The sequence below is a fragment of the Sarcophilus harrisii genome, chromosome 2 (genome assembly GCF_902635505.1).
Source record: "Sarcophilus harrisii chromosome 2, mSarHar1.11, whole genome shotgun sequence".
Taxonomy (NCBI): Eukaryota; Metazoa; Chordata; class Mammalia; order Dasyuromorphia; family Dasyuridae; genus Sarcophilus; species Sarcophilus harrisii.
The window spans coordinates 455,698,875-455,831,735 of NC_045427.1; the positions used below are offsets into that span (position 1 = coordinate 455,698,875).

The window sequence follows — 132,861 nt, forward strand, 5'->3', positions numbered from 1 at the left end:
AAATGTCATTCATTACAAATAGAATCACTTAGAGTTCTTCATTATTTAAAGGGTAAACTTTTCCTCTTTGAATTTTCATAACAGTAACGATCACCTTTAGCAAGCATAATTTTTTTCTTGGTTTTTTGCTTTGATTAATATTTATAGTCAAAGAATTGTCAAACAATTATCTCTGTGGTTAAACATCTGTTAAGAAATCTCTAGATCTTAACAGATAGATGAAAGATACTTTTCTTCTTAAGATTGCATTTGCTGAAATCCTTTTTTAGAATTAAAAAAGCCCAATATCTTTTTATCTTGTATTTTCAATACCAGTGGAAATGGGGTCTGTCATAGTTACACAAGCCTACCTGTTGCCTTTTCATCTCTTTAATAGTGCATCTTTCTCATAAAGATTTTATAGAAATAAGAAAGGTGGCAGATGGTTTGGGTAGTTTATGAGATTTCCCTGGGTAATTTTTTTATATTGTTATTACCTGTGATTTCCTAGCCATTCCTGAAATAATTTCCTCTTTGAGATACCTTGAAATTGATCCTGGAGTGCCTTTAAAATTGTATGGCCTTTGGCCTATTTGTTGTGCATATTTTTGGTTTAGCTAACTTTTTTTGAATTTTTTTCATTGAATAGTCATTCATCACATATCTATCATGTATCTGATTATATGAGGGGTTAGGTATAAAAATTCAAAACCAAAACAGTCCATGTTTCCAAAAACCTTATTTTCCATAGGAATAAATATCAATTACATAAAATAGTTAATAAAATATATATATCATATCATTTTATGTCAGGCACTCTGGTAAACACTTTAAAAATAGTATAACATTTTATCTTTACAACAACCCTGTGAGGTAAGTGGTATTTTTATAGATGAGGAAACTAGGCAAACAGTGGTTTACTGACTTGCCCGGGGTCATACAGCTAGTAAGGGTATGAGGTGGGATTTGAATTCAGGTCTTCCTGATTATAAAGTAAACACAAAATAAGTTCAGTGTAGGAGATGCTAGCACTAGGGCAAGGAGTTTGAGAAAGGCCCTTTTGGAGACAGTGGCAATGAAAATGATCTTTGAAGGGAGCTGAGAATTCTAAGATGTGGAGGTGAAGAGGAAGACTAGCACAGGTATGAGGACCAAGAGAAGCAAAGAGACATGAGATGAATTGTTGTATACCTAGAACAATGAGTTTTGAATTGGGGGTGAGAAGGAAGAGTATATTGTATCTCTTTATTAATGTGGACAAGAGCAAAGGATAAGAAAATATGTATTTCTAATATAAATTTATTACAAAGTAATAGAATACTTCCAGAAAGAAAATATTCTTAAATTAGAAAATTACTGAATATATCTAAAGATAAGCCTATACTGACAATGACATTATTGTTGTTTAAAATATTTAACAGTGTAGATTGATTTGTCTTTCATACATATGCCAATAGGTACAAAGAGTTTTATCTCCATATCTTGGCAAATTTGCTTGTTCGTTTTCTCATACAATGAACCAAGTGTAGAGAGATGACCCAAGACATTTTCTAAAATCAGTAAAGCTTTAAATATGTGATATTATTGTCCTTGCAATATTTTTCAATTGCTAAATAAAACAACTTGAGAACTAGTCTTTGACAACATTAGACATCTATAATTTCTTATTTGCCCAATAAAGAACTAGGAACAATTGATGGCTGCAGATTCTCAGTACAAAAATTTTGAGACAAATAAACAGGCATTAGTTTTTATTTTAATACCATTCTATGTTGGCTCCCAATAAAAGGGTTAGCTGACTCTTAGATACTTTAAATTTAAGTTGAATTTTTTCTTATTAGAAATGTAAATTCTAAAAGTATCTTTTCCAGAATAAATTTATTCCATCCACATTAACAATTTGTTAATCAGTGAATCTACCTTCTTTATTTTCTTCATATGTCAGAATATTTAGCTGCCATGTCTTCACAGGCACTGGTTAATTCTATGATAATTTTAATATGATGCAATTGAACTCAAATTTTAAAGTGATTAAACCAACCAACACTTGCAGTAAAAGTTTCACTAGCCACTTCATTTTTATTTTTCTTTCATTGTCTTAAATAAACTTTAAGTTATTGTTTGAATGACCCCTTTTGTAAAGAGCAATGTGTTTTTCCCAAGATTTCTTTTTACCTTTTTAGGTTTTTAGCTTTCTTTTGAGAAGAGCAATGTGTTTTTAACTGAACTCTTCAATCCATCCATTTCTGTAATTGTGGTACTTCTCTTCCTTGTAGTTATTTGCAAACCACAAAAAGCTATTTCAGTTTTGCCTTTTTCTTTTAGCCCTTGTGTTTTAGAATATTCTTTACCATAGAGTCAGGCATCTCAATATCTTGTCCTTTTTTAAAGTTATAACCCCATTTATGAATTAAATTATATCAAATTTGTGTTTTAATGAAAGAACAAGCCTTTTCATTTTCATTTTGCAAATGTTTCCATGCAAAATAGTCTCCCTTTTGTCAATTTCGTTAGGGGCTTTTTAAAAAAAAAATTTAACTCAACAGAACATTATATTTACACTTAATAATAAACAAATGAGCCCAGACAAGTAGGTAGTGTTGTGTTAAAAACATCAGCTAACTTAAATGAATCCTGTTAATTGAATTTTGGTTTATATCAAATGTGATTGATGGGGTGAACCCTGAAACCATTCAAACTCTCCTTTGAAAGAGGTCCGAGGGGAGAATGAAAGGAGATTGTGGGTGTACCTTAAAATATATATCCCTTCTGAGCCTCAGATCCTGGGGAAAGCCTGAAAACTCCCTGTTAATTGGTTTCATTCCACTGGAGATCTTGGTCATTGATCAATCACCTACCATTGAATTGCCACAAACAACTCTCATTGGCTCAAAACTCCTAGGTAAGTAATCCTATCTCAATTTTAAACTGGAATTAAAAATTGTCTTCAGAGTTGGCCCCCTGACCCTGGGCCAAAGATCAAAGGAAGCCTCAAGGTATCTAGGGTTACATGCCCAGATATCTTTGAGATGTCCTAAAACAGGGACCTTATCCACTGTTGAGATATATTCTTCTCACTGTTAATCTTTGCTATCTTCCTCACAGGACTTTATCACAAAGAAGTTCATCTTCCTAACAAAAATTTGCTTCTCAGTGCGAATAAATCCTTTTTGCCATTTGGTTTACAAAGAAACTTCTCACTTTATTGAAAAGTAGGAGGGGAAAAGCAAAAAGGGAAAGGGCAGGATGAATAGAAGGGAATGCAGAAACAGTAGGGAAGAGGTATGAGAAAGGGGAAGGAGCTGTAAGGGGAAGGGATTCTAAAGGGGAAGGCTGATTGAGGCAAGTGGTGCTCATAAGTTAAGTAATGGGGGGAGGGGTAAGGAGAAAAGGAAAGAGAAAAGTATAATCTGGGGAAGGGATTCTAAAGGGGAAGGCTGATTGAGGCAAGTGGTGCCCATAAGTTAAGTAATGGGGAGAGGGGTAAGGAGAAAAGGAAAGAGAAAAGTATAATCTGGGGATAATAAGATGGCAGGAAATACAGAATTAGTAGTTTTAACTATAAATGTGAATGGGGTGAACTCTCCCATAAAGTGGAGATGGATAGCAGACTGGATTAAAAGCCAGAATCCTACTATATGTTGTTTACAGGAAATACATTGAAAGCAGGATGATACATACAAAGTAAAGGTAAAAGGCTGGAAGAATATCTATTATGCTTCAGGTGAAGTAAAAATAGCAGGGTTAGTCATCCTCATCTCAGATCAAGCAAAAATTAATCTAATTAAAAGAGAAAAAGAAGGAAATATATCTTATAAACAGGTACCTTAGATAATGAAGCAATATCAATCTAAACATATGCAGCAAGCAGGCAAGCATCTAAATCCCAAAGGAGTAGGGTTAAGGGAGCTGCAAGAAGAAATAGACAGCAAAAATATATAATAGTAGGAGATCTCAATCTTGCATCCCTCGTGAACTAGATAAATCACACTACAAAAATAAATAAGAAAAGAAGTTAAAGAGGTAAATAGAACACAAATCTTTGAGAAAACTGAAATGGAGACAGAAAAGAGTACACTTCTCTTGGCAGTTCGTGGAATCTATACAAACCGACTACATATTGCATATAAAAAGACCTCAAAATCAATTGCAGAAAGGCAGAAATAGTAAAAATCTTTTCAGATCATGATGCAATAAAAACTACATTCAATGAAAAGCCAGAGGAAAATAGACCAAACAGTAATTAGAAACTAAATAATCTTATCCTAAATAATGAATGGGTGAAACAGCAAACCATAGACACAATTAAGAATTTCATCCAAGTGAATGACAATAATGAGACAATATACCAAAATTTGTGGGACGCAGCCAAAGGGGTAAGAAGGGAAAATTTTATACCTCTAGAGGCTTCCTTACATAAAATAGAGAAAGAGACAATGAATTGGGCTTGCAACTAAAAAAGCTAGGAAAAGAGCAAATTAAAAACCTCCAATCAAATAATAATACGAAACTTTGTAAAATTTTTTTAATAGCCTTTATTTACAGGTTCTATACATGGGTAACTTTACATTAACTATTGCCAAACCTGTTGTTCCACTTTTCACCTCTACTCCCCATCCCCTCCCCAGATGGGATGACTACTAGATGTTAAATATATTAAAAATATAAATTAGATACACAATGAAAGTATGCATGACCAAACTGTTATTTTGTTGTACAAAAGAATCAGACTCTGAAATATTGTACAATTAGCCTAGAAGGAAATCAAAATGCAGGTGGGCAAAAAATATAGATTGGGAATTCAATGTAATGGCTTCTTTAGTCATCTCCCCAGAGTTCTTCTTGCTGGCATAGCTGGTTCTACTTCATTACTCCACTGGAAATGATTTGGTTGATCTCATTGCTGAGGATGGCCACCCATCAGAACTGGTCATCATATAGTATTGTTAAGTTGAAGTATGTAATGATCTCCTGGTCCTGCTCATTTCACTCAGCATTAGTTCGTAAAAGTCTCTCCGGTTTTCTGAAATCATCCTGTTGGTCAGCTCTTTACAGAACAATAATACCCATAATATTCATATAACACAATTTATTCAGCCGCTCTCCAACCATGGCATCCATTCAGTTTCAGTTTCGAGCCATCACTCACAAAAGGCCGCCACAAACATTCTCCAGTAATAAACAGGTCCCTTTTCCCTTCTTTATAATCTCTTTGGGATATAAGCCCAGTAGTAACACTGCTGGATTAAAGGGTATGCACAGTTTGATAACTTTCTGAGCATTAAACTTGAAATTCTAAAAATAAAAGGAGAGATGAATAAAATCGAAAGTTAAAACAGTCTTAACAGCAACAATACCAAGAAGCCAAGGTGCCTGTTTTAGAAAAAGGAAAGAGGAAAATCATATTGTTAGTCTTAAAAATGAAAAGGTAGAACTTTCCAGTAATGAAGAGGAAATTAGAGCAATAATTAAGAGTTACTTTGCCCAACTTTATGACAATAAATTTGATAACCTAAGTGAAATGGATGAATACCTACAAAAATATAGGTTGCCCAGATTAACAGAGGAGGAAGTAAATTGCTTAAACAGTCCTATTTCAGAAAAGAAATAGAACAAGCTATTAATCAAATCCCTAAGAAAAAATTCCCAGGACTAGATAGATTTACATGTGAATTCTACCAAACATTTAAAGAACTATTAGCCCCAATTCTATATAAACTATTTGAAAAAATAGGAAATGAAGGAGTCCTTCCAAATTCCTTTTACAACACAGACATGGTACTGATACATTAACCAGGTAGGACAAAAAAAGAGAAAAAAAAATTATAGACCAATCTCCCTAATGAATATTGATGCAAAAATCTTAAATAAAATATTATCAAAGAGATTACAGATAATCATTCCCAGGATAATGCACCATGACCAAGTGAGATTTATACCAGGAATGCAGGGCTGGTTCAATATTAGGAAAACTATTAGCATAATTATATCAATAATTAAATTAACAGAAATCATATGATCATTTCAAAAGATGCAGAAAAAGCACTGGATAAAGCATTAGAGAGTAAAGGAATAAATGGACTTTTCCTCAAAATAGTCAGGAGCATCTATTTAAAACCTAAAGGTAGCATCATATGTAATAGGAATAAACTGGAACCATTCCCAATAAGATCAGAAGTGAAACAAGGTTGCCCATTATCACCATTACTGTTCAATATTGTATTAGAAATGCTAGCTTTGGCAATGAGAGATGAAAAGAGATTAAAGGAATTAGAGTAGGTAATTAGGAAACCGAATTATCACCTTGCAGATTATATGATGGTATACTTAGAGAACCCCAGAGAATCTACTAAAAAGCTATTAGAAATAATCCACAACTTTAGCAAAGTTGCAGGATACAAAATAAATCCACGTAAATCATCAGCATTTTTATACATCACTAACAAAATCCAACAGCAAGAGAAAAAAAAAGAGAAATTCCATTTAAAATAACTGCCATCAGTATAAAATATTTGGGAATCTATCTGCCAAGGGAAAGTCAGGAACTATATGAGTCAAACGACAAGACACTTTCCACACAAATAAAGTCAGATCTAAACAACTGGAAAAATATTAAGTGCTCTTGGATAGGTCAAGTGAATATAATAAAGATGACAATACTATCTAATCTATTTATTTAGTGCTATACCAATCAAACTCCCAAGAAACTATTTTGTTGACCTAGAAAAGATAATGACAAAATTCATCTGGAAGAATAAAAGGTCAAGAATTTCAAGGGAACTAATGGAAAAAAAATCAAATGAAGGTGACCTAACTGTACCAGGTCTAAAACTATATTATAAAGAAGTAGTCATCAAAACCATTTGACACTGGCAAAGAAATGGACTAGTTGATCAATGGAATAGGTGAGGTTCATAGGACAAAATAGTCAATAACTATAGCAATCTAGTGTTTGAGAAATCCAAATACCTAGCTTGTGGGATAAGAACTCCCTATTTGACAAAAACTTCTGGGAAAATTGCAAACTAGAATGGCAGAAACTAGGCATTGACCTGTACTTAACATTGTATACCAATATAAGGTCAAAATGGATCTACGACAGACACATAAAGAATGAAATTATAAATAAAATTAGAACATAGGATAGTTTACCTCCTGTGACTTTGTGGAGGAAGAAGAAATTAGACCAAAGAAGAACTAGAGATCATTATTGACCACAAAATAGAAAATTTTGATTTAGGTTAAGTTAAAAGTTTTTGTACAAACAAAACTAATGCAGACAAGATTAGAAGGGAAGCAATAAACTGGAAAAATATTTTTACATTCAAAGGCTCTGATAAAGGTTTTATTTTCAAAATATATAGAAAATTGCCTCGAATTTATAAGAAATCAAGCCATTCTCCAATTGATAAATGGTCAAAGGATATGAACAGACAATTTTCAAATGAAGAAATTGAAAGTATTTCTAGTCATATGAAAAGGTGTAGAGGGCTGGAACTCTGGAGCAAGGATACTTACAACAAAGTGTTAACTCAGTGGAATTGATGAGATAATGGTACTCTAGTTCATATATATCTAGTATGATATAATGATATAATCACTCTAGTTTGATATAGTGATATAATCACTCTAATTGGCATATATTCAGTATGCTGAAATAATGTAATAGAGTATTTAAGAACTGGGGACTGGGTCAGTCAGTCAGAGTGAACTACTGTGAAGAAGACAATAAAGACTTTAGACCCTATTCCTGAGCATCCTTGTGGTGACTATCCTACTGAGACCAAGGCCCATCCAAAGGACCTCCAGAAAGCTATCCCAGACATTACTTTTTGGCACCCAACATGGGGCAGTGAAAGAAACACACTACATTTTGAGACTCTGGATGTAAAGACCTACATTCACCAGTTCAATGGACACAATCATAAATTCAGTGGAGAAGTCCCTGTGACCGGGAAATAGGGTGAGTAAACTAATCACTTTCATTTTTCAGCTGAAATGGGGCAAACACTAAGAAAAGTAGCCTTCCCCACCCCAAGGGAATTGTGCAGCAAGCATAATTAGGTTAATAAAGAAGCAAGATTTGTTGGTAAATTGGGAGAAGATTATTGGACTCTTAGAAATATTAGAGTACACGCCTCCTTGGTTTTCTAAGGAAGAAATATTAGAGCCAGAAAAGTAGAAACTAGTGGGAGAGCAACTAATTGAATATTACAATGATAATGATCCTGATTCAATTCCTAAGGAAACATTCTATATATACAACATAATACAATTGGCTTTAAGGAATCCCACAAGTTTTAAAATAAGGCAAAATTAAAAAGAGCAGGAGGGGGATAGTACTGACAAAGCAGCTGAAGAGCATGAAGAATTGGACAAGAGAGAAGTACAATGCTGATGAAATTAAAGAGTGTGATGCTTCTCAGCAGGAGCCTTTAGGGTATTCCCCATCTTATGACCCCTCAATTTAACCTTCATGTATGGAGGGAGAAGAACGAGTAGGAAGGGCAGTAACACCATCAGGACCACCCATGCAGCAGCTTTGTCCATTCCCTATAACACAATTACAAAAGTCATTAATTACTAGATGATGACCAGTTCTGATGGACCTGGCCATCCTCAGCAATGAGATCAACCAAATCATTTCCAATGGAGCAGTAATGAACTGAACCAGCTACACCCAGCGAAAGAACTCTGGTTGATGACTAAAAACCATTACATTGAATTCCCAATCCCTATATTTTTGCCCACCTGCATTTTTGATTTCCTTGACAAGCTAATTGTACAATATTTCAGAGTCTGATTCTATTTGTACAGCAAAATAACGTTTTGGTCATGTATACTTATTGTGTATCTAATTTATATTTTAATATATTTAGCATCTAGTGGTCATCCTGCCATCTGGGGGAGGGGGTGGGGGGTAAGAGGGGAAAAATTGGAACAAGAGGTTTGGCAACTGTCAATGCTGTAAAATTACCCATACATATAACCTGTAAATAAAAGGCTTTTAAATAAAATTAAATTAAATTAAAATAAAAAAACTTAGGCAGGACTTAAAAAAAGAAAGAAAGAAAGAAAGAGAAAGAAAGAGAGAAAGAAAGAAAAAGAAAGAAAGAAAGAAAGAAAGAAAGAAAGAAAGAAAGAAAGAAAGAAAGAAAAGAAAACAAAAGGAAAGAAAAGAAAACTGGAAAATGGAGGATGTTAATTGATTTAAGAAAAATAAATGAACAGATGTAAACTATGGGAACTCTTCATCCTGGACTTCCATCTCCTACTTAATTGCCTCTTTGGGTTATAGACATTAAGGATTGTTTCTATTCTATCCTTCTGGATAAGAAGAATATGAAAAGATTTGCCTTTTCAATGCCCAGCACTAACTTAGCTGACCTTTATAAAAGATATGGACAGTTTTGCCACAGGGAATGAAAAATAGCCCTACTATGTGTCAAATGTATGTTTCTGCTGCTCTTACTCCAGTAAGAAAAGCATTTCCAAAAGTTATGTTGTTATATTACATGGATAACATCTTGGGGTGTGCACCGGAGGAGCAAATGTTAGAAGCATGTATACAAAAGACCACAGAAATGCTAAGGAACTACAAATTGCATATAGCTCCAGAAAAAATTCAAAGACATGCTACTTTTAAATATTTAGGATATGAAGTATACCCTGAGATGCTTACATTACAAAAACTGTCTTTAAGAACAGAGAAGTTAAATACTTTGAATGATTTCCAAAAATTAATAGGAGATATCCAATGGATGCGTCCAGTGCTAGGCTTAGCTACCAATCAATTGCAACCCTTATATGACATTTTAAGGGGAGACACTGCTTTAAATTCACCACATCAGCTTACAAAAGAAGCTCAAGAGGCTTTGAGAGAAGTGAAACTGGCTTTTATCAATGTGGTTGAAGGAGTCACTCAAAAACCCTTGGAAATATCAATGTTTGCTACAAAAGAGGGACCAAGAGCAGTCCTTCATCAAGGAGACAGTGTGATAGAGTGGGTGAACCTCCCAGCACAATCAGAACAAAGCCTTACTCCTCACCCAGTGCTTGTGACTAGAATTTTATTATTAGCCATTGCTGAGCAATACACTATCTGAAAAGACCCGGATACATTACACATTTTATGTCAATGCACACCAATGGCTGCTGTGAAACCATCCCAGAGTAGCAAATTTTATTGGCCACAGCTCCAAATACACACAGGTCTCTATTAAAGATAATCCATCTATTACATAACAGGCAATGGATTTTGGAAGAAAAGATTTCTAAGATTCCTCTTAAAGGACCAACTATCTTTATAGATGCATCCAAATATAATATTTGTGCTGTATACTCATGACTTAATTATAAGAGGTAGTCAGAACTCCCTTCTCACTCCACCTCAGGAGAATGCCTGAATTTCATCCAATGATTCTAATTCTTACTTATTATCCAGGAGATATAAATATAATATCTTTTTCGACCTATTCAGTAGGTGTGGTATAAAGAATTGCCACAGTCCAAATAAAATTTGGAGCTTCCAATATATAACAGCTCTTTAAGGAACTTCAAGAGCAAGTGAGAAAGCATCCAGGTAAGATTTATCTCTTGCATGTCCACTCCCATATGTACATGTAAGTATATCCCTTCTCAACTATAACCTGCTGGGGTGGGGGTGGGGATGGAAGGGGGGAAACTGACAAAGTTAAAAAGGTGTTCAACAGAAAACAAAAGCACAATTTACAAGAAAGTAAAGATGGACATTCATGAATATAATTTCTTCCACTAATATGCATACATATATATATATATATATATATATATATATATATATATATATAAACATTTTAGGTCACAATTTGTTCTTATATATTTTGAATCCTCCCTGATGTTCTGCTGGGCATATGACAGAATTTTTTTTTGTTTCATTTTGTTTTCTATTCCTTTTCTCTTTTTCCTTTTTTTTTACTGTTTTTTTTTAATAACATAAATCTCAAAAAAAAAAAGGCAAAGTGCAACAATTTTCCAGGCAAACACAACCTGGAAGGTCAGCAAGAATGGTCTGCTGCTCCAGGATGAGAGTTCAGCCTAGCCCCAACCCCAGGCCTAGCACCAGCAAATCAAGAATCAGAGTCAGTACTAGTGGTTTCCAGACTTCTCAGACTTCCAATACACCTTGGAAGATCAACAGGAAAAGTTTGTCAGTAGGGATATAGGGCCTTGGGAAACCAGCAAGCGAGGAGGTGGTGACAGGGCATTGCAGGTGGCAGGTTCCAGAGGCCTCAGCCCACAAGAGCCTCTTTGCTGGCACTGAAGAAGGACTCTGTTGTTCAAGCAAATTATAGCCACAGTGGAATGGGGACCCTCCTCATAGTTCCAGCTCAGAAAAGCATCCTTTTAGTCAGTCAAACACGTTTCCTGGTTGGATCATAATAATCCTTTGGAAAAACTGAAAACTTTCGTGTCCCTAGAAGGATTTCCAAAAAGAGCTGCACAAAACCCCTAAAGGGTTGCTCGGTGCATTCTCCCCTTTGGAAACAGAGCCCTACTCTAAACATCGAATAATAGGCTGGCGAAATGAGCAGGCAATACAAAAAGATTCTGATCCTAGAAAGTTACTATGGTGACAAGAAAGATCAAAATACAGAAGAAGATGATAGCAAAGTCACAGCTCCTACATCCAAAGGTTCCAAGAAAAATAAGAATTCATCTCAGGGCGTCCAAGAGTTCCAAAGGCATTTTGAAAATCAAGTTAGAAAGGTAGAGGACAAAATGGGAAGAGAAATGAGAGTTGTACAAACGGAAATACCAAAAGGCTAACGAGAAGAATGTCTTAAAAAGCCAAACTGGCCAAAACAAAAGCTCACTGAGGAAAATAATTCCTTCAAAATCAGAATTGAGTAAATGGAAATTAATGACTTTACGAGCAATCAAGAAACAATAAAACAAAACCAAAAGAACGAAAAAATTCCCCTGTAGGTCATGAAATTATGATTTCTTCTCAGTAAATATTTGATTGGAATCCCTTTTGGTATTCCTGCACATCCAGGATTACATAAAAATTCCTGGGTAAAGAGGCAAAACATGCAAAGCTTAAGAAGCCCTGCTCCAGGAAAGGGACCCAGAATGTTTGTGGCAGCCCTCTTTGTAATGGCCACAAACTGGAAACACAGTGAATGCCCGTCAATGAGAGAATGGCTGAGGAAATTGTGGTATGTGAATATTATGGAATATTATGGTTCGGTAAGAAATGACCATCAGAATGATTTCGGAAAGGCCTGGAGAGACTTAGATGAAGTGATACAGAGAGAAAGGAGCAGAACCTGCTAGGAGATCATTATATACTTCAACAACAATACTAGATGAGGATCAATGGTGCTGGGCGTGGCCATCTTCAGGAATGAGATGAACCAGATGGGCTCCAACCCAGCAGTCATGACTTGAAGCAGCTACACCCAGCCAAACAACTCTGGGAGATGGCTATGAACCCTTACAGAGAATTCCCAATCCCTATATTTTTGTCCACCTACATTTCTGATTTCCTTCACAGCTTAATTGTACGCTACCTCAAACTCCGATTCTTTTTGTACAGCAAAATGACTGTGTGGCCATGTATACATATATTGCATTTAACTTATGCTTTAATATATTTAACATGTATTGGTCAACCTGCCATGTGGGGGAGGGGGTGGGGGGAAGGAGGGGAAAAGTTGGAACAAAAGGTCTTGCACTTGTCAATGCTGAAAAATTACCCATGCATGTGCATCTTGTAAATAAAATGCTATAATAAAAGGTACATTTTACCAAAAAAAGCCCTGCTCTAGGTGGGGTGGGGTGGGGTGGGATGGAATTAAGAAGTCTATAGAGGACTATAATATAAACTAAAAGTAGATAAAGGCATGATAGATGCAAAGTGGCATGTATCTTTGTGCTTGTCTCCCTAACTTTGATTCTTCCCCTACACCCTCTCCCTAGGTTTCTCTCCCTATGCATTTCCCTCTCATTCCTTCCCCCCCCCCTACATCTTGCTTTTCTTATTATCCCTACATTTCCTTTCCTCCTCAAGTATCTATAATGTTCACTTTTAAAATGTATCTCTGAAGAAATAAAACTAAATTAACTTGCTTTTGACTTCTGTGTCAAAATGTGGCGTTGGGGAGAGTTGGGAAGATAGAGTGAAGCGGCTTGTGGTCCCTTTAAGAAACTGTATTTCCTATTGATTTGTTATTCCTTTCAGACTGATCTGGGGTTCCTTTAAGATTCCACCGCCCCTCCTAGCTGAAGCTTATCAGTCCAGGATGCCGGGACCTCTGATTCGGCTGGTGATCCACAAAGCAACCCTTTGGACTCCAACAGGGGAGATCTGCTTCAGGTCGCAGCCCCCATTGGATCTGATACCAACTTGGGCTCTCCCAGCCCCCACCGGTTCTGATCTGCTCCAGTTGTCCCAGCCCCATTCTGATGATCTGCTCGGCTTTCCCAACCCCCACCAAGGCAAGCAATTTCATGAGCTTCCATCAACTAAGGTCTTTGCATTTGGACCTGGGTGGCTTAGTCAGCTACCTGCACTTTGTGCCCACTGAGAACTGCATTCTCAGTGCAATACTCCATTTTCCATAGATCAGCCCACTGGAATAATATTCTTTTGCCAGTGCCATCCTCTCTTTCCCCTCGCCTATTTCCCTATGCCTCTCTGTCAGGATTTCTAACCTTTCTTCCAACCCCCATAATAAACCTCTTTTCATCCATCTAGGTTTTCGGGTCCGGAAATTCCCTGACAGAGAACCTCTGCACTGCCAGAAGGGAGTCCCCAAAACTCCGTATACCCTTGTGCTGAATCCCAAGGCGTTGCAGGAGAGCCAAACCTCTCCATTTGCTTCCTTGAACCCCTAACCTGCCACTAGACCTTATCATTTCACTCCTTGACCACCAGAATCCCTCCTTTCCTTTTGATTCCCTACAGCTAAACCTCCTCAAGAGGACATGAGGCTTAAGAAGCTTGCCATTCCTACTCCAAATAGACTTTTCAAATGAATCATTAAGAAGGACTACAACCTCTAAATTCTGTAGAACTCAACACTAGTCATCAAAAGAAAAGAGTAAATCTGTAAAAGGAACAGAAAAATATCTATTAAATGATCTGAAAAAGGAAATGGCCACACCCTCCAAAAAAAAAAAAAAAAAACTTTTAGGAGTTGGACTAAATTGAGCAATGTAGTGTCCAGGAATAAAGAAATAATAGTCCTGCTTTACTCTGGCCTGGTCTAGAGTATTTATGTTCAGCTGAGGGAGCCACCATAACAACTGCTTATTGACTAATTAATTGATGTATTATTTCTTACTTATGAATTGTTAGAAGTGTAGCTTTAGCTGATATATCCCAAATCTTCACGTCAAGATTAGATGATCCTGAAGCTATTCGCAGGCTGTCAGGATTAAAACAGCAAGTAGTTATTGGTTTTTCATGGTGATCTAAGACAAGAAAAAAAAAATGACTTTTTTGAAACACACTTCAAATTTATCTTGATTTAATATTTTTTGACACACACTGCACACAATAGTTTCACTAATTTGGGCATTTAAATAATGCTTTAACATTTACAAAGTATTGATATATGTATCATTTGATCCTCAGAATCTTTATACTATGTGCTATTTATTATTAGTTCTATTTTACAGTAGGTTATATGTAGCTTACAGAAAGTAGCTTTTTAGGGTTAGACAACTATTAAGTGTTTGGAACAAGATTCAACTCAAATATTCAACGGCAATTCAATGTTGTGCCACTGAACTGCCTCATTGTTTGAAAGTATCATGTTTTTGGTCCAGTTCTATGACATGCCATGCCAACTTTATTAATCTATCCATGTATACATACCTACATGAATTGAGAGAACAAGTTGTTTTGAAAAAGGTTCTTCAGAATTAGGAAAATACTCAAACTGGAAGTATACTAAATAAGCAAATACAAGCTTGAACCTCCTTAAACGTTCATGTTGCAGAGAAAACCTTTTTAAAACAATTAGCCTTCTTAGCCTCTGCTGTTAGGCATCAGGTAAAAAAAAAATGCTCAAATGCAAACCTTAGTTATGCAATACGCCTCTTTAAAATTGTACCACAGAAAGGGAAATATTATGTATTGATATAATTGTGTTTAAAAACTGCTTTCTTATGCTTACACGTGTTTAGAAGATAAAGCTTGATACTTTCTCAAGAATGACTATGATAGACATAGGTGAGTGGTTACCATTCCTAGCTCCCAGATCTCGTGATCATTCCTCAGAAGCCAATCCCCACCAACTGTAAAGAAAGTAAGGTCCAGGGACACAAAAGTAGTATCAGAAGTGGAAATTTGAATGCAGGTCTTCTAATTTTGTGAATCATAGCCCACAAACTTTTAATTTCAAAGAAAAGATGTGGTGATAAGTTTTACTTGAATCTTGGAGAACAATATTAGAGCTTACAACAATTGAGATTAGAGAGAGAAAATATTGATTTTGTCTCAATATTTGTATAAGTAAACTTCTTAACAGCAAATACTTTCCTTTTTGCCTTCAGAATATCATACATTTTTTTAATAACGATATGTTGCTCTCAGGATGCCAGATGTCTGCTAATTCATGGCATGCCACAATCTCCAAAAAATTAAAGATGTGTACCACCCAAAGAATCATAAAGTAACATATGGTGGGTACAGTATGTTACCAGTGAAGAATTCCTCTCACCTGATTATCACAATGATCCCCTAATGATGCTCCTCAGTCTCAATTCTCTCACTACTCCAGATGATCCTACACATTGCTGCCAAAGTAATAATCTTAAAATACAAATCTCAGCACTCTTACTCCAAGCAACTCTACTGGGTTATCAATTGCCTCTAGGATAAAATATAAACTTCTCTGTTGCTTTGAAAGGCCTTCACACCCAATTCCTTCCAATCTATCTATCCTCCTCACTACCAGTACTTCCTCCCATCTTATATAGTTAGCCAAACTGGCCTTTATTTATTTATTTCTCATATATATCACAGTGCCTTGATCCCAACACATGCCTGGGATATTCATCTTACTTCTACCATAGAATCTCCCTTCCTTCAACATGCAACCCAAACTACCTTTCCTGATTTCTGGGAAGATCTGAGTCCAGTCTTTCCTGATCTTTCCCCTTCCCCAAGAATTTGTTAAAGGTTGTTCCCTCCAGAACTAGTTTTTGTTCTTCCTATCTTCCCTCATTCACAATGTAAGTTCTTTAACAATAGGGATTGCTTCATTTTATGGTTATCTCCTGGCTCTAGTATTTGTTGCTGTTCAAGTCATGTCCTATTCTTCATGACTCTGTGGACCATACTATCCACATGATTTTCTTAGCAAAGATATTGAAGTGTTTTATTATGTCCCTCCAGGGGATAAAGAAAACAAGATTCAGTGCTCCTGGGCTTGTGTTCTTTCATACATTTAGTAAGTGTCTGAGGTCAAATTTAAACCGGGAGTTTTTCTGACTCAGGTCCAGCTCTCTATCCACTGAACTATCCATCTGTCTCTTAGCATAATGTCTACTAAGCAGAGTAGTAATTTAATAAATCCTTACTGCTTGAATATTATCTAAAATTGTCTCATTGTAATCTCAGTGTTTATAAGTCTCCTTTTTAGGACTCACCAGGAACAGAGTAATCAATTTCTGCCAGTCAGTGGTGCTTTCGCCCCCTCTAATTCTGTATTACTTAATATGCACAGACATACCTTATTTTTTCTGTTACCTTCTCTCTTGTATGTAAAAGTTCATAAACTGACTGAAGTAAATCAATTGAAAGTCCCTTCCCACAAATTGATTTTTTTTCCCATTTAAACAATATTTATCAAGATTCATTACATATTAATCCTTTGATATTCTTGAGGGTGGAGTGGAATAATCTATAAGCTCTTTGTGCTAACTACATTTCCTTCAAGGATTTCTTATATTCCTTTCAAGTTTTACTCCAATTCAATTGCTGCTTAAGTAATCACTCAGTATGTTTAAGATACTACATTAGTGATAGGGATACAAAGACAAAAAATAAAAATATTCCAGGTTTTATCACCTATTTTTCTTTCTTTATTGGCTATATGTGATATATGTTTACAATCTGTTAAATTTACCCACCAATCTCTTCCTGTGCTAATTTTTAGTTCAAACTTTTGAGTCATCATGGATCTCATTTAAATCTGCAATATTAGGGATGTAATGAAATCTATTAACCAAGCACCACCAATCAATAAGTATTTACTAATCACCTACTTTGTAAATAATACCATGCTAATAAAGTGATGAAGAACAAACAATGAAAAATGCCTACTTTCAAGGAGCTACATTCAGCATACAATCTAATGATTCATTATCTATGGGAAATTATCTCCATTTTGTATTCTCTGTATACTCCACAAAATTGGTAAATGAATGTTTCTACTGGGCTTCTACCCAAAGAGATACTCAAGAAGGGGAAAGGACCTGTATATGCCAAAATGCTTGTGGCAGCCAAGTTGATTATCTCTTTATTAATGTAAAATAAGAGCAAAGGATAAGAAAAAATGTATTTCTAATATAAATTTATTACAAAGTAATAGAATACTTCCAGAAAGAAAATATTTTTAAATTAGAAAATTACTGAATATATCTAAAGATAAGCCTATACTGACAATGACATTATTGTTGTTTAAAATATTTAACAGTGTAGATTGATTTGTCTTTCATACATATGCCAATAGGTACAAAGAGTTTTATCTCCATATCTTGGCAAATTTGCTTGTTCATTTGCTCATACAGTGAACCAAGTGTAGAGAGATGGCCCAAGGCATTTTCTAAAATCAGTAAAGCTTTAAATATGTGATATTATTGTCCTTGCAATATTTTTCAATTGCTAAATAAAACAACTTGAGAACTAGTCTTTGACAACATTAGACATCTATAATTTCTTATTTGCCCAATAAAGAACTAGGAACAATTGATGGTTGCAGATTCTCAGTACAAAAATTTTGAGACAAATAAACAGGCATTAGTTTTTATTTTAATACCATTCTATGTTGGCTCCCAATAAAAGGGTTAGCTGACTCTTAGATACTTTAAATTTAAGTTGAATTTTTTCTTATTAGAAATGTAAATTCTAAAAGTATCTTTTCCAGAATAAATTTATTCCATCCACATTAACAATTTGTTGATCAGTGAATCTACCTTCTTTATTTTCTTCATATGTCAGAATATTTAGCTGCCATGTCTTCACAGGCACTGGTTAATTCTATGATAATTTTAATATGATGCAATTGAACTCAAATTTTAAAGTGATTAAAGCAACCAACACGTGCAGTAAAAGTTTCAGTAGCCACTTCATTTTTATTTTTCTTTCATTGTCTTAAATAAACTTTAAGTTATTGTTTGAATGACCCCTTTTCTAAAGAGCAATGTGTTTTTCCCAATTTTTCTTTTTACCTTTTTAGGTTTTTAGCTTTCTTTTGAGAAGAGCAATGTGTTTTTAACTGAACTCTTCAATCCGTCCATTTCTGTAATTGTGGTACTTCTCTTCCTTGTAGTTATTTGCAAAACACAAAAAGCTATTTCAGTTTTGCCTTTTTCTTTTAGCCCTTGTGTTTTAGAATATTCTTTACCATAGAGTCAGGCATCTCAATATCTTGTCCTGTTTTAAAGTTATAACCCCATTTATGAATTAAATTATATCAAATTTGTGTTTTAATGAAAGAACAAGCCTTTTCATTTTCATTTTGCAAATGTTTCCATGCAAAATATTCTCCCTTTTGTCAATTTCGTTAGGGGCTTTTAAAAAAAAAAATTTAACTCAACAGAACATTATATTTACACTTAATAATAAACAAATGAGCCCAGACAAGTAGGTAGTGTTTTGTTAAAACCATCAGCTAATTTAAATGAATCCTGTTAATTGAATTTTGGTTTATATCAAATGTGATTGATGGGGTGAAACCATTCAAACCTCTGAAACCATTCAAACTCTCCTTTGAAAGAGTCCTGAGGGAGAATGAAAGGAGATTGTGGGTGTACCTTAAAATATATATCCCTTCTGAGCCCCAGATCCTGGGGAAAGCCTGAAAACTCCCTGTTAATTGGTTTCATTCCACTGGAGATCTTGGTCATTGATCAATCACCTACCATTGAATTGCCACAAACAACTCTCATTGGCTCAAAACTCCTAGGTAAGTAATCTCATTCAATTTTAAATTGAATTAAAAATTAGTCTCTCAGGAGTTGGCCCCCATCTCTGGGCCAAAGATCAAAGGAAGCCTCAAGGTATCTAGGGTTACATGCCCAGATATCTTTGAGATGTCCTAAAACAGGGACCTTATCCACTGTTGAGATATATTCTTCTCACTGTTAATCTTTGCTATCTTCCTCACAGGACTTTATCACAAAGAAGTTCATCTTCCTAACAAAAATTTGCTTCTCAGTGCGAATAAATCCTTTTTGCCATTTGGTTTACAAAGAAACTTCTCACTTTATTGAAAAGTAGGAGGGGAAAAGCAAAAAGGGAAAGGGCAGGATGAATAGAAGGGAATGCAGAAACAGTAGGGAAGAGGTATGAGAAAGGGGAAGGAGCTGTAAGGGGAAGGGATTCTAAAGGGGAAGGCTGATTGAGGCAAGTGGTGCTCATAAGTTAAGTAATGGGGGGAGGGGTAAGGAGAAAAGGAAAGAGAAAAGTATAATCTGGGGAAGGGATTCTAAAGGGGAAGGCTGATTGAGGCAAGTGGTGCCCATAAGTTAAGTAATGGGGAGAGGGGTAAGGAGAAAAGGAAAGAGAAAAGTATAATCTGGGGATAATAAGATGGCAGGAAATACAGAATTAGTAGTTTTAACTATAAATGTGAATGGGGTGAACTCTCCCATAAAGTGGAGATGGATAGCAGACTGGATTAAAAGCCAGAATCCTACTATATGTTGTTTACAGGAAATACATTGAAAGCAGGATGATACATACAAAGTAAAGGTAAAAGGCTGGAAGAATATCTATTATGCTTCAGGTGAAGTAAAAATAGCAGGGTTAGTCATCCTCATCTCAGATCAAGCAAAAATTAATCTAATTAAAAGAGAAAAAGAAGGAAATATATCTTATAAACAGGTACCTTAGATAATGAAGCAATATCAATACTAAACATATATGCAGCAAGTGGTATAGCATCTAAATTCCTAAAGGAGAAGTTAAGGGAGTTGCAAGAAGAAATAGACAGCAAAAATATATAATAGTAGGAGATCTCAATCTTGCACTCTCAGAACTAGATAAATCACACTACAAAATAAATAAGAAAGAAGTTAAAGAGGTAAATAGAACACAAATCTTTGAGAAAACTGAAATGGAGACAGAAAAGAGTACACTTTCTTCTTGGCAGTTCGTGGAATCTATACAAAAACTGACCATATATTAGGATATAAAGACCTCAAAATCAATTGCAGAAAGGCAGAAATAGTAAAAATCTTTTCAGATCATGATGCAATAAAAACTACATTCAATGAAAAGCCAGAGGAAAATAGACCAAACAGTAATTAGAAACTAAATAATCTTATCCTAAATAATGAATGGGTGAAACAGCAAACCATAGACACAATTAAGAATTTCATCCAAGTGAATGACAATAATGAGACAATATACCAAAATTTGTGGGACGCAGCCAAAGGGGTAAGAAGGGAAAATTTTATACCTCTAGAGGCTTCCTTACATAAAATAGAGAAAGAGACAATGAATTGGGCTTGCAACTAAAAAAGCTAGGAAAAGAGCAAATTAAAAACCTCCAATCAAATAATAATACGAAACTTTGTAAAATTTTTTTAATAGCCTTTATTTACAGGTTCTATACATGGGTAACTTTACATTAACTATTGCCAAACCTGTTGTTCCACTTTTCACCTCTACTCCCCATCCCCTCCCCAGATGGGATGACCACTAGATGTTAAATATATTAAAATATAAATTAGATACACAATGAGTATGCATGACCAAACCGTTATTTTGTTGTACAAAAGAATCAGACTCTGAAATATTGTACAATTAGCCTAGAAGGAAATCAAAATGCAGGTGGGCAAAAAATATAGATTGGGAATTCAATGTAATGGCTTCTTTAGTCATCTCCCCAGAGTTCTTCTTGCTGGCATAGCTGGTTCTACTTCATTACTCCACTGGAAATGATTTGGTTGATCTCATTGCTGAGGATGGCCACCCATCAGAACTGGTCATCATATAGTATTGTTAAGTTGAAGTATGTAATGATCTCCTGGTCCTGCTCATTTCACTCAGCATTAGTTCGTAAAAGTCTCTCCGGTTTTCTGAAATCATCCTGTTGGTCAGCTCTTTACAGAACAATAATACCCATAATATTCATATAACACAATTTATTCAGCCGCTCTCCAACCATGGCATCCATTCAGTTTCAGTTTCGAGCCATCACTCACAAAAGGCCGCCACAAACATTCTCCAGTAATAAACAGGTCCCTTTTCCCTTCTTTATAATCTCTTTGGGATATAAGCCCAGTAGTAACACTGCTGGATCAAAGGGTATGCACAGTTTGATAACTTTCTGAGCATTAAACTTGAAATTCTAAAAATAAAAGGAGAGATGAATAAAATCGAAAGTTAAAACAGTCTTAACAGCAACAATACCAAGAAGCCAAGGTGCCTGTTTTAGAAAAGGAAAGAGGAAAATCATGCCGAATGTTAGTCTTAAAAATGAAAAGGTAGAACTTTCCAGTAATGAAGAGGAAATTAGAGCAATAATTAAGAGTTACTTTGCCCAACTTTATGACAATAAATTTGGTAACCTAAGTGAAATGGATGAATACCTACAAAAATATAGGTTGCCCAGATTAACAGAGGAGGAAGTAAATTGCTTAAACAGTCCTATTTCAGAAAGAAATGAACAAGCTATTAATCAAATCCCTAAGAAAAAAATTCCCAGGACTAGATGGATTACATGTAATTCTACCAAAACATTTAAAGAACTATTAGCCCCCAATTCTATATAACCATATTTGAAAAAAATAGGAATGAAGGAGTCCTTCAAATTCTTTTACAACACAGACATGGTACTGATACATTAACCAGGTAGGGACAAAAAAAGAGAAAAGTTACAGACCACCCTCCCCATCACGAATAATGAATATTGATGCAAAAATCTTAAATAAAATATTATCAAAGAGATTACAGATAATCATTCCCAGGATAATGCACCATGACCAAGTGAGATTTATACCAGGAATGCAGGGCTGGTTCAATATTAGGAAAACTATTAGCATAATTATATCAATAATTAAATTAACAAAAATCATATGATCATTTCAAAAGATGCAGAAAAAGCATTTGATAAAGCATTAGAGAGTAAAGGAATAAATGAACTTTTCCTCAAAATAGTCAGGAGCATCTATTTAAAACCTAAAGGTAGCATCATATGTAATAGGAATAAACTGGAACCATTCCCAATAAGATCAGAAGTGAAACAAGGTTGCCCATTATCACCGTTACTGTTCAATATTGTATTAGAAATGCTAGCTTTGGCAATGAGAGATGAAAAGAGATTAAAGGAATTAGAGTAGGTAATTAGGAAACCAAATTATCACTCTTTGCAGATTATATGATGGTATACTTAGAGAACCCCAGAGAATCTACTAAAAAGCTATTAGAAATAATCCACAACTTTAGCAAAGTTGCAGGATACAAAATAAATCCACGTAAATCATCAGCATTTTTATACATCACTAACAAAATCCAACAGCAAGAGAAAAAAAAAGAGAAATTCCATTTAAAATAACTGTCATCAGTATAAAATATTTGGGAATCTATCTGCCAAGGGAAAGTCAGGAACTATATGAGTCAAACGACAAGACACTTTCCACACAAATAAATAAAGTCGTGACTCAAAACAACTCAAAAATATTAAGTGCTCTTTGGATAGGTCAAGGAATATAATGTATGACGACAATACTATCTAATCTATTTATTTAGTGCTATACCAATCAAACTCCCAAGAAACTATTTTGTTGACCTAGAAAAGATAATGACAAAATTCATCTGGAAGAATAAAAGGTCAAGAATTTCAAGGGAACTAATGAAAAAAAATCAAATGAAGGTGACCTAACTGTACCAGGTCTAAAACTATATTATAAAGAAGTAGTCATCAAAACCATTTGACACTGGCAAAGAAATGGACTAGTTGATCAATGGAATAGGTGAGGTTCATAGGACAAAATAGTCAATAACTATAGCAATCTAGTGTTTGAGAAATCCAAATACCTAGCTTGTGGGATAAGAACTCCCTATTTGACAAAAACTTCTGGGAAAATTGCAAACTAGCATGGCAGAAACTAGGCATTGACCTGTACTTAACATTGTATACCAATATAAGGTCAAAATGGACTTATAATCTAGACATAAAGAATGAAATTATAAATAAATTAGAAGAACATAGGATAGTTTACCTCTCAGACTTGTGGAGGAAGAAGAAATTTGTGACCAAAGAAGAACTAGAGATCATTATTGACCACAAAATAGAAAATTTTGATTTATGTTAAGTTAAAAGTTTTTGTACAAACAAAACTAATGCAGACAAGATTAGAAGGGAAGCAATAAACTGGAAAAATATTTTTACATTCAAAGGCTCTGATAAAGGTTTTATTTTCAAAATATATAGAAAATTGCCTCGAATTTATAAGAAATCAAGCCATTCTCCAATTGATAAATGGTCAAAGGATATGAACAGACAATTTTCAAATGAAGAAATTGAAAGTATTTCTAGTCATATGAAAAGGTGTAGAGGGCTGGAACTCTGGAGCAAGGATACTTACAACAAAGTGTTAACTCAGTGGAATTGATGAGATAATGGTACTCTAGTTCATATATATCTAGTATGATATAATGATATAATCACTCTAGTTTGATATAGTGATATAATCACTCTAATTGGCATATATTCAGTATGCTGAAATAATGTAATAGAGTATTTAAGAACTGGGAACTGGGTCAGTCAGTCAGAGTGAACTACTGTGAAGGAGAAAATAAAGACTTTAGACCCTATGCCTGAGCATCTTTGTGGTGACTATCCTACTGAGACCAAGGCCCATCCAAAGGACCTCCAGAAAGCTATCCCAGACATTACTTTTTGGCACCCAACATGGGGCAGTGAAAGAAACACACTACATTTTGAGACTCTGGATGTAAAGACCTACATTCACCAGTTCAATGGACACAATCATAAGTTCAGTGGAGAAGTTCCTGTGACCCGGAAATAGGGTGAGTAAACTAATCACTTTCATTTTTCAGCTGAAATGGGGCAAACACTAAGAAAAGTAGCCTTCCCCACCCCAAGGGAATTGTGCAGCAAGCATAATTAGGTTAATAAAGAAGCAAGATTTGTTGGTAAATTGGGAGAAGATTATTGGACTCTTAGAAATATTAGAGTACACGCCTCCTTGGTTTTCTAAGGAAGAAAAATTAGAGCCAGAAAAGTAGAAACTAGTGGGAGAGCACCTAATAGAATATTACAATGATAATGATCCTGATTCAATTCCTAAGGAAACATTCTATATATACAACATAATACAATTGGCTTTAAGGAATCCCACAAGTTTTAAAATAAGGCAAAATTAAAAAGAGCAGGAGGGGGATAGTACTGACAAAGCAGCTGAAGAGCATGAAGAATTGGACAAGAGAGAAGTACAATGCTGATGAAATTAAAGAGTGTGGTGCTTCTCAGCAGGAGCCTTTAGGGTATTCCCCATCTCATGACCCCTCAATTTCGCCTTCATGTATGGAGGGAGAAGAACGAGTAGGAAGGGCAGTAACACCATCAGCACCACCCATGCAGCAGCTTTGTCCATTCCCTATAACACAATTACAAAAGTCATTAATTACTAGATGATGACCAGTTCTGATGGACCTGGCCATCCTCAGCAATGAGATCAACCAAATCATTTCCAATGGAGCAGTAATGAACTGAACCAGCTGTTCCAGCGAAAGAACTCTGGTTGATGACTCAAAAACCACACATTGAATTCCCCTTAATCCCTATATTTTGCCCACCTGCATTTTGATTTCCTGGACGTTAATTGTACAATATTTCAGAGTCTGATTCTCATTTTGTACAGCAAAAATAACGTTTGGTCATTTATACTTATTGTGTATCTAATTTATATTTTAATATATTTAGCATCTAGTATCATCCTGCCATCTGGGAGGTGGGGGTAAGAGGGGAAAAATTGAACAAGAGGTTTGGCAACTGTCAATGCTGTAAAATTACCCATACATATAACCTGTAAATAAAAAGGCTTTAAACAAATTAAATTAAATTAAAATAAAAACTTCTTTAGGCAGGACTAAAAAAAAAGAAAGAAAAGAAAGAAAGAGAAAGAAAGAGAGAAAGAAAGAAAAAAGAAAGAAAGAAAGAAAGAAAGAAAGAAAGAAAGAAAGAAAGAAAGAAAGAAAAGAATAGAAAAGAAAAGGAAAGAAAAGGAAAGAAAAGAAATGGAGGATGTTAATTGATTTAAGAAAAATAAATGAACAGATGTAAACTATGGGAACTCTTCATCCTGGACTTCCATCTCCTACTTAATTGCCTCTTTGGGTTATACACATTAAGGATTGTTTCTATTCTATCCTTCTGGATAAGAAGAATATGAAAAGATTTGCCTTTTCAATGCCCAGCACTAACTTAGCTGACCTTTATAAAAGATATGGACAGTTTTGCCACAGGGAATGAAAAATAGCCCTACTATGTGTCAAATGTATGTTTCTGCTGCTCTTACTCCAGTAAGAAAAGCATTTCCAAAAGTTATGTTGTTATATTACATGGATAACATCTTGGGGTGTGCACCGGAGGAGCAAATGTTAGAAGCATGTATACAAAAGACCACAGAAATGCTAAGAACCGCTAAATTGCATATATAGCTCCAGAAAAAATTCAAACATGCTACTTTTAAATATTTAGGATATGAAGTATACCCTGAGATGCTTACATTACAAAACTCACCTTTAAGAACAGAGAAGCAAATACTTTTGGAATGATTTCCAAAATTAATAGAGATATCCAAATACCGGATGCGTCCAGTGCTAGGCTTAGCTACCAATCAATTGCAACCCTTATATGACATTTTAAGGGGAGACACTGCTTTAAATTCACCACATCAGCTTACAAAAGAAGCTCAAGAGGCTTTGAGAGAAGTGAAACTGGCTTTTATCAATGTGGTTGAAAGAGTCACTCAAAAACCCTTGGAAATATCAATGTTTGCTACAAAAGAGGGACCAAGAGCAGTCCTTCATCAAGGAGACAGTGTGATAGAGTGGGTGAACCTCCCAGCACAATCAGAACAAAGCCTTACTCCTCACCCAGTGCTTGTGACTAGAATTTTATTATTAGCCATTGCTGAGCAATACACTATCTGAAAAGACCCGGATACATTACACATTTTATGTCAATGCACACCAATGGCTGCTGTGAAACCATCCCAGAGTAGCAAATTTTATTGGCCACAGCTCCAAATACACACAGGTCTCTATTAAAGATAATCCATCTATTACATAACAGGCAATGGATTTTGGAAGAAAAGATTTCTAAGATTCCTCTTAAAGGACCAACTATCTTTATAGATGCATCCAAATATAATATTTGTGCTGTATACTCTCATGACTTAATTATAAGAGAGTAGTCAGAACTCCCTTCTCACTCCACTCAGGAGAATGAATTGTATCCAATGATTCTAATTCTTACTTATTATCCAGGAGATATAAATATAATATCTTTTTCGACCTATTCAGTAGGTGTGGTATAAAGAATTGCCACAGTCCAAATAAAATTTGGAGCTTCCAATATATAACAGCTCTTTAAGGAACTTCAAGAGCAAGTGAGAAAGCATCCAGGTAAGATTTATCTCTTGCATGTCCACTCCCATATGTACATGTAAGTATATCCCTTCTCAACTATAACCTGCTGGGGTGGGGGTGGGGATGGAAGGGGGGAAACTGACAAAGTTAAAAAGGTGTTCAACAGAAAACAAAAGCACAATTTACAAGAAAGTAAAGATGGACATTCATGAATATAATTTCTTCCACTAATATGCATACATATATATATATATATATATATTAATATACATATATATATATATATATATATATATATATATATATATATATAAAAATTTTTTGAGTTCACAATTTCTTATATATTTTGAATCCTCCCTGATGTTCTGCTGGGCATATGACAGAATTTTTTTTTGTTTCATTTTGTTTTCTATTCCTTTTCTCTTTTTCCTTTTTTTTTACTGTTTTTTTTTAATAACATAAATCTCAAAAAAAAAAAGACAAAGTGCAACAATTTTCCAGGCAAACACAACCTGGGTTCAATTACACTGCAAGGCTGTTCCAGGATGAGTTCAGCTTCATTCCAACCCCCCCAGGCCTAGCACCAGCAAATCAAGAATCAGAGTCAGTACTAGTGGTTTCCAGACTTCTCAGACTTCCAATACACCTTGGAAGATCAACAGGAAAAGTTTGTCAGTAGGGATATAGGGCCTTGGGAAACCAGCAAGCCAGGAGCGGGTGACAGGGCATCACAGGTGGCGCCTTCCAGAGGCCTCAGCCCACAGGCGTCTCTTTACTGGCACTGAAGAAGGACTCTGTTGTTCAAGCAAATTATACCCACAGTGGAATGGCGACCCTCCTCATAGTTCCAGCCCAGAAAAGCATCCTTTTAGTCACTCAAACATACTTCCTTGTTCCAACATAATAACCTTTGGAAAAACTGAAAACTTACTTGTCCCTAGAAGGATTTCCAAAAAGAGCTGCACAAAACCCCTAAAGGTTTGCTCGGTGCATTCTCCCCTTTGGAAACAGAACCCTATTCTAAACATCGAATAATAGGCTGGCGAAATGAGCAGGCAATACAAAAAGATTTTGATCCTAGAAAGTTACTATGGTGACTAGAAAGATCAAAATACAGAAGAAGATGATAGCAAAGTCACAGCTCCTATATCCAAAGGTTCCAAGAAAAATAAGAATTCATCTCAGGGCGTCCAAGAGTTCCAAAGGCATTTTGAAAATCAAGTTAGAAAGGTAGAGGAAAAAATGGGAAGAGAAATGAGAGTTGTACAAACAGAAATACCAAAAGGCTAACGAGAAGAATGTCTTAAAAAGCCAAACTGGCCAAAACAAAATCTCACTGAGGAAAATAATTCCTTCAAAATGAGAATTGAGGAAATGGAAATTAATGACTTTACGAGCAATCAAGAAACAATAAAACAAAACCAAAAGAACGAAAAAATTCCCCTGGAGGTCATGAAATTATGATTTCTTCTCAGTAAATATTTGATTGGAATCCCTTTTGGTATTCCTGCAGATCCAGGATTACATAAAAATTGCTGGGGTGAAAAGAGGTAACCTGTGGAAAAAGCTTAAGAAGCCCTGCTCCAGGAAAGGGACCCAGAATGTTTGTGGCAGCCCTCTTTGTAATGGCCACAAACTGGAAACACAGTGAATGCCCGTCAATGAGAGAATGGCTGAGGAAATTGTGGTATGTGAATATTATGGAATATTATGGTTCGGTAAGAAATGACCAGCAGAATGATTTCAGAAAGGCCTGGAGAGACTTACATGAACTGATACAGAGTGAAAGGAGCAGAACCTGCTAGGAGATCATTATATACTTTAACAACAATACTAGATGAGGATCAATGGTGCTGGGCGTGGCCATCTTCAGGAATGAGATGAACCAGATGGGCTCCAACTCAGCAGTCATGACTTGAAGCAGCTACACCCAGCCAAACAACTCTGGGAGATGACTATGAACCCTTACAGAGAATTCCCAATCCCTATATTTTTGTCCACCTACATTTCTGATTTCCTTCACAGCTTAATTGTACGCTACCTCAAACTCCGATTCTTTTTGTACAGCAAAATGACTGTGTGGCCATGTATACATATATTGCATTTAACTTATGCTTTAATATATTTAACATGTATTGGTCAACCTGCCATGTGGGGGAGGGGGTGGGAGAAGGAAGGGAAAAGTTGGAACAAAAGGTCTTGCACTTGTCAATGCTGAAAAATTACCCATGCATGTGCATCTTGTAAATAAAATGCTATAATAAAAGGTACATTTTACCAAAAAAAAAAAAAAAAAAGCCCTGCTCTAGGTGGGGTGGGGTGGGGTGGGATGGAATTAAGAAGTCTATAGAGGACTATAATATAAACTAAAAGTAGATAAAGGCAAGATAGATGCAAAGTGGCCTGTATCTTTGTGCTTGTCTCCCTAACTTTGATTCTTCCCCTACACCCTCTCCCTAGGTTTCTCTCCCTATGCATTTCCCTCTCATTCCTTTCCCCCCCCCCTACATCTTGCTTTTCTTATTATCCCTACATTTCCTTTCCTCCTCAAGTATCTATAATGTTCACTTTAAAAATGTATCTCTGAAGAAATAAAACTAAATTAACTTGCTTTTGACTTCTGTGTCAAAATGTGGCGTTGGGGAGAGTTGGGAAGATAGAGTGAAGCGGTTTGTGGTCCCTTAAAGAAACTGTATTTCCTATTGATTTGTTATTCCTTTCAGACTGATCTGGGGTTCCTTTAAGATTCCACCGCCCCTCCTAGCTGAAGCTTATCAGTCCAGGATGCCGGGACCTCTGATTCACAGATCCTGGTCAAAAGCAACCCTTTGGATTCCAATAGGAGATCTGGGTTTGTCGCAGCCCCCATTGGATCTGATACCAACTTGGGCTCTCCCAGCCCCCACCGGTTCTGATCTGCTCCAGTTGTCCCAGCCCCCATTCTGATGATCTGCTCGGCTTTCCCAACCCCCACCAAGAGGAGCAATGTCATGAACTTCCATCAACTAAGGTCTTTGCATTTGGACCTGGGTGGCTTAGTCAGCTACCTGCACTTTGTGCCTACTGAGAACTGCATTCTCAGTGCAATACTCCATTTTCCATAGATCAGCCCACTGGAATAATATTCTTTTGCCAGTGCCATCCTCTCTTTCCCCTCGCCTATTTCCCTATGCCTCTCTGTCAGGATTTCTAACCTTTCTTCCAACCCCCATAATAAACCTCTTTTCATCCATCTAGGTTTTCGGGTCCGGAAATTCCCTGACAGAGAACCTCTGCACTGCCAGAAGGGAGTCCCCAAAACTCCGTATACCCTTGCGCTGAATCCCAAGGGGTTGCAGGAGAGCCAAACCTCTCCATTTGCTTCCTTGAACCCCTAACCTGCCACTAGACCTTATCATTTCACTCCTTGACCACCAGAATCCCTCCTTTCCTTTTGATTCCCTACAGCTAAACCTCCTCAAGAGGACATGAGGCTTAAGAAGCTTGCCATTCCTACTCCAAATAGACTTTTCAAATGAATCATTAAGAAGGACTACAACCTCTAAATTCTGTAGAACTCAACACTAGTCATCAAAAGAAAAGAGTAAATTTGTAAAAGTAACTGTAAAGAAATCTAGAAAATGAACTGAAAAAGGAAGTGGCCACACCCTCCAAAAAAAAAAAAAACTTTTAGGAGTTGGACTAAATTGAGCAAATGTAGTGTCCAGGAATAAAGAAATAATAGTCCTGCTTTACTCTGGCCTGGTCTAGAGTATTTATGTTCAGCTGAGGGAGCCACCATAACAACCAAGCTATTGACTAAATTAATTGATGTGGTATTATTTACTTCTATGAATTGTGTTAGAAGTGTGCTTTTAGCTGATATATCCTGAAATCTTCACGTTCAAGATTAGATGATCCTGAAGCTATTCGCAGGCTGTCAGGATTAAAACAGCAAGTAGTTATTGGTTTTTCATGGTGATCTAAGACAAGAAAAAAAAAATGACTTTTTTGAAACACACTTCAAATTTATCTTGATTTAATATTTTTTGACACACACTGCACACAATAGTTTCACTAATTTGGGCATTTAAATAATGCTTTAACATTTACAAAGTATTGATATATGTATCATTTGATCCTCAGAATCTTTATACTATGTGCTATTTATTATTAGTTCTATTTTACAGTAGGTTATATGTAGCTTACAGAAAGTAGCTTTTTAGGGTTAGACAACTATTAAGTGTTTGGAACAAGATTCCAACTCAAATATTCAACGCTAAATTCAATGTTGTGCCACTGAACTGCCTCATTGTTTGAAAATATGTTTTTGGTCCAGTTCTATGACATGCCATGCCAACTTTATTAATCTATCCATGTATACATACCTACATGAATTGAGAGAACAAGTTGTTTTGAAAAAGGTTCTTCAGAACAGGAAAAATACTTCCAAACTGGAAGTATACTAAATAAGCAAATACAAGCTTGAACTCCTTAAACGTTCATGTTGCAGAGAAAACCTTTTTTTTTAAAACAATTAGCCTTCTTAGCCTCTGCTGTTAGGCATCAGGTAAAAAAAAAAAAAATGCTCAAATGCAAACCTTAGTTATGCAATACCTTTTTAAAATTGTACCAGAAAGGGAAATATTATGTATTGATATAATTGTGTTTAAAAACTGCTTTCTTATGCTTACACGTGTTTAGAAGATAAAGCTTGATACTTTCAAGAATGACTATGATAGACATAGGTGAGTGGTTACCATTCCTAGCTCCTGTGATCTCGTGATCATTCCTCAGAAGCCAATCCCCTCAATTAACTGTAAAGAAAGTAAGGTCCAGGGACACAAAAGTAGTGTCAGAAGTGGAAATTGAATGCAGGTCTTCTAATTTTAGAATCATAGCCCACAAACCTTTTAATTTCAAGAAAAGATGCAGGATAAGTTTTACTTGAATCTTGGAGAACAATAGAGCTTTTGTTAAACAATTGAGATTAGAGAGAAAATATTGATTTTTGCCTAATATTTGTGGCAAGTAAACTTCTTAACAGCAAATACTTTCCTTTTTGCCTTCAGAATATCATACATTTTTTTAATAACGATATTGCTCTGGTGATGCCAGATGTCTGCTAATTCATGGCATGCCACAATCTCCAAAAAATTAAAGATGTGTACCACCCAAAGAATCATAAAGTAACATATGGTGGGTACAGTATGTTACCAGTGAAGAATTCTCTCACCTGGATTATCACAATGATCCCCTAATGATGCTCAGTCTCAATTCTCTCACTACTCCAGATGATCCTACACATTGCTGCCAAAGTAATAATCCTTAAATACAAATCTCAGCACTCTTACTCAAGCAACTCTACTGGGTTATCAATTGCCTCTAGGATAAAATATAAACTTCTCTGTTAAGCTTTGAAAGGCCTTCACAATCTAATTCCAATCTATCTATCCTCCTCACTAAACAGTACTTCCCCTCCTGCATTCATAGTTAGCCAAACTGGCCTTTTATTTATTTATTTCTCATATATCACAGTGCCTTGATCCCAACACATGCCTGGGATATATTCATCTTACTTCTCTACCTCATAGAATATCTCCTTCCCTTCAACATGCAACCCAAAAACTACCTTCCTGATTTAGGAAGACTGAGTCCAGTCTTTCCTGATTCTTCCCCTTCCCCGCAATTGCTAGTTGTTCCCCTCCAGAACTAGTTTTTTGTTCTTCCTATCTTCCCTCATTACAATGTAAGTTCTTTAACAATAGGGATTGCTTCATTTTATGGTTATCTCCTGGCTCTAGTATTTGTTGCTGTTCAAGTCATGTCCTATTCTTCATGACTCTGTGGACCATACTATCCACATGATTTTCTTAGCAAAGATATTGAAGTGTTTTATTATGTCCTCCAGGGGATTAAAGCAAAACAAGATTCAGTGCCTTGGCCAGGCTCATACATTTAGTAAGTGTCTGAGGCTGTACTTAAACTGGAGTTTTTCTGACTCCAGGTCCAGCTCTCTATCCACTGAACTATCCATCTGTCTCTTAGCATAATGTCTACTAAGTGCGCAGAGTAGTGCACTTAATAAATCCTTACTGCTTGAATATTATCTAAAATTGTCTCATTGTAATCTCAGTGTTTATAAGTCTCCTTTTTAGGACCACCAGGAATATAATCAATTTTCTGCCAGTCAGTGGAAAGCTGCCCCTCTAATTCTATTACTAATATGCACAGACATACCTTATTTTTTCTGTTACCTTCTCTCTTATGTAAGTTCATAAACTGGACTGGGAAGTAAATCAATTGAAAGTCCCTTCCCACAAATTGATTTTTTCCCATTTAAACAATATTTATCAAGATCTATTACATATTAACTTTGATATTCTGAGGGTGGGAGTGGGAATAGAATCTATAAGCTCTTTGTGCTAACTACATTTCCTTCAAGGATTTCTTATATTCCCTTTCAAGTTTTACTCCAATTCAATTAAGCGTTTAGTAATCACTCAGTATGTTTAAGATACTACATTAGTGATAGGGATACAAAGACAAAAATAAAATATTCCAGGTTTTATCACTCTATTTTTCTTTTTTCTTTATTGGCCATATGTGATATATGTTTACAATCTGTTAAATTTACCCACCAATCTCTTCCTGTGCCAATTTTTAGTTCAAACTTTTGAGTCATCATGGATCTCATTTAAATCTGCAATATTAGGGATGTAATGAAATCTATTAACCAATTCACCAATCAATAAGTATTTACTAATCACCTATTTTGTAAATAATACCATGCTATCAGTGATGAAGAACAAACAATGAAAAAAATGCCTACTTTCAAGGAGCTTACATTCAGCATACAATCTAATGATTCATTATCTATGGGAAATTCATTCTCCATTTGCATTCTTCTGTATACCCTCCACAAAATTGGCAAATGAATGTTTCTACTGGGCTTCTACCCAAAGAGATACTAAAGAAGGGAAAGGGACCTGTATATGCCAAAATGTTTGTGGCAGCCCTGTTTGTAGTGGCTAGAAGCTGGAAAATGAATGCATGCCCATCAATTGGAGAATGGTTGGGGAAATTGTGGTATATGAATGTTATGGAATATTATTGTTCTGTAAGAAATGACCAGCAGGATGAATACAGAGAGGCTAGGAAGGACTTACGTGAACTGATGCTGAGTGAAATGGGCAGAACTAGGAGATCATTATATACTTCAACAACGATACTGTATGAGGATGTATTCTGATGGAAGTGAATTTCTTCAACAAAGAGAAGATGTAACTCAGTTTAAATTGATCAAGGATAGACAGAAGCAGCTACACCCAAAGAAAGAACACTGGGAAATGAATGTAAACTGTTTGCATTTTTGTCTATCTTCCCAGGTTATTTTTACCTTCTGAATCCAATTCTTTCTGTGCAACAAGAGAACTGTTCGGTTCTGCACATATATATTGTATCTAGGATACACTGTGACATATTTAACTTGTATAGGACTGCTTGCCATCGGGGGAGGGGGTGAAGGGAGGGAAGAGAAAAGTTGGAACAGAAGTGAGTGCAAGGGATAATGTAAAAAAAAAAAAAAAAAAAAACTACCCAGGCATGAGCTCTGTCAACAAAAAGTTATAATAAAAAGAAAAAAAGAATAATTAATTAATTAATTTTAAAAAAAAAACAAAGTTGGCAAATGTAAGCATATGTCTCCTTTTGTATGTCTCATTTGCTATTAGAGAATACTTGAACAAAGTTATCTGTGATAATAAGTCTACAAAAGAATCTTTTATGATCTTAACATATACATGGTAGACATTTCCTTTAAAGCTTCATTTTACCCTGCTGGAGGAAAAAATGCTTTTTTTTTTAATCACAGGATCTTGTTTTCTTTCCACTTTTCTTCCAATTGTTTAACTCTAAATTTATAATCTGGAGAGGATTCTGGGAAGATGGAAGAGTAGGTCAGAAAATTCCCCCACAAACAAGACAAAATAGTGGCTCAGGGTGAACATTGAGAAATAATAAAAAAAAAATTAACAAGAGTTGGAGTAGAACAATGGTCTTCCTGGGACAAATGGAGATCTGAAAATACCAGGGCAGAAGTTTGGTCCATGTGAAGTGTAAAACACCAGGTGAACGCCATTGAAACAGCAAGCAGCTAGCCCTGAGACGACCTAGGTTAGGTAGTAGCCCCAGCCCCAGCTACATGAATTTTCATCTCCTGGACAAGTGTAGGAAGTCAAAGATTTGAGTGGGAATATTGAGGAAGCTTCTACTGATAAAGGGCATTAGGTCCAGCTGTGATGTCACAAACATAGCCTTGAACTAAGACACCCTGGGAGACACAGCTTAGTGAGTTAAGAAACAGTGGGGCAGACACACTGCTAGCTGCAAGCACTTAACAAGATGGATTTGAGTTCCAGGTTAGAGGAGAGAAATTCCAGAAGATGTGAGGTCATAGGCACTATCCTTCATAAGCTAGGACTAGAAATGATTAAATAACAAGCTTTTATATTCAAAGAGAGAAAGAATTTAATCATTGAAAGTTACTATGGGAATAGAAAAACCAGGGTTTATCTTCTGAGGAGGATACTGAAGCAAAAAAAAAAAAAAAAAAAAAAAAAAAAAAAAAACTCCCTAGCTCAAAAAGTAACATTAAATGGTTACTTGTCCAAAAAGCATTCATAGAAGAACCCAAAAAAAGACTTCAAAATTAAATAAAAGAAATTGAGGAAAAACTTTTTTAAAAAATTCAAGAACAGGTCTGGATTCTTCGAGATGATAGTCTCATTCAGCCCTGGGACCAAACCGTGGATCCATTTGGTCCCAGTAAATCTCTCCCTTTCAAATAAAATATTAAATTGTTCTCTAATCTCTATCCTGCCTTAATTTCTCCAGCATTACATTTTGGAGGTCCCATCAAGATGGTAGAAAATGAGCAGAATTAGAAATAAGAGACTTTTGGGTCTCCTCCTTGGGCCTCAGGGTGGCTGGGGAATCTGAATTCTTGGCCTGGAGAGGCCGGCCCCTGGATTTTTTTCCTAGAGCCTCCGGGAAAGAAAGCAGTTTCCAGCCACAACAGCCTGATGGTAGACACCCCCATTTTGGCCACAAGAGAGTAAGTCTGTCTGAGTACCCTTTGAGTATTATCTGGTCAAGCTTAAGACCTGTTATGTTCTGTCTGTCTGTGCTAGCACTTGGATTCCCAGAATTATGAAATGCTGATGGGCATAAATTCTGGGCATGGTATCTTCTGGACACAAGGGGCACTACCTGGGTGTCTAAGACACATCTGGGTGCCAGTTGGCACAACTCTGGACATTCCAGAGCATAAATCTGGGTATCTTTTTTAAGACACCATGTGGCTTTAAAAAAAAAAAAAAAAAAAAAAAAAGACTCCGTTTGGATTATGGGAGGGAAGACTCTGGAGCTGACAACTTCCCTCAGAGCTATTCTTTCCAGATAAGAATGGTCTGTGTTAAATGTTTTGACTGCACAGTCTATGTGTGTTCTGTGTTCTATGTGATTTGTTTGTCTGTTTTGTTAATTTTTAAGTTTAAGAACAATGATCAAGAAATTTGGGAATTGTTTATTTTAATGTTGCAACTGTACTTAGTGTAATTACTTCTGAACTTGAGCTGGAGAAAAGATTTGATTAGGAATTTTAGGATGATTCTAAATTTGTGGGAAATAATTTTACTGTTGCCCTTGCATGCCAGATTTGTTCTGAGTATTCTTTTGGGCAGTTTTAAAATTGTAGGAAATAATTTTACTGTTGCCTATGCAGGCTAGATTTAGTTATCTTTAAGTACAAGATCTTAAAAAAACAATAGCTTGGTAAGGAAGTTCTGTTCACTTGCCTAAAAGAAGTAACATGCCTCCAATTAAGTAAAGTATGTAGCAAAAAGGATCGGACTTTTCTGAAGGCTCCAACTCGAGCCAAGTTGGAGCTTAGGAAAAGTCCATTGGGAATAATGGCCATGTGGGACCAGAGGGAGAGAAAGAAAATCTATGCTGTTACATTATTTGAAATATGATAGAAAAAGCAGTTTTATATTGTTGGGAATTTAAAACTGTTTTTAGTTTGGTTCAGAGTTTGTTACCTATATTATAGCATTGTAAGTTATGCTTTAAATCCAGCTCTGCTGGACATATGGGTTTTATGGAATCTTACACACACACACACACACACACACACACACACACACACACACTGATTTCTACTACTTTAAAGGTTGGATGGGGTAGGGATCTTTTGTCTTCAAAGGTGAAGATTTAAACTGGACCCCCTTCTGTTCCTCTGGGCAGGGACAGATGGAACTACTCCAAGCATCACTCTTCTCCCCTGGAGAGGGTTGCCCCTCTGAATGGGCAGCACGACTGTCTTGAACCCTGCTGCTCTGTAAGCAGATGCTGAGTTAAATGCACAAATGATCACAGACCTAACTCACAGTGAACTATCTAAAACTGGATTCTCTGGCTAAGATGCTCCCCAACTATAGAGGACCTGACATGATTGCAATAGGGAGCTTTGAATTATGCTGATTAACTCCAAGGTTATCAGGTAGAGACTTGTCCTTGCCATAAGTCCTTGCATTATTCTAGCTTTATTTTGGTTTTTATTTGGTTTATTTACTTTACATAGGGTTGGTCAAAATTATGGTGCTAAGACCTTCTAGAGGAAGGTAACTCAATGATTTGAATAGTTAGAAGAGAGAGAGTGTGGAATGTTGTGCCACAGTTCTCTTTTATTATCCTGACTCAGTTTCCCTAATTGTCCTATTCAGTTAATCTGCCTCAGGTTATAATCATTCCTTCTTAATATTTGATGGGATAAAGGTCTATCCATTTTAGACATCATTAGAATATCAGGAACCTCTACAGTACCTCCCTCCATTATGTCATCCTAGGTGCCTGCCTCCATTATGTCATCCTCATCCTAAGTACCTCCCCCAGTACGTCACCCCCCATGTCACTGTTCTTGTTACACTATAAAAGAATTTTGTATCTGACATTCTCATTCAGCCCTGAGACCAAACCATGGATCCATTTGGTTCCAGTAAATCTCTCGCTTTTAAATAAATTATTAAATTGTTTTCTAAAAAATAAATAAATAAAATAAAAATCCAAGAACAAGAAGATTATGGGGGCAGGAAAGAGGGAAGTCACATAACTAGACAAGGAGATCCAGAATCTTAAGGAATAAAACTTTTCCTTAAAAATTGAGTTAGGCAAAGGAAAACCAGTGAGGTTATAAGAGACCAAGAAATATAAAACAAGATATAAAGAATGAAAAAATAGAAGAGAATGTGAAACATCTCATAAGAAAAAAACAACTGGTCTTAAGAACAGATCAAGAGGAGAAAATATAAGAATAATTGGACTATTTAAAAGCTTTGTTCAAAAAAGATCTTGATACAATAATTAAAGAATAATTAAAGAAAATTGCCATACTTTCAGAGTTTTGTTGCAAAAAGACCTAAACTTAATAAAAATTTGACATATAAAATCCAATGGAAATATAAAATAAGCATGAAAAACTAAATTACAAGGAACTCATTAAGGACAAACTGTTTACTTTTTATACATGGAAATGTAAGCCATATATCTAAGATAATCATTAGTAACTGAATTGTTTGAAAGAAAGATTGGAGTAGAGCTAGGTGAAATGAAAGTCCAAAAAGCAAAACCGTATAAGAAAAGGTAAAAAGAGTAATTATATATGATGAACAGGCAGATTTCAGAAAAACCTGAAAAGACTTATATGAACTGATGCAAAGTAAAGTGAGCAGAACCAGGAAAACATCGTACTCAGTATCAGCAATATTGTGTGATGATCAACTATGACTGACTCAAGTTCTTCTCAGCAACGCAATTATCCAAAGCAAGTACAAAGGACTCACAAAGGAAAATGCTGTTCATAACCAGATAAAGAACTGATACACTCAGAATGTAGATCAATGAATTTATTTTTTCACTGACTTTATTCTTTCTCATGGTTTTTTTGTTTTTTTTTTTTTTTTGCTTTTGATCTATTTCTTCTTTCACAACTATGATTAATTTGAAAATATGTTTTACTTGATAGCACATGTATAAATTAGATCAAACTGCCCATCTTTTTTGGAAGAAAGGAGAGAAGGGAAGGAGGGGAAGGAGAAAACTTAGGAACTCAAAATCTTGTAAAAATGAATGTTGTACATATATTGGTCTACCTACCATCTGGGGGGAGGGGGTGGGGAGGAGGGGAAAAATTGGAACAAAAGGTTTTTCAATTTTCAATGTTGAAAAATTACCCACACATATATCTTGTACATAAAAAACTATTATTAAAAAAATGAATGTTGTAAATTTTGTTGTCATGTATCAGGGGGAGAATAAAATGTTTTATGAAAAAATAAATTTATAAAGAAATATGAGGATAAGAGAATAGGATAAATGGGGTTATAGAAGGGTGTGTAGATGAACGGAAATAGGATAAGAATAGAGTAAAGAAGAATGGAGAAGAGAAAATAAGGGAGGAACTTCTAAAGGTAATAGGTTAAAGTAAGAGGAAGACAAGTTATCGGTTAAAGTAAAGTAGAAGAGTCAGAAGGGATAGGAAATAAGAGATAAACACAAACATAAAATAAAGATGAAAAGTAGAATTTATTTGATAAGAACAGCAGTTAGTAATCAAGATCTCAAAGATTAAGCAAAAATGGATTTAATCAAAAGAGAAAATTAGTATTACTATACTATATATGAGTCATATTAATGAATATTGCTTTACACTATTTAAAATAACCACAGTATAAAGTTGGAATGTTGTTGTGGTATAGAAAATGAGTTGGTGGACTTAGAAAAATTGGGAAAAACTTGAAGTTTATGAAGGAATAGGTTATCCACCTTCGGAGAAGCAGAGGACAAACAAGTATAGTACAATCTTACATAGATGTATATGAATGTACATGTGTATGATTACAGATATATATATGTGTGTGTGTGTGTATAGGTGTATATGCACATGTAAGTACATATATATGTATGTGTGTATATCTATAGACATAGATATATAAATATCCACACATAATTATAGCCTTGAAGAGGGGCAGGAAAGGGGAAAAAAGAATAAAGTAAAAAGTATACAACAGAAAATAAAAGAAAACCTACAAAGAAAACCAAGATGGACAAGTCTAAACACAACACATAGTATTATATAGGCTTTCTTGAAATGGAAATTTTTATTTTTATATTTTTAATTTTCTCTTATGTTCTGCTGTGTATATAGCAACTTTTTTTCTTATCTTTTACTTAAGTTTAAAATAAATATATAAATTAAAAAGGCTAAATAAATAAATTGTGATATTGCCAGTAAGAATAGCATAGAAGAAATCATTGCTAGGCCACGTGACTGGAAAATTGTATAGCAATCAATATAAATTAGTCATTTAGCAAGAATAAGGGACAGAATTGTAACTACAGTGGGGTAATAGGGTTTTTCCTCTAAGGTACCAAATTTAGAGTGTGCTGACATCTTTTTGTGCTTTATTCTTCAGTTGTGCTTGGATGAGATCTCTCCCTCACTTCCCCCTTCCTCTTCCACAGCAACTTCTCCAACAGTGTTCTCACATGGATGTCCCCAGTTTGTTCTCTCTCTCAGTCTCCTCTCTCTCTGTCTCTGCTTCTGTCTCTGTCCCTCTCATCTCCCTGTCCCTCATCTTCTCTCCCTCTCTCCTTCCTTCCCTCCCTTCCTCTCCTCTCCTCTCCTCTCCTCTTCTCTTCTCCTCTTCTCTCTCTCTCTCTCTCTCTCTCTCTCTCTCTCTCTCTCTCTCTCTCTCTCTCTCTCTCTCTCTCTCTCTCTCTCTCTCTCTCTCTCTCTCTCTCTCTCTCTCTCCCCCCTTCTCTCTGTATCTCTCTGTCTGTCTCTGTCTCTGTCTCTCTCCCTCTCTCCCTCCCTCTCTCTCTCTCCTGCCCTCCTTCTCTCTCTCTGCCTCTCTGTTTCTCTGTCTCTGTCACTCTGTCTCTCTTTTTCTGTGTCTGTCTGTCTATTTTTCTTTCTTTCTCACTCTCTTCCACAAAGGGCTAATGTTCAGATACCCCTCTCCAACTGAAAACCAGGAAGAAAAGATACTTCTCATAGAAGTATCCACAACAGTGAGGCAACTAGATGGTATAATAGAGTCCCATGTCTGTCACCAGGAAAACCTGAATTCACAGCCAGTTCCAGACATCTGTTGACCTTGAGCAAAATCACTTAACTTTTGTTTGACTTGTTACTTCAACTCTAAAATAAAAATAATAATAGCACCATTTATTATTCCAAAACCCAGATTGTTGTGAAGATCAAATGAGATCACTGCAAAACATTTAGCACTGTGGCCTGACACACAGAAGAACCTTAATAAATGCTTTAATAACAAAATAAATGCTACCATGAAATTATTATTATTAGTGAAGTACAGATAATCCATACCATGAAATTTGAAGCAACATATTCAACCATTTCTATGAATTGTGGCAATTCCAAGACAAGCAGAATTTATTATTTTTTCATCATATTCTGGAGAAGATGAAAATATCTCAAAATTGTCTTATGTTTGTGGCACTAGTTGACTCAAACAAACAAGGTCAAAATTAAGCCTGAGCTTTCAATGCTCTAAGAAGCTAGAATATTTCTTCTATGATAGAGAGTAAATGATGACACCTATTTCAGTTTGAATGAACAAATGATTATATAAAAAAAAAACAATTGTATAATGGGTAAATAAGTGTCAGTTTTGTCTTTCCTTGCTTTTCTTGATAAACATTTCAGCCTTTAAAGGTGGTCAGGATTCTTTTTCTTCTTGTGAATTTATTATACAAAGCAATCAAAACTCATTAACAACCAAATAACAAGTTATAATGCAAACAATGGAACAAAACATCCCCTTTGCATAAAGTACTCTTACCTCTGACATATGTGATGACGTTCCCATTTTGTGCATCAATGACGCAGAGTGCATTTTCTACATCCAAACCACAGATCACATATTTACCATCAAAAGAAATTTTACATGAAAGTATAATACTGTCATGGTGGAAAGACCACTGGAAAAGAACAGATAATGAATATTCAGATTCAATCAGCTTCTTGTCAGACTACCTTACATCAAGAGAAATCAAAGTAAAAACACAGAATTTTTTTTCTCTATGGTTTTGGTTATAGTAATCATCATGGTCCCTTAACTGAGCAGAAGCCAAAAATATTAATCCAGTTATGTTAGAAAGTATCATCTTATGTTCATTTTCTCATTCAGTTGTCTCATTTACAAAACACACCTCAAATAGCCTACTTCTTTTAAGTTCTTTTTTTACAGGCTATAACTGAGATTTTTAACTCAGAATACAATGGATTAATGCCATTCATCTTTGCTATTCAATCACCTGTTTCTGTCAATGGCTTTACCACCTCCCAATTATAATCTTCAACCTGAGTCATCTTTCCTGTTTCCCTGTAGCTCACCCCATCACATCCAGAGAATTAGTACATACTGACTATTTGTCCATCATAATTTCTTTAAGATGCATTTTATCCTCTTCATTCTTGCAACCAACCATCACTATGGTCAGGACCCCCATCAACACAAGTCAGGATCGTTGCTTGATTTTTTTCCTATCTGATCTGCCAAACTCCAAATTCTTCCTTCCTTAATCCATTCATTACATGACTATCAAACCCATAAATATTATTATTATCATTTTTACTCTCCTCCTCATTGGCCCTCTGCTCCCTACAAGAGCAAATATAAACTCTACCTCATTTTTAAGACCCTCCATAATATTGTACCTTCTGATTTAATTTCTCATTAGTCCTCAACAAATGCTTCATTTAAGTTAACAGTTTCCTCACTGTCCAGTATGTTTATATCTTGCCATTGGACCCAAATGGCTCTGGAAGAGGAAATGAGTCAGGTGATCTTGAATAGCCCTCCCTCTCTTAAGTCCAATTCACTTTTATGTCATGGCATCATCCCTCCCTAGTTTTTTCTGCTCATCCAAACTTTTCTCATCTCTTAAAGCCCATTTCAAGTGCCATCTCCTCTATGAATCCTTCCTTGACTACTCCAAGACCTATTATTATTCTCTTTCTTTGAAGTACAGCATTTGAAACCTGTTTATCACTTAGGCAATTGTCTTTATATTGTAATTGTTTTACTGTTTCAAATATGAATGTCATATCTTCCTATTTACCTTGTGAGATCTTAAGGAATTGGAACATGTTTGATACTTCTGTTTCCCCCAATGCATAGTAGAGTATAGAGCTGAACATTTAGCATATGTTCAACAAATCTTTTATTGATTGCTTGGTCAATACTTATGCTACTATAAAAATAAACATCACAATCATTATAGTACACCAAATATCCAGAGATAAACAGGGTATTCCTGAACAAAAATAATAAAAATAGCAATACAGACCAGAACTTGTCCACTTTCCATATCCCAAAGCTTTATTGTTTTGTCATAGGATGATGTAACAAATCTGAAAATAAAAATAAAATTACATGATTTATTAGATACATTAAATACATATTCTTTTGGTTTATAAATAGGTTTTGGAGAAGCATTTTTAATTTTTTATTAAGAATTTTCATTTTTCAAAAAAAAGTTTGACTTCTTAAATTATGTTTAATACTGAAGACTATTAGAAACTGTCAAAACAATAAAACCAATTAAGTTTTTATTAATGTTCTAAAAAGCTCACTTACAAAATACCATAGCAATTCATTTTTTAACAAATCTGTGAGGGAACTTTCAGTAAGGAAACCCCTACTATTAATACAGGCAAGTAGCTGCTTTAGCTGCTTTACAATTTATGATCTTGGAAAGTTACCTGAGGCAATGAGAGATAAAGGTATTTGCCCAGAATCAATCACTGGGCTTGTATGTATCAGGCAGGACATAAGCCCAAATTTTCTGAATTTGAAGATGGCTCTTGATCCACTACCCCATGCTTTTTCTCTAACTCATATGATTTTAACTCCTTAGTTATCACTAACTTGTCAACAATCTTTCAGCAGTCATGATATTTGCCATTCCCCATATGAATTCTCCCAACTATTTCTTTGCCATTCTAATTGCTGATATTGCTCAAAAATTTTTCTCACTGAAAGTGGTATACAATTAGAAATTCTATTAATTACAAATCTAATTAGTTACCCAATAAACCATTACAAATTAGCATGTTTCAGATCATAGGCAATCCATACAAACATTTTTCTCAGGCAGGTTTTCTAATGGGTACTTTGAGATCTAGTCCAGTCTTTTCCTTTCATAGATGGGGATAATAAGGCCCAGAGACATAGACTGATTTTCCCATTTAAAACCCACTTAGATGTTGTTGGGTTGTTTTTTTGTTTTTTGGTTTTTGTTTTTTGGTTTTTTTTTTTTGCAGAATCATAATGACTTTATGTTCGTAATGTGGAAACATTGTTTATGATATATGCTAAAGCAGCTGTCATTTTATAATTTGTTGATTCAGAGACTTTATTTTGCAACACATTATAAACAAATTAATCTCAAAGGCAACATAGTAATGTTGTCATTCTCTAGTCTGGCAGCAGTCTGACTTTGTGATTTTATAATTATGACCTTTTCTTGAATCATGTTGGTTTATTATAATTTGTTATCTACTCTGAAATGGATGCCTATTATGCAAAACCATTATTTCTTTCTCTACTCATATGTCTTTAAGTTTTTTTATTGGGGAGTAATTGAACAGATGGCTCCTTTTTTCTGACTTTTGTTCTTCTTGCATATTTCAAATTGGATGTCCTGTAGGCATCTCAAACTCAACATTGCCAAAGCAGAACTCATTTTCTTTCTCTTCAAACTTGCCACTCCTTGATCTCCCCTTTTACTATCCAGGATATCACCATTCCTCCAGTCACCTAAATTCCTATCTTCAGTTTCAAAATCTTTCATCTCAATCTCCACAATCTCTTTTAAAATGTCATCTTCTCTCTACTCAGATAGCCAACACTGTAATAATGACAAGAAAGGATAGAGAGACAGAGAAAAAAGGAAAGAGGGAAGGAGGAAAGGAAAGAGGGAAACATTTGCTTTCTTTTATGCCAATAAATTAATTCTAGTTATTGGGTTTTTAAAGATCCATTTCAGCATAGTCATAAATATGTCCCAGAATTCATTAAATCTTCTTTTGAAAATAAATTTTAGAAGAATGAGTTCTAGTTCTATCATTCACTAGCTACATGACATGCACCTTCTCAATAAACTCCAATGCATCCCTATTATCTCTAAGATCAAGTATCAGGTTCTCTGCTTGAAAGTTAAGCTCTTCATAATTTGACTTCTTGTTACCATTCTGGTCTTCTTACATTTACTCCACGCACTCTAGAATCCAGCTGTCTTGGCCTTATTTCTATTCTTTGTTCATTGCTCCTCTTTCTCTATTTCTTCAATATGAATGTCTCCCCTACCTAGAATGCTCTCCCTCCTCAACTCTACCTCTTGACTCCCCCGACTTCCTTTAAGACTCTCTCAAATCCCACTTTCTGTAAGTGTCTTGCCTAGTCTCTTACCTCTGAGATTATGCCCTACCTACACCACAGGTGTCTTGCAAGTATCTCGTTATTAACCTAGTCTTCATTAGAATGTGAATTTTTCAGTGATGGCAAGAGCTGTTTTTACCTTTGTCTTTGTATTCCTAGCAATTAGCACAGCCCTGAAATATGGTAAGTGCTTAATAAATACTTTTTGACTGATTGATCATGGGCAAGTATCTTTTCTCCTCTGGATCTCAGCTTCCATCTCTATAAAAGGAGATAATTGGATTAAAAGGTCACTAAGGCCTCTTCCAACTCTAATCTTTATATGGAATCAAAGAGAAAATAATATTCAAAGATACTTTAGAATGGCTATTTGTTTATAACCATAAACAATAACAATTCCTCAAAGATTGATAGAGTATTAACTGTTCAAAATAGTTTTACAGTTATCATCTCCTTTGATTCTCATTAACAATAACAATCCATAGGGAAATACAGTAAAAAGGAAAATCAGTAAAGTTCCAGTAGAAGGAAGCTAAATTGTCCTCTTTTCTTCCCATTTGTAGAAAAATTTCTGTGACATTAATGTGCATCATTTTCTTTGTTGTATTTTACTGACCCATAAAATGCAAGTAAAAGTCACCTCGTGCTATCTGCTGTCAGGCTGCATTCTGAAATAGGACCCATATGACAGTTTTCAAAACTACGAATATTAATTCCTGTGACAGCATCCTCAAATAAATGAAAGGAAGTATCATTAGAAAGTGCTTTACTGAAGCTGTTAAAAAGAAAATGCTGCATACATTAAACATCCCAACTTTAGTTATTTAAATTAGGTTAGTGCCAGAATTGGATTGTGGAAATTCATTTAACTCTTAAGAGGTGAAACAACTTTTTGAATTTCTAATAAGAAGAAGAAGAAAAAAAAGACAGTGTAAAGGAAATTAAAACAATTAGTACTGTTCACAGAAAACACCTTGTAGCAAATAAGAAATTTTGATAACATATGACTAGAGATCATCTGAATTCTCTTGTAGAAAAGAGATCACATTTGTAATTGTACCTTCTGTTTCAATCATTTAAAAAGATATTTTGATTTCCAGACAGTATTTCTTTTAGGTATTCAACAGAAGTTTCACTTTAGAATCTGATAACTTTTCCAGCCAGGCAAGAATTGTCTGTCCTAACTAAAACTATGCATGATTTGAGAATAAGGGAGGGGTGGATGGAGAGGGAGTGAATTGAAGCATGATGAGTTAGCTTTTTTCTCTCTCTATGATCTCTCTACTCCTTTTCTGTAAGTGTTGATGCACAACCCTATCTACTCTCTCAGAAAGAGCCTTCCTTAGAGCTTCTATGAATCCATCAAATCATGTTGGCTATTCACATGAATTTTGCAGAAGGAAATATATTCAAAAGCATTCTACATGATCTACTTAGGGGCAGAACTTCCGCCTCTTAAGTCCAGCCTAAACTGATCTCTAGGTGAAAATATGGCTACTTTCCACTCTGCAGGAAAAGAAAGCACTTTCTCAGGAAAGAACTGAGCTTAATTATTTGGCTACAAAATGATGAATGAAGAAAAAGAGCAATTACTATTTAGTAAAAAGAGTTATTGTTCCAATAGAAGAATGAGGTCAAAAGCTGGTATATGATGCAGCACAGATAAAACAGTAAAAATATCACGTCTTCTAAATTTATTTTGGAAACATTTGCCAAGATGTATTTTCAGGAAAAAATGTGACTAACTCTGGTTTAAAAACCATGTGATATTGATGGTATTTTACACTTCAATAGGACTTTTAACTTTTTTAAACTAACTTTCAACAACTACATGAGGAATGTAGAACAGGTTTTGTAATCTTCATTTTAAATTTACAATATTAAATTTAACAAATATTTATTAAATGCCTACTATGTACAATGCCCATACTGGATACTGGGGACACAAAAACAAAAACAAAACAGCTCCTATTTTCAAGTAGCTTACATTTTTTCTCAAGGATCTAACATGTACACTATTAAGTAAATGTATTAGAAGTGGGATTTTAATATATCTTGTTGAGTGATGATCCTATGCCCTGGGGCTATTCTTTATGCAGGCCCTCATGCCTGGATTATTGCAAAAGCCTTCTGGTGGGCTGTCTGCCTCAAGACTCTTCCCCACTTCAATCCATTCTTCATTCAGTCAACAAAGTGCTTTTCCAAAAATGCAGGTTTGATCATATCATTGTTTTATTCAACAAACTTCAGTATCTTTCTCTTAGCTGTGTCCAGAAGCAAACACGAAGTGTTCTTTTTGACATATCAAAATCCTTTATAACCTAACCCCTTCCTACCTTTCCAGTCTTCTTAAATTTTGCTTCCCCACATCTATTCTTTGATCCAATGATCCAATGATATTCGCCTCCTGGTCCCACAGCATGGTTCCACAAACAAGAGACAACATTTCTCAGCTTCAGGCATTTTCTCTGGCTCTCCTTCATTCTTAGAACACTCTCCCTCTCCACTCTGAATACTGATCTCTCTAGCTTTAAGTCTTATTTTAAATCCTACCTTCTCCAAGAAGCCTTCTATAAATTCTCTTAATTCCACTGCTTTCTCTAATAACTTATTTTAAGTCGTTTTTCAGTTATGTCCGACTCTTTGTGATCCTATTTAAGATTATCTTAGCAAAGACACTGGGGTGGTTTGCCACTTCCTTCTACAGTTCATTTCACAAATAAGAAACCTAGATAGTAATCAGGGTAATATGGGTTGTCCAGGATCATTGAGCCGATAAGTGTCTGAGGCCAGATTTGAACTCAAGAAGACTCATCTTGACTCCAAGCTTAGCACTTTACCACTGCACTTGTAGGACAAATACTCCTTACAGCTTGCTTTGCATGTATTTGTTTGCATGTTATCTTCCCCATTTGGTTGTAAACTTCTTGAGTACAGCCTGTCTTTTGTCTCTTTTTGTATCCCCAGTGCCCAGAACATAGTAGGCATTTAATAAATGTTTATTGACTAATTAAAAAACCTGTTGATATTGATAAATGTGGAAATATGTTTAGAAGAATTGCAATATTAGATTACTTGTGTCTAGGGGAGGGGGAAGAGAAGGTGGGAGGGAGAAAAATTTGGAACACAAGGTTTAGCAAGTTTTTTTCAAAAACTATCTTTGCATGTATTTAGAAAAGTAAAAAGCTATTTTTTAAAGGAAGAAAATTAATTCAGAAAGCCAAGAAAAAAAAAAACCTGCTGATATTGGTATTGAATTGTTCTACTTTGCTGATTATATATATGTTTGTATGGGTATACATATAGTGTTAGGATAAGTTCATATAATATATTGCAAGAATTTTAAATCTAGTCATTAAAAAGCTATTCAGAACTTGGGAATATAGGTAAATCTGTCCAAAGGTGCTCCAATTAATTTGTAAGGACAACAAATGTTTAATTGGGGAAAGAATGTAAGGGAATTGTTAAAAGCCCAGGTTCTAATTATAGAAAAGGAGTATAGAAAATTATGCTAAACTAACTGTAAAATTGTGGACATACAAAATGTGAACACCCACCCCTGATGGAATTCTAGTAAGTAAGGCCAAGTAGACAAGTAGAAATTTGGCCATGCCCCTGAAGTCTTTTAAAAGCTGTATATTGTATATAGTATATTGTGTATAGTACTATAGGAGTACAAGCTGGTAGCCAGGAATGGAAAAAGTCAGCTCCTGACGAGACAGTAGAACCTGTGGAGTTGAAGGGGGAAAGACAAAAGATGTCAGATAGAGCCAGGAGAAAAGAAGCATAAAGGAAGGTGTGGCAAGTAAAGGGGACAGAATTATGGGAGTGAGACATGAAGGAATGTCAGGACAGGATCTGTGCTGCTTCAAAGTAATTTAAAGGACAAACCACTAAGATAGGAAAGGCTTCCTAGAAAAGGCAACATTTAATCAGTATCCTGGGAAAAAATCAGTGATTCTAAGAGGCAGAGATGAGGAAAACAAGACTTAGGAAAGTCGATTTGGCTGAAATGTAGTGTTCATGAAGGTTAAATGTGAAATAAGATTCAGGAGATAAGTGAGAACCAAGTTCTGAAGGGATTCCAATGCCAGACCAATAAGTTGGGATGTTATTCTAGAGATAATTAGGAACTCCTGAAGATTCTTCAGCAAGGGAGTGTCACCAATATACCTGTGCTTTAGAAAAATTATTTTGGCAGCTATGTACAAAAGAGAGGAGAAGTTGGAAGGAGGGTGATCAATTAAGAAACTACTGTAATAGTTTAAGCAAAAGGCAGCAAGAGCCTAAACCAAAAAGATAGAGCTATATGAGAGAAAAGGATATGGGGAAGGGCTTAGGAAAAGACATCCACAAGACTTGGTCATTGACATAATGGGAGGAGCCATTCAGCAAGCAACTGGATCCTAGGAGAAAGTTATGAGCTAGATGTATAGCTTTCAGAGTTTTTTTTACATACTTTATTATCCAATCAAATTAGTTTTCTCATCATTCCTGACAAAACACACTATCTCCTGTCTTCAAATCTCTTACACTGGCTTTCCCTCATAGCTGGAATACATTGCCCCCTCACTATTATTAGTTTCTTTATATGAACCCTATTCTTGATTCCCCCCCCAGCTACTAGTAGTGTTTTCCCCTCAAAATACCTTAAATTTATTTTGTGTATATTTACATAAGTAAATATTATATCTCTCAATAGAGTATGTCTTTCTTGAAGATAAAAGTTGTTTCAACTTTTTGTCGTTGAATCCCCAGAGTTTATTAAGTGCTTGGCATATAGTAGGCTACCTGACTGATTGATTGATTCATTTATCTAATGATGATCATTAAATCAATGAGAATTTATGAAATCACCAAGATAAAAACTGTGGAGAGAGTGAAGCACTCACTTGGTACACTTGAACACTCTTGGGTGAAAAACATACTGAAGAAGGAAATTGATATTAATTTTTCAAAAGACACTGATATATCCTCAGACAATCATGGGCTCATGGAGCCAAGGAAGGAAAGATTATCCAAGATGAAATAGTCAACATTGTCAAAAATTGTAAGTAGAATAAGGTCTGAAAGCCAATTAGAATTAGCAGTAAAATACTACTGGTATCCTTGAGAGAATTGTTTTATTCCAGGTTTGGGATTATAAACCAAAGTGCCAAGAGTTGAGAAGAGAAAAAGGACTGGAGACCTCAAGGCATTCAAGTATAACTGTGTAGGAATTTTGCTGTGAGGGGATGGCAAGGTCAAATGAAAGTTGGATTTTTAAATGAGGGAGAGTTAATTGGAGGGAAAAATGTTTGAGGGAAAAATGTTTGAATGAAATATTTCTATCAGGGTTTCATCTATAAGATATATAGTAAATTAACACATATTTATATAACCAAGAGCTATTTCCCCAGAGATCAAAAGTATAAACAACTTTCAAAAGAATTGCAAACTACTAACAATCATATGAAAGAATATTCTAACTCATTAGTATTAAGAGAAATGAAAATGAAAATGAAAATTACTGAGGTTTCCTGTCTCATCATATTTAAAAAGATGAAAAAAGAGAAAAATAATTGATGTAGGTGGGAAGATAGGAATACAGCACTGCTGGAGCTTTGAATTAATCCAACTTTTCTGAAAAACAATTTGAAATTATACTTGAAAAAGTGACTAAAATGTGCATATGCTTTGATTCAGAGATCTCATTGCTAGATATTTGTTCAAAAAAATCAGAAAGAATATTCACAGTAGTATTTTTGTAGGAATAAAAAACCTGAAATAGAGTGGATGTCCATCTATTGACTAATGACTAAGCAAATTTGGGATGTAAATGTAATGGCATATTATTGTGCCTAAGGACATAATAAATAAAACAAATTCAAGGGAAAAAATGGAAAGATACGTGAATTGATGCAGAATGAAGTAAGCAAAACCAGGAAAACAATATACAAAGGGTCACAACAATGTAAACAGAAACTACAATAAAATGAAACTGAACATTATGTAATTAATATTATGTCATTGGTACAGCAATGAGAAAATCCCTTCTGTCAGTGGAAATCAACCACTACTCTGCAACTTAGTCTTGGAATACTGAGATTTTAAGAGATTTTCCCCTCCTATCTACTACAACAGGCTGCTTCTCTCTTCACTGTGTAAATGAAACTAATGTGTTGGGTCTTTTCTGACACTTTTTAAAATCTTTATTACAAAAGAAAACTTTCTGGGGAGGGGTGAGGAGGAATAGGAACACATTTGGAAATTAGTGTGATATAAAAACAAGTCATCGATTAAAAAAAAAAGATAGGGAAGATATAGGGACCTTTGTAGACAATAGAATAAAACAATAGCTAAAGACTGCTGAGAATATCGAGGAGAATATCAATTGTGCAACGTCCCAGAAGAAATAAAGTCAAAGGCAAAAACAGAAGGATTAGCACTGTGGAGGAGAAAGCCACCTATTTCTCAGAGATTATAGAAATGGAGTAGACAAAGAAATGATGAAGATGACTTTTGAGATGTAGCATGGGGCGGGGGGAGGGGGGAGCTTATAGACGTTGGCATTAATTTTCTTAGTAAATTTGAAGGTGAGATCCTCTGCTAAAGAATGGGAGAAAGATGACATAAGGGACTTAAGGAATGAGAAAACTTAGAATAATTTTTATAAGGAGTGTTTGAGACAATGCATAAGAAAAGAGGGAGATTGCTGTTCAGCAGTAAGGACCCCAATGAGAGTGGGTAGTATATGATAACAGACCTTGACAGTATGATTGAATGAATAACTCCATCAGCATGCAGCAACATCTGAGTAGTAGCAAAGGAAGATAGATGGTAGTGGTAACTTCGAATTGGGGAATGGCAAGGCATGAATGGAAACAGGACAAGGGGAAAAAAATAGTCAAAGATGTACAGGAAAATCTTTAAATTTGGCCATGCATGGGGTCCAGATCTTACGAAGAAAATAAAGCCAGAACAAAGAAAATAGTCTAAGAAAACAGAGGGGGTATAAGCAAGTGGGGGTTGCAGAGAAGTGAAACAGAATTAATGACTAACTTCAAAAGAGAATTTCAAAAATCAAAATCCTGGAGAAATCACAGTTTCATATACCTTTGGGATAGAATTATGTGGGGAAGGGGACTGACTTTGAGGAAGAAAGCCATGCAAGCAGGAAGGAGAGACTGAGTAACCAACATGGGAGCAAAGAGCATTCTGATAGATAAATCATGATATGGCCCGTCAGGAGATCTGACCCCTAGTGGGAGCTAGAACAGGCTGCGTGTATCTCCTCTCCCACAGGAGCCAGGGATCCATAGTTCTAAGGTGATGAGAGCAACCCTGAGAGCAAGCAGTCCGATCTAAGCAAATCTACTTCCTAACGAAGTCACTTTTCTCTTTCCCAAGTTACCTAAGTATGTTTTTGCTCTGTGTATGCTGCTTTCAATTTAGATCTAATTTATAAAGCCCTGTTGACCAGGAGAAATGAAAGGCTGTTTGTATTTGTTTAAAACTTACACATAGAAGATATCGGACAGTTTGGTCCTTATTCTAGGAAGGCAAAAGATTTGGTCAGTGGGAACTGATGAGCAGGCTTGGAGCCATTAAGACAAATTAGGAGAGTGGTGTTGGACTGGCATATGAATTTGGGATTCAGCCACTCCTAGAAAGAAATCACTAGCTAGTGAGAGTGGCAGGCTACAAGGTAGCTTTGCGTGGGTGAATGTACATTCATTTTCAAGCCCCTAGACAGGCTGCCAATAGCAGAGGAGTGAAAGGAAAGCCCCTCCTCTGAGAGAAGAGAAAGCTAGACTTTTCTGAGTACACTACAAATTTAACCTTTCTCACTAGCACCACCTGCTGCCTAAAACAATAACAAGCAATGAGAAAATCGAAATTATGAGTGTAGTAAGAGCAGACGGTAGGCAGCGGGAGGAACTCATTGGCAAGGTATGAATAACATCAGGACAAAAGGAAAAATATTTAAGAATATAGGTCACTACGAACATGAGTATTATTAAGGTGGAGCAAAATAAAGGCCATGGAGATTAAAAAAGGCTGGTGAATTTGGAGGCTAGGTAATTCTAGAAAACATCAAGATAAACATAAATCCTAAAAAATAAAGGCAAGGGTTGGGGTACAAAAGACCGCTGTGAGGTACTCAGTCTTCTTGTGAAAGAAGAGAAGATTATCTGGAAGACAATTATAATAGCTTATATTACCGGTGTGTGCTCAAGGTCATATATCAAATTGGTAAAGAAAGGATCAGAAGCCAGTTTTCCTGTCATTTTATAGATAAGGATCAGCAAATACACTAAAGGGCTGAGTTAGATGAGGCATGGTAAGAAGGTATAAAGTGAGAATAAATAGGGAGGCACATTTTGGACTGGTTAGAGCTGCCTGAAAATGAAATAGGCTGACTTGTGAGGTAGGAATGATTCATCATGGAAGGTGCTCATGCAGAAAATGGACTGCAATTTCACAAGGATGTTACTGAGGAAATTCACACATTTGTCAGAAGAGTTGGACAGCATCAACTCTAAAATCCCCTTCCACCCTGAGTTTTTTTTTTTTTATTAAAGCTTTTTATTTTCAAAACACATGCATGGATAATTTTCAACATTCAACCTTGAAAAACCTTGTGTTCCAAATGTTTTCCCTCAGTTCCCTCCAATCTCTCCCCTAGATAGCAAGTAATCCAACATATGATAAACATGTGCAATTCTATCTGTTTTCATGATGATCATGCTGGACACACACACACACACACCAGATCAAAAAGGAAAAAATGAGAAAGAAAACAAAATGCCAGCAAACAACAAAAAGAGTGAAAATACTATGTTGTGATCCATGCTCAGTTCCCACTCTGGCTCTCTTCATCATAAGACCATTGGAAATTGGCCTGAATCATTATTGAAACAAGCTACGTACATCAGAATTGATCATTGTACAATCTTGTTGCTATGTACAATGCTCTCCTGGTTCTGCTCATTTCACTTATTATCAGTTCATGTAAGTCTCTCCAGGCCTTTCTGAAATCATCCTGGTGATTGTTTCTTATAGAACAATAATATTCCATAACATTCATATACCATAATTTATTCAGCCATTCTCCAACTGATGGGCATCCACTCAGTTTCCAGTTTCTTGCCACTACAAAAAAAGGCTGCCACAAACATTTTTGCCTATGTGGGTCCCTTTCCCTTCTTTAAAATCTCTTTGGGATACAGGCCCAGTAGAAACTTTGCTGGATCAAAGGGTAGTCCCAGTTTGATAGTCCTCTGGACATAGTTCCAAATAGAATGGTCGAATCAGTTCACAACTCCACCAACAATGTTATTAATGTCCTGGTTTTCCCATATCTACTCCAACATTTGTCATTATATTTTATTGTTATCTTAGCCAATGTGAGAAGTGTGTTGTTGGATCAGAGTTGTCTTAATTTGCATTTCTCTAATAAATAATGATTTAGAGCATCTTTTCATATGACTAGAAATGGTTTCAATTCATCTGAAAATTGTCTGCTCATATCCTTTGACCATTTATCAATTGGAGAATGGTTTAAATTCTTATAAATTTGAGTCAGTTCTCTATATATTTTATTTTATTTTGCTTTTTTTTTTTTTTTTTTTTTTTTTTTTGCTGAGGCAATTGGGGTTAAGTGATTTACCCAGGGTCATACAGCTAGGAAGTGTCAAGAGTCTGAGTTCAAATTTGAACTCAGGTCCTCCTGATTTCAGGGCTGATGCTCTGTTTACTGCACCATTTACCTGCCCCCAATTCTCTATATATTTTAGAAATGAGGTCTTTATCAGAACCCTTGGATGTAAAAAAATTTTCCCCATTTATTGCTTTCCTTCTAATCTTGTCTGCATTGGTTTTATTTGTACAAAAACTTTTTAACTTAATATAATCAAAATTATCCATTTTGTATTCAATAATATAGTACAATTCTTCTTTGACTACAAATTCCTTCTTTCTCCACAGATCTGAGAGGTATTCTTTGTTCTTCTAATTTGCTTATAATATCACTCTTTATGTCTAAATCATGAACCCATTTTGACCATATCTTGGTATGGTCCACCCTAAGATTTTAAAATGCCCATGATTTTTTTTAAAAGATATGTATAACAGCAACAACAAGATTATGCCATGATCAATTCTGGATGTGGCTCTCTTCAACAATGAGATAATTCAAACCCATTCCAATTGTTCAGTAATAAAGCAAGCCATCTACACCCAGAGAGAGAACTATGGGAAGTGAGCGTGGACCACAACATAGCATTTTTACTCTTTTTGTTACTGTTTGCTTGTATTATTGTTTTCCTTCTCGGGTTTGTTTGGGTTTTTTTCTTTCTAGATCCTATTTTTCTTGAACAGGAAAATAACTATATAAATATGTATACATATATTGGATTTAACATATTGAACATGTATGGGACTACCTACCATATAAGGAGGGGGTGGGAAGGAGGGCAAAATTTGGAACAGAAGGTTTTGCAAGAGTCAATCTTACAATTTATTTTGTAAATAAAAAGCTATAATTTAAAAAAAAAAAAAGGATAGCAGGAGAAATATTTTTAAATATGAAGAAAAGGCAAAAAAAAAAAAAATAAAAAGCTATGTATTTAAGGCATTGCACCTCAATAATGGATGCTGGCCAAGAGATAAATGCCAACTGCTGACAATTTTTTTCATAATATTGGCATTCGGTGATATGAAGCAATCTTTATAAGAAAGCTGGACTTTTTAAAACATTTGTTAATGATGTTTGTTTGTTTTAGAAAATATACTGATTTCTACTGGTCATCCTGCCATCTGGGGGAGGGGTTGGGGGGTAAGAGGTGAAAAATTGGAACAAGAGGTTTGGCAATTGTTAATGCTGTAAAGTTACCCATGCATATAACCTGTAAATAGAAGGCTATTAAATAAAAAATATATATATATATACTGATTGATGACTTTGGTTGTTTTATTTCTGCCTTTTCCCAACACACCCTAAAGATTTATGATTTAAAAAAAAAATTAACACATCTAATACCAGGAGTACATTCCACAATATATGCTTTGTTCTTCCCTTAGTTGTCCCTCACGTCAGTCAGAGGAAGAAAATGGCATGTTTTATAATAGATTTTCCAGGATTTTCATTGGTTTTTCAGGTCTCAAAGAATAATATCCATTTAGGAATCTTTTCATGTATCCATTGTGTATATTATTCTTCCAGTTTTTGTTTGGTCTTGTAGCAATTTACATAGATCTTCCCATATTTCTATGCATCCCTCATATTTTAAGTTCTTCAGGGGCTTTTGCCAGTGGATAGAACATCAGGCTTGGAGAGTCAAGAGAAGCTGAATCTGAATCCAGCCTTGGACATTTACTATTTTTGTGATTCTGGGCAAGTCATTTCACCTCCATTTGCCTCAGTTTCCTCATTTGTTAAATGGGTATCATAACACCATCTTACCTCCCAGGGTTGTGTTAAAGATCAAATGAATATTTGTAAAGCACTTATTAACACAGTGCCTGGAACATAGTAAGCACAATATGTCATTCTTTTATTTTTTTTTTTTCAGCCATTCCTGAATTGATGAGCATTCATTTAGTTTCCATTTCTCTTGATAAGATAAAGAGTTGTATAACAATGTGGTGATTCAAGACAATTTCAATGGACTTGGAATGGGAAAATGCCATTCATATCTAGTAGAGACAATGTAGATTTTCATCTGTTTTTGTTTGTGGTTTTTTTCCTCTTTTGGTCTGATTTTTCTTACACAATATGACAAAGTCACCTTTGTCAATTTGCATGGTATGAAATGACAACCTCAGGGCTGATCCAGCATGCATTTCTCTTACCTCTAATGATTTAGAGTGTGTTTTTATATAGTTCTTTTATTTTACAATTCTCTTTTTGAAAAATGTTCACAATCTTCAAGTACTTATCTATAAGAAAAAAGCAGTTCTCATAGATTTGTGCCATTTGCCTCTATATTTTAGCTCTCCTTTTTGGTAATATTTGATATTACTATGTTTCATACTCAATGTGTCTTCTAATTATCTTCATTGGACTTTTACAATTTTATGTTAATGACTTTGAGAGGCAAGTTGGTATAGAAAGATTTTGAAGTCAGAGGACATAGGGTAAATTCTCATCCCTACTACCAGCACTGCCTCAGTGACCCTAGTTATTTAAACTCTTTGAATCTCTCTCTTAAGACTCTAAATTTATAGTCTCTATATGTCCTTTGGTAAAGAATTGTTTTCCTTCCTAGCCTTAGTTGTGAAAAGTCCCTGATCAGGTTCCTTTTTATTTTATTTTTTTAAAGATGTGTCCTTTTATATTCAAGTTATATATCCATTCTTTAGTTAATGCGATAAGATAATGCTCTAATTTATGTCAAACAGCTTTCTGGTTTTCCCAACCACTCTTAGCAGAAAGGGAGTCTTGCTTAGTAGCTTCACTCCCAACACTTGCCTATTTCATTAAAAGGAATCTTTCAACTGTTTGACAATGTCACATGACAACTCATCTTGGTATTGACCAACCTCATAGCTGAGTGTCACTGATCTAGACACAAGCTTCATTCCTGTTTTCCTTTGTTTTTTTGTTCAACTCAACTTATTATATTACTGCCTCCTATTAAATATTGAGGGAGGGGACATTGGGGAGAAAATGGAATCCTTCTCTTGTAATTTATGTTCTTAGATTTATCAAACATTGAGCTACCATTTTCATTAATTGCTTATCTAATCTGTTCTACTAACCAGTTTTTCTATTTATTTGTTTTCTTTAACCAAGGGCAAAGAGTTTTGATGATCACTTCTTTATAACAGATTTTAAGTTCTGGCGATACTATATAATCCTTTTATTTGTACTTTTTTCTCATTCTCTCTTCAGATTCTAGAATTTTTGTTCTCCCAATTTAATTATTATTTTGCTAATTCTAAAAAGTATCCCCTTATTAATGGGACTAGCAAAGTGTTAAATCTGTAACTAATTTGATCTATCACACAAATTTAGAGCATCTGATGTCATTTTGAAGCATGTTGTGCTCCCTTTAAGAAACTGTATTTCCTTTTGATCTGTAATTCCTTTCAGATTCTCAGCTCCTATTAGGGAAGGCATATCCTCTCTAGATATCTTTCCAGTATGCCAGAGCCTTTGATTCAATTAGAAATCCTGGTCAAAAAGCACCCCTTTTGAAGGTCTTTATGACCAAAGCAGAACTAGAGATCATTACTGATCACTAAATAGAAAATTTCGATTATACCAAACTGAAAAGTTTTTGTACAAACAAAACTAATGCAGACAAGATTAGAAGGGAAGCAATAAACTGGGAAAATATTTTTTACAGTCAAAGGTTCTGATAAAGGCCTCATTTCCAAAATATATAGAGAATTAACTCTAATTTATAAAAAATCAAGCCATTCTCCAATTGAAAAATGGTCAAAGGATATGAACAGACAATTCTCAGATGAAGAAATTGAAACTATTTCTAGTCATATGAAAAAGATGCTCCAAGTCATTATTAATCAGAGAAATGCAAATTAAGACAACTCTAAGATACCACTACACACCTGTCAGATTGGCTAAGATGACAGGAAAAAATAATGATGATTGTTGGAGGGGATGCGGGAAAACTGGGACATTGATGCATTGTTGGTGGAGTTGTGAACGAATCCAACCATTTTGGAGAGTAGTTTGGAACTATGCTCAAAAAGTTATCAAACTGTGCATACCCTTTGATCCAGCAGTGTTACTACTGGGATTATATCCCAAAGAGATTATAAAGAAGGGAAAGGGACCTGTATGTGCACGAATGTTTGTGGCAGCCCTTTTTGTAGTGGCTAGAAACTGGAAACTGAATGGATGTCCATCAGTTGGAGAATGGCTGAATAAATTGTGGTATATGAAAATTATGGAATATTACTGTTCTGTAAGAAATGACCAACAGGATGATTTCAGAAAGGCCTGGAGAGACTTACACGAACTGATGCTGAGTGAAATGAGCAGGACCAGGAGATCATTATATACTTCAACAACAATACTATATGATGACCAGTTCTGATGGACCAGGCCATCCTCAGCAACGAGATCAACCAAATCATTTCTAATGGAGCAGTAATGAACTGAACTAGCTATACCCAGAAAAAGAACTCTGGGAGATGACTAAAAACCATTACATTGAATTCCCAATCCCTATATTTATGCACACCTGCATTTTTGATTTCCTTCACAAGCTAATTGTACAATATTTCAGAGTCTGATTCTTTTTGTACAGCAAAATAACGTTTTGGTCATGTATACTTATTGTGTATCTAATTTATATTTTAATATATTTAACATCTACTGGTCATCCTGCCATCTAGGGGAGGGGGGGGGGGGGTAAGAGGTGAAAAATTGGAACAAGAGGTTTGGCAATTGTTAATGCTGTAAAGTTACCCATGTATATATCCTGTAAATAAAAGGCTATTAAATAAAAAAATTAAAAAAAAAAAAAGCACCCCTTTGAAGTGTTGCTAATTCCAATAGGAGATCCAGGGTGTCTCAGCCCTCCATTTGGTCTGCCCAGCTCAGCCTGTCCCAGCCCCTACTGGGTCTGACCTGCTTGGGCTGTCCCAGCCCCCACTAAAGATACCTAATATAACAGCTTCCCTCCACCAAGGTCTTTGCAGATGGACCTAGGTAGATCACTCAGCTGCCAGGACCTTCTGTCCACTGAGAAAGCATTCTCAGTGCAAAACTCCATTTTCCAATAGATCTGCCACTATAGAAGTCAGCCTCTTGATAAATTAATTTCTATCCAACAACAAACTCCTCATTTTGCAACTAATAATTCGGGAATGAGTGAATTCTTTCACTCCTAAAACTTGTGGCCAATTTAAAGGGGATTCTTAACAAGTCTCTTACAGCCACTAACCTCTAGACCACTCAAACCGAATCAATTTAAAATGAATGAATGGACTACATCCTCCAAATCCAAGAAATTATGGTTGTGTTATAGGGATCCATATTATAGATACACCTCAACTTTTGAGATTCATCTTTTAAAAGAATGAGACACATTATGAGTCAAAAGTGGAGATGAGATTTCTTCTGATTCAGGGATCAAAACTGATCTTTCAGAAACTATAAATGCTTCAGCCTTTTTTAGTGAAGGAAAATCAGATTTGTTTCTTTAGAGCAGAAATTACCAAGATCAATAAACCATTGTCTCTTTATCAGGAAGCTCTTAAAATGAAGTCATTTTCAGAACATTCAGGAAGATCAGCAAGGCCTCCAAACAGTCGTTTTCTGTGTGTTCTGGCAAATACTTGCAGACAGCCCCAGACAAACTCCAAGACACACCTTGAAAGATCACATCTTCTTTAAGTGACTAAGGCAAATGAAAGTCAGGTGGCATTATACCAACTCAGGAAAGTCCCCTGACCTACAAAGGGCAAGTAGTTCAAAGTGTTCTCTTTTTAAAGGAATCATGAATAATTAAATCAGTACCAATTTCCTGTTTGTTTTTGTTTGCTCATTTTAATTTAAGTTTTATTTCATTAAGTAGATTCTATAGTTGATTTCTCACTCTGGCAATCTGAAGGAACCATAAAAACTCAATTTGGGTTTTCATTCCCATAGCACATTACAAAATTGCCCTATGGTTCTGAAAAACACAATGGCAAACTTTAACCCACCATCTCTGGTTGAATTACATTAGTATGGGAGTTCCTTATCTGAGGTTGCCTTTCAGTCCCTTCCCAAGGTTTCAATATTTCTCCATGACTCCCCAAGATTTCACACCTTCTGACCAAGCAATAAGATACTAAAGGGATGGTTAGTTCACAACATTGTAGCTATGCAATCAACTCACAAGATTAAAGCAGGCCCAGATTCTAACAAACATTGAAATCCAAAGGGCCTGAAAACAAATTCAATAAAAGACACAAAAATGTAAAAAAGGAGACCAAATGTCACCCCAGGAAAAGACAAGGCTATAAGTTACTTTCTATTCTGGCATTAATAAAGAATAACAAAGTATAGGGTTCAGAGTTAACTTCCTTTCTTGGTTAAGGTACCCATTTGCATTCTGGCACAGAAATGACATATGTTTTATAGCTTAAGATTTAAACTAATTTCCAGGATATAAGGTACAACTATTAGCAAAGTCACTAATCAGTATTTCACTGGTTATTTTATCATGAATTAAAGTCATTTGTTAATAAATCAGGCTTAGAATCTGTCAGTATGCTCAAGTAACTACTAACAAAGGTCAAAGTGTTTAAATCATGTATATTTTTGACATCCAAGTACTTTATCTTTTTCTACAAGAATGACTATAATAAGGGAAGGGGATTCACAGGGCAACTAAATAATTGGCATCAGCAATGTAAAGGTAGTCTATTTTTTTGGTTAGTTTTCCTTTTTTTAATAATAGCTTTTTATTTTCAAAACACATGCAAAGATAGTTTTCAGCATTCACCCTTGCAAAATCTTCTATTCCAAATTTTTTTCTGTCCCTTTCCCTCATTCCTCCCCTAGACAACAAGTAATCCAATATGTTAAACATGTACAGTTCTTCTATACATATTTCTACACTTATGATGCTGCACAAGAAAAATCAGATCATAAAGGGAAAAAATGAAAAAAAGCAAATAACAAAAAATGTGAAAATACAGTGTTGTGATCCATAGTCAGTACCCACAGTCTAGTTTTCCTTTTTAAACAGATATTAGTTCAAGTTTTGCCTTACGTCAAAAGATACACCCCCTCAGAAATTCATTCAATTAACTTAAAATGTAAAAGTAGAAATGAAGGATAAGGGAGACTAAAGATTACAGGCTTATTCCATATCAAGTGTTATTGCTTGGAAAGGGGAAATATCAGAATCCCTGGAAACATCATGGTGAGTAAAAAAAATTCCTCTTAAGTTTTCAGTGAAATTTAGAAGGGAGATGGTGAAGTCATGGTGAAAATTACAACTTCCAAAGAAATTCGCTTCTCCAAGTCTTTGCTTTGTCATTCAGTGGGCTATAAAAGCAATTTATGGAAATGTTTTAAACTCTTCTAGATGGGACTCTACCAAGATTATTGTTTTTGCTTTTGAGTCCTGTCTGACTCTCCATGACCCTATTTTTGGGGTTTTCTTGGCAAATACTGGAATGGTCTGTCATTTCCTTCTCCAGCTCATTTTACATATTGTTATGTCCTTCCCTCAGAGATAAGAAAAGGAGGCAAATGGGGTTAAGTGATTTGCCCAGAGTCATATAGCTAGTTATGGGAATAGGGGCTGTCTAACTGGAGGGCTCTTGCTATCAAAGTGTCACTCAACTACCCTATAGGCCAAGACAATTAAAATGTGGGAAAATTTCAACATTCAATTCACTTTGGTTTCCCCTTTTTAATCTATTTAATTTTTGCTTTGAAGAATCTTTGGTTTTCAGTTTATATAACTTTAATTTCATTCCTCAACTTTCCAATTCTCCTTCACACCTGACTCCTAGAAAAGCAAGTTCAAACCACCATGAACCATATTGTCATGAAGACAGATAGTTTATGGATATGAGGGAAAGATAAGTACAAAGAAGGCAGGAAATTGTTATTCTACCTTCATATGCATCTTGCCTTGGCAAGATGTTATACAAACTAAGGGCTTGTATTTTTAAAGTCACAGACTCATGGAATATCAGTTAGAGGATAGGGCTTGTCCACAGACACTCAAGAAGATTGTTGGCAACTCATCTGGACCCCGGGCTTCTAATTCCAAATCACCATACTCTTTTCAGTACACCATGAAACCTCTTACCCAAATTTTCACACTTTTGTCGTAGGAACTAGAGAGAATCTTAGTGTCCTCAAAGCAGAAGTGACAGGAGCTCACGGTTTGATTATGTCCTTTCAACATCTTAAAGGGAATCTATAAAATGAAGAGGCCACAGAGAAAGAATGAACTGGCCACACCTGCTGTCACAGGCAGAACTTTGAGGAACCCAGGGAAAATCTGGAAAGGTGGTCAGTACCTGAGAGGAGGAGGCTAAAGAGAGTGGGGAGGTGCCGTCTGGAAGGGGATACCGTCACTGATTCCAGGACTTCTTTCTCCCCGATCCCGCCCCTAGCCCAGAGACAAGAGTCTCCCAAGGGAAGGGATTCCCCCAGTTGCGGGACTCGGAGCCCTAGCCAAGCGCCCAAGCCGTCACCTCCCCACTCCCGCATGGGACCCGCAGGCATAGCCCTACCCGCAGGTAACAAGCCACCTGCCAACATCTCACACAAAGGGGCCCCGCGCGGCGCCGCAGCCCGCACTCAGTAACAGGGCCCACGCCTCTCACAAAGCGCGGCACCCCCGCATGCACGAGCAGATACTCGCACACAATCCGCACAAAGACTGCCGGCCCGGCGCGCATTACGCACTCCAGGATCTGGGTACCGGCCCACAGTTCGCATAACGCGCTGCACGTCCCCCACGCAGCACAGACACTCGCACACAGTTCACACACAACGTTGCAAGCCCCGCACGCCATGCGCCCTCAGGGCCCGGGACACCTACACACATCTCACCCCACCCCCCACCCCCCAGCACAAGCACATCCAGAACTCCTTCGAACGCCATCAGCCCAGGCAGCTCAGCAAGGCCCGCGTACAACACACACTCCTGTGGAACTCAACTCACACCCAGCATCCCCGCATCCCCGCATCCCCGCATCCCCGCATCCCCGCCCACACGCCTCAAGCCTCCGGGGCACAACGCCCAGCCTCCCTGGCCCCACCCCCTCACTCCGGGTTCTGTTAGGCCAGAGCAAGAGGTAGAAGCCAGTCCAGGGCGGGCCCCTGACCTTGGACTGCCTCTCCTGGTCGCCCCATCGCAAGTGCTCCGGCCTCGAAGGCCCTGCTCTTGGCTCATTGGGATCCCTCAGAGCCAAGGGGTCGCTGGGACTCTCTCTTCCGCTGAATTTCTTATTCTCTGAGTCTTCTTCCATGACAACAGCTACTATGGGGGCCTATGGGGGTCAGAGCGTGGCCATCTACTACCGTGGGGGGTGGGGAGAGCCACGAGGTGTGTTGAAGCCTTTGGGATGGCAAACATTCTGACTAGATCTCTCCAGCTCTTCTACATCACCTCTGGCCCCAGTGGCTAGGGAACCTCGGAAAAGGTGAACTAAGAGAAGGAATCTCAAGTCCAACCCCTTCACTTTATAAATAAGGTTCAAAGGGGTGTGTGGGACGTAAAGGACCCTTACCCAAAATGACTACTCAGAGTAGAAAGCAGAAAAATATTTATTATAGAATCTCATGAGAAGCGGGCCAGTCCAGCAGGAAGTCCAGCCATGAGCGGAAAAAGGTTAGTGCAGCCCTGGAGGGGGGGGGAGAAAGGGAAGTGAAAGTCCTCATAGCAAGAGAGCCAAACAATCAGTGAATACACACAACTTTTATAGATTTTGTTACAAGCCATTACATCACAAGTTAGAGAGCATTGAGAGTCCTGAGGCCATCTAATTGGTTGTTGCTACCAGAGAAGATTGAATGGAAGGTTTCAGTTTCCCCGAAATCGCCTGATTTCTAGGAAACCAAAACTTAGGCCTTCAGGCTTTAGATAATCCAAGCCCACAATGGTCAAGCTAATAGACTAAATATTGATAAATGTCAAATATTGATGTCATTGATTACTGTTAAGTAAATGTCTGCATATATTATGCAGGACACAGGGAAATAAAAAGGGGGCAGGGTTCATATAATACTTATCTTGTAAGTTCTTCATCTTTCCATCTCACACAGGGGCAAATCCACTGGCCCAGGGTGCTCCAAGTGAATTGTAGAAGGGGTAGAATTCCAACCTTTTCTGACCCTAACTTTCTCCGTGTATCATCTGGCCAGTTGCCAATCAGTTTCCAAGGCCTTCAAGATTTTACAACTCACTTCTCATAATAGCTCTTTGAGCTGGGGAGGGTATGAGCATCCCGACTTGGGCAAACAGACTTATACTGAAAGGATGATCAGATTTAGAGATGAAGAGAATCTTAAACTATAGAGAGTTGGAATGGGCACTTGCACTAGGGAATCCTGACTCCAGTCCAGAGCTCTTTACACCATATCTTTACATCTTGCCTTTCGTCAAGGAAGCCATAAGTGATTAGAATGCTGGATCTGGAGTCAAGGAATATTTCCGATGGTTTGCTTTTCAATAAAAAATCTTCCATTCAAATGCAGTTTCAGACACTGTAAAAGTAACTTAAGCCTTCATTCAGCCTCAGTTTCCTTATCTGTAAAATGGTGCCTACCTCACAGGCAGGACATATTGTAAAACACTTGGCACAGCACCTGACAACATAGTATACTCTTCTTAATAAATGCTTGCTCCTTGCCATCTCAAGACTTGTTCATTGCTTGTCCTTAGCTCTCAAAGAAAACGGTGACGCCATGACATGGAAGGAAGTGAATTGGATTTATGTCACCTACAAAATCACAAGCCTCACTTTCTCCTCCGGAGCCATCTAGATCCAATGGCCAGATATAGATCAGGATGATCCTTGATGCAGTGGGAAGCCATGGCCTTTTTAAGCTAAAAATCTTTTAACAGGTCTCAATTTGACTGAGGCAGTCCTAATCAATGATTAAGACTAAGTAAAAAATGAGACAAAAGAATGGCTTTTTTTTTTTTTTAACTAGTCCAAAACCAAAAAAATCAATGAAGGAGAGGGAGGCCCCTCAGGATTTTGGGCCCAAACAGAAACAATTGCTATTTATATTTCCTCACTAACTAGGGCTTGGCCGGGTAACTACACCTGAACAATCAATGAAAGAGTGATTTGGGTTTTAGACTGAGTTTCCAAGCTGTCACTAATCAGCTTAAATTTCTTCCCTTCTCCAGGGCAATTTCTACTTCTATAAGATAATGAAGTTAGATCTGAGGAAGGGTTTGTGAACTACAGGCAAGATAGCCAAATCTGGCCCATTTTAAACAAAGATGTAAAAACCATTTATTGCCCAAGAGCTAGGTGAATCCCCTTACCTCCCAGCTAAGGAAGAAAAAGATAAACACTCATAAAAAGGCAGTAATGGCTAGGGGCCAACCACCTATTACCATACTCATTTGGAATGAGCAACAAGCGTTAACTTTAAAACATGAAATGAGTTACTTTAAAACATGAAATGAGTTCTAACTATACCCCTAAAAAGCAAGTGGTATAAAAGTTATTTCAGAGCCTTAAATCATAAAACTGAAGTGTTTCATTGATTTCAAAAATAAAAGACATTGATAAGGATTTTTTTTTCTGCTACACAAAAAGCACTGTTTTCTTCCTTCTTACCTTAATGTCTACCCTGGTTTTGCTTTTCTGTTGAGGGTTACCTAATTGTGACCTTCAGTCTTGCTCCCTATCCAAAGGAGTTATGGTTTTTATTCTGAAGCAACACTATCAAATTTGTTTCTGAAGGAAAACTGCTCCTTTAAGGTTCCATGGAATTGATTTTAAACATTGAGTCTAGGGACTCCAGTGGTCCAAGTACTAACAGATCCCTTGAGGGCTGCCTGACACGGCACAAATTTTTGATTCGCCCTTACATTAAAAATCTTCATAAGAAGCTTACAGAGATTGGAGCATACCTACAAATCTTGATAGAGAAATTGAAGCTCAATGATAACAAGCTCCAAAACTGCACAGATGAGGAACAGAGAAATAAAACTAAGACTTTCAAAGAAATCACAAATACTATGGCTGAATCAACTAAATATTGCACTGCAGATTGTGGGAAAGTATTATTAATCCATATATATATATATATATATATATATATATATATATATACACATACATATATACAATTCCAAGAAATTAGGTGGATATATATATATATATATATATATATATATATATGATTTCAGAAAAGCCTAGAAAGACTTACATGAACTGATGCTGAGTGAGGTAAGCAGAACTACATCATTGTACACAGTAACAGCAAGATTATGTGATGATCTGACTGATGCTAAATGAAGTGAGAATACTGTACACAACACGATCAATTGTGATGGATGTGGGTCTTTTCAACAGCAAGGTGATTCAGGCCAGTCCCAAAGGTCTTGTGATGGAAAAAGCCACCCACACCTAGAGAGAGGACTGTGTGGACTGAGTGTAGATCACAATATAGTATTTTCACTTTTTTGTTGTTATTCTTTCTTCTTTTTTTTTTTTAATTTTTTGATTTGATTTTTCTTGTGCAGCATGATAACTATGGAAATATATATAGAAGTGCATATGTTTAACATTTGTTGGATTAATTACCATCTGGGGAAGGAGAAAAAAAATTCTGGAACACAAGGTTTTGCTAGGATGAATGTTGAAAACTATGCATGTTTTGAAAATAAAAAGCTTTTATTAAAAAAAAAAAAGAAAAGAAAACTCAAGAAAGATTTGTGATGATCAACTATGATATACTTAGCTCTTTTCAGCAACAGAGGTAATTCAAGACAATTCTAATAGACTTAGGATAGAAAATGCCATCTGCACCCAGAGAGAGAACTTTGAAGCACACTATTTTCTTTTGTTTTTCTATCTCATGACTTTACACTTTTTTCCAATTTTTTTTCATAACCTGACTAATGTGAAAATGTTTAAAATTATTGTAAATGTATTATCTATACCACATTGCTTGCTGTCTTGGGGAAGGAGACAAAGGAAAGAGGGAGAGAAAAAGTTGGAAACTCAAAATCTAACAAAAATTTTTATGTGTAATTGGAAAAATAAAATACTATTAAGTTTAAAAAATTAAAAATAAATAAAATACTTTTCAATAAAAAAAAAACCATCTTGCTTTAGATCTATGAGCTTATGATCAAGTATTAGTAGAACAATCTTTTAAATTTTCATAGCACTTTATGGCTTAGAAAAATTTTCACAAAGCTATCCCATCTGACCCCTATACCATCCCTTGAGGTAGGTAGGACAGGATTATCCCTGTTTTACAGATAGGGAAACAAAGACCTTAGAGAGGGGAAAGGACTTAGCCAAAGCCATAGTCAAGTAGCAGAGCTGGACCCAGAACCCAGATTTTCTAGCTTTTAATTTAGTTGGTATAGTAGATGAAAGCTGGCTGGCATCAAGAAGTTCAAGTCTTGCCTGTATCACAAATGGGATATATGACTCTATGTTACTCTCTCTCTTAAATGCCTCAGGCAGCATTCTATGTGATTCAATATCATTAAATTCATTTAAGGACAAAGTATCTGAGAAAAAGAATAAGTAATCAGAATACAAATAGATTGTGTTCCTAAAGTTCATTTATGAGTTAATTCTTTACAACTCAGAACATATATCCCTATAGAATATTATCATGAGTGGTCCAGGTACAGATTAATCAATACAACTTAGTTTAAATGTTTTGTCAGGTGAACAAACTTAAATTTCCTTTAATCCTTTCTAAGGAAATACATTCTGAAACTCAGTTAAGATAACCAGAAAGGCATTTTTTCTCTTGGGGGAGGCATTTGGTCAGAGAGGACAAGTGGGTATTACTGGACAATGGGAACTTGGTAAATATGGGATGCTGGTATCCATATATCACACTCATTTCTTTCTTAAGGAATCCATTAATTCATCCTTGTTCCCTCTAAATAATAATCTGGTTTTATATGCTGGGATTGTTTTCTTTAGTTTTTAGCTGTTTTTTTTTCCTTTTCTTTTTAAGCCAGGCTAGTGATTTCATCAATGTCAGGAGCACTATATGACATATGGCACCTTTTCTGTAATTTATTGTCTTAGAGTGCTGCCTAAGGCACTTAGAGATGGAATAACTTACCCAGAGCCATACAACCCATTTGTGATACAGAAAAACTTGAATTCAACTCTTCCTGATTCCAGTCACCTTTCATCCACTATACCATCAGCCTCTCTTTTTGGTTACACTTATATTTATAGGGTTTTTAAAGGAATACTCAGTATTCAGATAGCAGTGAGCAAAATGGTATCATTTACAGCATTTTGATGTGAATTTAGGAGAAAGTTATAAAGGGGTTACCTGAGGGTTAAGAAAATACACCAATTACAGTATTATATTGTAAAATTTAAGGGTTTTCTACCCTGAACACTGATGGCATATATTCCTTTCCTATATAACAAAATAGATGGTTTTGAATCAAATTCCTTTAAGCCATCCATTTATTGAATGGATAGAATGCTGAAATGAAATATTAATTGACATAGGGAACTTTTAGCTGTCAGTGCAATTATACAGATTGTCTTAGATAGAATCCCAGGCTACTATATCAAAGGAAGAAGCTTTAGTTTAAAAGAAAAAAAGACAAAATCCATTTTGGTAGCGGATTTTTTTTTCCTTTTAACTTTTTTTCCTTTTCTTTATAAAAGTGTTCCCATATGAATATTTTACTTCTTCATAATATTCATACCAGTTTATAGTTTTTAAGCTCTATATGTAAATTTCAAGCAGTAGAGAATATGCAAAATTCTATTTTAATTAAAATGAACATTGCGAATTTTATTCTTTTGTCACTAGCTACAATCCAACTTACAACTTTCCAGCTCAAACTTGGAAATGCAAAGATTTAAAAATCTGTTTAAAATCATAGCTTTACACATAAATACAATCTATACATTAATTAATTATACAATAAGTGATCTACCATCATAGAGGAGATCAAAATTTCAGAAGAGAGATCAGACCCAGTTCAAAATGAGATAGGTTACTTCTTTATTATTGGAAGACGTTTCAGCCTGTAAAAAAAAAAAAAAAAAAAAAAAATCATACATCAATATGTTTTTAAAACATATTTTATAGGATTCTCCAACATTCATCTTTATTGTTTCTCTATAATATCAACACTAAGACTGCTAGAATATAATCTTTTCAATTCAAAAGAACATAATGTTAGGTCAGTCAATGAGAACTTAGAACAAAACTTTGTCATCTCTAAATCACTGAATCATTACTTTCAGAAATGAGGCTCTCACTGTGACTCTTATCTAATAGTTCATGATTGTAGAATGTAAAGCTTCTTGAAAGTATTGTTTTATTTTTGCCCTTGTAGTCCCAGCTACATCACAATTCCTCGCATATCAACTAATCAATCAACATTTGTTAATTGCTTTTTTTGTACTAGATGCTAAGGATATAAATACAAAGAATAAAGCAACCTTTACTCACAAAAAGTTTACATTCTAATGGGGGAGGCAGCATGTAAAAATATATACAGTATAAAGCTGATGAATACAAATATATACAAAATAGTTAAATACAAAGAAAAGTAGTTTGGGGGAATGAGGAAAGCTTCATGTAAAAACTAGTACTTGAGCTTCTAAAGTAGAGGGGAATTAAAAAGGGCAATTCGGCATGGAGTATGGCCAGAACAAAGGTACAGCAGACAGGGAATGGAATGTATAAGGATTAGAAAAAAGGCCAATTGGGCTGTATTACAGAATGTGGAAGGGGGGTAGAGGCTAGATTGTAAAAGTAATTAAAAGCTAAATACGAAGTGGATAGAACACCAGCCCTGAAGTCAGGAAAACCTGAGTTCAAATCTGGTCTCAGACACTTAACACTTTCTAGCTGTGTGACCCTGGGCAAGTCATTTACCCCAAATTGCCTCAGCAAAAAAAAAAAAAAAAAAAAAAACCAAAGTCAAATATGAGAGTTTATATTTTATTCTAGAGGTAACTGGAAGCCTCTGGAGTTGACTGAATAGGAAAGTAGCATGGTCAAATCTTAATACTTAAGTAAAATTACTTTGTACATAATGAATAGAGTGGATCAGAATGGGAAGAAACTTCCCATTAGATGCAGGGAGAACAATTAAGAGGCTTGAAATAATGTAGGTGAGAAATAATGAGGATCTAAACAAAGGTAGTACACTGCATAAATAGAAAAAAAAGGGGGCTGGATGCGAGAAATCTTATAGTTTAAAAATAGCAAGATCATTTCTTTCAGTCCTTTCTTCCTGCAGATGGAGAAACAGATCTGAAAAAATGAAAATAGTTTATAGAGAAAGGTAACAGTTATTATTCTTAACTTGGCACCAAAACCAGAACTCGGATCTTTTCACTTACATTTCAATGCCTTGAATGCATTCTTCCTGCTGTACTCATTTCTATATCTGTAGAACACAAAAAAATGACATACCTTCTCAAAAGTTCCTGAGGTGATATGTCTTTGACTTTCTCAGTATCACTCTGGCTGTCACTGCTATCAACACTCTCTGAAGTACTACTCTTCTCTGTTTTTTTGTTTTTCTGTTTGCCTTTCTGTTTATGTTTCTTGTGTTTCTTTTTCTGATAAAAAAAAAAAGAAAAATATAGTTGTTTAGTCTTGTATTTCCCTTGTTTTAGTGTGAAGCTTTGAGGTGTTCTGGAAGAAATGATCAGGAGAAAAAAGACAGCTGGATTCATTAAAATCAAAAACCCCTATTTCAAAATGAAATATAGCACACTTTGGTATAGCAAAGAAATAACAGTATTAAATGTCAGAGTGGCACAAAGTTTAACTCCTAAAATAAATATATATATATATATATATATATATATATATATTTATTTAAATATATATATATATATATATATATATATATATAGCACAGTCCTGCAAACACTGCATTTCCAAGATGACTCATGTATTAACTCAAGTGACCTTATTTTTCTTGAATGCCTCTGACTGGCTATACATCTGGATAACAGATATCATGGAAATGCATACAAAGGGGCTAGTCGGAAAAACAACAGCACTACTACTTTGCAAAAACAAGAAAATATAGTTAAGAAACAGTTTTATCTGATACACTTTTTGGTGCCTTAATTTATCCCAAGCATGTATGCATCTTATGTATATTATCCCTCATTAGTCTGTTAATAATCAAGCTGTTTCTAATCGATTTTCCTATTCTACATTCCATCTCGGCTTCCCTATCATAATAAAAGATCAAAAGATGATGCTATAATTCAAAGAAGAAAAAAAAGAGTCAGCCATTTACATTAATCTTTACTAAAATTTAATATCTCAAATGTTCAAAGTCTTTCAACTGTCAAAAAAATTATGGAATAGAAAATAAGGAATTGCACTCATGCTGACACTTCTGTCATTAACTTAATGTTTAATTTCACTGCTTCCTAAATAATGTAAGATCAAGAAATTTCTGATGTTTCAAAAATACTTTCTTGTCAATTAGTATGAAGGGATAATGGACAGAAAGTAGGTGTGACAGGAAACTATAAATTAACAATATAGAGAGAGAAAATACATGTCTAATATGTGTGCTTGTCTGATACATACAATATCTAATAACAAATGGATAGCTTGGCCTGTGAAAGGGTAGCTAAAGAAATACTTTTCCTTTCCATAAAATTCATGGGCATATCAGGGACTGAATGATAATAAGTAACTACTCCCAACTTACTTTACAATTTATAATTTGCTTTTCCTCATAACCTCTCTATGAGGTGGTAGTTCAAGAATTATTACCAACATTTTATAGATTAAGAAATTGTGCTGGATGCTTGGGAACAAGTGGTGGAGTCTAAACTGAAATCTTGCTGTTTAGAGTCAAAGTCCAGGGGCTCTGTTCACGATGCCATAACTACTTCTACAAGAAATTAAAAAGCATTGACTGGTGTATATATAGGAATTGTTAGCATAACCAAATGCTATTTGTTGAACCTGAAGTCATAAGCTACGCTTTCTTCTTCCAGGAAAATTACCACTAATCTCTTTTTTATGAGCCAACAGCTCCTATAATGAGAATGGAAAATAAACAGATCAATGTATGAAGAAGCAAATTTTCAAAAGAGGAACAATCTATTTGTTATTTATTTATACATTTTTATCCAGCTAATAGATTTTAACCATGACAAAAAATTTGTTTAATATTTTTATCAATACAACTATTTTTTAAAAGCATACATTTCTTCAATTTCCTGAGTAGCAAAATGTGAAATACATTTTGGGGCTAAAATCAAGACCAACAAGAATACTCTCAGAAAAGCCCTCATTTGGTACTCAACAGCCAAAATGATGCATTTTTAGATTTACTAAATACTTTCATAATTTAAGATACACTATAGCATTTGCACATCTTCCTGAAACTTCTTAACATTAATAAGAAAATCAATACATCTGAACATGTTTCCTTAGAAAAAACTTCAGGGGGAAAAAAAGGAAGGTTGCACATAAAAATTTAGCCTTTTGGGAAGGGAGCGAGAGTTCCAAGGATTCAAGTTTCAGAATCTGAGAACTGGATGGCTTACCACAGTCTGGCTTTGAGAACTGAGCCTGACCAGTTCCAATGGTCCTATGATGAAGAAAGCCATCTGCACCCAGAGAGAGGACTATGGGGACTGAATATGGGTCACAACATAGTAGTTTCACTTTTTTGTTGTGGTTTTTGTTTTCTTTCTCATTTTTTTTCAATTCTGATCTGATTTTTCTTATGCAGCATGATAATTGTGGAAATATATATATAAGAACTGCACATTTGTAATATATATTGGATTACTTGCCATTTAGGGAAAGGGATGGGGGGAAGGGACAAAGAAAAAAATTTGAAACACAAGGTTTTGGCAAGAGTGAATGCTGAAAATTATCTATACATATGTTTTGAAAATAAAAAGCTTTTTTAAAAAGAAAAGAAAAAAAGAATTGAACCTGAGCATTATTATACCTGGAAAACAACAACCGATGGTTGTTTAATCTATTCCACCAAGAACAAATTTACCTTTTCTTTTTTGTGCTTGTGGTCTTTCTTTGTCTTTCGTTTTTCTTTGTTCTTCTTAGGTTTCTCTTTTGAGTGGCTTTCCAAAAAACTGGATTGTTGCACAGGTTCTTGTTTATGACGGGCATCTAAAATAAAATTCAACTTTAAATGTAACAAACATTCAAACTAATAGGAGCAAAAGAGCTGAATTAGGATCAGAATTAATATTAAGGTAGAATTTGTGTCCACAGACTCATTTCTGTGGCATTCAAACACCAATGTTTGGTGCATACTTAATCCAATTCAACAAACAATTACTGTGAGCCTATTATTTACCATATCCTATACCCATTATGAAACCTATGTACTCTATTATAATCTCATTTGAGAAATTGAGGATAAAAATCAAGTTATTTTGCTAACATACATTTTTAATTAACCATTAGATGAGATATTTTACAAACTCTCATATAAGAAAATCAGTTTTAGAAACAGTCTTTCTAAAAATTAGAGCCTTCTAACCTAAAAAAACAGCAATGTATCATTAGTTGACCAGAAAGGCCTGAGAAGACTTTTGTGAATTGAAATGAAATTAGAAAAAGGTAAACAAAATACACTTCAACATTGCTATAATTTGTTCCAGCATCCCTTCCACTCACCCAGAGGGGCTATCCCACATAATGAGTATTTCAAAAAAAAAAGAAAAAAGAATGAAAAAATTAATTAGCAAAATCGATTAATATGCAAATATAACTGAAAATATAAGCACTGTTCAACACCCTGGACCTTTCTACCTTGCAAAGGAATTGGGGGGGAAGGGAAGAAGGAGGAGAGTGTCTTCTAATATCTCTTCTTTAAGACCACAACCAATTAAAAATAACTGATCGATTATACACTTCAACAACAATACTATATGATGATCAAATCTGATGGAAGTGGCTCTCTTCAACAATGAGATGATCCAAATCAGTTCCAATTGTTAAGTAATGAAAGAACCAGCTACACCCAGCGAAAAAACTATGGGAAATGAGTATGTACCACAACATAGCATTTCCACTCTGTTATTGTCTGCTTGCATTTTTATTTTCCTTCTCAGGTTATTTTTACATTCTTTCTAAATCCAATTTTTCTTGTGCAGCAAAATAAACTGTAAAAATATAAAAAGTATACGTGTATTGTATTTATTATATATTTTAACATATTTAACATGTATTGGATTGCCTGCCATCTAGGGGAAGGGGTGGGGAGGAGGGGAAAAACTGGAGAAGGTTTCGCAAAGGTCAGTGATGAAAAATTACCCATGCGTATGTTTTGTAAATAAAAAGCTATTAAAAAATAAAATGCAATAGCAAACCAAAAATAATAACTGATCATTGTGTGGTTATACTATTGACATTGATGATCTGAGATCAAATGCATCTCCTTGTCTCTTTTACAGAAGTGGAGCGCTACAGATATGGAACCTGATTAATTTATTGGTTGATATGCTTTTTTCTCCTCTTCCATACCTCTGGCCAGGGCTAGTAATGGCAGATGAATGACGTAAGCACAAAATGTATCAATAACATTTTTTAAATAGCTAAACAATTAATAAACAGAATATTTTCCCTTAAGTTGAATTTACCACTTCAAACTTTAAAGTAAGATATTTTAAAATATTTCAGTTTGGAATTTGTTAAACTGCACAAAATAATTAAATGCACAACAAATACAATAATTAAGTCAATATAAATCCATTTTATATTCCTAAAGAAAGTGTTACAAAAGTTTTCATTATTTTCCAATACCCCAAAGAAGGATTTTTTACTAACCCCAAATTTAGATACATTTCTCTTAGTGTCTTGCCCAGTTTTGCTTACCCTAGTCTTCTTCACACATTCAACTATTGTCAAACAGAAGCTTTTTATTAAAATGACATTCAGAATATTATATAAAAATGAGACATAAAGAAGACTAGACTCTTAAAAGTGTGTTTCCTGATTCAGTTTTTACTAAGTTCCCCTGAAAGAGATGAAATTAAATACTTCATTACTAGCAGTCAGACATCATAGAGGATAAAGTGCTGGGCCTGGACTAAAGAAGATTTCAAATCTGATTCCATACACAGACTAGATGTATGACTCCGGGCAAGTCTCTTCACCTGTCTGCCTCAGTTTCCTCAACTGTAAGATGGGGAAAATAACAACACCTGTGTCACAGGGTTGCTATTAGGATTGAATGAAATAACTGCAAAGTGCTTAGCATAGATTGTAGGCACTTAATAGATGCTTCTCCCTACACAATTAAGAAAAGCTACTCTGTTTTCTTAAAAGAGAACAACAGGAAAAAATAAGTTACCTGAACTTTCATTTAAATTTTAAGTTTGTGCCATGCACTCCACATTAAACTACTCCATGCCGAGTGTGCTGCAAATAGATTAATATTTACCAACAGAATTCACTTAATGTCCCTGGTCTATAAATGCCATAAATTTCACCATCACTGAGGCTATTAATAGAAACCACAAAGTTTGACATATTGACTACAAAGATTGTTATTCTTCATCTGTAACATTAGGACAGATTACTCTAGATGGCCTCTGAGGTCCTTTCCAGCTCTAGAGCTATAATACTATGAATGGAATTCTCTCCCTGGTGCTTTTCAGATACAAGCACTTTTAATATATTATTTTCTTATGTGATTCCCTACAATAACCCAGGGAGGTGCATGTTAAAAGGGGTTGGATTTGGGGGTGGTTTTTTTGGAGGGTTTTTTCATTGGCATGGGGATATTTCTGGTGAGGAAACTCCCTTTACTAATACTAATTGGCATTTGCCATGCATGTTTATTAAAAAGAATTATCTGGGGCACTACAAAGTTAAGTGTTTTACAGAGGTCACACAGCTTGCTATGTGTCAAAAGTAGGATGTATAGTAACCTAGTGTTTGATAAACTCAAAGACTCCCAGCTTCTGGAATAAGAACTGACATTTGACAAAAACTACTGGGAAAACTGGGAGAAAAAAAAAAAAACAGGGTGCAAACTAGATATAGACTAACATCTCACATCATATACCAAGATAAAATCAAAATGGGTACATGATTTAGATTAAATGATAACACCATAGGCAAATTAGAAGAGCAAGGAATAATCTACCTGACAGAATTATGGAGAAATCAAGAATTCATGACCAAACAAGGGATAAGAGAACATTATGAAATGTAATTTATAATGAAATATAATAATTTTGATTATATTAAGTTAAAAAGCTTTTGCACAAACATCACCAATGCAAACAAGATTAGAAGGAAAACAGATGTACCAGACCTAAACTATATTATAAAGCAACAGTCATCAAAACCATTTGGTACTAGCTAAGAAACAGAATAGTTGATCAATGTAATAGTTTAAGTACACAAGACACAACAGTCAATTATTATAGTAATCTAGTGTTTGATAAGCCCAAAGATTCCAGCTTATGGGATAAGAATTCATTATTTGACAAAAATTGCTGAGAAAATTGGAAAACAGTACAGCAGAAACTAGGCACGGACAAACATCTAACACTCTCTACCAAGATAAGGTCAAAATGGATCCATGATTTAAACATAAAGGTATTATATAATACTATAACAAATTAGATAGCAAAGCATAGTCTACCTGACAGATCTTTGGAGAAGGGAGAAATTTATGGTCAAAGAACTAGAAAACATTATGAATGCAAAATGAAATAATTTTTTATTATATTAAGTTTAAAAAGTTTTGCATAAACAAAATCAATGTAGTCAAGATTAGAAAAGAAGCAAAAATCTGGGAAAAAATTCTATAGCCAGTGATAAAGGCCTTATTTCTAAAATATAGAGAGGATTGAGTAAAATTTATAAGAATACAAGTCATTCTCCAATTGATAAAAGATCAAAGAATACAAATCAGAAATTTTCAGATGAAGAAATTAAAGCCATTTAATAGCCACATGAAAATATTCTCTAAATCACTACTGATTAAAGAAATTCAAGTTAAGATGACTCTGAGGTACTACTTTATACCTCTCAGATTGACTTAAGATGACAGGAAAAGATAATGACAAACGTTTGAGGAGAAATATGGAAAAAAAATGGAACATTAATGCATTGTTGGTGAAACTGTGAAATGATCCGACCATTCTGAAGAGCAATATGGAATTATGCCCAAAGGACTATCATATTCTTTGATCCATCAGTGTCTCTACTGGGTCTCTATCCCAAAGAGATCATAAAAGAGGAGAAAGGACCCTCAAGTGCCAAAAAATGTTTGTAGCAGCCCTTTCTGTAGTGGCAAGGATCTAGAAACTGAGTGGCTGCCCATAAACTGGGGAATGCTGAATAACTTATGGTATATGAATATAACTTGTGGTTCTACAAGAAATGATCAGCAGAATGACTTCGGAAAAACCTGGAAAGACTTACATGAACTGATGCTAACTGAAATGAGCAGAGTCAGGAGAATATTATACATAGTAATAAGATTATGTGATGATCAACTGTGATAGACTTGGATCTTTTCAATAATGAGGTAAATCAAGGCAATTCCAATAAACTTGGGATGGAAAATTCCATCTGCATCCATAAAGAAAGAACTATAAAGACCAAATGTAGATCAAAGTATACTATTTTCAGCTTTTTTTGTTGTTTGCTTTTTTCCTTTCTTGTAGTTTTTTTCCCTTTTGGTCTGACTTTTCTTGTACAACTTGACAAATATGGAAATATGTTTAAAAGAACTGCACTTATTTAACCTATTATCAGATTGCTTGCCATCTTGGGAAGGGGAAAGATAAAGAAGGGAAGAAAAAAAATTGGAACACAAAGTCTTACAAAAATGAATAAAGGAAACTAACTACATGTATTTGGAAAAATGTTATTAAAAATTTTTTTAATGTTTTTATATGTAATTGGGAAAAAATAAAATACTAAAGAAGTTTTTTTTTAAAAAGAAGAAAAGTAGAAAGCTAAGAAACAATCTTTATAGCAAATGTCTCTGATAAAGGTTTCATTTCTCAATTATATAAGGAATTAAGAAAAATTTGTAATGCAAGCCACTCTCCAATTAATAAATGGTTAAAGCATAAAATTAGGCAGTTTTCAGATAAATAAGTCAAAACTTTTTATAAGCATATGAAGAAATGCTCAAAATCACTTTTGATCAGAGTAAAACAATTCTGAGATACCACCTCACACTTATCAAATTAGTTAATATGACAAAAAAAGAAAATTACAAATATTAGAGAGGCTGTGGAAAATTGGGACACTAATGCACTGTTGGTCATGGGGATGTCTTATGTGTAAGTTGTGAAATGATCCAACCATTATGGAGAACAATCTGAAACTTATGCTCAAAGGGCAACCAAACTACATACAGTTAGATCCAGCATTATCACTTCTAGGTCTATATCCCAAAGAGATCATAAAAAAGGGAAAAGAACCTATTTAATAACATTCCTTTTCATGGGGGTAAAATATTGGAAACTAAGGAAATGTCCATCAATTGGGAAATGGCTGAATCAACTGTGGTATATGATGTAATGGAATACTCATGCAATAAGAAATGAGGAACAGGTAGACTTGTAGGAAATGATACAAAGTGAAATGAACAGAAACATGAAAACATTGTATTAAGTAGCATTGTGTGACAATAAACTATGACTGACTCAGCTCTTCTCAGCAACTCAATGATCTAAGACCAATACAAAAGACTCATAAAGACTCATGTGAGCAATACCTAGAGATGTCATCTCTTCCTCTCCTTTGGCTAATCTGACCATCATAGCCCAGCTTAGGGCCATTTTCTCCATGAACTCTTTACTGATCACACCTGACAGTGATCCATCTCTTTTCCTTTGTTCATGGATCACATTCAATTTTGATAATTTTTTTTTTTTGAAACATCATATCTTTCTTCCTGCTTCACCAAACCAGATTAACTACAGGTTTCCAGAGCCCAGAATTACAGAGCTTTTTTCATGTTCATATTACTGTTGCTTAACATGATACTCTGCACATAATTGGTGTTTCAAAACTTTATTAAGTTGAATTGCAATTCAGAAGTAAAAAGTAAATTAACTAATATTTAAAAAAATAAAATAAAGTCGGAAGTAAGAGAATAAACATTTATTTCTGAAGCAAAAATGTATACTGAGAGTTCTCAACTTACTAGGACAGAATACAGGAGGGAGCCTTGGGCCAAATTCTTCTCTTTCATCAAGCTGCATCTTCTGTAAAGTAACAGGAGGCACTGGCTCATTGACCACCATTGCACTGACTGGATAAAATGAGTATATTTTTATTTTTTAAAAAGAAACACTATTAGGAAAAAAAATTATAAATATGCAGGATTATCTTCTGTTAGAGTAAATAATGTAATTTAACTGAAAATTAATCACAGTGTACAAAGGTTAACAATCCTATTTCTTTCCTATATTATCAGAGGAAAAGAACTGACATTTGCAACATTTTGCATTCATAAGAAACTTTTCATTAAGAAGGCTGCCAATTCATTAAATTTATATGCCTAGATTGATAAACATGATAGATTTTTAGTGAAAGATTTTTAGCACACACTTATGTAAAAGGGATCATAAAACATATATAGCCTTAGAATAAGTTTTTTTTCTACCGAAAAAACTAGCAAATATATTAAATTAGATGTCTACATAGTTTTTCGGAGGTCCAAATCTGAATTTGCAAATATGAAGAGCTAAGAAGTCAATTGAATTTTCATTTTTCACGGCCATTATTTACTTATGATGTCTGCACTGCTTCCTGCATCACTATGTCTGAATATACAAATCAAATAAGATATGATGTTAAGTGGTTTTTAAACTTTAAAATGTTCTGTGACACCTAGTATGACTGTGAGAAAAAATCTTATTTCTTTGACATAAAATTGACAATTTAATTTATGCTTCTGAAATAAAGGATTTTGAAGTTGCACTTATATTCACTTTGCTTGATGATTCCATATCATCAGCTGCTTCCAGAAATCAAAAGTAGTAATGACAAAAATCTGTCCTAACAAAGAAACAATGCGGAATAAAATAATCTCAAAAAGTATATCTATAAAGTAAATGAATGCCCATCAGTTGAGGAGTAGTTGAATAAATTGTGGTATATAAATGTAATGCAATATTATTGTTCTACAACAAATGATGAGCAGGCTGATTTCGGAAATGCCTGAAAAAAACTTGCATGAATTGATGCTGAGTGAAATGAGAACATTATAATCAGTAAAAACAAGATTATGTGATGATCAACTGTGATTGATTTGTCTCTTTTCAACAATGAGGTGATTCAAGGCAATTCCAATAGACTTGATGGAAAGAGCCATCCACATCCAGAGAAAGAACTATGGTGATTAAATGTGAATCAAAACATTTTTCACCTTTTTGGCTGTTATTTGTTTTTTCATTCTCGTGTCTCCCTCCCCCCCCCCCTTTTGATCTGATTTTTCTTATGCAGCATGATGAATACGGAAATATATTTAGAATTGTACATGTTTAACCTATATTGGATTGATTGCTGTTTTCAAGATGGGGAAAGTAAAAGAGACAGAGAAAATTTTGGAACACAGTCTTACAAAAATGAAAGTTGAAAACTATCTTTACATGTATTTGGAAAAATAAAAACTGAGAATTTAAAAAAAGAAAGAAATTAATTCCAAATTGTAAATATCTGTAAATATAAGTTGATTTTGTTTAAAATGTTATTAGCTATCTGTGACAGCAAAGAACTAAATAAAAGTAAAGTAGATGCTCATAGACTAAATAATTCTGATATATGCATAAAAAAGGGAAAAGGGCCTATATGTGCAAAAAATGTTTGTAGCAGTCCTTTTTGTAGTAGCAAGGAATTGCAAACTGAGTGGAGGCTCATCAGTTGGAGAATGGCTGAATAAGTTATGGTATATGAATGCTATGGAATATTATTGTCCTATAAGAAACAATCAGCAGGGTAATCTCAGAAAAGCCTGGAGAGACTTATGCTGATGCTAAGTGAAGTGAGTAGAACCAAGAGAACATTGTACACAGCAACAACAAGATTATGTGATGATCAATTCTGATGGTCAGTGGCTCTTTCCAACAATGAGGTGATTTAGGCCAATTCTAATAGACTTGTGATGGAGAAAGACATCTATATCCACAAAAAAGATTGTAGGGATTGAATGTGGATCACAACATAGTATTTTCCTACCTTTTTGCTGCTGCTGCTGCTGTTGTTGTTTGCTTTTTTCTTTCTTTCTTATTTTTTTCTTTCTGATCTGATTTTTCTTGTGCCGTAAAAAATGTGGAAATATGTTTAGAAGAACTGTACATGTTTATATTGGATTACTTGCTGTCTAGGAGAAGGGATTAGGGGAAAGGAGGAAGAAAAATTCAGAATACCCTTGGTTTTGCAAGGGTGAATGTTGAAAACTATCTTTGCATGTATTTTGAAAATAAAAAACTTATTTTAAAAATTTTGATATATGGATGCAGTGAAATACTATGATCCTTTAAGGAATTCCTCGTTCTTTTTAACAATAAGGTGATTCAGACCAGTTCGAATGGTCTTGTGATGAAGAGAGTCATCTGCATCCAGAGAGAAGACTGTGGGAGCTGAGTGTGGATCATAACACTGTATTTTCACCTTTTTTATTGTTGTTTGCTTGCATTTTGGTTTTTTTCCTCATTTTTTTCCTTTTTGATTTGATTTTTCTTATGTAGTATGTTAATTATGGAAATGTGTATAGAAGAGTTGCAAATTTTTAATAATTTGGATTACTTACTATCTAGGGGAGGGGTGGGAGGAAGAGAAAAAATTAGAACACAAGGTTTTGCAAAGGCGAATTTTGAAAATTATGCATATGGGGCATCTAGATGGTGCAGTGAATAGAGCACCAGCCCTGAAGTCAGGAGGACCTGAGTTCAAATCTCATCTTAGACACTTAACACTTCCTGTGTGACCCTGGGCAAGTAACTTAACCCCAATTGCCTCAACAACAAAAAAAAAAAAGAAAGAAAAAGAAAATTATGCATAAATTTTGAAAATGAACAGCTTTAATTTAAAAAAAAAAAAGGAAGTAAGAAAAAAAAAGAAATATTGTCTGTAAAATATACAGTGAAGCATGGAGGAACTAATATGGAACACAATGTAAATTTAAACTATTTATATTTATTCTAATTTTGGCCCCAAAGAAAAGAGATGAGAATATAGCTTCCCTCTCTTCTTTACAGAGATTGGTAGCCTGGATCAAATGTTTTAAAGAAAAATTGTAAACAAGTTAAGTGCATAATAAACAATTTAAAATTCAAATACATAAGTGTAAAGTGAATGTATGTGTGTGTTCCCCTATGTATTTCATAGACAAAAGTTCACAAAGTCCAAAGGACCTAGCCTGATCAATCATAACAATTTCAAAAATCAATTTTTTTTAGCCATCAAAATTTCCATTAGTTTAGGTCTTTCTCAACAGATTCAAAGTTTTACAAATAAATTGCTTTAGTAACTCCACAAAAAAGTATGAAACAAAAGATGGTGATAATAATCCACGAAACACTTACATTAGAGAAATAAAAAACTGTTCTTGTGCAGCAATGTTAACATAGCCTATGAAGCCCAATCAAGGCACAATCCCTAATGACTAAATTTAATCATTTAGCTAATTAAACTAAGAATTGTCTTTGATTGTAAATTATCCTAACATGCAACCATGCAAGTAAATCAAATAGGTAGTTTTTTTGGAAATATTTTCATTTTCTGAATTACAAAAATTTTAAATATGGACAACAAATACCTTGTATATTAGATGATGTTTCTACCAAATTACTCAGCTTTGGACTTTTAGGATCTGATCCTCCAGGATCAGCTTGACTGTCTTCATTTTCACTTTCATCTTCTTCAGAGGAAGAGGATTTTTCATCAGAAGAACTGGCAAAGATAGCTTTAAATAAATCCATGGATGGTCTACTACCTTCTTCATCCTTCTGGTCTGCTCTATCATTTTCTACCTGAATATTATACAATAAAAAGGGCAGTGAAGAAAAAAAAGGGATATGTCAAAATATTAAGGGAAGAATGCACAGAAAATCAAAAAGCTTGTGTGTGCATATTCTCTGTGATGATTTCCCCATAACTAGGAACAGTACCAGAGGACCTCAAGAAAATAGTCCAATCTTTATATCAATAACCAAACTAACAGAAATCATATGATTATCTCAATAAATGCAGAAAAAAATTTGACAAAAATCCAACACTCATTCCTATTAAAAACACTGGAGAGAACAGGAATAAATGGAGTTTTCCTTAAAATGATCAGTGGCATCTATTTAAAATTATCAGCAAGCATCATATATCATAGGAATAAATTAGAACCATTCTCAAGAAGATCAGGGGTGAAACAAGGTTGCCATTATCACCATTAATATTCAATATTGTATTAGAAATGTTAGTTTTAGTAATAAGAAGGAAAAAAAAGAAATTAAGAGTAGTAATGAGGAAACAAAATTATCACTCTTTGTAGCTGATATGATGGTATACTTAGAGAATCCTAGAGAACCAATTAAAAAATTACTAGAAACAAATAACAGGTTTTGCAAAACCTAAAGCTAAAGCTTTTGTGCAAAACACAAAATAAATCCACATAAATCATCAGCATTTCTACATGCTATCAACAAAGAACAGCAGCAAGAAGTTTACCTGCCAAGACAAAGTCAGGAACTATGTGAACACAATTACACAAAACTTTCAGATCTAAACACAAGTCAAATCTGAAAAACTGGAAGAATATCAAGCGCTCATGGGTAGGCTAAGTTAATATAATAAAAATGACAATTCTACCCAAATTAATCTTTTTATTCAATGCCATACCAATAAAATTGCCAAGAAATTACTTTACAGAGCTAGAAAAAATAATAACAAAATTTATCCGTAAGAACAAAAGGTCAAAAATTTCAAGGGAACTAATGAAAAAAAATGTAAATGAAGGTGGCTTGGCAGTCATCAAAACCATTTGGTACTGGCTAAAAAACAGAATAGTAGATCAGTAGAACAGGTTAGATTCACAAGATACAATAGTGTTTGACAAACCCAAAGACCCTAGCTTCTGGAATGAGAACTCGCTATTTGACAAAAATTGTTGGGAAAATTGGAAAATACCATAGCAGAAACTAGGCATTGACCCACAGTTAACACTGTATACCAAGATAAGCTCAAAATGGGTTCATAATTTAGACATAAAAAGTGATATTATTAGCAAATCAGAAGAACAAAGGATAGTCAACCTTTCAAGCCTATGGAGAAGAAAGGAATTTGTAGCCAAAGAAGAACTAGAGTACATTATGAAATGCAAAATGACTAATTTTGATTACATTAAGTTAAAAAAGGTTTTATTCAAACAAAACTAATGCAAACAAGATTAGAAGAGAAGCAGAAAATTTGGGGAAAATGTTTACATCCAAGGACTCTGATAAAAACCTCATTTCTAAAATATATAGAAAATTGACTCAAATTTATAAGAATACAAGCCATTCTCCAATTGATAAATGGTAAAAGGATATGAACAACTTAAAGATTAAGAAATTAAAACCATTTCTAGTCTTGTGAAAAGGTGCTCTAAATCACTATTGATCAAAGAAATGCAAATTAAGACAACTCTGAAGTACCACTATATACCTCTCAAATTGGCTAAGATGACAGGAAAAGATAATGACAAATGTTGGAAGGAATGTGTGAAAACTGAGACACTAAATACATTGTTGGTGGAGTTGTGAATAGATCCAACCATTGTGAAGAGCAATTTGGAACTATGCTCAAAGGGCTATCAAATTGTGCATGCCCTTTGATCCAGCAGTGTCTCTACGGGGCTTGAATCTCAAAGAGATCATAAAAAAAGGAAAAGGACCCACACACGCAAATATGTTTGGGGCAGCCCTTTTTGTAGTGGCAAAAAACTGGAAACTAGGTGAATGCCCATCAGCTGGAGAATGGCTGAATAAGTTATGTATATGAATGTTATGGAATATTATTGTTCTATAAGAAACAATCAGCAGGATGATTTCCTCTTTCTCTTTCTCTGATCTCTTTGTGGTATAGACTACTTAGTTTTGGTACTGATGGACCAAAGGATATGCATAGTTTAATAGCTTTCTGACTATATGAACTGGCAATTTTCAAAAGAAGTAATTCTTTGTTTTCACTAGTCATATAAAAAATGCTATAAGATATATTTCATATGACTGCACATGTATGATCTATATTAAACTGCTTGACTTCTCAAGGAGAGGGAAAGGAAAGGAAGTAGGGAGAGAATTGAATTTACAACTCAAAAATTAAAAAACAAATGTTAAAATTTTGTTTTGATATTACATTGTTTTCAATTTTAGTTGAAAAATAAAATAAAATACAAATATTTTCCCAAAAATGCTCCAGATCACTATCAATTTTTAAAATTTGGATTAAATTAACACTAAACTTCTACCTCATACTTATCAGATTGACAAAGTTGACAAAAACATGATAAATATTGGAGGAACTACAGGAAAACAGACAATTATTTGATGATATTGGTGAACAAGCTGTGAACTGGTCCAACCATTCTAGAAAGTAATTTCTAGCTGTATCAAAATAGTTATTAAACTGTGCATAGTCTAAAACACAGTATTACCCCTACTTAGTTAAAACCCTAAAAAGACCAAATAAAGAGAAAAATGAGCAAGATGTACAAAAATATTCATAGGAACTCATTTTGTACTGGTTAAGACCTAGAAACTAAGAGAGAACCCTTCAATTGATGAATGGCTAAACAATTATGTTACATAAACTCAACAATATCATTATGTTATAAGAAATAACAAAAAGGAGGATTTCAATGAAACCCGGAAAGTTATGTATGAACTGATACGGAGTAAAGAGAACAGAATTAGGAGCAATTATATAACAATAACAATGTAAAAACAAACATCTCTGAAAGACTTAAAAACTGATCAATGAAATGACCAGCCATGATTCCAGGAGTACAACGATGGACATAGCTACCCATAAATATTGACAGAAACATGAAGAATTCTAGATTCAGAACAATACATATATTTCTGAACATTGCTAATATGGAAATTTGTTTTGCTTCACTATGTATATTTGTCAGAAAGATATTTTCTCTTTCTTTCTCAGAAGGGGAACAAAGGAGACGGGTGTAGAAAATAATGTGACTTACTCTCTTCTCTATCAGGAAGAAGCTACTATACGATTTTTCCCAGAATGTAGAAAGGAACTCTTTATCAACTCTCATTGACCTTTGGGCATCTTCAAACAACCTTTTGAGATATTGATTAGCATGTGTTTAGGCAGGTCTGAAATCTGCCCAGTCAGGTAATTTCCATCTAGTTCCTGAGCCTTCCCTCTTGATTTCACCTCATCTCCTTGAGAATCTCTCAAAGTTCAATTTCCCCTATAATAGATCTAGTTGTGAGGAAAAACTTTGCCAAGTTCTCTTCAGGATGAAGCCCACTATGGGGTATGGTCTCTCTCTCCTCTTAATGTCTGCCCTCTAATAGCGCCTTTCTCCTTCCTAGCTAATTAATGATTAGGCCTCATGACATATTCCTTTAATGGATTCTTCCAAATTCCTTTCCTTTCTAACTATATGCTCTTCCAACTCTTAATTCCTATTTGCCGCTTCTGGTACCTATTTTACCTCTTCATTTTGTTTGTAATCTATTTCCTAAATAAATCTACCTTTTGCCAAAGAGAATGACCATTGTGAATTTGTCACACACTTATTTGGAACTAGGTATTACTATACCAACAACATCAAAAATAGATGCCTGTTAATTGAAAAAATGTTAACTAAAAATAAAGACTACCTCTTAGGTTGTAAACATAAGAGAATAGAAGAAAAGTCTTTTCTATAGAAAGAGGAAAGTTTAGAAAAAGGGAGAGTTGAGAATTTAATACATTAATAATTTTATGTCAATGTTTAATACAGGCAGTTATATTTATACATAGTATAACTTTGCTATATTAGAATCAATCTAAATCATTTTTCTAATATTGGTAAAAATTACTGCTGAGATTCTTGGACACTAAAGAGTAACTAACAAGTATACAAATCAGTGTAATGGAGAAAAATGATTTCAGCATAAAGAGGATGAGAGCATGACAAAAATAGCAGTCTTATTTCTACCTTAGTTGAAGATGATTCCATTGTACTGCCTTCAGCATTATTTACCAATGGCCTCAGCTGTTGCTTCTGAATTTCAGCTTCTGATCTAGCCATACTTAGAAATTCACTAATAGAATCTTCTTTCTTCTCTTCTTGGTCAGGTATATCCCATCTGGATGGCTTTCTTGGTTCTAAAAATTGATAGATACCAAAAATAATACAGTCATACAAATAAAATTCTCCATCAACTAGATCACTTATTGTTCCGTATTATTATACTTTAAATAATCTTGGAACATACAAACAAGCTGATTTATAAATGTCTGGGTAATTCTAATGAAGTTTGTAAGCAATTTGCTTTCTTAATGAATATCATTTGCTTCAGGTTTGATATCTGGCCACATATTAAGATACTGACATTTATGATGTTAATTAAATGATGTCCTACTTACTGTTGCGACTGTGATTCTGTTGTGCCCTTTCATTTGATACTTGAGTTGTACTTAATGTTGTGGACTCAGTTACTGTTAAAAAGTTAAATACTGAATATTTATCACGTTTAACTTTTGGTAATCCAACTATAGTTGAACTAGAAGGGGAGAAGAAGATGAATTTTAATTAACACCAGCTTTCAAAAAAATTATCCTTAGATAATAACAATTTTTCTTATTTTCTCCTAATAGGCTTCTACAAAGATCTATATTAGTTAAAGTTGTTCAATTAGTTTAAAGAAACACTTTTAATTAATTTTTTAAAAAATTCATTTGCAGGGCACATGAAGAATATCTTCCAGAAGCAAGACAACTTTAAAACTGCAAGTTGATTTTATTATATATTTGAAAGAAAAAAAACCAAACTGTACATAATAGAAATCTGACATTTCATGGAAATTCTCCTTTTCTATTCTACTATATATGTGCAAATGTTTGTTAAGTTCAAAGTTAAAATTAGAATAATTTTAAAAGAAGTCTTTCCTAGTCCTCACAAATGCCTATATTTAAGGATATATTAAGGACATTACCAATGAAACTTATTACAAAAGTATGGTAAATTTTGGGTTAACTGTACACCTTTTCTTATAATTTACAACTAAATGCAAAGGATTGCATTGCCATAGGAGGATAAAAATATGTAAATAACATTCAATTTAAAGTGCATAAAGAATATAAAACTGATGCTAAAGGAGTTATAGATAATTGTGAAAATTCTTTAAATTCTAAGACTACTAGTAATAGGTAAAATATTAAAAGATTTATAAATATTTAAATGTAAAAACAGATGTTTTCTTTACTTTGGCAATATGAAAAAGCTGTGCTGATGGAAAAATCTGCCTTTAATCTTACTATCATAATAACAACTTACTCTGGGTAAGGATCAGGAATGTTAAATCTTTTACAAAGCAGTTTTTCAGGATGCCACTCAAATTTATCTCTTGTGAGCTTTCCAAACATCTTCATCTTCACAGCAGATAGTTTATCATCAACATCATTCTGTAAAAAGCCAAGTGTTTTATTTTCTCTCTGCTTTTGTGCTATCCTGTCTGCCTTAGCTTGTAACACTCCCTCTTGTTACCATTGCCTCTTGAAATTCTTAATTTGCTTCAAAACTAAGCTCATATGCCATCTGCTACATAAAGTATTTTCTGATCCCTCTAGCTAGCTACTCATGCATTCTCCTCCCACATCCTCCTCCTGCATTAAGTCTTCTACGTATTTGTCATGTACTTCTTTCTACATGTCACCTCCCCAAAAGAAGGTAAGCTCTTAGAGGGCAGGAACTGTTTTATTTTAGTATTCACCCACTATTCACCATAATACCCAAAATAAGGAACCACTTAACATATGTTAACTAATCGAATGATTGTGTAAAAACCTAATCTGATCAACTGAAAACAAAGAGGGACTTTTTCAAAAAATCTATTTAAAAAAAAAAAAAACAGATCTTTTATATTTCTATATTGTCTTACAGCCAGACTGGTGAAATGATGTACTGTCAAATGTTTTATGGAAATATAGAAGCATTTGACAGTACATCATTCATCAGTCTGGCTATAAGACATCTAACACAGTTTCAGCAGCCTCCGTGTGGGAACCCTTTGATCAACACAGATCAATAAGTAACTCATTTGTAACAGAGTCTTCTAGAGTGGCCTAGATCTGATTCCCCTCAAACGGACAATGATGACAAAAGAGGAAAATGACAAATGCTGAAGGGGCTGCAAGAAAACTGGCACACTAATATATTGTTGATGGAACTGTGATTTGATCCAGTCATTCTGAAAAACAATTTGGAACTGTGCCCCAAATGATGTAAATTATACCTATCTTTTGACTGTCTAAGACTTTTTGCTTCAAAAGATCAAAGAAAAAAGGGATTCCCAAACAAAATTATCACACCTATCACACCTCCTTCATAGGAATCCAAAGCTAGAAACCAGGGAGTTGCCCTTCATTTGTAAAATAGTCAAACAAATTATGATATGTGAATATAACGGATTACTACTACACCATAAAAAGACAAAATGGATAGCTTTAAGGAAAATGGGGAGACTTCTATGAAGTAATAGTGAAAGAGCAGAACTAGGAAATCAAATGATATACAACATTGTAAAGAAAAACAACCCTAAAAGACTTTAAAACTCTGATCAATGAAATGATTAACCATCAGTCCAAATGACTGAAGATGAAGCAAGTCACTCACCTCTTGCCAGACAAGTGATCAGACTTAATATAGAAAGTGACAAACATTTGGGGGCATAAACATTGAAGGAATTTGTTTTGCTTAACAATGAATGTTTATGATGGTTTTATTTTTGAGGATATCATTTGTTAATTATTTTTATTCATTTGGTAGGAAGAATAGATGTCAGGAGAAATAAGTTATAAATGCATGTAATAAAAAAAAATACAAATTCCTTTTTAAAACAACTAAAAAAAAGGTGACCAGGAAACTGAAAGATTAAGTAATGTGCCTTAGCTTACACAGCTAGTGTGTCAAGAGGTAGGACTAGAATTTCTAATTCCAAGGCTAGTCTTTTAACTACTACATCACACTGCCATATTACTTGTGTTGTACAATTTAAAGTAGTTTCCGAGAATTTTTTAAATTAAAAATTGACAATGCAATAAGATTATGATAGCAAACCTCTTGGTCTCGAGGAACTTCTACTTGGTCTGTGTCATCTTCCAGTTTGGCATGAGTAAATCTGGAAGACAGTGATGAACTGGAGGGTTTATATAGCATGGCTGCTCGCACAAATTCATCACGTTCTCGTCCTCGTTCCCATTCGGTCATCTTAGGATCTAAACAACTCTCCACAGCATCTATCGTACAGAAGAGAGGAAATAATTGCACTGTAAAAATAAAAGGCCTCCTACATACACCTAAATATTTACAGCTGCACTTTTTGTATTGGCAAAGAATTAGAAACAAAGCCAAAGCCCACTTATCAGGGAATGATTAAACAAGATGTCATATATCAATGCAATGGAATATTATTATTCTAGAGACATCGCAAATATGACAAATGGGCAAATTTATACAAACTGGTGTAAAATGAGGTTAAAAAGAAGCAGGAAAGTAATCTGTATGCCAATTTTTTTTTTAAATAGGACCTTAACGAAACTATTTAGTTGATAAGATGATCCACCATTAATATTTGAACTAATTTGTGTTGATCAAAAATAAAAATTCTACATTCCTAATTTTCGTAAATAAGAAACATAAAATATTTAACCACAACGATATTTTTAAAAAACTAATATCAGATTAGACTAAGAAAGTATTTCAAAGACAAATTTTTTTTTAATTAAGATTAGCTTAGGAAAAAGTAAAACAGTACTATTTTCTCCCTTACCATGACAATCAGTTAATTTTGCTATGTTTACTAAGGAAAAGATTCATTAAAAATGCCTAAAAAATTGGTCATCAATATTAAGTGTTCAGAAATTTTTTATTTTAAATTTAGAATCTTTAGAAATCCAAACAGATGGAGAAGGATCGCGATTGCAAAATGAACAGCTGCGACAAGAAGCCAGCCAGCAGTCTCTTTCTGCCTCTCACTCTGCCCTTCTGCCTCCACCCACCAAAATCGTCATTTCCTATACAACACATCAGGACTTGCACAAAGAGTGGGCGGGGCCATTCTTTCTCCAAGCATATATATGAATAGAGTATGGTCCAATTACTATTTAGCCTCACGTGCTTGGGATCTCAGTGCATCAACTCGAGTTTCAGTCCATTACTTCTGCCTATTTGCCTCTTTTATATATAGCAAAAACATTTTATTACAGTTAAAATCATAACTTTTAAATAAATGTTAATAATTAATGCTTCTTGGGCAACACTGTAAAACAGATCATGACAAAATATCTTTCATTTCTAACATATTTGAAGGTATTCAAAGAGCAAAAGCTACCCTCATTCACTAGATGTCTACACAAGCCCTGAAAGAACACGAAAAGTGACATATTACTTTCATTAATTTTTAAGATTAATTTTAAATTAATTTTCTCTCTCTCTTGTATTTGGACAATTAATATCAGCTGCTCCATTGCTCTTCCTCTATCAATGCTTTCCAACCCCATGGTTTTTTTTTCCAATTCTATTTCTTTTTAACTACATTCCAAATGTAACACTAGGCTTCCATAAGGGTTTGAGAGATCAAAGATGCAAACACCCATATTAAACCTGACTCAAAGGTAAAGTGGGCTCAGTACCACCAGAATAAAGAACAAGACTTTTCTACTAAATCATATAAAAATTCATCAGTGGCCTAAAATGAATAAAAAAGGTATAGTAAAACAAGAGTTCCAGATTACCTTTCTGCCCTTGTTTAATATTGCCTAAGTATTTCTCATATCGTTTTTGTTTTTCTGGATCTTTTGCAAAAGGTCTGAAATCACTGGATCTTCCTGCAGTTACATTCCCACTCAATACCAACTGCTGTGTGTATGGAGCATCATCTGGAGAATCTGGCTGAAATCTGTTACTCCAAGCTTTGGATATTAAAGCCTTCGCCTTTATTTCAGCTGCTTTGATTTCAGTTGCCCGTTTCATTTCATTTATTCTTTCTTTATCTTTCTGGGATAAAAACTCTAAAATAGATGTTGTTGAACCTAAATAAAAACAGTAAAAGTTGAGAAATCACATATAACCACATTCATACCTTTTTAAGCTTTATTATACATTTTTGATACCTTAAAATTAATAAACTTTTAACTTATATTAAATTTTTTAAGGAGGTTAAACCTCTCATGTACATCAATTAATTTTCTCTCATATTATCCCTATGAATGAGACACAGGTCAGATGCTGACATTCAAATTTTAGAGATGTCAAACAACTGCAGTGAAATAATCCAATGTTCATTAAACAAGTTAATAATAGAAAATGGAACCTTTTTGGGTCATCTTAAACTGAGTTAATGATGTCCTTCCTATGCTGGGCTACACATTACTTCAATATGCGTCTATGAGACAGGCTACAGCTCATCATCCTGGATCAATGACAAAACTGACATTGTAAGCACGAGACAATATTCTAAAATAGATCTCTGTATTATAATCTATACAGTACTCCCCAATACCAAATCAGGAATACCATAAAACCAGCTTCTGGACTTTCCTTCTAAGTGACAGAAAAGAACATCAATGACTTTAGTCTAAGAAATTTCATTTTCAATCTAAGCAAATGGAGTACAGAACAATGATATTATCACCTTTCTCAATTACTAGTAATTTTTGGATAACTAAGAACTGTCCTGAAAAAGTTTATGATGAGTAGTAATAAAAGTCTGAACAAAAAAATGGTAAAGTCAACAAATTACTGGTAAATAAAGGAATATAAATATATTATCTTTATTAGCTATGTATTTACTTTTGGTTATTTGGTAGGCAGTTCTGATTTGTGGCATAAAAATATCATTCAAGGAAAATATTTATTTACATTTTAACATTTTAGAAAGACAAAATTATGTCTAAATATTCAATGGGTACAAAAAAAAACCTACTTAAATAAATTGCATGATATTCACTGAAAAGTTTTGTTTTACATACCTTGAATAGGAGTTTCTCCAAGCATTTCTCCCCTCTTAGATGCATTTAATTGATACCTGTTTTGTCTTGACATGTCACTTAATATTTTCCCAGTTGATTCTGATAGTGTTTGACATAAATGAGAATTTTCAGAGGTTGCAATTACCACAGGTCTGAAATAATGGATTGGTCTATAATCCTTTGGCAATTCAGGTGGTGGATAAATCTTTTAAAATAAGCGGAAAATGCAGGTTATAAACAACCATTACTACCACCACCACCACCACCACCAAACCACCTCATATTCTAGTTTTTATCCCAGGTAGCTAACATAAATATGAACATATTACATTTAACTTTTAAAACTATAAACACAAATCTACAGATTCATACTAGTTACAACAACTACTATGTTTATAAAAATGAAAGCATTTGTTAAAGAACCACAGACAACTCAACTATTCCCAACCCTTCAGTTTTTATAACTCCCTAGTCTCCACTAAATATATTGCTGGAATGCATTTACTATATAAAATGTACTACATTCTATAGGTTATAGCAATCCCGAGTCCACTGCTAAGCTGTCTCAATGAAATCTACAATTATTTGAAAGAGTTCAGTTAAATGATCTATAGAGGCAACTGTGGCATATAACATATATCAAGACTAAAATAGCTAAATTAAAATTTTAATTATTGTTCTGGCCATGTTTTAATTTTAAATTTTAATATCATGCTTTACTTTTTCATCTGAAGTATTTCCATATAAATAATTAAATTGTACATTCCTACTTTAAAATACAAATCTGAAATTCAGATATTTGTGATATTCAAAATTCTCAAAATTGACAGTTAATAATGCATTAATAAAGGCAAAATAAATTAACTGAAATGATTAATTTATAAAACAAATTCAAAAGAACAATAATTTTAAAACATTAATGGTTCTTCTTTGCCTAAACATAGAAAAAATTGTAAAGAGTCTGCATTTATCCTACTTACCTTCCCACAAATTTTTAAACTACTTAGAAGCTGAACCATGTAAAATCTAAACTTTAAAAATAGCAAAGTTTTAAAACTATATAACCTACATAAGTAATTGATCAATGGAATAGTATTATCACCAATTGATAATTTGTTTTCCCTGGTCCCTCTCTAGATAAAAGTTCCTAGCCAAAAATAAATAAATAAATAAAGATGCGTTCTATCTGAAGTGTAAAGAAGAGACCTGAAGCTGACCTTAAAAGGTACTTAGGCCACACTACTAGAGGTCTGTATGCAGAAGTTCAAGTATAATGATCAGATAATATTATAAAGGGAATTTGATTCATGCTTCAAGTAGGGAATTGAACTATATGATCTCTGAGGACTGTTTCATTTCTAGTTATTTTCAGAATTCCTTTGTTCTAGTAACCAATGAACATGCACACCAATGAGATAAAAATTCAGTGAATTGTTAAAATCAATCACTTACTTTCTGCCTACCTCCACTCACCAGAAAAATTTAACTAAACTCACAAACCACTCATCACAAAAGAATAGCATTTCCTCTATATGATTTAAATCAAATCTTTTCATTTTTTCTTTCATTGCAAAGAAAGCTTGGAGAAGTTATGGTTTTCTTATGGATTGCAAATATGATTTATTACCACCCACTGAAAAGCCTAACCACTTACATGAATAATAAGCATGAACAAAAACATTTACTAAGAGTTTGCTATATGTAAAAAAATATATTAAGTACTGGTTTTGAAAATATAAGAGACCTCAAGATGTTTACATTATAGTAGGAGACAACACATATAAGGAAGTACTGGCCAGGTATTTTGCTTTGAGAAGTCTATAGGTGATCCTACAGTAATAGGGAATCATTGGAGCTTACTGAATAGGAAACTGATACAGTCAGACCTTTACCTTAAGAAAATCATTTTGGGAATAAGGTGTAGGATGCACTATAGTGAAAAGAGAAACTTAAGAGTTGGAAGGTCATATTGAAGACTATCACAACAGTCTACATGAGAGGTGATAAGCCCCTGAAGCAGTATGGTAATTATAAATAAGTGGAGAGAAAATGACATATTTAAGAGATGTGGTAGAGGTAGAGTACGCAACTGATAAGAGATGTGCAATGAGTGAAGATGATTCCAAAGTTATAAACCTGGGTGAGGAAGTTAGTGGTACCCTTGAGGATAATGTGGAAATTTGGAAGAGAGGTGGGTTGAGAAAAGAGATAATGAATTCTATATGTGAGATATTGAGTTTGAGTTACCTACAGGCATCCTATTTAAAGTGTCCTAAAGAAAGCTGATGATGCAGCATAAATCTCAGGAAAAGATATATAGATCTAAGAATCAATGACATACAGATGACAATTAAACTTATGGAAGCTGATATGGTCATTAAGTGAGAAAGTCCAAGGAGGAAAAAAGGGAAAAGTCAAAGCCTCTTGTTTACCCACAGTTAGCAAGAATGATATGGATGATAAATTACAAAAGAGACCGAGAAGAACTGATCATAGAGATAAACGGAAAACTATGCAATATTGTGAACTGCGGTAAATATAATTATTAATAGTGATTCCAGAATAATAGTGGAACATTATCTCCCTCCTAGTGGAAACAGCTCTATTCCCTGATAGAAAAACTAAAGATTATATGTACCAAATGAGTCAAATCACTGTCATCACCTCAACTACCACCTCCCCTTAGACACTGGAGGAAGCAACTCAGGACTGGACACAAGAGCCCCATTACTAGCAACGGCTCCCTGACTACCAACCTTTCTTCCAGTCTGGCTCCTACAGATGTCACCCAGAGTGAAGAACTCTTCTGGTTATGCAAGCTGTCAGATGCCTCTGCAAATACTACATAGTTACTATAGACCAAGGAAAGAAAGAAGTCACTGGCATGGTCAAAAGGGTTAACATCAGAGAGGGATATGATTTTATCAATGGAATAACCCCAAAGAAGCCAGACCAATGGGCTTTTCTATCTACCCTACAACTGAACCTTCCTATATAGATAGTCCTTCCATACTAGAATTTGATCTCCTTGATTTTCAATGTTAGTATTTTGAAATATGGGTACAGGGTACATGTTGCATCAATAACAAGTGCTATATTAAATGGTTTTAACTACTTTTGTTCTTTTGGGCTATGTAAGAGAAGGTACTATGAAAAGAATGATAAAGTGACTGCTGTAAAAGACAATATGAATCACTAAAATATTTCTTAAGAGTCAGTTTTATTCTGGGAGGGATGTCATTTGGTACTTTCCTTGTCTAGCATCTTCCAAATCTCTTCTTGAAAGTATCATTTGCAGTTTCATGTGTAATCATCTTTTTTTTTTCCCCCTATTCTACTGTTATGGAAATACTTGTTTTATTTCTTAAATTCAGAATAAAATAAAGTGAAAAAAATTTATGATCTGTAGCAATCCACAACCTTGGATTCCTTCATTTTTGAATGCTAAACTCTATTTTACAATATATTTATCACCTCTCTCAAGAGGAGACTACCTTCACATTCCATTCTACCACTAGGAAGATATAGCATTTAACTGAAGCTATCCAACTCATTTGTCTACCCACCAGAGATAAAGAAAGAGTAGCTGCTAAGTTTAAAAGCTAAGAGAAGAGTCTTATTCAGGGTTGGCCAGGAAATAAGCCAGTATTCTTTCTTCAGACACCTGCTTCATGGCTGGAAAGATACTAAGAATCTCTGAGTTTATACATAGCCCTTTTCACTTACTGCTAGAATGATGGAAAATCCCTTTATTTCTCTGAAACTCACTTTCTTTACACTGATAAAATGGGGATAATACCTATAACAGGAACCCTATCCCTCTTATCCAGTTATAAGAGAATTAAATGAGATATATTAGTAATTATTACTATTATGTTGCCCCCCAAATTAAATCAAAATAAAGTTCTGATTTCTAAAATATTTTTCTTTGAATGAGAAGTACCATCACAGCACAGGAGAGAGTGGACTTTGGGCTCAAATACTGTCTCTGATACTTACTTACTGTGTGACTCTGGGGAAATAATTTAATCTCTCAATGTACTAGGGAACTCCTTAAGACTATAAATTAGTCACCTGGAGCTACTCCTATCAATGAAATCATAGATCCTGTCCCCATCCCTTTTCTTTTAATAACATGAAGCAACCAAATTAAGTAACATTTTAAAACTTGAGTTTCTATTAAAAGGCAGCTTTTAATTATGAAGGCAGACAATTGCTTTAATTATGAAGAATATCTGTAGTTTACTGACTAATTATAATACGGATGTAATTTCACTAAATGATGATGCATTAATTTATTATAAAATTAAATTTGAACCTACTATTTTCTGAAAATGTGAGATTTCAGGATTTTTCCAACGTTTTTCCAACAATCTTCCCCTAGAGTCTAAATCAAGGGTCTAAGAACTAAACAGTTTTAACATTTTTCAAAAGTTTCATTATATTTAAAGTAAAAAATGCTTTATTATATTTTAAAATGTAAAAATCATTCTTAGCTTACCTAGCGTTACAAAAATAGGCAGCCCATCTGGGGGAGGGGGTGGGGGGTAAGAGGTGAAAAATTGGAACAAGAGGTTTGGCAATTGTTAATGCTGTAAAGTTACCCATACATGTAACCTGTAAATAAAAGGCTATTAAATAAAAAAAAAATAAAAAATAAAAAATAGGCAGCCTTACAAAAAGAAACAGTAGGCCTTTGCCTGAGAGCTACAGTGTGCCCACCCTTGATCCATATTATAACAGTACAAATTTTAAAAGAGGAAACTATTATAGAAAAATTTTTTTGCTTACTTCCTTAGAAGATAAAGGTTTAGATGCCAAGGAAAACCCATCCAAAATTTTGCCAACATAACGGATATCTTTTTCTGATTCTGAAAAGGAAATGTTATTAATTTTAGAGATAAACTGTACAATAGTATACCTTTCATTCAAATTATGCATCATTTTAAAACAAGACGAAGATTTGTACAATAATGAAAGTTACAAAAGAAGTGGAACATAAATTCATCCCTCACACCTTTGTTGACTCAGTGCCTGGGTGGCACACCCTACACCACCTTAATTTACATATACTATTCAGGAGACAGGTCTATGTTTCTACATAGACAAAAGGTCAACCAAAACAATGACATGTTAAAACGTAAAATATTTAGTTTATAAAGTATGATATTCCTAAGTAAATAACCACCTAAAAATATGCTCTAAGTAAATCTCTACAATCAAGAGCACAAGAGTTGATTTAAAAAAAAAAAAACAGAATAATTACCACTTTGACAGTCAAGACTAAAAATAGGATAAATAAAACAAACTATATGCACTACCTGAGTTTCCTAGCAACTAATGAAAGACAATGTAATTAAACCAAAAGTTCCTGCAAGCTAAGCACTGAAAAGAATAAAAGGTACTTTACTTTCTCAAAGGAAATTCTAACAAAACAATAATGAAAAATTTAGTTATATTCTGATTAGAAAGCAGTATAAACACTTCAAACATTTATAAGTGAATATAAACATAAATATTCACAGAATCATAAATTTAGAATTAGAAAGAGCTTAAAGGGATATTTAATTCAACTACTCCATTGTCCATATGAAAAAACTGAAGCCCAAATATCCCAACAAGGTCTACAGATAAATTTCAGAGGAAAAAATGGTATTTGTTAAAACTTAAAACATCAGGTTCATAAAGTAAATAAGCACTGAAAAATATACTGAGTAAAACATACTCTAACTAAATCTCTACAATCAAGAAACAAGACTTGATTTTTTTTTTTAATCATTTTAATTAATCTTTGGTTTCCTTTGTCATTTATGTGTTTTGGTTTTATACAATTAAAAACAATACTCTGAAAAGGGGGCCATAGGCTTCCCTAGACTGCCAATGGAATACATGATGCAAAATAGATTAAGGAGTCCTGTTATAAAATAACCTTTCACAGCACCAGCCCTGAAGTCAAGAGGACCTGAGTTCAAATCTGGTCTCAGACACTTAAAGCCTCCTAACTGTATGATCCTGGGCAAGTCACTTAACCCCAATTACCTTTGGGGGACAGAGGGAATACACATACACACACATACACACACACACACACACATCTCCTTTTATTCAGTGGCTAAGACTACAAATTTAAAACTACATAAATTTGTTATTTTCTACAAAATTATTTCAAAAATCTCCATAAGACAGCCAAGTTTATTCAAAAGAAGCAGAAGATATTTATTAGAATTAATGATTTCTAAGTTTTCTACAAACTCTAAGAGTCTAAGATTCTATAAGGGGCATGGCCGCTCAGGTTCTTGGGGTTATGTGACTCCTGAAGATGAAAGCAGAAAATTGATAAAAGGGCTTTGGCCTTAAATACTCAGAAATGAACTTAGAAGATGTTAAGATCTTCCAACAAGAATATAATTTCACAGGGGCAGTTAGTTGGTGTAGTAGATAGAACACCAACCCTAAAGTCAGGAGGACCTGAGTTCAAATCACCCTGGACAAGTCACTTAACCCCAATTGCCTCAGCAAAAAAAACATAGATATATTTTCCTCTTTATTACTGTTCCTTAGCCAATGACTCCTAATTAGCTACTCTTTCTCACAAGTTCTACATAAAACATACCAGAATTAACTTTTTTCCCTCTCAACAGAAACCATTTAAAAATCTGGAATGAAGATCTTGGAAGCACATGTTTAAAAAAGAAGAACTTTAAACATGTTCAAAATCAAGTGCTTTTTGCTGTTATTTTTATTTATATTTACTTCCCATTTTCCTTGTCTAATTATGCCAGATATTATTCAAGTATTTGATTCTAACTGGTGACCTTCCATACCAATACATGTTCAGGATTACTCACTTGGTTCCAGATCTCCTGCATTCATTTATCTCAATCCCTGACTCTTCTCATGTCTTTCTCCTATTCTGCCTTAGTTCTTCCATTCTCATACTAGTTCTTTTATTTTCAGTTCCTCATTCTTTTACCACCTATAATTACAATCTTGAGTTTTGATTTCCAAACTTAATTTTTAATTTATGACTAAGAATTATGATTTTCCTTACTTGGATACTAAATATCTATACTAAAGTTGTTCTCTTAACAATTACCTTTCCTGCTTTTATACTGCTTGGGTGCTGTCCAACCATAGAGTCCATCCCCAGGTTCCTCATCCTTCAAAATGGTATCATATTTAGATAATGCTTCTGTTGCATAGATATCATCATCTTCTTCTTCCAAAGCGCCTACACCAAAAGCCTAGGAAGAAAAAAGATTTAAAGTTAAATGAATATAAGTATGACACACACAAAATTGAAAGATGAAATATAACTTTAAATATTCAATAGCAGATACTTTACTATCCCTTGTTTTACCAAATAAGGGACTTCATTGAGTCATTCTCTCCTTCTCTTCCCCTCCTTCTCCCATTGTCTGTCTCTTTCTCTCTCTTTCTCTCTACCCTTCTTTGTCTCTCTTTCTCCCTCTCTCTTTCTTTCTCCCTCCCCCTTTATTTTTCACTCTTTCCCCTTCTCTCTCTCTCTTTGCCCAAACTTCTAGCAAACTATGGATCAGTTATCAAAGGCAAAAGGAGAAACACAAGATACACAATCCAGAGTTAAAACTTTAAATTCAGAGCCTGAAAGACACTCCCTATTCAATATCAAAAAAGTGATTTTACATGGAAGCTTAGGTAAAAGAGAGTTAAGCTATGAAGAACTAAAGGGCCTAAATTAAAGACATTTTTCCTATCCTTCACAAGGCCAGTCATGACTGCATGAAACAGAATCCCATGCTAATACTGACCTTTCACACGATCGGATGACGGATTACAACCCTTAACCCAGGCACATCTAAAATTATGAAATGGTTCTGGAATTGTGAAGGGTGCAACTGTTACTAACCTACCAGCATAAATTCACTATCATCACTTTGGTACCTGCTATAGCCAAGACCCTGGATAGCTCACATCGCAACTTAGTACACAAAACTTCCATATGATACAAAGAAACACAGGTACAGAAACACAGAGAAACACACCTGGGAACCCTAAACTCCTGCAGCTGTACTGTCCTGCTGTTAAAAAAAAAAAAAAAAAAGTCTCATCATACTTTCTTCCCATATCTTTTTAAGGATCATAAGCTCAGCAGCCCCAGCATATTGAGCCAGCTTAGAAGACGAGCCCTGCTTCTCCTAGCCAGATACGGGTATCTGCTGGATGTAGATAGTCCCAAAATGAAAGGAATCTGATGTCCTCTATAAAGTCACTGTTGCCTTGCTTTTTCCATCCCAGAACAACTATTCTATGCCTTCCTAATTGTTCTAACACCCAGATTAGAGAAGAGGTAAGTGAAAGAAAAATACCCATCTCGCTAATAATTATACATTAAGGAGATGGGGGGGAAAAAGGTACAGAATAGTACTGTCTACTATCTAAAGACATAAAAAATATATGGGGTTGTTGAAAAACTTATCAAAATCTCTGACTAGGGTTGAGAAGACTTGGTAAGTGGCAATGGCAGATTCCTTTTACGGGGAATAACTTGACCCCCTCCTTTCAGTATGAGAAGTACACCAGTACTTCTATTTTATTTTTTTATTTTATAAATAAGGAAGCTGAAATAACCACACATTGCATCCAAATTTGTTTTGACTTTGACAACAGAGCTGTTCTTTTATGACGATCAAGTCTGTCTAAGGCATTTTACAAATCTCATCTATATGCTACATGTCAATAAACATTATAGTGAGAATAAGATCAATTCTTTTTTCAATTTTTTTAAATTTAGATTTCTCAACAAAAGTAAGTATAATGAAGCAGTCATTTCCAGTAAACACATATACATATATGTTAAGTACATTAAAGGGAAGTATACGCATTTGAAGTGACTCAATATTTATAAACTAGTAAAGCTTTAACCTGTCCTGAAATTCCAAGTTTTCTTCCTTTATTTGGTCTAATGCTTCCAAGAAGATTGCTGGTCCCCTCAGCTACATCACTGAAAAGATTAAAGTGCTCCTCTGAAATTCCAAATAATGCTTTCTGTGGATCTAGACCTTTATAGGCAAGTCCATGAACGTTGTCTTTAGGAGTAAAATCCACTGGAGTTATGTCTTTAGGTGCAAAGGTCACATTATCTGGCAAGTAGTCATCATCATAATCATCCTGCAAAAAATATTTTAAGAAATAAGATGAATCAATATATAGTAAACTTGAGATTACTTATGGATAAAATAATTCTAAAAAATTATAAGTGTTTTACTAAATGACATTAAATCTAAGACAAATGATTAACTAATCATGCTTAAAATAGTAAACACTGCAAACTATGGTGCAGAGAATATAAAACTATTATTATTACTATTATTGATAACCTAACTCACTTCATCTTATTAATGAAGATATCAATACATATATATCTCTTTAATATTTACAAAATACTTTACTTGGAAACATTAAGTGGCTTGTCCAGGATTATACCGATTATTAGGTTATACAGACATCACCTCCCTAAGGACAAATAATAACCTTTGTGAGGAGGAAGAGCTGCTTCTCCAACTCTACAATTAGTAGAATAATTGGCCCTACTAGAGAGCCAATTGGAATGGACCAGTTGAACAATACAATTTCTTTTCTTTTCCTTTTTCTTTCCTTTTCCTTCCCTCCATCTAGATAGAATATCATACCCTTCCACCATTCAGGCATTCTTTCCAAAAGAATATAAATTTTGATCACCAAAACCTCAAAAGATATCTTGGCATTTACAGGCTAGAACCATGCCTTAAACTCAAATCCCTCTGGCTTTCACTGATTGGCCAACAATAAGCCTCAGGTCAACCCCTTCTTGGGCATTGTTTGGGTCCAGATCCCAGATCACATAGTCAATTCAGTGGGGAACCAGGATTTGAACTCAAGTTTCATAAAGACTCTAAATCTATAAATAAATTAAAGGAACACAGGATAGTTTACCTCTCAGACCTGTGGAAGAGGAAGGAATTTATGACCAAAGAAGAACTAGAAATCATTACTGATCACAAAATAGAAAATTTTGATTATACGAAACTGAAAAGTTTTTGTACAAACAAAACTAATGCAGACAAGATTAGAAGAGAAGCAATAAACTGGGAAAATATTTTTACAGTCAAGGGTTCTGATAAAGCACTCATTTCTAAAATATATAGAGAATTGACTCTAATTTATAAGAAATCAAGCCATTCTCCAATTGATAAATTGTCAAAGGATAGGAACAGACAATTCTCAGATGAAGAAATTGAAACTATTTCTAACCATATGAAAAGATGCTCCGAGTCATTATTAATCAGAGAAATGCAAATTAAGACAACTCTGAGATACCACTACACACCTGTCAGACTGGCTAGAATGCCAGGGAAAGATAATGCTGAATGTTGGAGGGGACGTGGGAAAACAGTGACACTGATACATTGTTGGTAGAATTGTGTGGTATATGAATATTATGGAATATTTTTGTTTGGTAAGAAATGATCAACAGGATGATTTCAGAAAGGCCTGGAGAGACTTACATGAACTGATGCTGAGTGAAATGAGCAGGGCCAGGAGATCATTATATATTTCAACAACAACACTATATGATGACCAATTCTGATGGACCTGCCCATCTTCAGCAATGAGATGAACCAAATCAGTTTTAATGGAGCAGTAATGAACTGAATCAGCTATACCCAGAGAAAGAACTCTGGGAGATGTCTAAGAACCATTACATTGAATTCCCAATCCCTATACTTTTGCCCACCAGCATTTTTGATTTCCATCACAGGCTAATTGTACAATATTTCAGAATTCGATTCTTTTTGTACAGCAAAATAAGGGTTTGGTCATGTACACTTATTGTGTATCTAATTTATACTTTAATATATTTAACATCTACTGGTCATCCTGCGCCATCTGGGGGAAGGGATGGGGGGAAGGAGGGGAAAAACTGGAACAAGAGGTTTGGCAATTGTCAATGCTGTAAAGTTACCCATACATATAACCTGTAAATAAAAGGCTATTAAAATAAAAACAATTTTTAAAAAAGACTCTAAATCTAACATTACTTCTACTTGACTATGATGCCTCTAATATATGACAGACCTTGTTGTTAAGGATTTTTATATCTTAACTTAGTATACTAGATTGTAAGATAATTGCTTTTTGAGAATTTGAAATAACCACCTGAATGTTCAACATAATGAAATTTTGCTCTACAAAAAACTTGAAATAATTGGATTCTTTAATTGAAAGTCTTTTTACATCCTTAGATATGCGACTGTAATGGAATTGGCTGATATCAGCCTAGAAGATCGTTCAGATCCTTTAACTTTTTCCTTTTCACTAAAAACTCCAAGATTCTGGGATATAAAATACTCAAAGTTCTCAAATATTAATAAGAAAGTGTTCTGGAACACAAATTATAGTCAACATTTAATAGCTAAAGAAAAGTTGTACATTAATCTGGCAAGGATATGCTAAATGGATTAAAAGGATGTAAGAGGTGAAACCAATTAGCATTCTAAATGTCAGATGATCCAGGTATTTGGAATGTAAAGGAAAAAACAGATTTATAAGAAGAAACAAGAGAACTTGGTGACTGACTAGTTATGAAATGAGAGAGAGAGGAGCTGAAGATTACTCCAAGATTTCAAACTTGCCGAAATCTTAGATGCCTAAAGTAATGTCACTAACAGTAACAGGATAAACAGTCAATTTAGGAATTGGCCAAGGGAAGAAAAGAGATGGTGAATTTTGATGATGAATTTGAAGTCCCAGCAGAACACTTAGGTCAAACTATCCAAGTACTAGAAACACAAGACTGAAACGGTTTTTATCTTGTTCTGTACTTTCTCACAATGCTATTCCCTTTTCCCTAGGGCTCTCAATATAAATTACTTTTATGCTGAGCTCTGACTTCTGGCCTCACCCCTAGTCCCATATTTGCAAATGCCCACTAAGCTTTTTCACATGGATGCCTTGCTAGCATCTCAAATTCACCACACATACAAGTAAGCTTATTATATTCTACCTACTTCTTCCTCCAAAACAGTTCCTCTTCTAACTTTCCTAAACTTCTAATGGCAAAATTCTCTTAGTTACCTGAGCTTGAAACCTCAGTTATATTTATTTGCGTCCTTCTTTTCAAAGTCCCCTCCCTTTCCTATTTAATCACTAAAACATATCTGTTATTTCTTCTGGATTTTCCCAAATCAGCTATCAACCTAGATGAGATTCTCTTTACTTCATATAAGACAATTGCAAGAGCTTTCTAAATGGATTATTATGATGTTACCAGATTCTTTTCTCTCTTAAATATTTAGTGCAATATTGCTCAATTAATCTTCCTCTATCAAAATTTTAAATATAATATTATTCTGCTGAGGAAACCTTTAATGGCTCCCTTCCTATGGTATAAATTCCAAATTAATAAGTTTAGTATTCAAAACTCTGTGACAAAGCCCTAATTAGCCTTTCTGGCTTGATGTTCTCCCAAATTTATATTGTTCATTTCCGTCCCATGTCTTTGTTTTGATTTTATTGTCTATAATCAAAGAGCTATCCCCAATTTTACTACTTATTGAAATTCTTTGGATCCTTTAAGGTCCAATAAATGCCACATGTTTTATTATGCTTTTCCTGATCACCCCAAAGTTGTGTCTCCCTGCTCTCTGTATTCCAAAAGCATTTGGGCTATACCAGAATGAAGGCATTTATCATACACTGCCTTGTAGGACTGATATTTCTATGTCTATGTTTTAACCTCCTTTGTTAAGCTATTAATTCCTTGACAACAAAGATTCTCTCTACAACCTATGTAGCACTCAAAGGATAGTGCCCAGCACAAAATAAGGACTTAAAAAGGTGTTGATAAAACACATGAATGAACTTTAGCACAAGAACTCTGCTCTCTATTTTGTTCACACAGCAATGTATTTTTCTTATCTGCTGTTTCTCAACTCTAATCCAAAGAGCTAAATTTGTTAGATAAAGTCACATATAATTAATGTGTCACTTATACAATAATTATTACAACCATCTTTTATAAATCACTAAAGACAAAATTTTTAAGTGGTTACTAAAAATATGCTAAATATCTCTTTTCTATTTTGAAAATTACAATGAGGACAGAATATTAATTAATCCATACGATACCTCTGATCCTTCAGAACCAGTAGGGGGTAAAGCACAACCATATATTTTTACTCCAGGAACTATAAAAGACATTTGAAAATAGTTAGTCACATAACATTAAAAGAGGCTAACTAAATTAACAGTAATCATTATTTAGCATATTTTAAAAAGAATTCATTATTAATACTCTCTCTGAAAGGCACATGATAAATTCTGAACAGCTATACAAGAAGTGAGTATACATTTCAAGGAGATTAAAAACAGAAAGATCCCATACACACCAAAAAATTAAAAGCAGCACTTTTATGGTAACAAACAACTAGAAACAAAATAGAAGTCTACTGACTGAATGGCTAAACAAACTGTGGCACACCAAAGGACTAAACTGGGGCTTTGGAAAGAGTGCCTATAAAGAATTCAGAGGGGCATGTAAAGACTTAGATTGCTGATACCAAGAAAGTAAACTACAAGTAGATAATATTCATGACTGTAAAATGTAAATGACAGAAAAAAGTGAATGATTTGGGATTATGCTGATGACATTTAGTTTCAAGAGACCAATTAAGAAAATGCACCTCTTTTCCTTCATTGAAAAAGTAGAAAACGATAAGTATAGAATGTTCTATATACTATCAGACATAATATATATTCTTTAGCTTTTTTTCTTCTCTCTTTTTAAATGTTATATGGGATTTAAATGTGATAGAAACAAACTGCATCAATAAAATTAAAGTAAAATGAACAAAATTAAATTTAAAAATTCCAGACAGGAAATGTATGATAGCCTCTCCAAAAAAAAGGGAATGGCATATTCACAAAAATATTTATGGCAGCATTTTATCTATTAACTGCATGATGGCAGAACAAACTGTGGCACGTATATAATAGAACATTATATTACCATAAGAAACAATAAATATGAGAGAAAAAAAACAAAAACAAAAACTTGGGACGGCCCATAAAATTGATGCAGAACAAAATAAACAAAACCAAAAAAGCCATCTATACAAATAACCACAATATTACAGTGGAAAACACTGAAAAATATCAGTGAACCATCTTGACTTCAGAAGATTTTCAGTGAACCATAATACCATCTTTCCAGTAAAGAACAGATCAGAACAAAATACACAATTTCAAAGCTAGTACTTGTGTTGGGATTTATTTTGCCTGACAACAGCCTTCTGTTAAAAGGGAAGGTAATATTGGGAATTTAAAACAATGCAAAAATCAACAATAAAATGCTTATTTAAAAAAATGAAGAAGCAGTGAATACAATAGACTGTATAAGAAGGAAAAGGTCCATAGATTATATAACTTGCATAATGTGATTAGTGGGATTGCCAATGCCTCATTGCCTGTTGCTAGAACAATAAGCAAAAATTCAGTTATCTAAACTTTAGAGTTTACAAAATGTTCCTTTTATAAAAGCCCTGTGAGACAGGCTGATAGTAATACAAAGATTATCACCATCCCTTTACAGATTAGGACTCTTAAACCCAGAAAGATTAAGTGATATATCCTGGGTCACAAAGCTGGATAGTATCATATGGGATTTGAAACAATCTCTCTCTTGACACTGTCATTCATTCATTCAACACTTACTAAGCACCATATGCAATGCTAGGCGCTAGTCACACAAAGCAAAGAAAAAAAAATGGCCCAGTCCCTCAAGGATCACCAAAATCAAAGAATTTTACACAAACACATAAGTAAAAGGGAAGGTAAGAAATAATAATGGTAAAGAATCCAGAAAAAAGTGCTCTCTTCCCATGATCCCAAGTCATATTACAGTTTCTATAGTAATAGAAAGGATGAATTCTTCCCTCAAGCATTTACTAAGCAGGCAACATGTCCCTAATACTTTTGCTAAGTACTATGGAGAGAGCAATGTTTAAGAAATGGTTTCAGCTGTTAAGAAATATTTAACCTAATTAAAGAAACCAAACTAACCCATCAAACGATTAGAAATTAGTAGAGCTCTTCCCTCCCTTCATTGCAAGGGGGAGGAGGGGACGGAAAGGGGACACAATTATGTATGATGTTGATTTTTTAAATTTTTTAAAATTTCTTAAAAGGGAAGATTTACGGAGCAGAGGAGAAGGAGGTAATACTTGGAAATCAATTTGATGTGAAATAAAAGGTAGCAATAAAAAATAGGTAAATTTAATGATCTTAAATTTTGTATGAGTAGACATAGTATAGAATGATGAAGAATTCAGTGAAACACGAATAAAATTATAAAGCAATGCAGAGTATAAAAAAAGTAGAGCCAGTATTCAGGAGCAGCTAGATAGCCCAGTAGACACAGTGCCAGTCCTACAGTCGGGAGGACTTCAGTTCAAATCTGGCCTCTAACACTTACTAAATGTGTGACCCTGGAAAAGTCACTTAACCCTGAGTGCCTAGAAAAACAAACAAAAAAGGAGCAATATTCACAATAACTATGACAATGTAAATGAAAACTACACTAAATGGCAACAAATCTCAGGTCAAATACAATGGACAATATCCAAATCAAATTATTAAAATAAAAATACACATCATTTCTTCTGTTAACAAATAACATGTTGCTATTTGTGCTACCACAAACTGCAACCACTCTTTTAGCCGGAGTTTGTCTTACTAAGTTTAGGAAATATACTTTGTTCAAAGTTAGTGGGAGGTAAAGGAGGAGTCTACTATGTCAAAACAAATTGCATCAATTAAAAATCAGCATTAATAACTAAAAAAATTCTGAACAATAGATAAAACCAGGTAGACAGGATGGTCAGTAAATATCTCACAGAGAACAGGATTTGAGCTGAAGAATTTGACTAGGAAAAGGTGGTAAATTCTAGATTAGAGACAGTATGAACTAAAGAATATAGATACAAACATAAACCATTTAAAAGAAAATAAGGAGGAGCAACTAGGTGGCACAGTGGATAGAGTATCAGCCCTGAAGTCAGAAGGACTCGAATTCAAATCTGGCCTCAAACACTTAATACTTCCTAGCTGTGTGACCCTGGGCAAGTCATATAACCCCAATTGTATCAGCAAAAAAAAAGAGAAAGAGAGAGAGAGAGAATAGGAGATAAGTTTAAGTGTAAAGGAAAGAGTTTGGGTTTAGCTGAACTGGAAGTCCTTCAATTTACTGCAGACAAGTCTAAACTTGATATAGTAAGAGCTTTTAATACTTGAGAAGTGACATTTTAAAAAGTAATCTTTAGAAAGAAAAATATGGTAGCAGTGTTCAGGAGAAATTAAGAGGCAGAATAGAACTTTGAGATAGGAAAATCAAGAAAGACACTATTGTAATAGTCCTTGTATACAAGATAAAATATTACATTAGTCTGGGGGGTAAAAGGAATTAAACAGAACAGATGAGAGACCACCATTTGCCTGCCCAGACTGAAAAATACCTCTGCACACAGCAGAGATTACTAACTACTTTCTAAAATAAACCCTTGATTTTCATTTTCCTTTGCCCCACCTCTAGTCACAAAGTCTTACATGTTCTGTTGAAAATATCTTTTCAGATTTCTATCATAAAATAAAAGTATAAAGACCAGGACAATAAATTAAGATATACCCATCATTAGACTGTAATTGAATAAATATTTGTTAAATTTCTTTTTAAGTCCAAAACCTGGGGCTAGGACCTAGAAATATAAAAATGAAATATGACATAATCCTTGCCCTCAAGGAATTTATGATTTAGTTAAGAATATGAGAGATGCAGATAATTAATTTCAATAAGAAACTGAATAAATTAGAAGACAAAAAGAAGGGAAGCCAGAGTGTTCATAAAGGTAGAGAATCAAGCAAGTGTAATCCTAAGGAAGAAGAGTTTCACAAAATAGATCAAATGCTAAAGAGGGGAAAAAAAGCCAACAGACATAGCAGGAAGATGGTCATTTGGTATTATTAAGAAAATAGTTTCAAGGGAGGTCTCAGAAGGTCATTAGAGAGAGTCTTTGGCAATGGAGTTGGAGTCTGATGTGTAGTCCCAGCACAAGCCAGGCCCCAAGCCCCAACCCCAGTGGTCCCAGAACTATCAAGGCAGAACTCGGTTGCTTTAGCACACTAAATCTTACAACCATAGTGGAGCTGGGACACTCCTAACAGTTCCAGGGCAGAAAAAAGGGCTGTGATCTCTGAAAACAGTACACAAAAACAGAAGCTAGGGACAGTGCACCCTCCATCCTGGAAACAGTCCTACTTTAACAAAGTTAAAAGCCAAGTAATAGGCTAAGAAAATGAGCAGAAAACAAAAAAGTTTTTGACTACTGAAAGTTGTTATAGCGTCAAAGGTGCATCGCACTCAGAATATACATACTCAGAAGAAACAAAGTCAAAGCTCCGATATCCAAAGCTTCCAAGAAAACTAAGAATTGGGCTCAGGAGAGACAATTATAAAATGATTGGTCTTTCTGAAAGTCATGATCAAAAAAAGACCCTGGACATCATCTTTCAAGAATTTATCAGGGAAAAGTTTCCTGATATTCTATAACCAGAGAGTTAAACAAAAATTGAAAGAATCCATAGATCACCTCCTGAAAGAGATCCCAATATGAAAACTCCCAGGAATATTATAGCCAAATTCCATAATTCCCAGGTCAAGGAGAAAATATTGCAAGCATCCAGAAAGAAGCAATTCAAGCACAGTGGAGCCACAGTCTTGGAATATAATATTTTAGAGAGCAATGGAGCTAGGATTATAACCAAGAATCACCAACCTAGCAAAACAGTATAATCCTTCAGAGGAAAAGGTGGTCATTCAATGAAATAGAGAATTTTCAAGCATTCATGATGAAAAGACCAAAGCTTAATAGAAAAATCTAATTTTCAAATACAGGGCTCTGGAAGAGCATAAGGAGGGTAATCAGGAAAATTATTATCATAAGGGACTTAATAAGATTTATCTGTTTATAATCCTAATTGCAAGGGAGGATGGTACTTGTAAGTTGTTAGAACTTTCTCATTATTACGGCAGTGAGAAGTAATATATATATATATATATGTAGACAGAGGGCATAGGTGTGGGTTGAATATGAAGGAGTAATATCTTTTTTTAAATGATGAAATTAAGAGGTGAGAGAGGAATGTATGGGAGAAAGGAAAGGAAGAAATGAAATGGTGCAAATTATCTGCCATATAAAAAGAGAGGTAAGAAAACTTTTATAGTGAAGGGGAAGAGAAGGAGAAAAGAGGGAATGAATGAATCTTATTCTTCAGAATTAGCTCAAAGAGGAAAAAACACACATTCAATATGGGTATAGAAATCTATCTTACCCTGCAGGAAAACAGAAGGGAAATGGCATACGGGAATGGGGAAGGGGATTAAAGAGCATATTGGGAAAGGGAGTGAACAATACCAAAACACTTTTGAGGAGGAACACAGTGAAAGAAGAGAGAGAAAATAAATGGGAGGAAAATACAATTAGCAATAGTAATTGTAAAATAAAAATTTTTGCAGCAAATTTCCATGATAAGGTCTCTTTATCTTATCTTATCTGAAACTGAGTCAAATTTATAAAAAATAAGAGCCTTGCCCCAATTGATAAATGATCAAAAGATATGATCTGTGCCCAAATGGCTATAAATTAGTGCATGTTTTTTGACCTAACACCACCATTATTAGGCATGAATAGCAAAAGAGATTGGGGGAGAGAGGAAAATTACATATATGCACAAAAAATATTCATAGCAGCTTTCTTCTCAAAGGAAAAAAAATGGAAATTGCGGGGAAGACTTTTATTTGGAGAATGGCTCAATAAACTGTGGTATGTGTTTGAGATGGAATATTACTGTTCTCTGAGAAATGAGCAAAATGCTCTCAGAAAGAAAAAAAAAACCCTCAAAAGTGCTCCATGAACTCAAGAAAGGTAAAATTTACAGTATACAAAATAATAGCAATGTTTTGGAATGACGAGCTTTTAAATGACTTTGCTATTGTTAATAGTACAATCAATCATGACTAATATGAAGTCCTGTCCATACCCAGAAAAAAAATTGATTGTGTCTGAATACAGATTGAAGCATTCTCTTTCTCTTTCTTTTTAACTTAATTTTTCTTGAGGGTGGGGGATCTATGATTTCTTTCATAACTTGACTTTATTGAAATGTTTTGCATAATTTCACATGTGGTTTCTTAATTGAGGGTGGGGATAAAGAAGAGTACCTAGAACTCAATTTTAAAAACAAATGTTAAAAAATGTTCTGAATGTAACAGAAAAAATATTTTTAAATAAATAAAGTTAAAAATTAAAAAAAAAAAAAAAGAAAGTTTCAGAAGAATACTTAAAATAGAAGCCAAATTACTGGGAATTAAGTGAATAGTAACACAGTGGATAGAGCAGCAGGCCTAGAGTCAGAAAGACATGAGTTCAAATATGGCCTCAGAGACTTACTATGTGACCTTGGGCAGGTCAATTAACCCTCTATGCCTCAATTTCCTCATTTGTAAAATGAGCTGGAAAAAGAAATAGCAAACCACTCCGTCATCTTTGTCAAGAAAACCATAAATGGAGTCACAAAGAAGTAAACATGATTAAAATGACTGGACAAAAATGAATGAGTAAACAAGAAACTGAATTAATGGGCATAAAAAGAAGTAAAAGGAAGTAGAAAGACTAGATCATTTTCAAAAAAAAGCTAAGGAAAAGCCAAACATTTCTGAAGGCAAAAAGTAAATATTCCATGGCAAAAGAAATTGTAAAGATTCTCATAAACATACGATTGAGATTCCAGGAGAGAAAAAAAGATTTGGGATCCATGGTTTAGGTAGGAGCATTTGTTTTATAATGAAGACAAAACAATTTATCCCCTGAAAACTAGAGATAAAGACCAAGAGAATAATTGTATAGCCAGAGAGATACTGAGGTGAAGAATAGGACTAATAAGAATGGTTTCAATTGTTCTCTGTAAAAGGGTTATAAAGTTATCCCCTTAGAATAAGGGTATGAGAGAAATAAAAACTTAAAAAGAAAGAAAAGTAAATGATCTAGGAAGTCTGAGAGCAAGTCTGTCAATAGGAGACGAATGAAAGAAACTAAAGAACAGCAGTGGAAGCAGCTAGGTAGTGCAGTGGATAGTGCACCAGCCCTGAAATCCGGAGGATCTAAGTTCTGGTCTCAGACACTTAACACTTCCTAAACTGTGTGACCCTGGGCAAGTCACCTAACCCCAACTGCCTCAGCAAACAAAAAAAGAATAGCAGTGAGCAACAGACCCAAATCTGGAAGCATGAATTTCTAGTGAGTTACTTCTACATGGTTTTATCTTCTTCCAATAACATTCTGTGGGTGCAGGACAGAAGGAGAGAGAGACACTGGAGGTGATCCAGGACTGAGAACTGTTGTGAGGCAGGTACTTGGGAAATGGATGGTAACCCTTAAGAGTTAGTCTGTGACTATAATACAGTAAATAGAATACAAAGAGTCAAAAGCTCTTTTGTTATTTCCCCTACACATGCTGAAGTGATCAGGCTTTTGAAGCATACTGGAGGCTTGAATGGCTTACTATTGAAGGCTTAATATTAAACATACACACCAGATTTTTGCCTACGTGGTTTTCTCTTTACCCGAGGACCAATTCCTTGTCCTTCTCGCCAACCCATTTTTCGTAACAATTCAAAACCAATGGATAATCTAAAAGGCAATAAATATTACATAGTAACTTAAACATAGAAATTCTTTAGACAAAATACAAAAAAACCATAAAGGTAGAAATGCAACAATAAGAAGCAAATATTAAATAAAAAATTCTACTCACTTTGCTGGTGCTATTAGGTCATCTAGTATAGTTGCTCCAGGAATAGGTGCTGCAACAGCAGCCAACTGCCTGGCTTTTTCTCTAATTCTATCTTTGGTTTTAGAAGCAAAATCATCTGTGGTAACAATTGCCTTAGGTGCAATCCCAAATTCACTAAGATCCTTTTAAAAAACAAAAAAAGTTTTAGTACTGAACCACAAAACACACTTAAGCTTTAAAAAAAATGGAGTTTCAAGATGAAATTTAAGAACTAAAAACAGTTTGAGATGCAAAAACTCAAATATACAGCAGCATGAATATATACACCTATAAAGCAGAGCCTTCACAGACACCAACAGATACTACCTTATTTATCTTTAAACTTCTTGAAAAGAAAGATTATATTATTTTGAACCATACAGAATCTAACACAGAGTACACATTTAATTCAGGCTACTTAGCAATTACAGTTTTGTAAACCTACCTCTTCATCCATAAAATCTTCTGGACCAAGAATAGCTTTATCTGCTCTGTTTTGTCTTGAAGATATAAAGGTAGAGGGTGTCCATCCTTGAAAAAGAAAAGTTAAAAATTTTGACAAGAAATTATATAAATTTAAGAGTCAAAAAGAAATACTAGTAGTAAATAACTTACAATTATGCAGCACCTTGCAAAAAGTATATCTCATAACATTCCTATAAGGTAGATGTTGTAACCATCATCAGCCCCATTTTCTAAACAGAGATATTAAGGCTCATAAGTTAAGGTCACAGAGTTATGTGACTTTCTTAAAGTCACAGTTATTAATGTTAAAAGTCAGGAGTCAAACCCACACCTTCCACTCCTTCCTCTAAAATATCATGCCTCTTTAAATGAAGCCATTTCAGATAGGAACTGTAAATAAAAGAAAAAAACCAGATTACCTCCAAAGATAGCTTACCATTCAAATACATTTTTTAAACTGCTATGGAAGTAATAAAAACACTTAAAATAGAAGTTTAAAAACTGTTACACAGTATTCTCATGGTTGAATATGTAAGAACTTAAGTTGTATCCACAAGGAGAAAGGTCTTACCCTCTTTTGAGCCAACAGTATTGAAGTATCCAGCAGAGAAACCTCCACTAAAGGCTCCATGAAATCGTTTGTATCTTCCTTTTTCATCTCTAACTGTCTGATCCTGAATGGGAAGTGGTTTCTTTGGTCTTTCACCTATTTAAGACACAAAGAAACACACAGAGACAGTAAAAGGAAAAATGAAGGAGGAGAAACAAAAATCATTCAAGGAAAATGTCTCTTCAAAAACAAAATAAGTCTAAATTTCTTCCAATTTCAGATGACAATTATATACCAATTTCAGATGATAAAGGTAACAAGTTATCTTTCCTAAAACTTTATTGCCCTTGAAATTCATTTTATCAATCTTTTTTTACTCTAGGAAGTAGACAGAGGTATAATGTTTTAGAGAATATACATATTCTAGCAAAGTTAAATGTCAATCAAAAAACCATTAAGTACCTAGTATGAACCATGTTATGTGCTAAGTTCTGGGAAAATCTTTGTTTTATATTTTCCTCATCCTTTCTTTAGTGTGTGACTAAGAAAATCTTGTAGGAAATGGGACTTTTGGATCTTAACCACATTATTAAATTGAGAAGCAGGTTTATACTTCCTCTCTGGCCTAGAAAAGATTACATAACTTAATTGCTACAAAAGTTTGAAAATTATTTTCCATATACTTTGAAGTTTAAAAGTACTGACAGAAGATAACTACTTTACTTCCCAAAAATTTAGGGACAAGTTAGATAAATGTAGCTAGATGAAGGTCTCTTAAGTCGTGATTTATGTTTCAAACTAAACTTCGAAAAACAATTATTGATTGAGAATTAATCTTAAACATAGACACAATTGCTAAACTATCATAGGATTGTTATAGGGATAGAATGAAGTACTAGCACTCATTAACCTTCCTTTTAGACTTTATTTTTGTTCTTCCACTTAAAATTGTCAAAGATGTAAAAAAGATGATGCTGTTAAATGCTGTATTCAACATAGCAGGAAATTTGGAAAACTCAACAATGGCCACTGGATTGGAAAAGATCAGTATATGTCCCAATTTTAAAGAAGGGCAGAGTCAAAGAATGTTTAAATTATCGAACAACTCAATTCATTTCACCTTCCAGCAAGGTTAAGCTTAAGACTCTGCAAGCTAGGCTTCAGCAATATGTGAACTAAGAATTACCAGAAAAGCAGGATGGTTTTTCAAAAAGGCAAAGAAACAAGAGATCAAATTGCCAACATTTAGCAGATTATGGAGAAAACAAGGGAGTTCCCGAAAAATATGTATTTCTGCTTCATTAACTACACTGGATCACAACAAAATGTGGCAATTTTTCAAAGGGATGGGAGTAACAGATTGCATTACCTGTCTCTTGATGAAACTGCATCTGGGTCAAGAAGCAGCAGTTAGAATGGAACATGGAACGGCTGATTGGTTTAAATTTGGAAAAAGAATATGGCAGCTATATATTATTTACCTTATTAATTTAACTTACATGTCGAGCACATCATGTAAAATGTCAAACTAGATGAATCAAAAGTTGGAATTAAGGTTGCCTAGAGAAATAACAACAATCTCAGATATCAACTCTGATAAAAGAACAGAGTATAAAAGCTGGCATAGTAGCAAAAACTAAGATCTGGGCTACTAGTCCCATCACTTCTGGGCAAAAAGAGGGAGAAGAAATGGAAGCAATGTCAGATTTTATATTTTTTGGACTCACAGATCACTGAACATGGCAACTGCAGCCATGAAATTAAAAGATGCTTGTTTCTAAGAAAAAAAGCTATGGCAAATCTTGGCAGCATTCTAAAAAGCAACGAAGGCCAAAATAGTCAAAGCTATGATTTTTCCAGTAGTAATGTACAGCTATGAGAGTTGGACTTTAGGGAAGGCTACGCACCACAGAATTGAGGTTTTCATATTGCAGGACTGGAATAGACTTTTGAGACTCCAACAAGGAGATCAAATCAGTCAACACTTAAAGAAATTAATTTAGGATATTCACTGGAAAATCAAATACTGAAGCTAAAGCTTAAATACTTATCACATAATGGGAAGACAGGACTCACTGGGAAAGACCCTGATGTTGGGAAAAAATTGAAAGCAAAAGGAAAAAAGACAGCAGGGAATGAGATAGACAAATACCATTATGGAAACAAAGAGCATGAGCTTAGACAGACTTCAAAAGAATGGAGTATAGAAGGGTCATGAAGAATGCTACATGACTGAACAATGGTACTGCTGCTGCCATTACTATGACAATCTACTATATCTTTTCCCCCATGTGAGATGAGACTTTACCAAAAATCATAGAATTTATTTTTATTCAAATGTACAATTCAATTGCCTATCAGACTAGCTAATATGACAAAAAAGTAAAACAATAAATGCTGAAAGGGATGTGGGAAAACTGTGACACTAATGCACTGCTGGTGAAGCTGGAAAAGGACCCAACCAATCTGGAAAATAATTGGAATTATGTCCAAAAAGTTATAAAATTGTGTATACCCCTTTAATCCAAACAGGTCTGCATCCCAAAAAGGTTTTTTTTTTTTTTTAAAAAAAGGAAAAGGATCTATTTGTACAAAAATATGTATAGTAGCTTTCTGGGGTGGTTAAGAACTAGAAATTGAGGGAATGCCCATCAATCAGGGAATGGCTGAATAAGCTGTGGCATATGATTGTAATGGAGTATCACTGTGCTATATAAAGAATAAGGAGCAGAATAACTTCAGAAAACATGAACTCGTGCAAAGTGAAGGGAGCAGAACCAGGAGAATATTATACATAGTAACAACACTGTATAATAAAGAACTATCAGTGATTTGGCTATTTTCGGCAACACAATGATCCAAGACAATCCTAAAGGACTCACGATGAAAAAAGCTGTCTCCAAAACTGATGTCTGAATACAGATTGAAGCAGACTATTTTTTATTTTGTTTTGCTTATGTTTTCTCACACAATATGACCAATATGGAAATGTTTTTCATTACAAAGGACTGCCCATGTATCAACTATACCAAATTGCTGACTGTTTCAAGAATGGGGGATGAGACGGAGAATTTGGAACTCAAAACTTTTTTAAAATGTCAAAAACACATGCAACTGGGGGGAAATTAAAAACATACGTGTTGGAGGGCTTGGGGGCATTATTTAGTTCAATAAGTAGTCAAGGAATCTTATGTGCTCTACCAGTGTTATTTGGTAAGGTTTTAATATATTGTCAAAGAGTCAGTAATCTGCTCCTACTATTGGTAGGAATTGTACTAGTAGTCGCGGTGGCGGTATTAGATCATTGTAGTGCTTTTAGTAGTCCCTTGATATTTGCTGACTGAATGTCTCATCCCCTTGCTGGGATGAAATCCCTTAGAATCCGTTTTATCTCAGTATTTTGTATTCATCTCTACGAGCTGTGTTAAATCAATCGGAGCAATCAACGAAAGGCTCAAAAGCCTGAAGCAGAGAGAGGTGGAGACGGCCCCGAACTTAGGTGACTCCCACCCCTAATGAATCTCAATGCAATTTTAAAACCTAGAAGGCTCTCGGGACAAACAACCACACAGCCCGGGTCCACGTGCACAAAGCTCCCCGGCGGCGCGGGCTAAGAAAACCTGGCGCTGCTGCCGCTGCGGCTGCCTGCCCTGGGATTCACGGCAGCTTTCGCGACACTAAACGCCCAAGTCCCAGCCCGGCCCTCCGACGCGGGCACCATTCTGTGCCCTGAAGCCGAGGCCCGGCCTGCCCTGGAGGCCCGGCCTGCCCTGGAGGCCCGGCCTGCCCTGGAGGCCCGGCCTGCCCTGGAGGCCCGGCCTGCCCTGGAGGCCCGGCCTGCCCTGGAGGCCCGGCCTGCCCTGGAGGCCCGGCCTGCCCTGGAGGCCCGGCCTGCCCTGGAGGCCCGGCCTGCCCTGGAGGCCCGGCCTGCCCTGGAGGCCCGGCCTGCCCTGGAGGCCCGGCCTGCCCTGGAGGCCCGGCCTGCCCTGGAGGCCCGGCCTGCCCTGGAGGCCCGGCCTGCCCTGGAGGCCCGGCCTGCCCTGGAGGCCCGGCTCTCCCCCCCCCCCCCCGCCGGGGACCCCCGGGCTTCCGGAAGAGACCCCGTCTCCCCTCACCTCCCGCCTCCGGGACTCCCTCTCTCGCTCTCTGGGCTCTCCCTCTCCCGGGCCACCAAACCGTAAGAAGCCTACTCCCTGCTCCCCGCCCCGTTTCGATGGACGATACTGAGCCCCACCCCGGCGCGAGCACCTTCTTCCAGGGGTTCAAGGCCGGTCCCGTAGGTGACCAGATCGTCATCGCTGTCACTACCGCGGGCCGCCATCTTGCTTCCTCCCGACTCCGCCCCTCCTACTCCCACCTACAGTGGCCGCTGAGGTCCAAAACTCTCATTTTCGCTGCCGCTGTTTCTAGCCGGTCAGTCCCGCCCTGGCGGAGAGTCTCAGACTTGAGCGTTGCGCTCCTGGGAAGGCTGGGACTCTTGTGACCCGCGAGCACGCGGGGGCGGTCCAGACGGACCGAAATCAGTGGCAGATTTTGGGTCACGTTGAGGATCTTGGAGAAGTCAAAGTTGGCCACGTGAATCTTAGTTTCTCCCCCCAAAATTACAAGGGATCAGACTAAGAGACAGGAAACCTAAATTCTATTCCTGGCTCTTCCACTTAACTAGCTTCATGCCTTTGGCCACTAGTCTGCAAACCAATAAACGTTTATCTAGCGCTTACTAAGGACCAGCCATTTAACATTCGTTAAGCTCCGATTACAAGCATCTGAGGATGAAAAGAGAAGCAAAAACAGCTCCTTCTCCAGAGGAGCTCAAAATCTAACGGCACTGCCAGGTATTGGGCTCGCCCAGCCCAAAAAAGAAAAAGCCGCTGCCCTCCGGGAGTTTACGTTTTATGAGCGTAGCCAAGATGTAAGGTAAACAGGTATAGGGCAGGACTGCGCATGTGACCTCATTGACAGGGGGATGAGGAAGGTTGGCATCTTTCCAACTTACAGTTTTAGCCAGTTTTAACCCAGAGAGAACATTAAGGGTATACAGTCAGGGTGAGTCAATAGTGAGAGAGTATTTATGATGTAATGTGATTTTGGGGTCCCCAGACCTTGTAATGAATCCTTGGTCTACGAATCTGCCTCAGGAAACTGAGCCCTACCCTTGAACTATAGAATTAACATATCTATGATTGAAAGCTGTATAAGTGTATCCCCTTGGTACTGCTTCTTTACTGGATTCTAGTTAGAATTTAGTCCTCTCAGTAAAGGGTTATACAGCTAAGGCTAGTGATGAGGCTGGTTTATTATTAGAACTGAGAGATCAGCTTTTGCGGGGCGCTGGGAGCAGAGAAATCCTCCTGTTAGGGAAATAGGTGAGAGAGATAAAGAGGGAGTGATGCTGACAGAGAATGCTCAGCGGGCAGAGGGTTGCAGCCGTGCCAAGGGGAGAGAGAAGTTCCTTGCCATGATTAGGTCCTCTGCAAGGAGGCTTGAAGGAAGCTTGTCATAAGGGCTGCTCTTGGTGGGGGCTGGGAGCAGTGTGAGCTGGAATCAGGATAGAGAATCTTGAAATTAAATGAGTGTCTCTGGGCTAATCTCCAATTCAATAGAGTTGGACAGAAATGTCTTTAGCTCAAGCTAAGTAGGAGTGGTCCTGGACTCAACCAGTCCCACCCAGATAACTGAATGAAACTACTTTATCTTGATTCCTGGGGAGGGACCCTTAGGTGAGAGGTTCTCAGAGGGAGTTTCTCAAGCTTTCCCCCCCAAAGTAGGGGCAAAAGGAGAGAGAGAGAGTGTTAGTGTTTTAGGGCTCCCCTCGTCATAGCTACATAGAATCCCATTCAAGAAAGATTCATCTTAAGCTACTGCAGCCTTCCCCAGATACCATCAAATACTAATGTTCTCTCTTCCTATCTACCTTAGATTTAACTATTTATTTGTATTTGATTCTCTTTATATTTCTTCTGTATGCACTTATATATGTATTTGTTTCCCATGTTAGAAAGTAGCCCTTCAGAGTAAATTTTGTTTCATTCCTTTTATCTGTATTCCCATGTCCTAGCTGTAGAGGGCCACAGATAATGGGGGAACTCTGGGTAAAGTATAAGACCCTTCAGCCCAGAGCTCAGGGAGAAAGGGCAACTCCTAACAGACAAGGTATCATCAGTAAAGGAGTACAAAGCACAAAATACAAATCACAAAATTATATAGACCCTAACCATAATCCCCACTCTAACCCCACCCTCACCTTTTCTCCCATTGTCTTAGGGAGTCCAGGCTTCTGGAAATCTATCCCAGAAACAAAAGAATACTACTAAATAATAAACTCTTTATCCATTAAGTATTTAATGCTAATTAAGAGGAGGGGAAAGGGCAGCTAGTTGGCATAGTGGATAGAGCACCAACCCTGAAGTCAGGAGGACTTGAGTTCAAATTTGACCTCAGTTAAGTACATTTAACCCTAATTGCCTCAGCAAAAAAAAAAAAAAAGAAAAAAAAAAGAGGGGGGGAGGAACAGAAGGAAGATATTTATCCAAGATAATCAAACACCTGCAGCTGTTAGCTATTGCTTAACTTGTTATTGCAAAATCTTCAATCACAATTAGGGCATAGGTCAAAGCTATATTCTTATTTGAGGTCTTTACTCAATTTATCTCATTTGTGTCCAAGTCTTTGGTATTCCATTTGGGATTTTCTTGGCAAAGATACTAGAATGATTTGGGCAAACAGGATTAAGTGACTTGCCCAGGGTCATATAACCAGTAGGTGTCTGAGGCTAGATTTGAACTCAGGAAAAAAATACACCCCCAAAGGATGAGTTTTTTGGTTATTGCTTTGTTTTGTTAAATAATACACAATGCTTAAATACTTTAAGGCATTTCTTCAATGTGAATATTTTTTTCCATTAACATATCAGAATCCTTTTAACATGTAAGAAATAAAATATTTTACCAAGGACTGCACTGACTCACTGATAAATGCAGAAAAGATTTAATTTACAGTCTTACAAGAATGAAAATACACCCACAGAAGCCAGGTCAAGCCTTTTTATTAGCCTTAGTTAGCCCTACTTCTTCTTTCTGAATCTTGACCCATCAGTATCTTTTCTAGATTACCATTGTGTGGTATGTAACCCATCCAATAAATTTTAGAGATCTCTCAAGATGTAGGAAAAATTTTTATTTATTTCTCATGAGATGTGGGTATCACTCTCACAAGAGTATAAAACTGAAAAGTAAAAGTGAGGCCTCCTGCATAAGCATCATAAGCAACATGTTCCTGATGCAATATAACTCTGGCCCTTGCTGACTTATCCCCATGGGCTGAAAATATGGCCTTACAGTCTACACATGAAAGCGCGAATTTACAGCATTTAATAAAAAAAGCTGGAGAGATCTCTAGAAGCAAAGCAAAGTTTATTATACGATCTTGAGAGAATAGGGTGTCCCATTCCTTGAGCAGACAATCGAAGGGAGGAGATGCCGTAGGGGGCAGGGTCAACACTTTTTATCCCCAACGCAAATACCCCCTCCCACCACTGACCCCTCATCCTTATTGGCTGAGGGTCTTACATTCTAAACTCGGGAACTACCCAAGAAATTGAACTTGACCAATAAGTACATAGTTGCCCATATTTGACCTAAACAGAAAGACACTGATATTATAGGATAACAAGGGGACTTAAGTATGCCCTTAGGAGATAGCAGGGAAGGGACTTAAGTATGCCCTTGACTTGATGCTTAAAGTCCTTCAGGCCTACTCCAACTCTGAAATAGATGAAGCCTTACTCAATTTTCACAACTGTCTTGAAAGATTTCACCTCATCTCGTTCAAAACTATATTAGGAATAGTTCAATTATTAAAAACAATCTGACACTGCCTGGGAAAAAAGGTGCTAGATCATTGAAAAATGGGGAAAACTAGGAATTTAAACAGACATGTCTCTTTGCTGACCCTGAGATATATTCTCAAAATATAAGATGGATAGACATGGACTAGGTCAGTTTATTCTATACATTCCCAGAATTATTCTGTCCATCAGATGGGGTACGAATTGAGGGTAAGAGATCCCCTCTGGGTGATGCCTCAGATCCCTTGCGTAAAAATTCCAAAACCTGAAGTTTGTGGCAAAGGGAGATTTATTTGCACTAAGAAGACAGCTTGCTAAGAAGATCGCTTTCTTAGTGGGCAAGGTCCTGTTTGGACTTCTGCAAAGATGGATTACACTGAGAAGAAAATATCTTCATCAGTGGGCTAAATTCAGAAGAGCAAATAGTTCCTGATTAGGAATTAGCAAAGATGGGTTAAGAAAACAGTACCCTAAGAAGACACCTTTCTTAGTGCACAAACTCCTGATTAGGAATTTGGCAAAGGTGAGTTAACAAACCCTTTATTATATCAGGTAAATCTTGGCCTGCGGCTGAAAAGCAGTTTGAACTACTCAAAAGGATGTTGACTAAGATTTCCAAATGAATAGGAATTGTCTGGGAAAGGTGTACCCCTCCTAGGGTTTGAGAGTCAGGAATTCCCCCCACAAGGGGACACAGTTAACATGGAGGGCCCCTCCCAAAAGTTACATGGGACACAATTTGCATCACACCCATATCCTGGGAATTGTTTGTCAGGGAGGAAAGGCGGGGGAAACCGAAATCTGATCCTATAGCTTGATTAATTTATAGTTTCCTTTTGAAGAAATATCTAACTTTTCCCATTCAGTCCCTCCTCTTTATTTTGATGAGGTTTCTTCATAATTTCATAAGGTAGATAACCTTTCACAAATAAAGATGCCTACCACAAAAGTCAGCAACAACAGAAACGTTAAAATAAATAAAACAGACATATGCACTAGCAACAGAAAGATGACTAGGCCAAATACTCACCTATTTTAGCATATAATGCCTACATTTTTTTTCAATTGTGCTCATGGCTTCTACTGACCATTTGCTCCCATTATATAAACTTTCCATAAGAGAAAAAAAAAAAAAAAAAGACAAGGACCTGATTTAAATAGCATCAAAATTGGTCTTTCAGGCCTTGGCCTGAGAGCATATACATGTTACAGGATAAAGTATCCTTAACTCAGTTTTACTTCAGGTAATTGTCCCAGTATTCAATTAATCAATTAATTAATGAATTAATAATTCAATTAATCAATTCAATTAATCAGTAGTAACAATTCCACCTTAAGCCAGATTCAGGAATAATCAAACGGGTCCTTATTCAAAAGAACAGCACTATGAAACTGAGTCAGAGGGAGCCTACCTTAAGTGGAGGCAAAGGTTGTCCTCACAAGTCTTGCCCAGATACTAACTTCCATCTGTAACAATTCAAGATCACATTCTGAGTAGCTTGAGGCATATTCCATTCAGATGGTAGATCACTGATTAGATGATTCATCAGACAATTCATCAGACAATCATACCTTTTAAAAATACTTTTAAAACTCCAAATAATATCAGCTACAATCCTGAGAGATTTTATCTCAAATAGCAAATCTCATTAATCAAAGCTTCAGATGAATTTGGCTCTCAAGAATCACATATCCTAAATAGGTATTGACTATTATCTTACGTTGATAACAGTAAGAGATTCATCCTAAAAAGTTCACAGCTTATCTTTCATATCTAAGTAGATGATTTTAAAATCAGCATTATAAAAATCATTTTGCCTTTACAATGCTCAATACATAGAAAAATTATAAATTGCATATTGTCTATAGCAGAAACATTCAACGGGACAAAAGCAAAAATTATTTTTCTCAGAGTCCCTTTAAACAATAGGTATACTTACTTCTAAATCCGATAATTATGTATACATATATTGCATTTAACATACACTTTAACATATTTAACATGTATTGGACTACCTGCCATCTGGGGAGTGGGTGAGGGGAAGGAGAGGAAAAGTTGGAACATAAGGTTTTGCAAGGGTCAATGCTGAAAAATTACCCATGCTTATGTCTTGTAAATAAAAAGCTATAATAATAATAATAATAATAATTAATAATGGTTATAACGTTAAGATGATTCAATACAATCAATTAAAACAAAATTTGATAAACTTCACATACATTTCACTTCACATCTTTGACCCTTTTTATAGTAAAAATTCTTGCTGGTATGAGGTAAACAGTAAAAATTCATTTTTATATAACAAACTTGAAAATTAGCAATAAACCCATTCCTTGTTTGGAGACTATAAAATCTAGACAAACTTTTTCCCGGGCTTTCAAAATGGTGATTTCCCTGGGGCAAAGTCAGTTTTTACAGGTTATAAATTGTCTTCAACAGTGCATTCTTGAGATTCCTCCACAGGTCCTTTAGCCTTGATATAGAGTCTACCTCTTCTCAGACTCTGGACCACAGTCTCGGCATCTAATAAGTTAGTCCTTCTCATGCTGAGCCTTCCAGGATTTAAAAGATATCCAGTCTCCTGGAATTATAAACTCCAAACGTTTGTGTGGATCAGCAGTCCTTGCTTCTTACTAAGAGCTAAAAGGGATGAAGAAAGGGATAATGTTCCACTAACCCTTCTTAAAGCAGCATAACCTGAGATGAAAGCTTCCATCCATCCTCCATATCAGGGGTCCTCAAACTACGCCCCGCAGGCCAGATGCGGCCTGCTGAGGACGTTATGCTGAGGCCCACCGGGTTATGGTAAAATCAGACCAGAAGTGACATTCGACCTAAACTCGCTTTAGCAATGCACACTTCTGGTACTGGACTGAGGCAGTGGAGACAGAGTATGAGGCAATACCAAGGTGAGGTGAGGTGAGTTTCCAGGCCCGGGTGTGTGGTGTGGGGAAGGGAGAGAGATGCAAAGACAGAGAAGGGCTCGCGGCCTTGTACAGTAACGGCAGCCACCACAACAGACAGGCATGGGGAATGTACAGTGCATGCTGCACATGTCACAGCCACTGCAGGGGGAATTCACTGCAGCAGTGAAGGTCAGAAGCGGGAGTGAGAAGAGTGGGAGAGAGAGTGTTGGAAACGGAGGCATCACAGTGCAGAGGCAGCTTGGAGGAAGTTGGGTTTTGCAGTCTGTATGTCTCTGTGTGGGCAAAGTTATTGCTGGTATATTGTTTTTGTAGCGCTGTATATATATATATATATATATATATAGGTATTTTACTAATAGCAATTTGGAACCCCTAGGAAATAATGATGTCAAGAAAAAGAAAAATTGACTCAGAGTGTAAGATATTCAAAGAAAGGGGACTTATGATTACTTTTTCATGCAGTACAAGGAAAGAGCTGTGTATCTGATATGCCAGACACTATATTCTGTGTTCAAAGAATATAATTTGTGTCAACACTATGAAACTCAACATAAAGATAAATATGATTGTTTGGTTAGAGAAGTGAGAAAAGATAAAATATTAAAACTGAAAAATACATTGACAACTCAGCAAAATACTTTTGTGAAGCAGAAGCAGCTAAATATTTCATCACTGCAAGCAAGTTTTCAAGTTGCCAAGCTAATAGCACGCCACACCCTGGCAGACCATTCGTGGAGGGAGAATTTGTTAAAGAATGCCTTCTTTCTGTTGCCAAAGAGATGTGTCCAGAGAAAGCCAATTTATTTAGTACAGTGAGTCTTTCAGGACCTACAATTACACAGAGGATTGAAGATATGGGAAACAATCTGCATCAGCATTTGCAAAACTCCATAAAAATAATTTCATATTTTTCCTTGGCACTTGATGAAAGTAATGATGTTCGTGATTCTGTACAACTTCTAATTTTTATTCATGGCATGAATGATTATTTTGAAGTCATAGAAGAGCTTGCTGCACTACAAAGCATCAAAGGAACAACTACAGGAGAGGATATCTATGAAAAGGTTTGCCAAATTATAATGGTTTGGAGCTGGAACTAGGCTAAACTAGCCAGTGTGACAACTGATGGTGCTCCTAGCATGGTGGGGTCTAAGAAAGGAGTAATTGCTTGCTTGGACAAACATAACCATTCTCATCCAATAGCCATACACTGCCTCATCCACCAACAAGCGCTGTAGTAAATCACTGAAGTGGGACTCTGTTATGAAAATAGTGGTATCTTATGTTAACTTCATTAGAGCTAATGCACTAAATCACAGACAATTTCAGGAATTTTTGTCTGAGCTAAATGTTGAGTATGAAGATGTTCTATTTCACACAGAAGTCCATTGGCTGAGTCGAGGGAGAGTTTTGAAACATTTCTATGACTTACTTCCATAGATTACAATTTTTCTGCTTTCAAAAAACAAAGAAGTACCAGAGCTCAATGATGCAGAATGGAAATGGCACCTTGCCTTTCTGACAGATGTAACAGAGCTACTCAACAATTTCAATATGCAACTTCAAGGAAAGGGGAAGCTCATCTGTGATATGCAATCACATGTCAAAGCATTTGAAGTAAAATTAGGCCTCCTCATCAAACAAGTGAAGGAGGAAAACTTTTACCATCTCCCCACAACTCAAAATCTGTTAGCGGAAAAACCGCTGATTGCATTTCCAAACAAAATATGTGTGGATTCACTGGAAAAATTGCAAAAGGAGTTCTAATTTAGATTTAAAGAGCTTCATCTCCATGAACAGAACATACAGCTTTTCCGGAACCCATTTTCTATTACATTAAAAATGTGGATACAATTTACCAAATGGAACTGGCTGAATTGCAAAATTGTGACTCTCTGAAAGACACATTCAAGTCAAGCAACCTTCATAATTTCTATGCATCTCTCCCTTCTGAGACATATCCTCATCTCAGGAACCATGCACTCAAAATGGCAACCATCTTTGGCAGCACTTCTGTGAACAGACTTTTTCTAGAATGAAACATTTGAAATCTCCAACCAGTTCAAGACTAATGGATGCACACTTGCATCACTTGTTACAATTAGCAGTGACAAATATGGAACCAGACATTGACCATCTCATTAGCCAAAAGCAGGCCCATAGTTCCCATTAAAATACTGCTAAGTTTGTTGATTTAACTTTACTTCATTTTAAATATTGTATTTGTTCCCGTTTTGTATCTTCACTTCAAAATAAGATATATGCAGTGTACATAGGAATTTGTTCATAGTTTCTGTTTTTACTATAGTCTGGCCCTCCAACAGTCTGAGGGACAGTGAACTGGCCCCCTATTTAAAAAGCTTGAGGACCCCTGCTCTATATCCTAGTTTCTCCACTGACATCATTTCATTAAAACTTAACCCAAAAATTCTGGAGTCAGGGTCCCTCCCTCCAAAGGGACACCTCCTCAGTACCTTCCCATCTATCTCTAGATATACTACCCACCCTTCAGACATAATTTGCTCTGCAATTACACACATCCCTATATGCCAAACCTTCCTGCCTCTACTTCTTTGTTAAAGGGAAAAAGCAAGACAAAACTTTAAGAGTAATATTCTAAATAGGTTTGGACTAAATTTCACAAAACTTATACCATATATCCAGCTGGTGTGACAAAATGTTAAAGCACAGCTTAATATACAATTTAGCAAGCCACATAAGTAGCTTAAATATATTTCTTCTAATTAAGTGATACAAACATGTAACCTCTTTAGGTTAGTGACCAGAGAATCAACATTTTTAACTTAATATCAAATCAAATGCAGATTTAAATTTCTAGTAACAATATTTCAATAGCAATATACACATTTCTAAAATCTTATACCAGAATAAACAAGTTCATAATTTTAGTATGCATGAGTTAATAGTAATTATCCCATATAATTTCAAAATCAGAATTACAATGTGTGTTTAACACACACAGCCCCAGAACTTAAGGTGGCAGAAAACTACCCTTTCAAGTCTGACCACAATTTTTTAAGAAATTGGTAGACTCCAGGACCCTGGGGGAAAAGGGTCAGAGGAATTTGGATTCAGGTGTCCAGCTACAAGTCTGTGGTCCAGTGAGACTATCTCACCCTTTATGTCAGAAATGCTGGGGAGGGGTCCCCTGTCAAAGATATTGGGGCACCAGTACAAATTCCAGAAGAATTCAGGTCAGCCAGGGACATGTCTCTAGCCAAGTTAGATTCCACAAACCTGGAAAGCTTGGAAAATCCCAGAGAGGGCAGTTTCCCTCAGAAGGCTTTTAATCATGTAAACTAGGCCTGTTTAAAAACACAACAGACAACTGGGCATATCCTTTGACCCAGCAGTGTTACCATTGGGCTTATATCCCAAAGAGATCTTAAAGAAGGGAAAGGGACTTGTATGTGCAAGAATGTTTGTGGCAGCCCTTTTTGTAATGGCCAGAAACTGGAAACTCAGTAGATGCCCACCAACTGGAGAATGGTTGAATAAATTGTGGTATATGAATATTATGGAATATTATTTTTTGGTAAGAAATGACCAACAGGATGATTTCAGAAAAGCCTGGAGAGACTTACACGAACTGATGCTGAGTGAAATGAGCAGAACCAGGAGATCATTATATACTTCAACAACAATACTATATGATGATCAATTCTGATGGACCTGGCCCTCTTCAGCAATGAGATGAACCAAATCAGTTCTAATGGACCAGTAATGAACTGAACCAGCTACACCCAGCGAAAAAACTCTGGGAGATGACTAAGAACCATTACATTGAATTCCCAGTCCCTATATTTTTGCCCACCTGCATTGTTGATTTCCTTCACAGGAAAATTTCCTTCCTAATTGTACAATATTTCAGAGTCCGATTCTTTTTGTACAGCAAATAATGTTTTGGACATGTATATTTATTTTGTATTTAATTTATACTTTAATATATTTAACATGTATTGGTCATCCTGCCATCTAGGGGAGGAGGTGAGGAGAAGGAGGGAAAAAATTGGAACAAAAGGTTTGGCAATTGTCAATGCTGTAAAATTACCCATGCATATAACTTGTAAATAAAAATACTATAAAAAAAAAAAAAAAAAAAAAAAACAGACAACTCAATTTAGCTGATAGTGCCAAGCAACTTAAAATTTATTCTCAAAACCTCCAGAATCTGCTAAAAATATTTTAATTAATTATTAATCCATAAGTCTCATCTGATTTCTTAAAGAGCAAAATAGGAATATTGAAAGGGGACATATAAAGTTTTAGTAGTCCATCCTTCATAAGTCCCTTTCTCACTGATTGCAATCTTATTTTTCCCTCCAATGATATAGGATATTGTTTAACACACCACATCCTCTGGATTTTTCAGATTGATTTTAAATGGGAAATTTTTAAACTTCCCGTCTCTGCCATTCACATTCTACCAAAAGAAGGTGCATTTTAAATACCACCTGATATTTTAACACCTTTAATTTCAATACCAATTGTATAATTCAATTTCTGCCTCCCGAATTATTCTCCATTTCTGGGATTTACATCTATCTTTTCATTTTTCCCATTTACAAGAGTGACTTCTGTATAGGTACACAGAAATCTTTTCCTTTACTCCCATTCATTAACAATTTTTTTAATTTCAGACTAATTAGCAAATCAAGAATCTCCCCACTCCAGAAATTACTAAATCTTCTCTTCTTTACTTTTGTTCTACTCACACAGTAATTACCAGTTGTAGGTTTTAATATAATGAACAATCTTATAATTTTCATTAGTAATAGCCAAATGGTTTGGGTTGTAACTTCCTCTTAATTCCCAAGCAAAGGTGGAAATACCCAATCTTCTAAATTACATTTACTGAGTTAGCAAAACTAATAATAACAGATTTTTTAAAAATATTTTGCATTGCCTGTTAGTTTTTCAGTTTACAGTCTAATGAATATTCAGGGTACTAGATAACAAACCAAATCTAGATTCTACAATCTCAGAAAGAACCCACTGCTTATCAGTTCAAATAGAACAGAATCAATCTGTATCACAACCAATTAAATTTCCAATTTTAATACACATACAAATTTAAAGTTATTTTAAAATTAACCAGTACTTGAATTTTTAAGATTCCCTAAATTCTACCTAAATGTCCCATTCAAACAGAATTGTCCTTAAGTTACTTTCCTGATTCCCAAAAAACTTCTTTTTTGTAAGCCAGGAAAGAGTAAAGCACCCATTCCTGCTCCATATCATTACTGTCTTAAATACAATTTTCCTCTTCTCACCCCACCTTCTACAAAGCTGCTACAGTCAGCCAGATTCAGAAGAAGAGAAAGAGAAAAAGATTCTCTTTCCTTGGGCTATCTTAATCCCTAAGGAATGCTGAATTAGCTCCCAAATTACATTACCAAGATCAAAACCCAATACACTCACTCATCCAGCATGACTTCAATTTCATACATTTACATAAAGATTTAAGTCTGACATACTCAATTAGCCTTGAGAACATCCCCTCCATACAGAACAACAATATTTAATAATTTTTTTTTTTTTTTTTTTTTACTTTTGCCCTCATATTATGGTAGTCCACCCAATTGCTTAATCTATTTTCCAAGGGAATCTATTTCCTTTTCTGTGGAGAAAGGCTTAGACTGAGCCCTTCCCATTTTGAATATTTGACCAGACTTTTCAGGATCAAGTAGGCTTAAATCCTGGTCTCTTACACCCAATTTGGCGGGGATTCCCCAACCCTCAGTCACCCAAACAGTCCTGAACCTCCAGGAATCTAATGCCCTCAGATTCCAAGATCCAGCTTTCCTTGCCTTTGGGTTCGGTGCACAAAAGTTGCCTGACTGCATTCTCTCACTGACAGGTCAGGTTTTGAGCTGCAGGGTTTACTTTTGCTTTACAGTGAGTCTCTCTGCTTCCAGTCACTTTTGCTCAAAATGGGGAAGAAGACTCTCAAACATGGCAAAA

General features: G+C 35.2%; 2 protein-coding genes across 2 annotated transcripts; both read right to left on the reverse strand.

Annotated features, from left to right (window-relative positions):
• Positions 1 to 5,246: 5,246 nt before the first annotated feature.
• Positions 5,247 to 67,049, reverse strand: WDR88 (WD repeat domain 88; the record flags this gene model as incomplete). The annotated part of the gene is made up of 7 exons (XM_031954379.1): positions 64,129 to 67,049; positions 63,102 to 63,212; positions 45,971 to 46,059; positions 43,238 to 43,301; positions 41,728 to 41,866; positions 14,310 to 14,439; positions 5,247 to 5,274 (listed from the first exon to the last, which is right to left on the reverse strand). Coding segments are annotated over exons 1-7 (705 nt in total), but the record flags the coding sequence as incomplete, so codon positions are not given.
• Positions 67,050 to 69,754: 2,705 nt separating this feature from the next.
• Positions 69,755 to 120,787, reverse strand: GPATCH1 (G-patch domain containing 1). The gene is made up of 20 exons (XM_012553761.2): positions 120,351 to 120,787; positions 116,124 to 116,258; positions 115,533 to 115,618; positions 115,070 to 115,230; positions 114,848 to 114,945; positions 107,333 to 107,391; positions 103,088 to 103,333; positions 101,280 to 101,427; positions 98,975 to 99,054; positions 94,184 to 94,388; positions 92,948 to 93,244; positions 91,272 to 91,450; positions 89,490 to 89,617; positions 88,580 to 88,716; positions 88,149 to 88,318; positions 83,763 to 83,976; positions 80,145 to 80,252; positions 74,001 to 74,125; positions 71,420 to 71,568; positions 69,755 to 70,017 (listed from the first exon to the last, which is right to left on the reverse strand). Exons 1-20 carry the CDS (start codon positions 120,421 to 120,423, stop codon positions 69,987 to 69,989), a joined length of 2,829 nt encoding a protein of 942 aa, XP_012409215.1. The 5' UTR covers positions 120,424 to 120,787; the 3' UTR covers positions 69,755 to 69,986.
• Between the last annotated feature and the right edge of the window lie 12,074 nt (positions 120,788 to 132,861).

What these genes read in the sequence shown, in the direction of transcription:
- GPATCH1 (XM_012553761.2), bottom strand. Translation starts at nt 120,423, where the DNA reads ATGGCGGCCCGCGGTAGTGACAGCGATGACGATCTGGTCACCTACGGG. An exon ending in GACCTAATAGCACCAGCAAA is followed by an intron (nt 114,946 to 115,069) that starts GTGAGTAGAATT and finishes ATTGCCTTTTAG; the next exon opens with ATTATCCATTGGTTTTGAAT. An exon ending in TGGAGAAACTCCTATTCAAG is followed by an intron (nt 93,245 to 94,183) that starts GTATGTAAAACA and finishes GTTTTTATTTAG; the next exon opens with GTTCAACAACATCTATTTTA.